Source organism: Macrosteles quadrilineatus, unplaced genomic scaffold (assembly GCF_028750875.1).
Source record: "Macrosteles quadrilineatus isolate MER2022 unplaced genomic scaffold, UCM_ALF_1.0 Scaffold_9__3_contigs__length_116548681, whole genome shotgun sequence".
In the NCBI taxonomy this organism is placed as follows: domain Eukaryota; kingdom Metazoa; phylum Arthropoda; class Insecta; order Hemiptera; family Cicadellidae; genus Macrosteles; species Macrosteles quadrilineatus.
In genome coordinates, this window is record NW_026542602.1 from 43,000,870 (window position 1) to 43,145,048 (window position 144,179).

Below are 144,179 nucleotides of genomic sequence, written 5' to 3' on the forward strand. Positions count from 1 at the left end.
GCTACAACTACTTAAAAAAAGTAGCTCGCTACTTCTCTAGCTACAAAATTTGAAAAGAAGCATAGCTACAGCTAACACTACAAAAAAAACAGCGCGCTACTTGTAGCGCGCTAATTCCCAACACTGGTCAGGACTATAGGCTTATCATCGTATACTTAATATTCATTAATATCTGTCAAATTTGTATTTTATCTATTTAATTGGTCTATTCATATAGGTATTTTGAAAATAATCCTTCCATAAGATAGATAAATACCGGTACATAGGCCTATTTCTTCACTGAGCTAAGTGAGTTATATTGGGTATTTTCACCAGTGAAGTGGGTAAAATTAAGTTACCAAAGTAAATTAGAAACCATGTTTATTCGTGTTATTCACTATTTATGAAGTACAAGTAATACAGTGATGTTGAGATGCCTCGAGCATGTGTTGTTCCTGGTTGCAAATCAAATTATAGAAATAGTGTAAAAGATGAAGGAGTTACTAGTACATTTTCTTTCCGAAGAATCCTGAATTGTGTAGGGCGTGGATTCGTGCAATTTCTAGAACAGATTGGGAACCCAATGCAAGCTCTGTGGTATGTATTAAACATTTTCATGAGGATGATGTAAGTTTGACTGAAAAGTTCCAAGACAATGGGGAATGGCATGAAAGGCGTAAATCTCATCAACTCGATCCATTCCAACGGCAGGTTTTTATTATCTGAAATAAGAACAAAAAATATTCATAGAGCATTAATTAATAAACAATTACAGTACTAGAAATTATCTATAAGTATAAAAGAGGATGTTTGTATATATATTTGGCAGTGATAAACTTAGACACCGCTGAACCGATTGCCACGAAACTTGGTACATACGTGTAGAATTTCATGGAATAGGTTTATACACCATCAATTTCGTGATCCGTCCAATCGGCTCCGCCCCAGTGGCTCTGGAGTTTCCCATGTTAACCTTATGAGAAATGGAATTAATGAATCTTAACAGCTGTTTCAATTAAACAAGTTGGTTCTGTTCTATAATGTTCAATAGCATTAAAGTTACAAGGATTACCAACAGGGTGCAGCACTATTATTTCTTTTACATTTATGTATGTAAAAGATTGACAGCTAATTAACAGTTAATTAACATTAATTTAGCTAATTAACATTAGCTTATTAACAGCTAATTTTCAACCAAAAGGTGAGTGAACATAGCGAACGAACTTCAACCAGGACGTGATTGAGCCATGCGAACAAGCTCACTTGTGAAGTTAAACGGGGCAAGGCCCGTGGGTACAGCTAGTTGGATATATATGTATCTGGCTGAAAAAAATTAAAATGTTAATTCTCAAGCTAACACTGTTTACTACACTCCAATGTATCTAATGAAAATTAATAAAATCATGTTGACCTAATAAACTCTATTAGTTCTCCACACCATCTAGGTACAAACTATTTTCAATTTATTCATATTTGCAACCATAGTGGAACATTTTTACAAAATGTCAAAGTTATAGGCCTAGCTCAAACAGTTAAGGAGTCATGAATGTTTATGTAAAAATCAAATACAAAAACATAGACCGAAAACGGAATGAGATAGGTCACATGTTATAGTACGTTTTTTGTTTCTTTTGACATGCTGAATGTCAATTTGATGTTGAAATGCAAAAAAGAGTCAAAGCAGCAGAAAAATCAAGTTTTGACTTAATAAAATTTATACATTCTTACCACCAAGACTGTGTGTACAAAATAATACAAAGTTTACGTACTTCTGTCTGTTTTCAGTCTTGAAAATAGTCTGGGGATGACTAGTTTCAGGTCAAAGACCCATTATCAAATCCACATCAAATTGAAGAGTTTATAATCCGACGGAACGGAAGTCTTCATCAAAACGTACATATACACGAGTCGACACAAAGTTCAAATTTTCACACGGATATGAGTACCTAACTTACATTTAAAAAGCTATAGGCCGGCCACATTCTTTCACGCACAGGACAAACCGACACAGGAACTATGGATTTGTCCACAATATTTCTAAGGCGGTTTTAGGGGAGGGGGAATTTAACCTAAAACTGCCTAATATTGTAATGAAATCCATAGTTCCTGTGTCGATTAGTTATTGTTTGTCGGACATGATGGAACTGTGGATAGTTCCATCGTGTCCGCCATACAAACTGTGTCAGTGTGTCGGTTTATCCAGTATGTGAACGAATGTGGCCGGCCAATAGCTTTTTAAATGTATATAAATGGGCTTGTATCTATGTGTAAATTTGAGCTTTATGTGTCGACTCGTATATACTGCATATACATTTTGATGAAGACCTCTGTCGGATTATAGACTCTCCAGTTTGATGTGGATTTGATAATGGGTCTTTGACGCGAAGCTAGTCATCCCCAGACTAATTTTTTAAGACTGAAAACGCGTTATGAGGTACGTAAGTTTTATACGGTTTATAGACTTGTTCTTTCACTAAAAAATCCCAATAAAGACTTAATACTTTTGAAAATAAAATATTAAGAAGCGTTTTTTGGACCGATAAAAGATAAGTTTTGTGGAGAATAAAAAAATAGGGCGTTGAGGGAATTTCATAGAGAACTAGATAGGTACCTATTGCGGTAGTGGCAAGTAGAAGGTTGAGATAGCTGGGCCACATTCAAAAGACAGGTGAAAGAGAGATAGTAAAGCATGTGATAAGAGGTACTATGGAGGATAGGAGACCATTGGGAAGACCAAGGATGCAATGGATTAATAAGGTTACAAAAGTCCTAAGGAGAATGGGAGGAAACCTAGAGCTGGCAGAAGATGGAGGATCCTGGAGGCACATGGTTGGCGAGGCCAAAGACCGCCTAGGGTTTAAATGGCCACAGGAGTGCGTAAGTAAGTAACGGTAGATAATATAACGGCTGTGATCTCGGGTATTATTCATGATGACATTATAATAAATTATAAATCCACACTAAGACAAATTTATTTCTACTGAAGCTAATGGTTACCCGTCTCAGTTAGGCTAATCTGTTAGATATTATATAAGTTAGGTAGGCTATATCATTTACTGTTATGTCTATTGAGCTATTATGAATGTTTAGTCTATGTTTAACCAGTTTAACATTAGACAACAATGTAACAATAAGTTTAATAGATCACCACTAGTGATATGGGTAGCTATTATAAACTAATTAATTAGGCCCAAATGTAATTAAAAAAAAAAAATAAAATAAAATTTTTTTTAAATAAAAAACTATTTTGAATTACACTTTTAATTAGTCTGCAAGCTGTAAATAATTAACACATTCCGCTGCTGAAAACCTTTAAACAGGCGCTCGCCAATTGCGGCGAGGCCTGGGCGGAGCCCCGACGCGCTTTGAACTGAATCAGCGATCGCTATTGGTATTGAAATATCTCAGTAAGACGAATCACAAAAGAGCAGTGGTGATTGTTCTGCGTTACTCCGAAAGTGGACGTAGTTCACTGAAACACCCAAAGGTAGCAGCACTGCCTGGATCAATAACCAGAGTCTTTGTAATACGGCTCGAATTGAGATATCCCCGAAAACGGGACAAAAGCATTGCCAGACGGGATTTTACGGGCAATTTTTGTACCAACCTACACCAGAATAAAGCTCGCATTATAAGCTACAGGCTGGTAAAGATTACAACGTTCCCCGGACAATGGCTGAACCACACTGATCCGGCAAACAATGCAATGCGCGCTCCCCCACCGGTGGACCCGCCGCATTGAATGTGTTAAAATGCAGTTGAATTTTTTTAATTCAAATTTTTAGTTTAATTGGTTAATAATAGTTACCCAGATCAAACAACTGATTTTTCCGTTCCCTTTAAACAATTGTAAAAAACAAGATTGCATCTTTATTACATCGAAATTCAAACAAGTTTGTGCATTTCAACTCACTCTTTCATTTAGGCTGATACCAATAATTGGCAAAGCCATGTAGGTACGGATGTAATTTCATTAAACTTACCAACATTAAGTAGCATTTGCATTTGTTTGGTTTAGCCTTGCTCGGTCCCCATATTTTTTTCTGAATGGAAAAATGTTGTAGCAATTAGTTCAACCACCATCCTCCTAGTTACTAGTTACATCTACTGTAGATGTACTGTTGTAGAAATCTTTCACCCATGCTGTTCAGCAATCCAACCTGGTAAAACATAAATGAGTTAGATGATCTCTACTACATACATTGACATCCAGACAAGTTTTTTTTTATTCAACTCTTTCATTTAGGGCTGATACCAATAATTGGCGAAGCCATTAAGGTTAAGATTTAATTATCCTACATTGAACCATTGAGCCTGCATGCCTGTTACTTAATTCCCTAAGCATTAAATGATCATGGTAGACTAAATAGGTTATCAGTTAGATGTCCACAGTGAAGCCTAGCCTAGGCACTCCCTGATACTACCTTGTCTGGACAAAAATTTAGAGAAACTAACTATGTAATGCTTCTATAGGCTATGTCTAACCCACGAATACAGTACTAACTTAACTTAGAACAGGAACAGGCCAATGATAGGCTTTAAACGAACAGACACGGTTTGGATCATAAATTTAATGTCTATAATGCTGTAAAGTTAAGACAATAGGTCAGTAGCACGAATACTTTCGTGAAGGTCATTTTGTTGTTCAATTATTACTTTAAAAAATACATTTAAATTTATCTGCGTTCAACTTTATGAAGGGATTAAATATACGCAATTTATGGATGCTACTTTCAGATCTATGTTGGCTATATTTATAAAGACAATGCCTAGACCAAACTACAAAATAGGCTTACTTAATAAGTTAATAAATACATTGGCAATTTGACAATAAGATTAGAACTGAAATCTGAGCTGGTTCTTTAATCTATAGTTTTTAGTTTTTGTTACCAAAATCAAACTTACGTATTGTTGCTGATAAAACTCGATTCTTCAAATGATTTAGATAAATAATAATTAATTAACTTAGCATATTTTGTGAAAATAATGTACTGTACAAGTTGAATAACAACAGACTACTTCTACTTGATTATACAACTGTACTTTACTTACTTGTCTGGTCTGCATTCTGCAAGTGCAAGTGCAGTGCAAAGTGTGTAAATGTAAATAAATATTAAAAGTGCGTGTCGGCGTCGGCTGCTTCCAATCCAAACAAAATGTAAACAAAACAGTCACGTGACACAGCACCACTTGCGACGTTGCCAGTTCGATGGCCGCGGCCTGTAGCAGTGTTTCCATTTGAGGGATAAAAATCCCTTTCTAGGGATATTTAGGGCCTTCGAGGGATTGAAAAGGGATTGAGGGATAACCAGGGATAATCAGCGAAATTGAAGGATTTTTTAGATTTTCTAGGGATTTCAGGCCTTTGACATTATAAAATTGAAATATTGATAAAATAATACATTATGGCTGTATTTCAACATTTTTAAGGACCTATTTTGGCTAATTCTGCAAGGTATTGATAACACATTGATTATACTACTTTTTCCCTAGGTTTTGGTTACAAATCGATTAGCATATATCGTACTTCCTCAAGGAGTATGTTTTATCTATGGTTGTAGGTAGTGGTAGTGACGTAGTGTTTCAAAGTCGGAACACACAAGGGGAAGAGTAACAGCCAACACTGTACGAAACAAGCAAAGGGCTGGAGTTGGTCGGTGGAATGGAATGGCGGATCTAGATTACCGTAAATTGTTTCTTTCTTGCCCTGTGCCCTGTGTCAATGTCGAATGTTTGTTTTAGTTTTGATTTTGTTTGCCGGTGATTTCTGTGATGTTTTTTGGTTAGTAACTTGGTGTAACCTTTTCACCAAGGCATGGTGGCCATGTTGAAATTTGGACACTTGAGTAATATTTTTGAAACAATTGTAAATACTTATAAATAACAATTATTATTAGTTTATACAATTTTAAAAATAACTATTTGTTTAATTTTTTAGTTAATTAATCTTGTTTTGTACAACATAGACCGTTTTTAATCACGACTACCTTTAATTCCAGGCCGGAGGCCGCGGCCTTCGAAGTGGCCGTTAATTGCAAGTATAGTGTTGTAAAAGGTGTTTGTTTGGAGAACGCTGCTAATGATATTTATGTATTTTTTTAAGAATACGAAAGCTTGGTTACTGGGCTATGAAAATGTTGACTCCACATTGAATGTACAGAAATAGATTTTCAATTTATATTGCTTTGGTTTTCGATTTTATATTATGTTTTATTTCCATGTTAACTTATAGTACGTCTTGCGCTAAACAATACTACGGTACTTGCAACGTTGCCAATTCTACCAGGCCGCGGCCTGCCTGGAGTTAAAGATGGCCGTGGTTTTAATGGTACAAAAATGTTTTGTTTATATAGTATTACTTTATAAATAATATGGGATATTGAAGAATACTATCACCAGTTACCATATTTTAGGTGGCTATACATGATATCCATTAGTATTGCTGCAAAAATAATAAGTTATCTAGATTTGACGAAGAGGGATAATTGGAGGGATTATTAGAACACGGACTAGGGATAACTAGGGATTTTTTGACGTTGGCCCAGGGATATTTTTTTCTTGCGGATGGAAACACTGGCCTGTAGTTAAAGGCGGCCGTGGGTACGTAGCAATGTGATCAATTTCATGCAGTGGTAGGAAAAAAGTACTGTAGGCCTAGGGATTTATATTTGTTTTTGTTAGGCCTATTTAAGCCAAAAGCTTCCTTGTAACTTAGTTCTTTTAAGTACCTACCCTAATTAATTGTAGTAACAAAGTCCAGCCATACAGTACCGTAATAAAAAAAGAATTGTTAGGCACTGGCCCAATTTGATGGGTTATGGGAACAGGGATTTATGAGATAATAAACGGTACCATATCAGCAATCTGACAAATACTTTCTCCCATAAGCTTGTCAACAACCTTTATCATTGGTAAGAGGAGGGAGCAACTATGCTATTTTATAGGGAAAAATCACAAAACTTGCAAAAACCTTTGAACCGTAGGCCTACGTTACAGCAATGGGGGATTGCACCTTTTTTTATTATAAGGACCATCACACATTAATTTTAATCAAAATCGACTTTTTCCTAAAATCAGATTTGTTTATGGGGGTTTTATGAGAAAATAACATAAGTTACAATAACTTTTTAACCGTAATTTTTATGGAAATGGGATTTGAACCATTTTGTTCAAAATATAAAGGACTAAAGTTATAACATACTAAAGTTTTATCAAAATGGTTCAGGCCATTTTCAAGAAAATCTGATTTTTTTGTTGTTTTATGGGAAAATCACCATTAAAAATCTAAATTTCAAAAACATGAAAAACGCCTGGAGATACCATGAATTAGTACCGGTACCTACTAAACCTGCATACCAAATTTCAACAAAATCAGACTACAGCTGGTGTAGTCTGTTCTGTAGCTCTGTACACATTCACACATACAGACACACATTGTAAACTGTGTAACTAACATAACCTAACCTTTGTTACAGAAAGTGTCAAATGCCCAAAGACAACCACAGAAGGATTCAGTGAGTAATAGTTAACATTAGACATCGAACAGGCTGCGTGGAGCAATTATCCAAGCCTTGAGCCTTAAGAGCTCAGAATAAGAAAAAAAAAAAAAAAAAAAAATACAGACACACATCACTTCAAAAACCACTTTTTTGGTTCAGGGAGACCCAAAACGGATCTACTCAAAACTCAAACTGGAAGATTTTGAATACAATACTTTCTCCATACGGTATAGGTACTGTACTATGTATAAGGGAAGAAAGTAAAAATTGGGTTTTCCAATTTATGAACATTAAAAACGTTTATTAGCCTTGCTACCTGAAAAACTATTACTGATCTATTTCTTAACCGATAAATAAAACTTTATTTCCGAATGCTTTCAGATGGGGTATATTATTTTCCCACCCAGTAGACTACAGGGGGGGGAGGGGGGACAAATTTTAGTTTGCCCCCACTCAAAAATTGTCTAGATCTGGCCCTGCGGTTTGATACCATATGCTGCCTCGGTGATATAGTGGATAGAGTGTCGGGTTGATAAACTGAAGGAGCCGAGTTCGAATCCCACCCGCGGCACTATTTTTTGTCTTGGATTTTTTTCATGATCAGCAAGTTTGGTTGGTTTGGTTAGGTTATGACAGTTTACTTTTCTAATTAAAACATTATGAAACTGAATTTGACCCATTTATAGTTTTATTTCATGAGAACTATTATTTCGATTAAACCTTCATTAGATTTTGCATTATCAGCAAGTCTGGTTAGTTTGGTTAGGTTATGACGGTTTGATTTCACAATAAAAAAATCATAAAATTGAATTTGAGGCATTTATAATTTTATTTTATGAACAAAACTAATTTTTTAATTAGTAAACCTTCATTATAGTCAATCAGAAGCCTCCAAATGACACTGTTGGAAAAACTAATCCTAAAATATAAATTGTGCGAGGTGGGGGACAATAGACAGCTGACAGTGTCAGAGAAATGTCATTCCCGTCCTCTAAAACTACGCTGGTAGCTTGTAGAAAATTATTTTGTGTTTTAGATGGTTCAAACTGTTTAAAGATTTTCGTGAACTAGCCCCGCTGTTCAACCATGTGCCCTACTATCAGGGTGATTAGTACTACATAGGCCTAAACATTGAAATCTGATATAAAAAAAAACTCTTGTCGGTAGAGTGGGTTTCTGAAATCATAATTGTAGAAAGCGAATAGGGACCTCTTGTTGGGAGTCTTCGATTTTGATATATATATATATATATATACTAGTGTACATGTTGCTCGAAATCGAGCAATTGCAAAGAAGTACAGGAGTTATTTAAAAACAAATAACTTGGTTGAAAACTTATAACAGTCATAATTTCCAATGATTTTAAAAGAGCAAAAGAGCCAACTAAAATATTATCAACCAATGGAAATACTTACAATTTACATAACAGTCCTTTTCCATTTTAAAGGGTGAATTTTTAACAATCAAACTGCCCATGGACGGGAAAAGGTAAGCTTGCAATTTAAGGTCAATGTAAAAAGGCTGTCAGATTTTATTAAGTACCGTACCTAAGTTATTTAGCCAATTTGTAGACAATAAGGTGTAGGCTACTTTAAACTCTACAGGACAGAGTTAGGCAAAAACTGGCAGAAATCTGAAATGGTGTTATTTATCATAGGCTTAGTCATATGCCAAATCCTTAAAATAAAAATTTAATAACTAACTTATATCATTAATAAAAATTCAATAATTAATAACTTATATCATGAAACACAAACTAACATCCAAAACTATACACATTTTTAATACAACTTCGATAATTTACACATTGACTGTTTACAACATATCTTTTTCTTCTCACTATTAATTTTTGCTTCGCAACAGGAAAAATTTGTTTCATAATTAATTATTGAAATAGATTTATAATAATCTATCATAAAGTTTAAGATTAAATAAACCTACCACATACTTGTTTTATTTTTGTTATCAGCTGCCTAAAATTGTGAAATAGGCATTTGACAGTTCTGGTTGTTTACATTTAAATGTCAAAGCAAATGTAAACATTGTTAATTTTCTCATGCTTCCATGGAGACCAATTATTAATATTTAATTTTTGACAACAGCTGGAGTTTCAAAACAATGTTTGTTTCCCATGTTAATCTTATGGAGAAATACGAAACTTTTTAAGGGCCCCAGGGCCTCACTCTCTAATTATTTCCCTAAAAAGAAAGTTTCCTGCACAACTTCACGTTACGCTCTTTCCAATGACACCAAAAACTTGTCAATCGGTTCAGTAGTTTCGGAGGAGTAATTGTCACAAAATTCCTGCTTGCGTATTTAATAAGTACTAGTGTCCCTGTTGCTCGAATTCGAGCAATTCCTAAGTAAATATTTGTAGCAAACTGTTATAATACTATATCAGCAAACTTTTTGACTGTTTAGGATTAACCTATGCTCTTCTTCTCACTTTTGATTTCTGACAACAGCTGGAGTTTCATAACAATTTTTGTTTCCAATGTTAATCTTATGGGGAAATACGAAACTTTAAAGGGCTCCAGGGCCTCACTCTCTCATTATTTCCCTAAAAAGAAAGTTTCCTGCACAACTTCACGCTACGCTCTTTCCAATGACACCAAAAACATGACAATCGGTTCAGTAGTTTCGGAGGAGTAATTGTCACAAAAATCCTGCTTGCGTATTAAATAAGTATATATATATATATATATATATATATATAATGTCCTCCTTGGAGGCAATACCAATTTTTGTCTTAACTCACGGTAGTTTTAATTTAAATAATTGTTTTATCGAAGCATGTCGTAAAAATCACACTTCAGAAAAGGGACCTCTTGTCGGCCATATGTTATTTCTCCATAAGATAAGAAAAGGTACCTCTTGTCGGGACTGCAAAATTTGAGAGATATTTTGTTCTCCGTAAACTGAATTTGTTGTAGTTCTCTAAATTTCCACTAGAATGCAGGACAATTCATTTTTTGGACTAAAGTTTGTTTATAAAGTGAATATTAGAAATGGGACCTCTTGACGTTATGGCGAAATAACATTGAGCGACAAGAGGTCCCTTTTCTCGGACCGTGCAGAGGCTAACAACATGATTTATTTCGACCTTTTACAACTTCAATTCGTTATTTTAACCGATACTGTCCTGTTCTATGTTAAATGAGGTATACCAATCGATAAAAACCCGAATTTTGATATTTTTGACCTTAATTACTTCATTGGCCGTACTGAAAATTTTGCATCGCCGACAAGAGGTCCCTTTTCGCTTTCCACATCACATTCACTATGTATTTTTTTTTAGTAATGACATAGATAAAACATACTCCTCAAGGTAATGAATAGAATAACATTGATGAATTTCACCACAATTTTTGTTATATTATTTCAGAAGTTGTCGAATGTCGACCACCATAAAAATTATGTTGATTAGAGAAAATTACAAAACCGACCACGTTGTCCATAAACTGAACTGGAGCATCAGCGCAAGCATGGAAGCATGGCGGCGTAACTAGCAACAGTAAATCAGGGAAAACTTCGTCTACCAAACACTCGAAAACAGTAGGCCTACCAACCAACCAAGCCACCCCGACCCCGCTACCCTTCCCCTCCCCCTCCCTCCGATTTTGCCGCTCGCCCGTGGTTGTATAGACGGCTTCGCTGACATTGACTTTACATTTAAGGTAAACATTCCTTATTATGTTGCAAAAAAGATAGTCTGTATGTATGAATTATTACACTAAATTTGATTTTAACATCTACCACAATATTTTTCATTTAATAACAGATTGATTTACGAAAACCTGTTTTATTTCTCCATCACTAATGGGACTCCATATTTGTGGTACGGATACCATTTTGGAAGACCTTCTTTCCCTCCAGTTACACAAATTCTAAATAAATTACATTTGATAAGTCCAACATTTTAAGACTTATAATGTTTTGTTGATTAAACTTGAGTATAAAGTGGTTATTTTATTATAAAGGTTTAGTTTATCAGTGATAAACTGTGCACTATATCATCCAATTGTGTAGGGACTAGGGCTAAGTAGGAGTAGGCTAAGTTTAGGCCTAGGACTTGACTCTGGCATCAACAATCCTATTAGGCTTATAGCCTAATAAAAAGGTTTATAATCAAGCTGACTTAAGTTGATCCCGTTGTTTTAGGAAAGGTTATTTTACTTTAATACTAAACATAGCATAAATCATCAAACGGCTAGAAATATTAAGTAAATGTACAGTCAGTACATGAGTAGGCCTAGGCCTACACTGGCTGCTAAGTGAAATATCAATTAATTAGTCCTAATTAAGAATATACCCTAGGCCTAGGATAAAACTACTGGACTCAACCTTATTCTTAGAAGTCCTTATTTTGGCTGCTGTTCCGAATAGGGCCTAGACGATATAACTTGTTTAAACTTATCAATTTTTATCCGGCTTGTAATAATTTCATTTGTATCATAATGATATTAACCCTCCATCTGGCGCTGGCCGATTTTCGACCACTTAGACGTGAGTTTTCAGTGGCGCTGGTCGATTATCGATCAAGACAACATGGGTCGGGTTTTTCTATTATTAAAATATGAAAACCACTTTAAAACAATAAATCTTTTATAAGTTACCATTAGAAAGATATGATTCTGAAGATTCATTTTCATGCATAAAACATTATTGAGTGAGTATTATGTAGCGAGAAACATAGTTTGAAAAACTAGAGAGTTCAAAATAGTTTTTGGCGGTGGAAATTTTTGGTCACCTGACTACAAGAACAGCTGTTTTTGGCGATTGCCAATTAAATTGTATACAATATTAGTACATACCGTATTCTGAAACTACAATAAATTCCCTACAAGTCCCTCTGAATCTATGAGGTTGATTGTGAAATTGTTTTTGTTTTAAAAATGTAATAAAAATTAATGCTTTTGTAAAAAAAATCATTCCGACATAAATTACTCAGAAATGTTAGAATTCAACTAAAGTTATAGCCTACCTAACTATATATTTTCAGAAAGATCTTTTATTTCCCTTATTGTAGGCCTACAGTGTCATTTTATTTTCTGTTGATGCATTCTATTATTTCCTAGGTGACAACAAAATTTGGTATTTTTTCAAAAAGGAAAATTATTTACCTTAGCCTAACTTATGTAGAATTTATTTTTTATACCTAATTTTATTTATATGAGTAGGCCTAAGTTTATACCTACTTATTTAAAAAAAAAAACATTGATTTCTACGTGGGAATCATATTTCACACAACCTTTATATTCAGATAATGTGTAAACAAATATTTTGTAGTTTTCTTATGGGTTGCTTTTGAAATTTCTAATTTGCATAAACCAAAAATTTGCAAACATTTTGCTACTAGGTACGCCTAAACGCATTGCTAGGAAATAATTATTTTTATATTATTATAATATATTCTACATTTATCACTGAAACAGAAAATATACGTATGTGTGTAGGCCTACTTATATTCACAAATAAATGTTCTGTGGCAAAATATATGGTACCAGTACCAAAATATACCCGCCACTGGTGAATAATATGACCGCCAGATCTAGGGTTAAATAGTAATAAAAAAAAGAAACAATAACATTGACGAAACTTTTGATTAATTTTTGTAAAATGGCAGCTAAAAATGATTAAGACAATGGTTATTAAGAGTAATTTTGAACTGCCATTTTGTTATTAATGGTCCGATTTCTATTTTCTTTATGTTAGGCTAGTTGTTATGTTTCGTCAAGACCTGCAAAATGATACCAAACTCGACTATACACTTGCTGGGAAACGGAGAACTGGCCACCTCTGGCCCTAATCCGCTTATAGAAGTTTGGTTAGGTTAGGTTAGGTTAGGTTGGATTAGGCTGGATTATATAAATATGGCCCTTGAATTTACGACAAGTAGCCAGGACCCCTACACTCACACTTGCTATTTGAAAATTTTGAACTACCTGCTACTCCTAAGGGCAAAGTTTTCAAAACTGACCATAGGTAGCCTAATTATTGTAGCACTTCATATCCAAACAAGTTGCTGCAAACCGATTTCAAATATCTCAAATACATAGGCTAGTTAAAAAGTTAAAGGGGGTGCAAGTGAATTTTTTTGCCACCCTCATGGTTATTTGGATTTGAGACATTTTAGGGCTCCATTTTGTTATTAGTGGGCCGATTTTGGTTTTCTTTATGTCAATTTTTTATGTTTCGTCAAGACCTGTAAAATTATAGCCTACCAAGCTCGACTATACTTGTCATTTGAAAGTGTTGAGCTACTCCCTATCCCCACTACCCCTAAAGGAAAAATTTTCAAAATTGGACCATATAGTTATCGTAGCTCCTCTCCCCTCTCCCTCATATCTAAGAAGGTTGCCGCAAACAGATTTCAAACTCAAATGGCTGAAAAGTTAAGGGGGGGGGGTGTCAGTTACTTTTCAATCACCCTGTATATCTAAATAACTTATTAATATATTAATAAGTAAGCACAAAAAATTAATTTGAAATTAAACAAAAATTAACATGGGTCTTAAATGGGTTGCCATGCTGGTGACAAAATATAAACAGAAAATCAAAATACCCCCGCCGCAGCAAACCTGCAGACTAAGCAAATTTCCATTTGCCTGATTGGATTTAGACTAAAATGTCTCCTTAAAAATATCACATTTATTCCCTATTTAAATAGAATCAGTTTAACACATACTTAGGTTTGCTGCAACAGGGAGGGTAAAAGTGTTTTTTTATGTAAAATGTTAATAGTTAGTAAGAAATAAAAACATTTTCCAAATTTGGGCAAAATATGTTAATAAACAAGCACACTACAACGGTTTACTTATTCTCCATAAGAATAACATGGGAATTTTAAATTAACAATTTTTTGGAATTTTCTCCGTATCCATTAGGCGCATTATAACGCTTCAATATACTAAATTATTTGTTTTTTTAAGCTCTACAAAATAGTTTGGAAAGAAATTTCAAAATGTTATGTTTTTTGGGTCAAAAATAGGAAAAACCCATTTTTACCCCATAAAAGCCCCCATAAACCCCTGTTCCCATGGTCCGATCATGCTGGTTCGCAAACTCGTTCGAATAAACGTAGGTTTACACGTTTGTACCAAATTTCATCAAAATCGGATCATTTTTGCTCGAGTTATCGCGCTAACGGACATATATATATATAAATAAATATATATATATATATATATATAAATAAATAAATATATATATATATATATATATGAATTTGAACGGATGGTGTTTTTGGCCTCTAGGGACCTCAAAACGAAAAAAAAAAATCGGTCCCGGGTCCAGGTCTTACCATGAGTACTACGGTAATAGCTTATTCCCTATATGGGAAATTCGCTAACAAATAGAAGCAATTACAATCACATGTTATATTTACAGCGTGGAGTGAAAATAGTGAAGCCTGTACATTAAATAGTTTTGGTTGAGTTTTCGACCACTGGACGACCACTAGTATTAATAAAAATGTAAACAAAACAATTTTTAAAATCAATGTTTATAAAAAAAAAAAATTAATATCATCAATATATTGAACCGAACAAGTTTTGTATTGTTATTCTTGGCCGATTATATATCGTAGGTCCTATAAGGAACTGCAGCCCTTATTTTTTATAGTCCTACATAACAAATATTTGTTTGCTGTAGGCCTTTAGAATACTTGAAGTAATATTAGATAATTAGTATTAGAATAAATTATTTCAAGATGGTGTTGTAATGAGTCTTGTATTGAGAACAATGTTTTGATAAATCACAATAGTAAAAACATCAGGAATAATAAATATTTAAAATAACATATGATTGTTGAGGAATGCAAATAGAAAATATATAACAGATTCTTCCGCACTGAGGAAGTGTTCAAGGCGTGTATCGTGTCGGTCGTTTGATCTTTCTTATGTCGTCGTGAAGGTGTTGGTCGATAATATACAGATGTACTTGTGTCTGGTTGATGACTGGTTGATGCATGACTAGTGGATGAATGACTGGTAGGCGAATAACTGGTAGTGTTGAACGGAGGAAAAAATGTCAAGTCTGCATTTTCAATGTTTTCACTAAATTCTTTCTTTTTGGTTGAAGACTTTTTCCAGCTAGCTTTTTCTGACACATGTATCTTCTGTGGATGATTTAGATCCTTTTCTGATTTCTTCTTACTTAGGTTGATTTGCAAGTGTCGTATCCATGTTCGACCCAAAAGAGGACTGTATCCGTCAGGAACAACAAATAACTGTTCGACGGTGGATGTCCCATTGCTTTTCACTCTTACTGAAGCAATGCCCAGCGGAGAAAGTAGCTCCCCTGTGTAAGAGCGAAATTTGACAGATGTTGGTATTATAGTGTCCATTGAAATGTTTAAACGCTTTAAGTCTCCTCTAGGAAGTAGAGTGTGGGCGCAACCTGAATCAACCTCGAACTTTGGTTGCCGGTCATTAATAAAAACTGTTGTTATAAACTTATCAGTGTCTGACAGGTGTATGTCATTAATGTTTCCAATTTGACCTATGCCATAAATATCATCAACGTCTGACTCCACGGACTGGTTATCATTATCTTGATTTAAGTTTTTGATTGATTTTGAACCACTTTGTTTAGATAGTAGGGACTTGATACATACCTTCGAAATGTGGCCCTTTTTGTTACATGCATTACAGCGGACTCGAGATCTGTGCATTCTGCATTGATGTGACGTATGATTGTTTTTGCCACACCGAAGACAAACGCCATTCAAGCCAAGAGCAATTAAATCAACTCGTTCTTTGCGCCGATAATGTCCTTGTAGTGTAGCAGAAGAAATTGAGCTGTTGCGACTGCTGTCGGAAGAACGACTGTTGCTCTCGCCTGACGAACGATGGCTGAATCTAGCTGACGATCGATGCCTTTTCGAATGTACTGCCACCTTGTTGACACCTACGTTGCTGTAAGACGGTTGTGACTGCTGCGAAAACTCGTCTATGGCATTGGAATTCAGCTTTGAAGCTTCAATTGCTAAAGCTCGTGTTACAGCAGAGTCAAAAGTTAGATCCTTCTGTTGAAGAAGGTTCTCCCTTATGGAAGAATCCCCAATTCCTCGTATGAATTGTGCCCTGAGGAATAAGTCAGAAACAGAAGCGTTGCAAGTAGAACAGGCAACATTACAAGTCGACATTTGCTTTTTGAGGGACATGACATAACTGGAAATTGACTCATCAGAATGTTGTACCCGAGAAAAGAATTTGTGTTGTTCGACAATTTCGTTTTGAGCAGGAAAGTGATTTGTCATTAAGGCAGTAAGCTCTTCATACTTCAGCTCAGTTACCTTATTTGGCAACGATAATGTAGACAACAAGTCGTAGCCAGAAGAGCCTAGACTATTAATAAATATCTGGGCACAGAGATCTTTGTCTGAGAAAACGTTTTTCAACTTTAAGTAGTTTTCGAATCTCTCTTTGTATAGAGAAAACGTTTCTTGTGTACAGTCAAACTTGTCAAAATTTGAAATCAGTGTTAAATACTTTGATGGTTGGGAATCAAACATACCTTGAAGAGCCGTTGTAAGTGTTTGTAGAAATAGTTGAAATTGTTCCTGGTCCATCTTGCAGTTTTCCTCGTCGCCACTTTAGAATACTTGAAGTAATATTAGATAATTAGTATTAGAATAAATTATTTCAAGATGGTGTTGTAATGAGTCTTGTATTGAGAACAATGTTTTGATAAATCACAATAGTAAAAACATCAGGAATAATAAATATTTAAAATAACATATGATTGTTGAGGAATGCAAATAGAAAATATATAACAAGGCCTAGCCTAATTTAAGCCTAAGTTTGTCATTTTCTATTGAAAAGCCACATTAACTTAAAATGGTGAGACAATTTTATTATTTACTTAGTTGTCATAGCCTAGTTGTTGATGTGTCGGAAACTAAGTATAATTTTTACCAGGCTAAAAGTTCTTAGGCCTAACTTAGACTAGAGTATTAGGAATGAGAATGAAAGTGGCAGGGGACTCACTTGCAATAATTTCTTACTTATTCCCAGGGTCATTTATATTGGCGGCGATATTTAGCTGTAGACCTACCGAACAACTTTGCCACATTATGCCCTATCCGTTCCATTGTACCTTCCTCCACTGTTCCAATTCTTTTTATAAACTTTGGGTTTCACTTGCTTCCACAACCTGGAGGTCGTCTTCCACCAGGGTTGCTCTTTAAAACTTTTTTCAGTCAACGTTCCTTAAATTCCTTTCCAGTAGGCCTACATGCCTGCCCCATTTGATTCTTCATTACCGTACTTAAATTCTCCAATTAGGCTACATCTTTGCTGTTGTCAAGTTTTCTTATCTCCCTCTTCTTCTCCAATCCCCTTGTTCACATAGGTCCATAGATTTTTTGCAGCAAGTTTACTTGATTGTCAAATAACTTAAGTTACCTAAGTTAGGTTCTTTAAATTTTTGTAAATTATTTTATATTTTTCTGATTCATATAAGAGAACTAGGCATATTATTGTTTTGTACTAGCCTACTAAGTTAGTTTCTTTGCAATTACAATATTAAGAGTCTTCATCACCCTTGGTGTAGTTGCGTTTTGGGGATATGACACGTTGGTGCCTAGTTTAGCCAAGTTTAGTAAAAGACTAGTAGCGCAGTAGCCTCTGACAAAACATGTTAATTTTGTCCCCCGTTTTGGACGCCGTTTTTCAACAGATGTTCTTGAAATTTGGTACCTATCAATGTAGTTGAATAGTTATATTTAGAGCTCTTATACCTCAAAAAATTGAAAATGAAAAAAAATTAGTGAAAAAAAAATTAGTGTATTAGTGTTAAAAATTACTCAATTTACGTAAGATTTTTTTGTACTATTGATTTTCTTGGATTTATGTATGAGGGCCCTAGAACCAACACTAATCCGTAAGGGGGAAATGTTTTAATATTATATCTTTACACATTCGATCCAGAGCGAGGGACGTCCAAGGCATGTTTTTATTGTTTTCATAGGGGTGAAGAAGACTCTTTAAGTTCATCTCCAAAGGCCTAATAATATAATCTCCAAACTCTGGATCCTATTCCAACACCTCTGCCCAGTTCTGCTACACACATTCATTAAGAATTACAATAGGCTGCTTCTACTGAAGTTCTCTGCTGTTCTCCAGGAATTCGTTCAATGTGTAAAATGGTCTTCCCATCAGCCACATCTTTGAATCTTTTCAGTTTGTCCCAAGTAAAGTTCTTCATGGATGTTGGTAAATTGTTTCGAAGCTTGGAGCCATGACAACTGACTGTTGTAGGAATGAAAGTCTCTGTTTCTTGGTGGTTCAAGTCTGACCACATGCAGTATATTATCGTGTATTTTCTTATGTCATTATTTACAGATCTTTAAACGCTTGTAGGCAGGTTTGGTGTGGTTCAAGGTTTGCCAAGGCTCTGACAGCTTTCTTCTGATGGAGGATGGGTGTAAAATCTAATTCGGTTGACATTGTAAGCCGAGGTTCCTCCCCATACTAGAAGATCATAGCAAATGTGTGATTCTACTAAGTTTAGTAAAAGATACCGGTATGCTGCTTTTGCTGCTTCAAATCCTGCAATCCATTTTATCCATCCATGTTAAATTTTACGGTTCAATTTGATTGTTTGTAGGAGTTTGAACAGCCTTTCCCTTCAAAGCAATTAAGCGATGCTTTCAAATAAAACCCCACATGCATAGACACTTATTTATTAAAAAAAGACAGGACCCAGGTACCTATCCTTCGTTAGCCTATTGGGCAATAATAAATTCAATAGCTAAAACAAGCTGGTCTTACATTGTATCAAAGCCACAAAATATTTGTCATTCCACTCTATAGGCTATGTGTAATTATCTATCATTCATATTCAGGACGGAATATACGATACAGCATTGCTTATTGCTGTTTATTGTAACAATATAGGTAATGATTTGCATTTCTACGATTATTATAATTTTATTATTTTATATAACTAGGTACCTGATCTAAACCACTTATTTAACAATTAAGCTAGAGACGGTGTTTAAATTTGTACCAGGCCTATGTGCCAATGTAAAGTGAAAGGCTCAGATACATAGGCTTATTGAATATTTTTCAGGACCACTACCGGTAGTTTTTCCACAAAAATGAAGAAGAAAGCAAGCTATGGTGGAGCCTCTGATGATGAAAACGAGTTTGATGTAGACGAGCCAGAGGAAATTCAAAATAATGCATCTGATGACGACTGGACTCCAGACAGAGATGTAAGAAAGCAGCTTGTAGTTGATTTTTGCTGTCAAATGATTTGGGGGAAAACCTTAACAGATTAGTGAATGGTAGATAGAAAACTTAAATACTCAAGAAGCCTCAAGATAGGCCTACTAAGCTTAGTTGTATTTTTTGTAAGTTACAGTTTAATACGTATTAACATTCGTGTAATGACCCTAAAATAAAATCTTGGCGAAACAAATATGTGCAAAGCCATTAAAATTCACAGATCCTAATCAGTGCCGGATTTAAGTGACATATTGTGGCCCTAGGCAAAATTACTTGAGCGGCCCCACCCCTGCGGTGGAAATCCCCTGCGATAGCCGTAAAATCGTGAAAGTCTCCCACGATCATCATCATTATCATTATCGTCCTCACCCTTGATCGTGGATAAAACCATGAATATCTCCCGCGGACCACAATCACGGGAAATCATAATTGTCACCCACGACCGCAGCGAAATCTTGAACATCTCCCACGGGCTGCAGTCACGGGACATCATCTTCGACATTCGAGACTACGGCAAAGTGGTGAGCATCTCTCGTGGGCCGCAATCACGGGAACATCGACACCCACGATCGCGGAGTTATCGTGAACACTTAAAAAACCTTAATCAAGGTAATATCGTCACCTAAACCCACGACCGCTGCAAAATGGTGAACATCTCCCGCGGATGTGGCGAAATCGTGAACAACTCCCTCTGGCCGCAATCATAGGGACCTCATTGTTGTCACCTTCGATCGCGGCAAACTGATTTGCTCGTTCTGAAAAAAATGTCTTTTGGCAATCATCTCTGGCCCTCTTATTCTTGCGGCCATAGACCGTGGCCTAATCGGCCTAGTGGTAAATCCGGCACTGATTCTAATACCATTTTACAGTAGTCTAAAGAGACAACTTGTTAATTTAAACCCATACTAATCTGAACTTTCTCAGAATTGATTTTTGTTTTTTACTACAGACACCAAATTCACTTACTGTAGGTTACACCTTCTATTTCAATGGACTTGGAATTATGAATATTTGGTTAGCCTATTAAGTTTTAGTAAATAAAAATTCAAGAGTTACCTTCTTTGTATACTTTGAATATATTGTCGAGCAAACATTGCAATGTATAAGGTTTACTCTTCAAAATTATATCATTTTTATATTTGTTAAAATAAGCCTAGGTAAAATATAGGTAGGCTTTAAAAAAACCTATTATCATTTGGTTATGATACACAGTTATTGGTCTTGGCATAGTTCATTTAACGTTTGTTAAGTAAAACTGTTTTGCTACTTGTTGCTAACATTGTAACCTAACCGTTTGCCAATATAAATGTTTCTTCCAGAACAAAGTCAGAAAGTCATATTACCTAATTAAAATAAATTACCTATACCAATTGTTAAATATTTCTTTCAGAATTCCAGCGGAAGACGTACATCCACTAGGCTTAGGAACCTGCCAAAATCTCGTGCCCCGATAGTGGACGCCAGTTCAACGGACGAGGAAGGCTCAGACGAAGGATTTGGATCCAAACGTAAAGCGCCGGCAAAAGGTCGACCACGAGGCCGGGCTCCAGTTAAAAAACCCAAGATTGCCAACACGACCTTTAACTCGACCCTTAACTCGACCCCTACTATCAAGAGTGAGAAGTCTGTGAGTTCGGATTCCGAGCCTTCCTCTACCACAAACACTCCTACATCCACTACGCCCGTCTTGACCAACTTGTCATCTTCGTTTGCCAAGCATAACAAGGATTTTACAGTGAGTTTCTAGATTTTTACACTTGCTCACATATAGGGTAAGCTTAGTTGTGACAAATTGTTAGGGACATAAGAGGTGATTATGCCTTGCCAAATAATAACAGTAATTTGTGTAATATTTTTAAGCATAACATAACCCCATTCCTTCAGGGAGATGTTTTAACCCCCCCCCCCTCACGACAGTTCTTAATGGTGAATAGCTGCCACTGGTTGGGTCAACGGGTTGTCAGTGCAAACTGTCAAAATGATCACTCTTTCACAAAGGAGGCCTATCTTAATAATGAACCTTGCTTTGCCAGATGTTTATAAAACTATCAAAAACCCCCTTGTTGTGGCTGATCAGTTTGCTTCCTAGGGTTAATTTTCTACCCGGAATTGATATTTTGGGGGCCAATATTTGATGACACTTGATAATTGCTTGATTTCAGTTTTGTACAGTCAATCCTTGCAAACTCTAACATCAATAACTTGAAATCTTCAATTGCTCAAATTCTTTGTTATCTTCTTGGAAGAACTGGTCCAACCAATAATTTACTATGGTAATAAAATTTCACTTTTATAAAATGGTTGATTAATGATCACCATAGAAAGACTTCTAGGTAATAATAATATTATCTTTATTACCGTGAAACAAATTTAACAACTGCATGGCATCCGTCAACATTTAATATAAGCATAACAAATAAGCAACAATATAAGCAACAAAGGTGATTGCCAAACACATTTTTAACGGTCAAAAGCAAAGAAGAATAATAGGCCTACTCAATTTATTTTAACTAAGTAAGTTTCATCAAGAACTATCTCTATAACTTGAACCACGCTGAATTCAAACAACTGTTAGTTAAAAAGAAAATCTTAGTCTTATGGATTTTGGGCTAGTTAATGTCGATCGTAGCAACAAGACCAGGATTTGGATTTTCTCTTGAAAAAGATTTGGTTTATAATATTAAACTAATTTGGTTTATATGTGAGTTTAAGGGGCTTTCAGCCCTACAAGCCAAATTAGTTTTAATGTTGTGACTTTTGCAGTCTGGTGCTTTTGTGATCCTGAAGACGGACGCTGCGAATCTAGAACAGGACCCTCCTCTGTGGAAGATTGACGGCAAAGCTCTCCTGCAGAAATACATCCCTTTCCAGCAAGAGGGCAAGACATACTATAAAAATACTTCAGTGGTAAGTCATAAGACTGAAGAGATAAAGATAAATCTGAACTAAAAATGATTGTCAACATTTTCTCATGAAGCTTGTATTAGTTGCCAATATACATGGTATTTGAACTACCGGTATTCTGTCAGTAAATTGATTTGTTCCAATGTCTTATTTCTTAAGATTACATCGAACTGTATACATCAAATAGCATCACATGATTTAACCTGAAATAAAACTAAACAGTTTAAGATAAGTAATTTAGCAGCCTTTCATTAATATATATTAGGTACTGAACTTAATATTATTATTAATATTAATATATATTTACAGATTTGTATGAAAGTTTTATGATGGAGTATCTATTAAAACAGTTTCAAATTTTTTAAACATCTTAAGGGGTCCGTCTTTCAGTTCCACAAAAAGTCTAGAAAGAAATTGCGTACTTGATCAAAATGATGTTATGTTAAAGAATTGAAGCTTGTGGGAATCAGTGGCAATTTTACTTTACTTCTGACAAAATGTGTATAATTTCATCTAACCTGAAAACAAAAGTTATTTTATCTTATGAAGTTTTGATGTAAATTCCAGAAGGGCAATAAAGTTATGCCCGCAAAACAAGCAAAGCCTACTCATAAAACCAACCACACTCAAATTTACATAGGGAAGAAAGAAACAGAGGATACATTCAATGGTATACTTAAGTGGGGTCTGGCGCCAGTCGCTGGTGTACAGAGAAAATTATATTTGTTGTCCCCTTCCGCCCTACTTTCCCCCCTCGCCATCACATACTACAGCGCTCACACCAGAAGATCCTGTGCGCTAAAATTGGTGTACAACAATTCTATCTGGTCATTTGCGTTTGGGCTCTTCCTGGCTTATTACAAGTAAATTTCCGACGCAACATACCAGAGCTAAAAGCGCACGGTTGTCCCATAAGCTTGTATCCTCTGTATCTTACTTCTCTGTAGTAAAGCCTTGTACTATAATATAAAATCTAAGAATTGCATCTTGTTTTTTCAGTATTCCGGTTGGACACTTAACAATAAAGACAACTATTTCCCGGTGACTGTGATCTTTAAGCAACAAACGCGGAAGGAGCACATAGTAGAATTCCACAGAAACCAGATAAAGCTGTGAGTAACTGCATGATTTTTTTTGTGTATTTTGAAATCCTATTCCAAAACTTGCTAGTTGCTATCTAACTGTTACAGTAGTTTTTATTTCAGAAGATTACTGCAATGACAAAATTACATACAAAATCCCATTGTCTATCATATATGAATACTTTTGGAGCTTTATTGCTCTATTTTCAGCAGGGTTTAGCCTTCTGATCCAATTTGGCCTCTGGATTTGACCATAATATAAATTATTTACCTTTTTTGTGATAAACCCACTGCAATCTGTTATTAGATGATTAGTTTTGGACCATCGTAGCTTTATTTTAAAATGTCATAAAGCTGTTCAAATCATCATAAGTACATACATTGTACATATCATCACAACATACATTTTATACATTAATTAAAGGATATTCAAATTAAAACTACATTGAGGAACATGATCGCAGGGCTGGCCAAACAAAACAAGTCGAGACACCTAAGTTTATGGACGGAATGTCCTGTATTAACCAATGTGTTTTTTGTAATGGTACTTTTTTACACTTTTATGATATTTAAAAATTCACAAATAAATGTTCTGTGGCAAAATATATGGTACCACTACAAAAGGGCCAATATATACCCGCCACTGGTGAATAAAATGACCGCCAGATCTAGGGTTAATGACCCTTTTAACAACAGTCTTAATCGATGTTCAAGGTTTTCAAATATTAAGAATTTTAGCTTTGACAATCAGATTTGAAAAAGTAAAATTAGGAGTAAAATCAATAGATATCTCTTACTTAGCTACAGTTTTTATTTGTAAGTTTTCTTACAGATTACTCTTTTAATTTAATGTTTACATAGATCGTGCCAGTTAGAGTGGATGTGCATGCCACAAGAACCCTTCCCCCACCACAGTCGCTTTGTTCAGTCACCTCAATAATCAATTGCCCTTGGATTAATTTGAAATCACTATTGTGGTGTGACTCTTGGTGTTGTTGGGGGGTTTCCCCTCATACCTCCTTACACACCATCCTAATTCACATGACCTTTGACTTGAACTACTTTCAACTAATTAATTTGGCTCTAAACTGGTTGTAAGAGTGACTTTTCGGTAACCAGTGATCCGTCCAATGCTGTTTGACTGTGTATACGCTAATGCTATATTGCAGAAACTGTACAATTGATTAGTATACTTTTGTTAGTACTTTAGTGGTACAACAGAAAAAACGAGGTATGCATGAGTAACTTAACAACTTAGCCTACTAAGTCTGGGTAGTTAGGTGGTTAAGGTGCTTGTTTCTTATTAAGTAGTCCCCTTGTTTATCCTAAGGATTTTTAATTTTTTTAAGCTGCGATGGCTATAAACTGATCTCAAATGTCTTTGACCGCAGAAGCTTTTGATGATCTTGACTCAAGAATCAGGTTGGGTTTACCAACAAAGCTACGTATCATACACAACACATGTCTTACTAACACAGTAAGAACTACTAAGGCAAGGGGATCTAGCTGTGAAAATGAAAGATCTAAAATCTAAAATGAAAGATCATATTAAATTTTCCCACTTAAATGACTAATGTTCTGAAAACTCACCTCAAAAGGCCCAAATCTCTAAGCTTGGCCTTGGCCTAGCTGTGAAGTGTGGAAACCAAAAGTTCTCAGAAGAACATTGATGTTGGCCAATTTTATAGTCTGAACCAGTTTGTGCATATGAGGAAGAGAGGAATTTGACATTGGCTTTGCCACAATGTTTTACATCTAGGGATGGACAGGTCCCGAAATCTCAATAAAAGTTTGAGGAAAACATATTTCTGATTGTCGGCTGGATTACATTTAATTCAAGATTTTTTCGGGACACGATTTGTGACAGTGATGTTGTCCCTATTGTAGAAGGTGTAAAAGATTTTACCACTTTAGTGGGTGATGACAAAGATGATGATGATAATGATGATGGATAACAGACATGATGACAAGTTAGTAGCCTTTTGGTGGTTCGAAACTGGACCCCAGCTGTCCTTGATCAATCAGGCTTTTATTAAATAAGCCTGGCTAATGAAACAGCTGGTCTTGGTCAGTAACAAAGCTACACAAGGCATCTAACTTCATTTATCACTCATCCTTTACTCATATTTGGATTAAAATACCCAACTAGGTGGCGTCCCCATCTCACCTGTTAATCATAGTAAGTTTAACTGTCCAATGAAGACTAAACATTGATTTTGCTCGTCTTGATTGCCATTTGCTAAATTTGTTTTGTTACTCAAGATTTTTTTAAAGCAAGTCTAAGAGTTCCTTTTTCATGATGGGTTAGCCTCTGGAGCAAGATAATGCAAAATATAAAAGGTTTAATTTACCTGTTGCGTCAATTGATCCTTGTGTTATAAAATGTGTTATAAAAGTTCCTTTTTGCATCGGAAAACATTTCCCCTCCGAAAAATACAACTCCATCCATCTCAACTTGTATCACTATTTTCTTGTGGTATGAGCAGAATATTTTACTAATTCCCTGTCGAATGGAGGAATTATACAGAAGAAAACTTGGTATGAGATTATATAACCAACATCGCTACTACGTGAACTAAATAAAAACAAAAACAAGTGAACTGGAAAAATCAGTTAGAAGAAACCTGAAATGGATAACAGTTTTGAACATTATTGAAAAATGCAGAAACTCATGGTGGAAGATATAGCCTACTAGAAAGAAGAACGCAATGCAGATTTTAACTTATGCACAAGACCGATGAAAAGAGTGAGATGTGAAGATCCTCAGATAATGTCAACCTCGCTTGAAAAGCGAATCCTAAAAAAAATAAGTGGTGTGAAGATTCTTGTTTTTGTCAGTTTTAGAGAAGATATTTGTGTGGACAATGAAGAAAAATTCCTGTAGTGTCTCCCCCAAGAAAATGATCCGACTTTATTTTTTCTGGTTTGTTCCAGGGAAGATTTGGATGAGAAAGAACCAGATGAGAAAGAACCAGATGAAAAAGAACCAGATGAAAAAGAACAGGAATATGATGAAAAAGAACAGGAATCAGACGAAAAAGAACAGCAATCAGACCATGAACCGGAACAAGAACAAACCAATGAAGAGTCAGCTGATGACGATTAAGGGGAGACACTACTGGATTGAGGAATTTACCATTATTGCATAATAGAATAAACTAACTAATAATGTGAAAAGTGTAGTGAATATTTCAATCTTTCTCTTAAAGTTGGAAAATTAAGTGTGATTTTAATGTTTTACCGATTTTACGAGATAAACGTTTTCTTTTAGATTGTAATATTGTCAAAGACTAAGAAAGGCTGGCAATAAGTTCGATCAACGTCAAAAGTGTGTTTATTTTATTGGGAAACTATTTTGATTATTACATTTTTTTTTTTACAAAACAATGGATTACAAGAACACTTGAAATTAGATAGTTGAACTTGAAGTAAATGTGAATTGTATGAGTTTGATTATTGTGGTGTTAGACATCATCACTCATATTCATAAATCATCACATTGTTTGGATACTGAATTGAAATCCTATCTAGACCTATAATTGCTCTGAGAGAATGTTAAGCGAGCCCCTCGCAATGTTTTAGTTTTGAATTTTTTTATAGTTTATGAAAACATAAAATATCCTATGAAGCGATCCACTTAGTTTGGCTTGTTTAGGAAATTGGAGTATAAGAAAGAGAATTTTTAGGCAGCACACTTTTTCAGTGGCTGAATTAAACTGTTTTTAACATTTTCCCTTAGCTTCAACTGGCACATGACAAGGGATTGTCCAACAACGTAAAGGATTTTTCATATGATTAGAGCTTAGCTAGCTTTACCTGAGAAAATTAGGGTTCATAGTCCTGTTGTAGGACTTCTTTAGTTAGTTGATTGAAGACAAATGAAGAATTCCTACATCAGGATGAAATGTCATTGTTTTGTTTTGTGTTCTTTTATTGTTTATCTATTAGCCCCTGAACTCTTAATTTTCTCAGGTTAGCTAACTGAACTCTATTCCTTTTCAAAAAGGTTCCTTACAATATACCTTTAAATGTATCGAATGTAAAGATGACTGTGTTATCACATTTAAGAAGTATTAGGCTATCTGAGTTTTTAAGATTCTTAAGCTGGCTCCAAACAAGCGCCAATCGCCAAGCTCGAATTTTATGTTCGGCGATCTAATTGTCTTGCTATTCGCCGATTAACGAGTAGACGTCTACACCCATGTGTTGTTTTCCAAGCAAGTGTTCATTTCTCAAATAGCAAATATCCGTTCACTTTAATGTGTGCAAAAATGCCGACAATGAACGGGAAAACAATAGCACGAGCATTTGCTATTTGACAAATAGGCAAACACCTATCCACACTACTCGCGATTCGGCGAGTCGCTGCTCGGTGCTTCGTGAATGGCGGATGTCTGGAGCCGGCTTTACATAAGAAATATAGCCAAATTGATATCTATTATTGATATGTTACAAAATCGGATGGAAACCATGTGAACAGAACGATTTTGTTAATTTTAAATTATGCTTTTCAGTAGATTACAGTTTTCTTTAAGAAGGGATAATGCTATACTCAGTTGTTGGTTCACATTTTTTTAATGACCTGGGACTGAGTTTTGGTGCTTTTAAGTGTATTATTATTATTTCAGTACCTATTAATGTTATTATTATAATGTTATACCTATTATTAGGTATCTGAATAGTTATAACTATTTATTACTGATTTAGTTTTAAAAATGTGAAAACAAATGTTTTAATATTTCTCTTTATAGGCAATTGTAATATTTGAACTTTGGTCTGGTGTGATGAATCCTTCTCTGATTTTGCTAGTAGGCTAATCTTTGATGAATTCATACATTTGATATTGTTTAGTTCTTAAATTTAATGTTTCAAGCCTACAGGGTTCATTCAATAAGTATCGAGACTGGTTCACTGTAGCCTCAAAAGAGAGGTGAAGGGTGGTCCGATCGGTTGGGTTCAGTAAAGTGGGTCCTACACCATTTAGGAACACTTTGGTTTAGTCGCCTACGGACATTTGTTGAGTCAGGAGGTCAATATTTGCCCCGAATGCTTTTTGATTGTGTCGTCACGCCAATATGGAGCTGCCGTTTGAGCAACGCTTATTTAAACTAGAAAAATCTGGGTCCTCAAATGGTCCAACGCAGCTCCGACGAGTTCCCGGCCTTCCTTAAACATTTGGTTTCATTCATAAACTCTTGTGTGGCTTAAAGTATCATCCCCATAAGCCAGTCTAATGAGTGCACGGGTCTCCGACGCAGATTTTCCGAGTTTAAAGCAAGACTCGACAGCATTGCTCGACAGAACGCTGCATGTTGGTGTGAAGACACAATTAAAAAAAAACTCAGCGCAAATATCGATCGCCTGTCTCAATGAATGCCCATGACTAAACCAAAGTGCTCCTGAATGGTGAATGACCCCTCTATCGAACCCAACCAATCGGACCCGTCCACCTCTCTTTAGAGGCTACAGTGAACCAGTCTTGATACTTATTGAATTGGAGCCTGTACTTCAATAATATCTAAAAATGAATTTTTAGTTTTTAACTATTATAAAAAAAATCTTCTGGATTTGTTATTATTACTCTAGAGTTTTAATTATACTTTGTTCTAGTCTATTTATGTGCATATTTTTGACAGTAGAAGCATAACTTTTCTGTTTAAGATTCTTATTAGACTGAATAGATTACTCAATGTTTTATTATTTTGGCCTGAAGTCTACTCTTATGTTGTTGATGATAGTCTAGTTGTTACCAAAATAGTCTGTATATTTTATGTTATTTTACTTTTTAGGCTTCTTTATTCAGGTTTTTAAGGATTTATTAATAGCAAAAATCAAATAGCGTTTCGATAACAAAATAAATGCAAATGATGAATACGGTTTGTCTCTATTACACTAGATTACTCCCTACTTAAATCCAATAGTTTATTTTTGACTAAAAAAGAAATGGCTATGAGTATTTGTTATAATTTAGGCTGTAAGTATAATTTTGTTTTATAATTTTATAGTTTACTAGCTGTGTACCCGTTCTACGCACGGGGATCTTATAATATTCAGTTGAAACCTTCTTATATAACGAACAGCAGTTGGTTTGCATATTTTAAGATATGCTGGCCAAACTATTATACATAGCTTCATTTTATGTTGTTTTTTGTTGTTCCGGATCGGTATGACAATCAATAAAAGGTTAAATTACCTCTGTGTCTGCCGGTCGATCCTATAACGGTAGGCTTACTTTTATTTTTACTATCTGATCTCGTTTGCATGGCTCAATCACGTCCTGGTTGAAGTTCGTTCGCTACGCTCACTCACCTGTATGTTGGAGCTCGTTCGCTGCGCTCACTTTCCTTCAGGTTAGCTCGTTCGCTACGCTCACTTGCCTTCAGGTTAGCTCGTTCGCTACGCTCACTCGCCTCCAGGTTGCAAATTAGCTGTTGTCATAAATGTAAAAGAAATAATAGTGCTAGTGCTGCACCCTGTTGGTAATCCTTGTAACTTTAATGCTATTGAACATCACAGAACAGAACCAACTTGTTTAATTGAAACAGCTGTTAAGATTCAATAATTTCATTTCTCATAAGGTTAACATGGGCTTCCAGAAATTCCACGTCAAAAATCGACAAAAACTTGATTTTCAAGGGTTTACTGTTAAATATCTAACTGTCTCATATTCGATGAAATACGTCTAAAACCATCTCATATATGTATAGTATTTGGAAAATAAGTTTCAGGCGGGACAGTGCTATAGTTATTGAGGAGTAGTTGTAATAAAGTGCGTATTTTAGCGTTACCAAGAGAATGACAGATAGACAGACAGACAGACAGACAGACAGACAGACAGAAATTGAGATAAGGTTTGATTCGGTTTCTCTGACCTATGAAATGTAAAAATAACCAAAAAGTTCATTATTCTAAGCAATGTACAGACAAAACTCTAATTTTATTTATATAGATTGTTTTTGTTACATCATATAATCACTTCTACATACATACATGAATCCTTTTATTTAATATTGTTCCTTTTGTAGAGTTTACTGTGTTTTATGGATCAATTTGATATTTTGTTTGTTTGTGCCATTTGAGTGTTGTTATTTTACTTTATTACGTGTTATATATCTATAGTTCGATGTTTCCTATTTTAAATAAAGCTCTTTTTAGTAAATGTTTACTTGTATTTCTCATTTACCTAATTTGATCTCAAATTATCTTTTGTCTTCTCAAACCTATCAAGGTGTAAACAGTTTATTTTGAGATAATATACCATGTGAAAGACTGAGGTACTAAACAGTACGACACACGACACGTGCACAAGCCATATGCTAAACTCCAAGAATAGACATGCCAATCACATGCTAATAAATTACTTGATAATTAGCCTGTAAAAGCTGGCAATTTAATTCATATACAGAGGCGTGCAAATGTAGGTATACAGTAATAAAACATGTTATAAAAAAATATCTATATAATTAATACGCTACATGAAACTTTGTCGGTTGAACTCCTCCGCCATTTCTTAACCGATTTTATCCATTGACGTCTCATTGGAAAGAGCGTGTCGCGTAGATTTGCAAACTGGCCTTACTTTTTTTGAAAAAGTCCCTTGGGCTTTTCCCCAGTGGCTTTTAAAGTTCCCATGTTATCCTTATGAAGAACATAATTGTTTACATTTTGATCAGCTGTATAGTTTAATTGCTGTTATTTATTTTTCAATCCTATGAAACGGGGTCTGACTTAGGGGAGGTACAAATGAGGCATTTAGTTCAAAATTCCTCCGTGAACAGCGCTGTAGTAAAAAGCACTTTGGCAATGAAGGTTTACTAATCGCAAAAATAGTTCTGTTCATAAAATAAAATTATAAATGCCTAAAATTCAATTTTATTAATTTTTAATTATAAAATTAAACTATCATAACCTAACCGAACTAACCAAACTTGCTGATAAAGAAATAATATAACAAAAGTTTATAGTAATCGGAAAAATAATTCTGTTTATAAAATAAAACTAGAAATTGCTCAATTAAAATTTTATAATGACTTAATAATAAAATTAAACTGTAATAACCAAACCAAACCAACCAAACTTGCTGAAAATAAAAAAAATCTTGGACAAAAAGTTAATGCCACCGGCGGGATTCGAACCCGGGACCTTCAGTATATCAGCCCGGCACGCTAACCATTAGACCACCGAAGCCGATGGCTATCGATCGTTTTGTTACGGTAATGGCGTTCCCTCAGCTAATAAGAAGCCCTCAGCTGTCATCGTAGCCTCTTCTATACCTCCCCTGAGTAAATACCTATGAAACGCATTGAGTACATTTATTTACTATTTGAGTTTGTGTAAACATAACCCCCAAGACGGATCGTGTTAGTATGGTTGTATCTTAAATTTGTGTATTTATCGTTGTTTTGTGTCGCTATGACGGATCGTGTTAGCATGATTATTACTTAAATTTGTGCATTTATCGTTGTTTTGTGTAGCTATAATTTGTTTATTTGTTGTTTTTTTTTTCTTTTAAATGCCTCCGACGTGACGACAACGAAACATAGACAGGAGGCGCAATCGTGATAACGACCGCAGCTACAGAACGGTGGCGCGTAATAGGCTTAAAGTCAGCACCTGACCCTGGACAATCTCAACTATTAGGTTAAACATGCGCCGGCCCTAATACTACCCCAAACGACTTTACGTTTTCAATTGGCCCTCTATCAATGACCTGTGTTGCCTGTACAGCGAGGCATTTTGAGAAGGAGAAAACCGGCCGGAATGCTTTAGGTTTATCAATAACGAAGATAAACATAGTTTGAGTTACACACCGGTGATCTTTGAGTTGACTCTTTTAAACTCATTGTAAATATGACTGTTATTCTTTTTTAAATAACTCCTGTAATGCTTTAGAATTGCTCGAATTCGAGCAACATGTACACTAGTATACATTAAAAGAAAAACCAAACTTTTCCAATTCATTTGAGAAGTATTAAGACACCTAAATCAACACATAAAAATGTAGTACTTGACTAAAACACCTACTTCCTTGTTTGTTGAAACTGTTAGATTGTTTGTACTGTATACCTACTTTTGCACCCCTCTGTATACTAGAGGACCCGTGCCGCTCCGCAGCATTGAAATTAATAATAAAAATAAAATACTAAACTTAATAATGATGACAAAACTTTAATAAAACTATTAGTGCTGCCAGATTATTTTTGCTGCAGGGCCAAACTAAAGTATAACACATGCCATGGATTCTGAAGATATAAGGACCATAATTCGGTGGTAGAGGTCTACTTCAGCACCAAAAGAAACAAATATGGCATTGCATTATTGTACTGCCTTATTTTTTCTCAAAAGTTTTTAGATTTTTCATAATTTCCAGTAAACAGTTTATAATTTCCTTCCTCCTAAAATCGTCCCGATGTATTTTTTCCCGCTTTGAAATACAATTCAGAGCAATGTCCATACATTTCCTGAAGGCCACCTACAGAGAAAGCACAGGTATTTACTCAGGGGAGGTATAGATGAGCTTACGATGACAGCTGTGGGCTTCTCATTAGCTGAGGGAACACCATTACCGTAACAATACGGTTTGCAGCCTTCGGCCTCGGTGGTCTAGTGGTTAACGTGCCGGACTGATATGCTGAGATTCCCGTGTTCGAATCCTGCTGGTGAAACCAACTTTTTGACTAAGTTTGGTTGGTTTGGTTCGGTTATGACAGTTTAATTTTATTATTAAGTCATTATAAAATTTGAATTGAGCAATTTCTAGATTTATTTAATGAACAGAATATTTTTTTCTATTAATATTTTGTAATAAAAAATTATAAAATTGAATTTGAGGCATTTATAATTGTATTTTATGAACAGAACTATTTTTGCGATTAGTAAACCTTCATTGCAAAAATGCTCTCTACTACAGCGCTGTTCACGGAGGAATTTTGAACTTATGCCTCAATCGTACCTCCCCTAAGTCAGACCCGAAAGCATGTGCATTTGGAATCTAATCCGAAATGGCACATTGTGAGTAAGGCTTTAAGAATGTTTACCTAACCCGCCACGTTAAACTTCCCTATCCCAAGCGTGATGTATACAACTTCCTTACAACTTACTTCTCGAGTGATGTAAAGTTGAAAAAACTCACTCGGTGATGTAATGAAACCCATTTAAATAACATTAAGTGCTTAACTTAAAAATATATACCTCTATGGAGCCAACGACGTTCAACGCTAGAAATCAGCTGTGCGCTTGAATGTTATCGTTATGCTTTTATGCTTTTAAGTATTTTCCTAACCTAGCTTTTGTTTGTAAAAAAACTTTACTGTTAGACGATGAGTGAAATGGATAATGAAAAATATCGTACGTAACCCCATGTATATTGTCGGGTCAGGTAAAATCTTGTACTTTACACGTTACGCAAGAGCGTGTTTACATCTCTTAGGTGAATTATGCAACTCGCTTCCGCTCGTTGCACAACATTCACCTGCGTGATGTAAAAACGCTCTTACTACACTTGTAATGTAAATAGCTATTTATCAACAACAATATTTCTTGTAAAAGTAAAATAGACAGCTGTGTTAAATGTTATCTTACACTTTGGCATCAGTGACCTATTCAGCTATGTTTAAATGTTATAATCTATCACAAGCATGTGAAAAGAGCTTGATAAAAGAATTTATTTAATGTAAAATATGAGACTGACAGTAATCAAGTCCTCTTGTCCTAATACCTCAGGACCCTCTTCTAACTATAGTGTGTATAATGAAACTTGTCTCCTCACACTCCTACCTGGGCCTGGCACAGGCTTTAAACCATTGGCTAGTCTCCAGGTAAATCTCTGTCTGGAGACAGGTTCTACCATATAGAATACAGAAAATCTATAGCCTTCAGATCTCAGATAGAGCATATAGCAGACTTTTTCTATCTCGATAAGATAGGTAAAAACAAAGATTTTACAACGTTTGAGGATCTGAAATCTAATCATGTTTTCAAGCAAGAAAGTACTTAAAACACAAAAAGAATATTACACAAACTCAACTGAAACTGGAAAACAATTATTAAACCTCACACAAACAGACCAATTGTAGTCAGACAAAAATGAAAAACAAATTTTTCTGGACTTTTAAAGTCCTAAAATTAAACAATATGGTGGTAACATTAGGCTATAGCAGTGGTATGATGGATTGCAAGTAGGTATACAAGTAAAAAAAATGACATATGGTTAAGATGGCAACAAATCTATGGCAGTTATGCCATCGGTTTGCGTACTGGTACTTGACAATAAATTTTATTATTAAAATTCATACTTGTATTGTAGCGTCTCACCTGTATATAGTCAATGGTCTCACTCTGTGCTTTGCTAGATGTTCTATGCATATACCCGAGGCCTATGTGGACTGGCAAGTTTAAGTTGCATTTAAGTTAAATGCAAGTTTATACAAGACCACCAACGACAAAAAAAAAAAATAGTTTGTTTACGTTTTACTCTGAGACATAAAGAAATCTCTTTGTTTCAGGGTTGATGCAGATGATGAGAACAGTTCGGGAAGCACTGCAAACTCAACAAACGCGGATAAATCAACACCGTCCGCCAAAGATGGCGATAAACCTGTAATCAAGGTGAAGTCGTTTGCGATTGTTCAAGACGAAGAATCCAACTCACTATCCAAGTCTACGGATAGGGTGCGTGTTACAGAGTCTTGTTTTACGCCTTTAACAACAAATAAATTTTCTGTTTGCCTAAAATTGTAAATAACAGTACAAGTACTGTAAGTGGCGTTTTGCATTGTATGCTAAACGTTTTTGTAGAAGGTGAAGTCAAACATAGACCATTGAGATTCACATTTAACTTGTTTTAAGCAAACTGTTCTGACCATGCCTTGTTACGGGAATAGAACGCAGAGAAGATATGGTGATACTTCACTGCCTTGTCCAATCCAAACTGCTGGTTGATTACAAGTAATAATTTAAGTGCTTGTTCTTGTTGTAAATTAATGTTATGAATGCTCATGTCACATGGAAGAATACACAGATGCGTTTTTTTCCAGTTGGAATGCATAAGGCTCCGTCCAAACTCTATGGTTCTTGTGTCACTTTATATACACTGCATTTGTCTGTAACATTGCTATTTCTGTGTTTTTAAAATATGCAATAGGTACTGATCTAATGAGCAAACAATTGAAACATAATTCAAAGGTTTGAACACCATCCCACAAAGAAAAACGTACTGTCACTTCTATTGATGCAATATAGAAATCTATAGTAGAATCAAAAGGTTAACTCAAGTAAAAGTAAACAAACTAACAAAAACAAATCTAACAGCTGATCCTTCTGCAATATTTTAAATGTTATTAAATAAAGCCCTTTATTTGTGGTTCCGGCCTTAGGAGAGGGTTTATCGAAAAACTGATGTTTTTCGGGGAAGTTTCACATCAAGACCTTTTATTCAAGTATGCGGTTGATTTAGGTGTGCGGTTTATGGGTTTCTCAAAAGTTCCGATCATTCCTAGTTTTAGCCAGTTTGCAAATAATTATAATTATAGAAAGTGACAGGAAATATGTATTTCACTAGTTTTGATTGATATTCTTCAACACTTCCCAAAAAGAAACATTCATACACAATAAAAAAAAAAACTATTGTTATTTCTGTTTTGGTTTTTAATATAGTCTACGTAGTGGAATTATTTATCAGTAAATGTTATTTGCTCAAATTTTCTCGGGTAAGCCAGCTGAACTCTTTCCCTTTCCATCAATAATACACTATATGATTAAATGGTATAACTGATCATTTTTGCCGTTTCAGCCATTGACACCAAATAGCGGTTCGGCTGTGAATACACTCACGATTAACAAGGATTTTGTTGTGAGTATAGCACCATATTTAAACTGTAAATTAGTTTCATAACAATCTTCAAACCATCCTCAACTGTTTGCATTAGAGATTTTTTCACCTTTTTATGTAAAATTTTCCTTTTCTTATCAACATTGTTTTAAAAAACATTTTTTGGTTTTGGGAATGGTTAGTAGCACAACATATTTTGAGGTGCAACACACAACTAGGAGGTGGGAAGCAGTTGAACTCATGAGCAAGTCAATTGAGCAAAGGTTCGGCTACACTACATAAGCAGGGGATCGGACAGGACCAAGGCTCCACTAGAAAAACAGGCCATGCTGCAGGATCCATTACGTCACAATAGTGGATAGATTCATTAATAAATTCACTGCCATATCCCATAAATGTTTTATGTAAATAAGCTGGCTGTTTGTCAGATTTTAATGGTAAGATTTTAGTAGAACTATCCACCACTGTGACGTAGTGTTGCGCTGCCCGCGCTATGGCCTCTTTTTCTAGTGGGGCCTTGACAGGACACTGAATGGAAAGGAAACAACACCGACAAATTTTAGCACTAAGGCCATACTTAACGGGACACAGAAAGGAAGAGGCACAATTTCTTTTGAGAGTGTACATGTTTGGAGAGCCGAACATTTCCCGAATGACCGTGCATTGAATCCAACCAGAATTTGTCTTTTCCGTTTCCTTTCTTGCCTTTGTAGCTCAAGATACAGGATATAACACAGTGACAAATGAAACGTCATGACGATAAAATGTGCGTTTAAATGCTACTGTACTTTGAGTATTCACCGGTTGCTGCAAGTGTCGTGTAATGTCTAGCGTACCACCTTCTATTTGATAAGACAGAAAGCATTCATTAATTAGTTGCCTGCCCGTTTTCCTTATTTATTTCATACCAATATTTATTTGAATATATTTTTGTCCTGTCCTGTGTAGTGTAGGCCTAAGGTGGGGTGTTATTGCAGCGACTGACAAGCCACCCAGTGTAATACAGACTCAATGTTCTCCAAACTCAACCCCACAAACCACCCTACTACATGCTAAGCAGATAAATTTAAGATCCTACTATTATTGTGTGGATAGTTTTCAGAAATATTGTTAAATTCACAATCTGTTGACAGTCGGGAGCATTCCTGGTGCTGCGGACGGAAGCCTCCAACGTAGACCCGCCTCTGTGGAAGATTGACGGCAAAGCCCTGCTGCAGAAATACAACCCCTTTGTTGAGGAAGGCAAAACTCTGTACAAGAATACAGCTGAGGTTAGTCGCACAAGACTGTAAATCCACTAATATGAGTAGAGGGGTCAACAGTTTATTTTGCTATTGTTCTGTTCTCAGAGCATGTTCAGATTTAGTTTTTACCATGAATTGAAATTAATTGTAATTAACTGAAACACAATTGTAGCCACTTAAGTTTTTACAAGTAGGTCTGATACGATTCATGCAATGCAGCAATTTTTGCTTCAGTGTGAATTCTGCATTCAGCGCAATCAGAATAATCGATGATTGCTGCAATATCTATAGCCATCTCTAGCTGTTGTGGTCATATTAAAAGACTCATTTCGAAGTAAAAATACAAATTCTGCAAAAAAAAAAACTTCGGAACTGTGTTCAAGTGTATTTTTGTTTAGATTCTACTATATTCTTATATATCTCACAGTTTGGGGTGGCACAGGCAAACGGCTTGTGTAACTAAACTTGAGATTATATCTCGGACCCAGCCAGTGGAATCACTATTGGTAAATGTGAGGTTTGCCCTCAAGACTTCACCAAATGAAGGTTACTTTCCAAGTAATTTCATCTATGAAATTAATTAACTGTTTGTGACTTGTCGATTATATAGCCGGCATCACAGTCCAAAAACTTGGTATGTCAGCTAAACCCAGTGAGGGCCCCTCCTTCGAAAACCCAGTTGTCGGGACAATTGGTGCCGTGTAAACGGTGAAGGTCAGTAGCGCTGTCTTGTGCCAATAGTACCTAGTTCCCTTGTGACACTCGAGGCATTAGGCGTGTTGTGTTGTTTAATCCGGTTATTCGTAGTAAAATTAGACCAAACTGGAATGACGAAATTAATTCAAAATTTGTTGAACTTTACAAAGAACACAGGTGTCTGTGGTACCACAAGACGACCTGTACAGGGGCGCTTGCGAAACGGCACTTACTGCAATTGCTCAAAACTTAAATGCCCAAGGATTTGATGTAGGTGAGGTTTAAGCAAAAATCAAGTCTTTCAGCAAAACGTTTAAAATTGAAATGGGTAAACTGAAAAAAGTGCCAAGTCTGAATTTGGATCTGCGGATGTGTATGTGCCAACCTTCAAGTGGTTTAACATAATGAAGGAAGTCATGACAAAGGAACGCTTACAAGGGATACCAAAGGAATATTGGTAAGTAGTTACACAATTTAATTATTATATTTTTTTATTACATCTATATATAAAGCTAAAAAGGGTCTGAACTTTTGAGAAAACCATAAGCCGCACACCTATCAACCGCATACTTGAATGAAAGGTCTTGATATGATATAACTTCCCCGAAAAACTTTCTCCTAAGGACAGGAACCGCGGTTAGAGAGCTCTATTTTATATTTAAAATATTAAAGAAACATCAGCTGTTAGATTTGTTTTTGTTTGTTTACTTTTCTTTGAGTTAAACTTTTGATTCTACCATAGATTTCTATATTGCATCAATAGAAGTGACAGTATGTTTTTCTTAAAATGGGATTGTGTTCAAACCTTTGAATTTTGTTTCAGTTGTTTACTGAATTGATTAGTTCAATTGATAGTATTGTAGTATTGATTGTAATTGATATATTTAAAAAACAGCAATTAATGTTAAAGACAAATGTTGTGTATATAATTAAGTGACACAAGAAATATAGAGTTTGGACGGAGTCTTATGTGTTCCAACTGGGAAAATAACGCATCTGTAGAGTATTTTCCTTGTGATATGGACATTGATAAAATTAATGTACTTCAAGAACAAGCGCTTGATCAACCAGCAGTTTGCATAAGGCGGGTGAAGAAACACTATATCTTCTCTCCCCGTGACGAGGCACGGGTAGAACAACTAGCAGGACATAATGTGTTATAACTCCAAACAACATAGAAAGGGTAAAATTAAAATAAACATATAAATGAGTTTAAACAAGGTACCACTTAAATGATATCCTTCTTTGCCTTCTTCCAGTAACAACTAGCCATTCCACAGCTCCTTCGTTAGAAAAGTAGGTTTTGTAAGCATCCTTTTTATCTTAGACTTTCTTGGTTAACTGATGAGGCCCCTCTTGCAACACTTTGCAATCCGTTGGTTTCTTTCCTCCAGATTCCTTCAATGATGGCACCAAAATCAAAATCCTCACAGTCCACTGATTCCCTAGGCATGTACATTGCAGTTGATTTGCTCCGCAGGAAATTATGAAGAGAACAAGCAGCACAAATCACCTAGTCGATTGTTTCAGATAGAAGAGGAATGGGTTTCTACTGACTAATATTCCGAATGCATTTTCCACTATACGCCTTGCCCTTGATAGCCTGTAATTGTAAATTTTCTTTTCCAAATCCAGCAATTGTCCTCTATATGGTTTCATTAGGCATTCTTTCCAAATGCATTATCTCCCACGGCAACTCCATCTGTAGGCAGCAACCCTTCTTCAATTGCTTGAAATAGAGAAGATCTTTGAAAAACTGTGCTGTCCAACATGGTACCGTTGCTTCCAGCACCACTGAAATTGATACGTGCAAGTGGTCAATTAGTGCAAAAAGTATAATGCTATTATGTTTCTTATAGTTGAACAATGTGTTACCACAATTTTCCGGCGCTCTTATATGCGCATGTTTGCCATCAATTGCTCCGTAGCACCCCGGAAAATTCCATCAATCTCGAAATTCCTGCTTGATTTTATTTCAGTCAACAACGGTCTCAGGAACCTATAACAAAAAATATAAATAAATTGGTAGATCGCTTTAAAACCACTAATGTAATAATTTTCATACAACAATAAATGCAAATATCGATTAAGCTAGTGTTGTGCTTTTGTACTTAGGTAAATACACACACAAATATGTTATTATACTGTATATATGCACACACAAGGTGCATATTGATGTACTTATGAATACTTGTATTTTAGTGTTGTATGAAAATTATTATATTAATAATATAACTTGTATTATTGTATGATTTCCAGATGCCTGGTGCTTGCAGTACACCTACAAGGACTGCTGATGATCTGGACGACTCAGCAGAACTAACTTCTGCGGACACTTCTAGCATAGAAGAAGCAAATGAACAGGTGGATGATGCACGGAACTCACCAATACCAGACCAAATAATGAGTAACTCACCTGCCGGTTCTCATCACAGACCAACTCCGGACTACCCTCCAAATAAGGAAATCAAGCCACGATCAACGATTCAACATATCACTTCTACTGCTTGTGGACTGAATAATTTTAGTGAATCAGTTCTACGCCACAACCATGGCAAAGAGAGCGAGTGGGACATTTACGGGAAGTCCGTGGCAGCACAATTAAAATGTTTGTCTCCTGCTCAGGCTCTCTATGCCCAGATGGAAATTAATAATACGCTAACAAAGTGCCGTTTTAACGATTTATGCGGCACACCTGCTTCACCTGGCCTTTTGACCGTGTCTACCGAGATTCCTTCAAACAACTCCAGTGAAGTTATTGAAGTATCTCCGGACACTGAAGAAAAAAAGTCTCACGACATAATTGCATCGTCCACAGCAACACCTGTGGACACATTTTCAGAAGATTTTACGGCTTTTGACTACAAATGCGATGTGTAGTGCAATTAACTTTAAGATTTTACAACACAACATTTAATGTTGTTAAATAAATTGTTTTGTTTATATTTACTTTGTGTTTTTTTTAAAATCATATTGCAATGATTTCACTTGAAATAACTCTTTACTTAGTTTTTGTAAATAAACTTTTGATTTTTTGGTAAATATGTAATATCATTTTTTTCTTACCTTGATATATTCCTGGAGGCTAGTTCACAAGGCCTCACACATCTAAGGAATGAATTGCCGGTTTTGAGACTCAGAAATAATGCTGCAGGCTCCTGTAGCCAGTAATTTCCAATTTTAGGCTGGGGTCAATGCTTTTCTCATTAAAGTGTCCTTTTTTGGATATTTTGGTTTCAACCATTTGTAAAAGTTCATCCAAACTTAGTATAAAAATTAAAAAGACATAAAACTTGAGTCTCTGGACTCATCCTTAAACATGATTAAAATTCTAAAGGATCTTCCATACGGAGTTCCCTTATCAATTGAGATGACGCACCATGTCTGTCCCTTTTTAAAAGCCATCTTCTTGTCCACTCCCTCTTCTTATCTAACTCTCCTTGTAACACGTTGCAAGACTCATTGATAAATTCCCAGCACATTATTTTTAAGTCCACTCGGGACACGACAGATGATGAGCACTTGATGAGCAGATGATGAGTCATGTTTCTCTGTCGAATGCCTAGGCAATTGTTGGCCTCGTGTGAACAGGTAACAGGTTCTCTTTCAACTTGGCTGGTCTACGACAATTTTGCATCCACGTGATGTGATGACAATTGGCAAAGATAATTGTCTCCACTACTGGCATCGTGTAAACCCCGCTTAAGTGTTTAGTTTTGTAGCTAACTTTACTAACCTGTATTTTAATTACAGTACTCCGGCTGGACACTGTCCAACAAGGGCAACTATTTCCCGGTGTCTGTCGTGTTCAAACAGCAGAACAAGAAAGAACATGTTGTGGCTCTGGACAGGATCAAATGGTAACGTGAACCTTCTAAGAATTAATGTTAAGTTATTAAATGCGAACATTAGTGCTTTGACCTACCGATTAGCCAAAATATGTCATTGAACACTTATTTTGTCACCATTTTAACAAAATGGTGATCATAAAGAGGTTTTTGGAGGAAAGAACATTTGCTTTAGGAATACATAGGGTAGAAGGAATGGATACATAAGTACAAGAAAATAGTTCCAGGCAGTTGATAGCACTTAAAGTATAAAATACCCCCGCACTCTGCAAACCTGCAGACTAAGCACATTTCCATTTACCTGTCTGGATTTTTACTAAAATATTACTATATTTATTATCTCCGTAGCTATTAGGCATACAACAACGCTTCAATATACAAAATTATTGTTTTTTAAAGCTCTACAAAATGGAGTGGAAAGAAATTATGAAATTTTATGTTTCTAGAGTCAAAAATGGGAAATACCAATTTTGACCCTATAAACCCTCGTTCCAATAGTTTGATCTGCTTTGCGAACTTGTTTGAATAAACATAGGTTTACACGTTTCTACCAAATTTCATCAAAATCGGATCATTATCGCGCTAACGGACACATATATATAAGAATTTGAACGGAGGGTGTTTTTTGGCCTCTGGGGACCTCAAAACGTAAATCGGTTCCGGGTCCAGGTCTTACCATGAGTAGCCTACTACAGTAATAGCTTATTCCCTATATGGGAAATTCGCTAAAAACAATCAATTTCATATTTTGCCCCTGTTGTGGCATTATTCGAATAACTAAAGAAAGATAAAATGTATATAACTACACTTAAATTGAATATGTTTCCATCCCTAAAACCTGATGACAAAGAGTGATAACATTGGAACAATAATAACGTGTTATAAAAAAGACAGGTATAAGGTAAAGTTAGTTAAGCAGAGGCTTCTTAAGAACGAAGTAGTAGACTCAAATTAATTGTGCTCCGATCCTATTGTTATAATCAGTAAACTTATAAGAAGGTGGTGGCATTTTTAAGGGTTTGCCAGCCAGCCTTAGGTCTAATACTGCAAATTCATATTCATAATAACATGATTTACTCCATATCGCGTTGTAATCGTGAAAGAAACAAACAAAACCAATGAATACTAGCACTTTAAGAAGCAAAATGCTTATGGAGAATAGTCCGACTGGAGTTTTGCAACCGAAATGAGCTTTGTGCGGCCGCGCTACTCCATCTCTCCCTATCTCTCTCTCCAAGCAGATGATTCTTTGTTTGACTCTCTTACTCAGTCAGCTGACTTGGCCGCGAGCTCGCGATAATCTATCTAATGGCCGCCGCGGAAACTATCCAAAATTAAGATATTCCCAGACTGAATTTGCAACAAAGGCATTGCGCTTCTTAAAGTCTTTGTGTTCATTGACAAAACTATTACAAAATGTTTTATTGTTTTCATGGTTAATTATTTACAGAAATAACTGGTATGTTTCAGGGATGAACCAGAAGATTCGGGTAAGGAATAAGGATAGACCAGCTGTGCTCAGCATTGAGTTCAAGTTTGTTACCTGTTTGTACAATGCCATTTTGTCCAGTGCATCTTCCAGTTTTCTGTATATACTGAAACTTAGCTAGTATTATTTCAAAGTAAATCTCAGGATAGTCTAAAGTTGGTTGTATATGCTATGGTAAAAGTAAGTGTAGACCATTCACATCCTAACTGCCCATAGATTATTTTCCAAGTTAAGCTATTGTTTGTATTGTAAGTAAGTGATTGAAGTTGCCTTTTTTCAGCTGTCTAATTATATCGGATGCCATTGTTTTGCATTTTGATAAAAGTAAATTTAAAAAAGTAATAGTACGACTTTAATCCAAGTTTGTTACCATTTATGTAGGTGTTTACAGTTAAATTACTTCTATATTTTATTTGCTTATTTCAGTTATTTTGGTATTCTTGAATCTTCTTGAACAAGCTTGCTGTTAGACTCTTTTTTTCTTAATTGTTGCATATGCTTATACTTTCAAATCAATACTCCTGGAGTGTTACACATTTGTTTACTTTGAGAAAAGGCAATTTATTTGGCATCAAAATCTCATTTCTGTCAGGTAGGTTGCAATTTAGAAACTTTAAATTTTGAGTTATGTTGATCAGTGTTCCAAAGATGTTACAACTTTTTTATCATTATTTTATATTATAAGTATGTGTTGTTTTGTTAACTATTTAAATAATTTAAATCTAGGTTGCTTTGATGACCAGGACATATAGATATTATTCACATTATATGTTATCAGATCCACTTTTACAACTTGAACTACATATTACATAATATAAAAGAAGTTTTTTACTGGGATCAAATTATGTGAGGTGCTTTTTAGGAGTTGTAAGAAATGCAGTGAGCGTTACTTATGCACTAGATGTTTGGTAAAAAAATTAAAATAAAAAAAAATCTTCGCTGATTCCTTGTATTTAGGTCTAGTGCTAGGTATATTTGAAAATTGTTTTGTATTTGAAAATTCCTCCTATATTTGGAAGAGGATTTTATTTTTTAAATAAAGAACATTTCATATGTGATTTTGTTGTATTGGATACCTTATACTGAAGTGGTGAGTCTATATTTTCCTGCAAAGAGACATCAGTATTGTTCCATGAATATTTTGTGCAAAATAATGAAAATAGATTCTGATTGTGGGTAGGGGGGGGGGTTAACTTTGTTATTGTGGACTTGGACTGTATAAAAAAGGGGTGAGATATAATGTTATGATTAGCTTTAGAGGCACACTGAGCATAAAATATACACTTTTAAATAGGAAAGAAGTGTGAATTGGTATCTTCCTTTTTACTGGAGCGATGACTAGACTGTAGATGAACAGTCTTGGTCTTGTTAGCTGGCCAGCTTTCACATATGCGACCGGTAGTTGTACAGTTTACATACAGTTTTTTTAACTTTTCACAGTTCACTTTTTTGTTTGGTGTGTCACGAATATGTACATGATAATACGTTCAATTTATATGCCACAAATAGGGTAGGGAAAATATTAATTAATTAGGAATACAAAATAAAATGGCAAGATCATGTTGCCAGGTAGAGTACAAGGGAATGGGAAGTAATCAGACAGGATAATCAGACATTAAGTGACAGGGCAAAGGTCAGAACAAAATATGAATGAAGTCTGGATCCATCTAGATTGCGTAGATGCTTAAATATGAAACACTGACCTTGGCTATCACATTGTGAGACTTGTAGCTTATTCATGGCACTAAGAACTGCAGAAAATTACAAATAAGAGTAGCTGATAAGAACGTGACATTTTTCTCCTTACTCAAAATGAGTGGTTAATAAAACCCTTAGTCAAATACAAATTATCCATACTCCAATCACCCAAAACTAATTTTTGTTTATGTAAATCTATGGGTGGCTCACATCAACTAAGACAAATTTTATTAAAAACCTGGCTACAACTTTAACATCTTGAACTAACTTAATTCAATAACTAATAATAACTTAATTTAATAACTTGATTCAATAACATGGTGGAAAACAAGCAAAATAAACTGACTATTTTAAATTATTTATTTTCTATACTACAGTTACATCATGTATTTAAATTATCACATTGTTTTGTTTGTTCTGCAACATCCTCATCCGAGGTATCCTCATCTGTTGTATGGTTTTCTGCTTGTTGTTTGTCACTTTCATCATCTGCAGATCCGTCACTTTCACTTTCATCCTCACTTGAAGATGGATAGTCGCTTCTTTGGTCTGAAAAATAAAAAATGCACTTAGTCCGAGGTTGCATTGGTATTTGACAAGCTAAATAAATAATAACCAAAGAAAATTGCACTTGTAGCAAAACTTAGTTGGCTTATTGCTAAGAATTACGTGATGCTTAATCGTTATTTTGAATGAAGTTTCACACATAATTTAGTATAAAAACACATAGAAATGTGAATCAACTTTTATAAACAACTTATTGATAATAGAATTTTACAAGCCTGCTGGAGATACAAGAATAGAATGTTTCGTTATCAAACATTATGTTATGTTAGCCAGAAGCTATAGGTCAACGTTCTCGGTTAACCCACTTAAATACTTCTCAATAATAATTGTTGATTTATTTACAACAGGGAATTTGGGAAGTACTCAATTTGTTAAATTATTTATTAGCGAGGATAGTAAGTTTACTCCTAATTCTAAAGGCAGTAGAACGTATTTTGGGGATACTAGTTGATAACGTTTCAAAGCAAATCCATGTGGTTGGTCGAGTGGTTTGTTTTAGTGTGTATGTTCAAGGGATTGTGTTTCTGAGTTTGCTTGAGAAAAAAACAATCTGAAATAGGTCACACAACATACTACTGATATTAACTTCCAAATTTACAACTTTGTCTTCAGTAGCTTGTTTAAGTAGATAAAAAATATTGCACTTTCGAAACAAATTTTGTTAAGTTAACTGTTTTTATTAGTGTCGATGAATGAAGGAAAGTTAAACCCGTTCATGAGAAAGAGGTCCAAACCATTTAAATACTTGTACAAGTACAAAATCATTTAATTTGAAGCCTTCAAGAATATTACTCCTCAATAACTGTGGAAGCAAGCAGGTCCAACAGAGCGCGGGACTTCGATCCTCAAGCTCCTGGGTTTGAATAATGCCAATCACCAATGGATTTTATCTAAGTGATAATGCTACAACCTCTATACCGGTACCTAACCTGAAGTGATGTGAAAACCAATCCCCGGGCCTTTAGCCTATTTTAAATAATTGAAAAATATGTTTTCTTAATACCCACCTAGCCTGTTTAACCTTTCCTGTTGAGCTGTTGCCAAAAACTCATTCTGAGCAGCTACTACCTCAGCACTTGTGGTACAAGCAGCATACTTCTCCAAAAGCTCCTCGTTTAGACTCAAAAACGAGGCTCCCCATTTAAACTTGTCGAGATACTGCTTGGCTAGGTCCTTGAAGTCTGGAAATTTAAAGTTATCACAAGTACCTTCAACAACTGGCTGCCTTTAATAAATCCCTTTTTGAACTGGACCCTATTAAGGTTGTGCTTGGGCTTTTACAATTTTTGTTTTGATACTGAAATTAAGTCAGATATTACTTTAAGTGTAATAATAAACGGGAAAAAAATTTAAAAAAAAAATTTTTGACCAGTTTTTAGTGGTTTTTAGATGTTAAAAATAGCGAACTTCGGACCGGAATTACTGGATCATTGTTTCGTATTTTGCAAATATGTTAAATGTTTCTTACGCTGTTAGATATGCTTAAAGTCATGAGCATAGTACAAATTTTATATTGTAAAAAAAATATATTTTGGTTTTGAAAAACATTTTTTATCTGAGCTCTATTTGCTTTAGGAAAAATATAAACACGTCAATCTCTTTTAAACAACTTCTATAAAATGTTCCCAAAAAATCTTTTTTTTATTATTAACGGTTTTTCTTAAATTGTGGTACATGTGAATAGAGTTAACCCCTGTATTTTTGGGATACTAACCCGCTACGCAGTCCGCGCTCGGAATTCCCCCACTACCACCACCATACACCTGCAGTGCAGATGTTGCTTTTTGTTTTCGCGCGCTTTTCCATCATCTCAGTGACGAGTGACGAGTGACTGTCACACACACGTGGCACGTGCGGTACACACCATAATCTTTTTTCACTGTGTCTTTAGTTCTATAGCTCTGTAACACTGTGTAAGTTATTTTACTTAGGACAGCTCGTTTTTTATCCGTATACCCAGAATAATGCCTAGAAAGCCGAGGCCACATAAACGAAACAAACGCTCAATAGGTGCAAGGAGATATTTAGCTAATATTAGAAATTCCATGCCTACTGCAACCTCGGTAGCAGAGACAGAAGCCACAACTACGATCCAAGAAGACACCAATGATGACATTTTTGACAGATTGCTCCTTGGACCAGGTATGATCCAATTTCATATAATTTATGTCTATTTAATCTATAATTATAAATATTTGCCTTTGTATAATAGGGAATTATACAGTTTTTTATTCGCACTCACTGCAAATATGTTTACTCACTAATTGATTGAAAAAAAAAATGAAATGAAATGACATGAAAAAGTGCTTTTATTTACAAATAAATGTACAACAATAACTTTTACGCCACACAACATTATTTACGCCACACTACATTATTTTGACGAACTTCCCATGCAAGGATTTAGTCCAGAAAACAGCTGTTTCCCGCCAGCTTATTCAAATGGGGTTTCATTGCGTAATACTGTTCTGCAATGAGTTTTACCGGACACCAATCAGCTGATTACACTGCATTTGCGTGGCAATTAGTGGTTATAAACAAAAACCTCTCTCAGAGGTTATGACTAGTGATTTTTTGTCCTTTAGTTGGTGGAAATAAATAAGGATTTGTACGTAATAAGTAGTATGGCGTAAACTGTCGTACGTAACTCGTCCAAAATGTGTGTACCGGACTCGTATGGTAATCCCGTACTCGACTTTGTCTCGCACGGGAACGACCACACTCGTCCGGCAAACACTTATTTTCAGGACTAGTAACGTAATATACTATTTTGCACTAAATACAATGGACAAAAAGCCCGCCTGTTGCGGCTGGCGTACCTGGTTAGCACTTGTACAACAATTGACTAACGTTACCACTAATTGATTGCTTATTCACTATCCTTCGCTGTCGAAAAACTGGGGGTGAATCCAGAATATTTTTTTCTAGGAAATATTATTTTTACTAAATATCATGACACTTATAATTATTACTGTGGTGCAACACAACAACTTTTATTGTATATGTTTCGTTGAAATGTGTAATTGGCATAGAATATTCGTACCTATAAAATTGGTGTATAAAATTAATTATTCTATACTGTATATTAACTAATTATAACATATATTTCAATTAGGCTATTAACAATATGAAAAATAAATTAAATATAATAAAAAGCGTAAAAGTGTCAGAATAATAATAGGGGATATTAAAAAGAGGCTATATCAGTAGCTTTGTATTAGTGTTTTTGAACACCGATTATAAACTAGTAATTGAATTTATTGTTCTATAGGACTGAAGATAATCAACCAATTTTGAATTACAATGAAGATATCTTAGAACATGATATTGAATCAGACCCGGAACCAGACTGCAGCAAAGATGATCCGTCAAGTCTACTACAACCCCTCATTGTGGAGCCTTATTCGTCGGAAGAATTGAAAAAACTAAGGGAAAATGTAATGAGCGGTAGGAGAATGGTTGATGTTGGCCACATTTTTCGGCAACTACAAGTTATCGCTTCCCACCCTATGAAATGTACAATGGGGAAGTATGAACTGAAAAAGGAAATTAGAAGTGGATTGTTCTGCACCTGGAGTTTTTACTGTGACAACTGTGAAAAGACCTATGTAGTTACCTCATTGCCTGTTGATGAAAAACAGAACGTCAATGATGCTTTGGTATGGGGAGCAATGTCTATTGGAATCGGCTTCGCTCAATTAGAGGAACTTTTCAGCCTTTTGGACGTTCCTGTAATGTCACAGGAAAAATATATACACCACGAAAAAAAGGTTGGAGATGTAAGTATACTAGCTATAAGTTTGTACTAAACTCATATTACAGATAGCCTAAAGCAATTATCATTTGCCGGAATCTAAACATTATTCCGTCATACTGCAGCAAAACTCTATATAGTACTAAGTATCTTTTGAGTATGTTATGAGTTCATCTATAAGGGAATGAATTATTGCAGGCGTGGGAGACTATTCTGGTTCACAAAATGCAACGCAATGCTGAGGAAGAAAAAAAGATCGCACTGGAAAAGGGTAATATATTTCAAGGCAAGCCGTATATCACAGTGATTGGAGATGGAGGATGGGCAAAACGATCCTATGGCCATGGAATGAGCTCTAAAAGTGGAGTGGTAAGTTAAAATTTAACTCTGTAATTTAACTTTCCATTTAAGTTCGATACCGTGTTGTTTACTTTTATATTCTATCCCCCTATACATAGTATATGGAGAAAGTATTGTTTTCCTAAACATTTTCGAGTTTGGGTTTTGAGTGTATATGTCCATTTTGAGTATTTTTTTGGTGATTTGTTTTCAAAAGTTTTATTTTTAATTGTGATTTTCCCATAAAACCCCATAAAAAACGGAAAATCGTTTTTTTTTTTAAACGACCCGAACGATTTCAATAAAAACATTGCTATGTTATAGTCCTTTAAATTCTGAACAAAATGGTAGAAATTCCATCCCTATAGAATACCATAGTTACTCCCACCGCTTACCCATGATAAAGGTTGTTTACTAGCTTATGGGAGAAAGTATGTGTCAGTTTGCCGATACCGTTTATTTTACTTGTAGAAACATTCATTTTTCCTACAGTTACCTAACAATGTACATGTTCTCTCACTGATTTGTGAAAGCAAAGTGGCCAATTCGCTCATCAGGGAGACAATGTTAACATTGTCTCACTCCAGATTTGCAACTTGAAGGCACGAAATAGTGATCGCGTAACATGCAGACAAGGTCGTATGCGCGCGAAATATGTTGGCAGCACTGGCTGTAAATCAGCTGGTCAGTTGTTGTACGTATTTGTCACAACCCTTCCGGTCACGGCAGAAGCCACCATTTCATTGATTTGCCATTTGTTTACATTGAAGGTGGTTTTGCTGTCGCAATATAAGTAATTCTTTGGTTAAAAATTCTTTAAGGCTGTTTGTGTTCATTTTTAAGGAGATTACTTTTTGTTTTATAATGTTGTTTCTGATTTATTAATGCTACTTTCACATTACATGTCATATTAAAAGATCACTTCTGTGTAAAAATATGTTACGTTTCTTTACCAATTTATTCTTAGTATGAAATTAGAAATTAGCCAAATTTAATTTAAACTTTATTAATCCATAAACAAGTAAACTAGAATTTTTAATTTATTCCACATAAGAATAACGTGGTAATTGAAAACGTACACTTTTAACATTTTAATATGCCTTGTTTTTTGCCCAGGTCACGCCAGTTTTTACTGCTACTGTATATTGTACATGTATAATTATCGAATGCTTACATTACAGGGCATAATCATTGGGGCTGAAACAAAAAAGATACTGTTCCTAGGAGTAAAGAACAAATTTTGCTTCACATGTAGTAACTCCAGGAAAAAGAGGCAAGATCATATCTGTTACAAAAACTATACCGGTCCTAGTACGGGTATGGAGAGCAGCGTCATCGTTGAAGGTTTCAAGAGAAGTGAAGAGGACTACGGTCTCATATACAAGTACTACATTGGAGACGGTGATTCTAGCGTTTTTGCTCGAATTCAAGAAGGATGCCAATACGGAAGATTTGTGCAAAAAATTGAATGCGCGAATCATGTCACACGAGCTTTGAGTGACAATTTGCACAAGGTAGCCGAAAATACGCAGTACCCTCTACAATCTCGGCAACTTCTAAGCAAGCCGGCTCCAAACGAATCCATTACAAGACTTGAGCGGATTGTAAAAGGGGTCAGGACCGCAATAAAAACATGCGGATCCAGTACAAGTACGACAAATGTGCCAAAACTTAGACAGGCCATCACAAACTCACTGGACCATGTGTTTGGAAACCATGAACGATGTGAAGAATTTTGCGTAAGAAAGGAATCAGGGGAAGAAAATGTAATAATGCAACTAGATCGTGATTTTCTAAACAAATTAAGGACCGTCATTGGGAATGTTGCGAGCAAATGTCAAAGTCTTGTTTTCAATGAAACCACCAATCTTGCCGAGCGGTATATGGGGTATGTTGCAAAGTTTACTGGGGGCAAAAGACTGAATCTAACCACAGGTGGTTCCTACCAGCGGAGATGTATGGGTGCAGCCTTGGCACACTCTTCAGGGCCGAGCTGGCACCTTAGTCCCTGGAGGAAGTTTTCATCTAGAAGTCCAGGTTCTTACTTCAAGAGGAAAATACTGATGAGAGAAAAGCGAAACTATAGGAGACGCTTGTACCTGGAAAAAAACCCACCTAAACGAAAACGCCGTCAAGGTATGTTGATAAAAAGCACAAAGTTATTTTCTTATAAGGTACTAATATCATTGTTTGTACATGATAAAGTCTTTAGGTGTGATTATACACACACACTTACGGTATATTTGTACATTAAAACTATATCAGCAATCTGACAAATACTTTCTCCCATTGCCTTGCTAAAACCCCTTATGATGGGAAAGCGGTGGGAGAATTTATGGTATATTTTTCGTTAAAACCACAAAAGCTGCAATAAATATAGAACTCTAATTTTCACAGCAATTGGGGTAGTACTATTATAGCTAGGACTGTAACTACGAAAAAATACTAAACATGAATAAAAATCACTTAAACTTCTAATCAAACATACGATTTTATTTTTATTTTATGATTTTTAATGGGGAAAGCCCACAAGTTACAATAAAGTTTGACCCGTAATTTTTGCAGTAGTGTGGTTTTTTGTAGTAGGAGGAAATAAAAGTGAATTTAAAATTGTTCCCTGATATTTTAAACAATGTTTGTCAGAAGAAACTTTAGGGGTTCTCCTTCTGACATAATATTGCGGTTGTTGCTTCAGGTGGTGGTGAGTATGACAGCGAGTATGGACCTTTGGCTGTAAACCCCGACATCGAGGAGTGTGAGATGGTCTCAAAATGCTCAACCTTCCTTGACGAACTTCGGAAAGATGTTCATGATGGAAACAATTCTATTGAGCGCTCCACCATAGGCCAACACACAAATCCGCTTTGGAGAGAGAAGAGGATAAACCGGCTCACAGCTTCCCGGTTTGGATCTGTGGCAAAAAGGAAACCCCATACAGATTGCCACAACATGGTTAAATCGATCCTCATACAAAGACAACTAAATACTGACGCTGTCGCATACGGTATGAATACATTAATTCCGTAGCATCTCCTGTATAACTAATAAATAACAATTACAAAACAATGTTCAACAAATAACCAACATTACACCATTCCACTTCCATTGCAAATCCATACCATTGTCCATTCTCTACATTTACACAAACAGAAATATTATCTTACAATTAATCACATATTCCATATTTAAATTTAAAGATAACAACAAATTTATAATTTTTATAAATTCAAGCAATACTATAGAACTTTTAGCTTTAACGAGTTTTCAAAAACTAAGTAAGTTTATTTGTATATACATAGACATACCATAAGACGACAAAGAAATAAATTATGGCATGATATTAAAATTGTATGTCAGTACGTTATATGCCAAGTATATTCAATCACTGATACATACTAATATTACTCATATTAATGATAAAAACCAAAAAATTGTATAATGTTGACGATGACCGATAATGCTACTAGTCAAATCCCTAAGATTTACCCATTGTTACAGGCCGAGACAATGAAGAGCGAGTTGTTCAAATGTATGAAGGAAGAACTGGACTAAAGGTCGACCGGTGTGGCCTATTCATAGATGAAACTTACCCATTTTTAGGGGCTAGCCCAGATGGATTAGTGGAAAGCGACGGCCTGATAGAAGTCAAATGTCTATATTCAATTAAGGACACTTCTATCGAAGACCACTTGCAAAACAACAAAACCACATGTCTTGAACTTGTCAGCGGAAAGCTTCGACTAAAAAAAAGTCACGACTACTATTTTCAAATTCAAGGTCAGTTGAACATTGCCAAAAGAAAGTGGTGTGACTTCGTAGTTTTCACCAGAAAAGGAGAGTTGTTTGTTGAGAGGATTGTTATTGATGAGGAATTCTGGGCAAAAGTACTACCTAAATTAGTACAGTTCTACCAGGAATGCATTTTGCCGGAAATCATCGACAGTCGCCTCATAAGAAATTTGAGGATAAGGAATCCCCCCTCCATCATTGAGGCCCAGCAACGATTGAAAAACCGTCCTAAAAGAGGGAAAAAAGTTGTTCAAGACACAGACCACGACCTCGAAATTGAGAGACCGAAACGTTTGAAACTAAACACGGTTCCAACACTTGGTTCACTATAGCTAAATAAATAAAGAAATTGTACAGTTATAGACAAATCAAAGCATTCACAGTTTATGTTTTCTCACTTATTTACAGTACCTTTATTATATTTAAATGTTACTTATTTTTGTGTGTGTGTGTTTCAATCAAGCCCCAAATAGAGTACAGTACGTATTACAATAAAAATTAAATTTGTAATAATCCTTATGTGCTATTTTACTTCTATTTTGACTTTATTTTTATTTTCGTAGTTGCAAAAGGATCTTACAGTTTAATGTAGTATGGCAAAATAATTTTGAAGGTGCCTCCTAATGAGGCATGTGGTTGGTTTTTTTATACAGTACACTTATACCAAATTATAAAATCGTACATAAAAATATTTTGACTATAAATATAATGTTAAATTTGCCTACATTACACAAAATACATCATACTGATATTCTAACAGGTTTTAAAAATCAGTGTGAATGTAAGACACATTATATTGTGCATATATTCTTATGTTAATACTAAGGTTGTAATTTGAATTATTATTTTATGTTACAATTAATTAAGTTGAAGATGAATCACAGACTTCCCCCAGCCCATGACCTGAGCCCGGGATAATTAAGTTGAAGATGAATCACAGACTTCCCCCAGCCCATGACCTGAGCCCGGGATACCAGCGACTAGCGTTAGTAAGGCGACACAAGAAGACAAGACATCTCAGAATTCAGATAAGGAGATAACGCAAACAATAGCAGCAGCTATCTGCGCGTTAGGTTTTTGTATTCATTAGATGGTTCGGCGTGGTGGGGAGGGGATGTTGAGGGGAACAGACGGCGGAGGGGGAGAGTTGAGCGCTGCCAGTACTAGTGCTGCGATCTAGGCGGAATAGTTTGGCATAAATCGCCCTAGCACAACGTTAATACTTGGTGCATCTACGTACCCATTCGGTCCCACATAAATCGACTGAACACAAATTTCAAAAAATCTAAATTAAAAATTTCTTCCATCTAAATTAGGACCTTTATTACTCGAACCTTAATATTTTCATAACCCCCTTGAATGTAAAATAATTAGGCCTAGCTATATCAGAATTACAATGCTAAAACTACCTTTATTAGTAGAACTTTGAAGTTTTGTGATCTGTAATATTTAACATCTAAGTTTTTTATTCAAATGCCACAATAATTCAAAGTTTTAAGCCAGTAGTATTATCAAGATTTTAAAACAATTAAAATATACTCACAAGATTGTGAGCGCAAGTCAGCTGTTTTTGATTATTGTTTGGATATGAAAATCTATCTTCTTTGTTTGTTTAGCTAGTTCTGTTATGTTAGCCTGTTAGTTTATAGTTATTGTGATTATTTTGTGCACGTCGGACATCATGATGTTAACTATGACACAAATGAACTTTGATATACAACTTAAAGAAGTCAAAATCGTTTAAGAATGTGGATTTCCAAAATACATCATACCGACGATTTTGAAAAACCGGCAATATTATGAGGTTGAAGGTGAGTATTGAAACACCGTATTTACAGACCTGAATCGAAAAGTCTCAAGTTAAACATAAATAATTACCATTCCAATAGAATAGATACAGTACCGTACTCTGTATGCATAAATAATTATTGTTTTGCATTCTATATGTTACACTCAAACTCCGAATACTGTATTTAAAACAAACAAGTTGTTAGAACTCGTGTGAAATAAAGAACTTTTACAATTATTAAATAATACAGAACTGATTTTATTCTGATAAAGAACAAATATTTTATAACATTTCTCTATTTAACTAAATTGTTATGTTCTTGATCACTTTCTAAAATCCTTACCACAACTCTTCTCAATTGTTTGAATCAATTAAAATAAACCATCTGTTAATTAAAAGCAAAGACTAACAAATTATTATATTTTATGTTGATTAATATTGAATTTGTACTATATAAAAATAACTCAATTTCCAACACAAGTAATTCATCCATTGTTACTACATTGTTTTATTTCTGAGCCTAAATTTGTTATGTCAATTTGATTTTTAGCTTGCAAGAGGTTCGATTTACGTTTATCGTAAATTAAAATTACATATTAAATACTGCACTGTGTATTTTAATTTACACCAAATTAACTTAAGAGATTACCTTTTTTTGTTGTTGCCTATGTTCTTGAGTAAGATGTTTGTGTGTCACCCTATGCATTTTAAATTATAGTGAGATGCCACACAAGCTGGTGAATTTTATAGGATGGCACAAAAACATCTTACTGGTTCTCACGATTATATACATCAACAGAAAAAGGAAATCTAATAGGGTAATTTTATAAATTAATTATGTAGCAACCTTACTGGTGATGTAGAAGGTAGCAGCTAAAGCTTCAACGCAGGATAGTTGGCAAGGCTTGCCGTAGTTGATCGGGTTGGCAGCGACCAGGAATGGCAGCAGACGAGGGTGAGGTGTCCTCATCCTGCCGAAGGGCGTCTCTTCTATCCTGGCCCAGGAACAGTCGACGACCGCGGCTCCGTGGAGTTTTACAATGTCATGGTCAGCAGGTGACACACACTGGCAAAAACAAAATTCAATAAAAATTGATCAATAAAACAAAATTTGACTAATCTGATTCAATTAAGACGTAAAACATAGCTTAATTATCGTAAAACATGGTTAAATTATTTTAAAAGGCCTACATCATTACCAAGTAAAATTACCTTTTCACCAACTGGCGTAAGAACAATTCCTGAAAACCGCTGGCCCAGCCGAAGTACCTTGACTAGTTTCTGACGAACTAATTTTCTTCCTGAACATTTTTTTGGGTCGCAATGCTCCATGTCCCACATTGCGACTGGAAATGGTAGGGCAGTGGCACCACCTGTAAAAAATGGAAAGCCAAAGATTTAAATCCTCTGACACTAAAATTTATTGAAGGCCTAGCTGTAAACATTTGAATCTTGATTACATGGCAAAGAGGAACTTCGGTTATAAAACACTGGACATTCATGTATTGATTTTTAGGACTAGGACAATTTTTTGATCGAGAGGAAAAATAAGTTAAAATAATCTGTTATAATTACAGTAGACTCCCTCTTATCCGGACACCTTTTAACCAGACATCCGTTTAGCCAGACTACACTCGGCGGAAATGACATCTCTTTAACCGGATAATTTTTATCAGCACATCTGTTTAACCGGACTAGATCGGCAGGAAAAGGGCGGTACTGAAACAACTGTTCTCGTGATAAAGATTTGAGACCAGTGAACACGTGTCTAAAATACAATATCCTCTACTAAATTTAAGTCAAATACTGTATAACATATGCATTAAAACGGTCCGTTTTAACTTTTTTTTGGGGACGTAGGTTTAACAGGAAAAACCATTTCGGACTGGCCTCAGTCCCGAGGAGTTCGGAGAAGAGGGAGTCTACTGTAGGCTAATTGAATTAGTTGGCTGTAACAAAAGTTACACAAAAGTGTTAATTAGTAGGTTAGAATAGTTTATTAAGGAAGTGGCATAATTTTTTTCTATAAATATCAGCAGTTCCTTTGGTTTTAAGACTATTTGAAAGGCTGAAGGGGACAATTGCCAAACTGTCCCAAGACCTCTCCAGCTTATTTAGAGAAAAAAAATCTATTGAGTTTAATTTAAATAACTTACCTAGTTGCTCTGCCTATGCTTTGCAACTTATTGAGAATACAAAAGAGAATAATGTGGTTCTTTACAGGGACATATTTCCGAATAGGCGGACTGGACTGGCGGCAAATTTTAGGGGCAGCAAAATTTTGAGGGTAAAAAAATAAAATAAGAGGTTTTAATCTAAAAAAATTTTTAGCAAATAATTCTGGGAACGGCAAAACAGCCATTTCAAATATTTTGATTAAGTATAAAACTATTTCAGAACGCATTAAAGTCAAACAAACGTCAATAGTTTATTACACAGCTGTGTAGAGTTGTCCGTGCTGCCCTATTGGTCTGGCGGACACGCTCGCCGGGGGAGCGGGTCGCCGTGCCGGCCGCTATATAGTGACAAACGAAGAAAACACTCCCCTTTGTTTACTTCATACACCACTACGCAGCGGCAGCGCTAGCTGCAAGTTTCTTTTGCTAGGTTAAAATCAAGAAGGAAAGTGTGAACAAAATACTTACTACTGTACCAAACTTAACTAGTTTAAAATTGTATATTCTTTCTGTAAAAGTACGTAATTTTTTCTTTGCGATTCATGTGTTTTTTGTAAATTAAAAAATAATATAAGTAAACATATTTCTTTCATTAAAAATCAAAGCCAATAGCACGTCTCTCAAGTGGATCTGAATAAAGTGTTCAATGAAAAGCTTTATAAGAACCATTGTATACAGACAATTTGTGTGCCGTTTCAAGCCGCAAAATGGGATTGTAAAAATGCTGTTTGGATAAAAAAAGTTGCATTCCGTGTAGGCCTATGCCAGTCAGAATTTGTTGCATAAAAACGGCGCAAAAAACGTCCGTTAAAAGGGGTCGAAATGAAATAGTATATTTCGTACCTAGGGCCAAAAATGAGGTTTCGCCGGCTCGAGATAGTTTTTAAGTTCGAGACGAAGTCGACTTATAACGACCAAGAGCTGTAAAACCATTTCGGTCCGTGGTACAAACGCTATTTTTCACCACACTATACCTTATTAGCACTATTCAGTATTCACCACAATAATGATAAACACTGATAGGCAACACAACTACAACTTTAAGGTTATGTAAAGAAATAATTTGAGGAATAAGCAAAAATTAAAATAAATAGTTGCTAGGCAGCGGTGACAGTAAAACAATTCTATTGCAATGCTATGGATACTGATTGTGTATTTAATATGCATTCATGTTTTAAGAAAGTAAGCGACCAGCTGATTTTGCGGCCCTAGTAATAATTTAGCGTAAAAACCTGCTCGGTCCCCAAATGACGATGACAGCTGGCATGGCCGGCAAAACGCAACTTTCAGCCACCAATTAACGCATGTCAAACAGCTAAAAACATCATAGTGTGGTGAAAAAGTTATTAAATTTGTTGATGCAGCATGCAATATTACCGATTATTTTTCTACAAAATCAGCTGACAGGGCATGTATTGGCCATTGGGGTGATATTAGTGAGGTCGGGGTGTGCGCTGAAAAGTGGGTGGGGGGGAGGGGGGGCGGCAAACTTTGTTGCCTAGAGGCAGCAGATACCTAAATACGTCCCTGGTTCTTTAAAACTACCATAAGAAACATTTACACACATTTTGACTGGGACGGTGGCGTCATTCTGTAATCCAGCTACTAGGAGGTCACGAATTGTGGATATTTATAGAGATACACTGTGGATGCGATACTTCCTGGTGTGGATTAACATCCACACTAGCGAGTACTACGACTATCTGCAGTACTATCCTGGTAATTAAACCAATTCACTAAAACCAAGGCAAGAATGTGGTTCAGATTCCACTGTAAACTGTAGGTCCCTTAGTTGCCATTTAGCTGTTTGGGCTATTAATTAACAGCGCTGTGTCTAAGGAATATGTCGGCCTTAGTCACTAACAAGACTACAAGATCCCGCCATTCATCCTACACTCATATTTGGGTTAAAATACGCACATAGTGGCGTCCCCATCTTAAATAATTAATTGAAGTGATTGAGGTATTCATTGATTAAAGAGGTAAAGCTCGATTACACTTTAATTTTACAAAAACAGTCTGCAGACGACATAAACTAACAACTCGATATATTATAACCTAAACTTTAACTTACCTAATCTAACCTACCTTCAAAGGACTTAATGCAGTCACCAATTCACATAAAGCACGACCTATCACCCTAACATGCCTTTTCTGACATCAAAAGGAGTTTGCTTACACATTCTAGAGGTTTGGTTAGGTTAGGTTATGTTAGAATAGCACTATTTTAATGTGTAATTTCTAAACGGCGAAATATAAATCAATAAATCATTAATAAGGATAAAATACTGGTAACAATAATACATTTTTAACTTATTGGTCTTAGAAAGTGAAAAGTGTAACTTAATCAGGTGATTTTCATATTGCAGAATCGAGTTAGCTAATAAAAATTGTCACTTCCATTTGCTTGACCATGATTGAAAACAATCAGCTGGTTGGTTTACTTAACCCATCCCATAGTACATTCCACTTGTAACGTCATCCATCCTACCTTGTTTATTGTAATGTTAAGTATGTTTTTACGGCGATATCTTGAGAAATATTCATCAGCGGTGAAAATTAATGGTATATTTGGATTCAGGAGGTAAAAAACTATAAAGTGAGATATCAAAATTAAAAATTCGTTTGGAGGCACCTGTACGGAATAATTACCAAAATAACTTTCAACTTCCATGGACCTATCGATTGTTGTGATGGAGTCAGATGTCAGTTTTACCGAAATGATAGGCCTAGTTTCAATCAATATTAGCGTAGCCCAGTTAAGAAACTGTACCCAAAATTTTAGTCAGCCTAACACGTTCGCTGCTGAAAACCTTTAAACAAGGTTGTTTGCATTGATGAAGGACGATATTTCCCGCCCCTTGATAGCGGCGCCTCCCGCCCCTCGCAGTGAACGTGTTAATATAGGCAATATACCTAGCCCTATTAAGTTATGGCAAGTGACTAATGCTCCGTATTAGGATGAACCATAGGCTATCTGTTGGCACAAACAACCGAATGAAAATATCGATCAATATACCTATCGATTATTCGATATATTGTTTGGTTAGTTGGGTAGCGTTAACCTAACCAAACTAACCAAACGATATATCGAATTATCAATATTAGGCTACTCATTCGGTTGTTTGTGCCAACAGATAAGGAAGTGTACCCGGATGAACATCAGTTTGGTTGACGGAAGTGGGTGTACTTACTTCCTTCATCATCTTCTGTTAATTTCAATTTATGGCACACATCACTTAAATCTTCGTCATTGGAAAAACTTCTTTTCTCATGTGTATGCTTTTTGGATCTGTTGTCTTTCTTTTTACTTGAATATGCACTGTTTTTGTTGACTTTCCCCCGCTTACTCATTATAAAATCAGTTATAATAAATTATCGGCTTGTCAAGCACAATATTTAAATAAAGTCTAAAAGAAAAAATAAACAGTTTTGAGAAATAACACTAAAGATGTCTCACTAAAAATAAAAAGTTAGGTTAAAACTCACACTGTCACACAGTGACACAATACAATAGACACAATCACAAAATCACACAGCGCCGTCAGCCAAGCCAATACACAAATATCAGCTGATAAATCAGTAAACAAAATGTTAATTCGTTTTATTTCGCATTTTATTCCTGAGGTTATAAGCTAGTTATATAAACCATGCAGCTGAAGAGTCCATCGAGTACATCCTCTGATAGATCTAGGTTTTAGTAGTCTATGGTTTTAGCATAGATAAAACAAGAGACTATGTTTTATCATAGATAAAACATACTCCCTTGTTTTATCTATTGTTTTAGTTGAGTATTTTTAGACGATATGCTAATGTTTTTAATTTGATAATTCCTATTTAATCAAATTATAAAAAATCTATATATTAATTTGAAACTGTTTTTCTTTGTGACAGCTAATTTGAGAGAACGGCTGGGTGTAAAAACTCGGTAGGGGTCTCTAAAGAAAGGTCTTGGTCTGTAGATGAGTCATCAAAAGAGAAACGTGATAAATTCCCTTGGGGCTCTGCCCCAGTGGCCTTTAAATTCCCATCCCATGTTATTCTTATGGAGGAAAAACAGGGTTTTGTCACAGCTAATTACAGAGAATGGCTGGGCGTAGAAACTTGGTAGGGGTCTCTAAAGAAAGGTCTTAGTCTGTAGATGAGCCATCAAAAGAGAAACAATGTAAATTCCCTTGGGGCTCTGCCCCAGAGGCCTTTAAAGTTACCTCTTCAGATTTGTTTACATTACGACCATATGCATACATTTACACTACTTTTGAATGAAATAGCTGTTAAGATTTAAATTGTGATTTACTAAATTTGTCAAAATGAAGTACCTATTTGCAATGGTTTTTTTTTTCTGATTTTATAATCAATTTTCTTCTGAATCGTGCCATGTTTTGCAATATATAAGTTGTTCTATTACCAAATCAGTGGACAATCCTAATATCACAGTAACTCTTAAAATTATTTCTTATGGCGTTAACTTATATCTATTGTATGGGTTGGTTTCTGTCTTTTTTACCACTTCTTGGATATTGCACGTAGAAGATATTCTTTGGCGTATTGCATCTGTAGTAGACGATACTTGGTTGGTGTAATTTTTAAAATTACAATGGGAAAAAGTGAGAAATACTGGACAATTTGATATACTAAAAATAAAACTGAATTAACATTGTGCTACATTTCTTGAGCAATAATTGAAAGAGCCGATTTGCAAACAATGGAAACAGGAAAGTCATAGAACACAACCATGTACAGTAGAGGAAATAGAAATAATGTTTTTTTTTTCATTTATAATCTATTATAGACAACCTAATGCGGCTATGAGTATGGAAAATTTGTAGAAAACACTAAAAAACAAGGTCAGCTTTTGAAAAAAGATGAGATATTTACAAAAAATTTTGATTAAATCTAAAACTGTTGTGTACATCTTGAGTATTTCCATAATCTTTGAGTCGACTCTTATAAAGTCATCAGAAATTATGAATGTTATTCGTTTTAAAATAACGCCTGTAATGCTTCGCAATTGCTCGAATTCGAGCAACAGGTACACTAGTATAACTAATAATTATTTAGTTAAACATTAGAAAACTGAATGTTTAGCATACATTCAGTAAAATAATTGGATAAAAATATTTTTAAGCACTGCGTGTATCCTTCTTTATCTACCCTACACAATTAGACAATAAGTAGATTTTTATTTTCTTGAATGTTAGAAATTAGAATTTCAAATGCTTTATCTTTTCACTATAAATAATGACGCCCTGATCCGTAGTTTTCAATATACATGTATTTATTAGTAAGTTTAATGATAAAAAAGTATTATAATTTGTACCTTAAAATGTATAAGCATAATTGTGTATCTAAGTTATTATAGACAATGTGGCCTCAATTGTGATGTTTTAAACCTGACTATGCTTGTGTGTGGCCAGCCTGTCTGTCAAACGAAAGTGTCAAGTAAGTGTCAACGTTTTGTTATCTTTCTGCTCAAGCGCAACCTGGCTAAACACAACCTTTCTGTTGACACTAGGTTAGGGGATAAGCTAGTATTTTACACCTGCTTTAATTTACACACAGACGTGTTTTCCATAAGCAATGTTCGATTTCGATGATGAAGACTACGTTATTGAAGAGGATAAAATGTAAGGTTATCCTTAAAATCAATAAAAATTGTTTTAAATTAATGTTGATGTCTTGAATGAAAATTCTTAAGAATGGCCTAGATAGGCATTATCTTGTGTAATGGCATATTCTTGTGTTACCTATTAAAATGCTGCCATATGAGTCTTTTTAACTGACGTTGATCGATTATTATAATTCAAATAGCTATCTATGAATTATTTTAAGTGGATAAGAGCGATAGAAAAAAGACATACCTAAATGTAGGCCTACTTGATGCTTTGTAGTTGAATTTAATTAATTTACCAACAAAAAATGTGATAGTACCTATTTTAATTTATTTTATTTTTATTTCCCAACGGCATAGCCACTTTACAATGAAGAAAACATTCACAACTTGAAATTACAGGAAACAAAATAGTAAAAGTTGTACAATAGTAAACAATAACAATAGTAGTAACAATATCAATAGTAACAAAAATATTAACAATACAAATATTTACAAAATTTATAAATAGAAAGTTGGATTACAACAAGCAGTGCATGAGTGAGATCAAAAAAGAGTATGAAATAGTACTGTAAAAGAGTTGTCACCTATGTAATTTTTCTATATAGGCTAGGTACATTTTTCTCGGTTACACAGTAGGCCTACCCCTCAAAAGTCGTAATGAAGATAAATTAAAAGATAAGAAATTTTTACCTTTCATTTAGGCCTAGGCCTGTTATCTATAATTTGATTATAATTTTCCTCTTTGTGCTATTGCATTAATTTTAATCACCTGTTTTTAGTTTGTGAAAAGGTGAACCCAGATGTTAATTATTTAACTTACTAAAAAAATTCTCTGATACGGACTGGGCACCCATCCATCCCCCCTTGTGTAGCCTACCGTACCCGATTAGAAAATGTCCTAGTGATAAAGAAATAAAAAAAATTCAGATTTCAATTTGATTAATTAACCTGTACTCTTGTTGCTTTCCAGTGTTGTTTAGTGTGTCTAATCATGTGGTCCCTCTACAATATTGATAATCCTGAATGTCAATACACAGGATTGCCCCTTGAACTCGAATACACAATGGATCCAAGTTCATTCGAAGACAGGAAGTAGGTTTTATTTTGTTTTTGGGATTCCCTAACATGGTGGTGGTTTTAATTTGGTTAATTTGATTGGGTTTTAGTTCTAACACTTTACTCATTAATTGGGGTGCTCTAGTTGCTTAATATGGTGCTTAGCCTCGTCTTCTCTTGGAGTTTGATCAAGTAAACTTTGAAGTTTAATAGTTATGTATTGTATTTGTAATCATTTCAAACTTTTTAAAAGCAAACCCAAACAGTTTCAAGCAAAATTATAAAGGCCTATAATCACAGTAGAGTAACCAAAGCACAGTACTGGTAAGTAAGTGAAGATACAAAATCCTATCAAAATTATAAGTCTTATTTTAAAGGTACATCAAACGGCCTAAGTGACCCTAGTCTAGCTTTCAAGCGTCTTTAGGTTTTGTTATTTAAGCATAATTGTGTGTCTAAGTAATTATATACAACTATAAAACTTGTTTTGCTAAACATGTATCGTTTCAACAATGTTTGTTCAACATTGCTCATATTTATTACCTAATTATGCTATGTTTATAAAGTGATTTAATCCTATTTAATGTATATTCGAATGTAAAAATGTTGTTACCGGTACCGTTGAAAGATAAATATATATAAAAAAAAACATGTTTTTAATAACAGTTCAAGCAGTTTTTTAATAAATCTGATTTCCAATACCTAAAGTAACCTTGAGTAGGCCTACTTGACAATGCAATTTGTATGGATCTATTAATTCTAATTTTTATTTTTATTAATTTTGCATTCAAAATATTCTTAAAGCCAAACACACCGCTTTAGTTGCTCATAGGCCTAAGAGTTTGGTCTGCAAAGTAGGCAGCCTATTTAAAGTGCACTTGCTTTTATTGGTCATCATTAATCGTTTTGTGGTTTCATCGTTGATTTCAAGTGCTGAAACTGTATGTAAAACTCCAAGTGGTGATGACAAAATGAGTAAACCTACCAATGGAGTCATCGCTAATTCCGATGACACTAAGAATCCAATAATCGGTGACCCAGAAAAACCTAGGCACTCTGGAACTGGGGATTTAGATGTTAGTGTCAATATGGGAGGCTTTGTGTAAGTGTTCTGAAACTTAACGTTGATTTGTGTGGTTGAATTTTTTCATCACGTTTGATATTGGAAGACACGTAGGCCTATGGTCACACCTGCTTTTTTGGTTTGAAAAGTATGGAGTAAAAATATTAAGTATCGTAGTTTTACAACTCCAAAGGTTTAGTTGTTTGATACAGACTATGTTGGAAAATTTGTTTGAAAACATGCGTACCGTATCTTTTTTGCACAGATGTAAAGAGTTGAGGTAAAATTGTGTATTTAGAATTTTTATTTCCCCCTCCCTTGTGTTTAATCATCCTCATCTTAAACGTTTGGTCAAAAGTTGATCAATTTAATTGTTTTAATTGATATTTTAAAATTTAGGCTATTTGGTTTGTAATCAATAACTTTGTGTGTGAAGCTGTGATATCCATTGTAAGATTCATATTACATGAGGGTCGTTCGGAAAGTAACTTCTGGTCGTTTACACAAAATAACTATGTAAATAAAACAATGTATTAACTATAAAATATTAAAACTCCATCTACAATTTATTCTTCAACATAACATGTACATTTATAGTTTCTTTTTTCAAGCTTCTAAATTTTGTCTCCAAAAAATCTGCACCAGTGCCTTAAGCCGATATACGGCCAAATTTTTTCAGTTCTTTGTTAACTGAGACCCAGCCACTTCTTCCCATGCAAAAAAAAGATTCTCTCCCGTCGTTGGGAGCCAAATCTGTGTTGTTAGTCAGATGTTGGAATATTTCAAAATAAAACTTTCCCAGAAGGTCTTTCAACTTGAGCAGCTTAATGTCGTGTGTTTTCATGCTAAAGTCACTACATCAGAGATCAACATGCCTCAACCCTTTGTTTTGTATACCTTTCTGTTAAATCCATTATAGTACTACTTGTTTCGCCACATTTGGCCCTTACACTGCACAAAATTCATGATAAACAGCTGTAGTAGTACATTTTTTACTTTAAAAATCGTTTAAAGATCGGACCACACACTTGTGGCAGGTTTTTTTTACCGTGTCGCACATTTTTAGAAGCTATAAAATATAAGTAGGCGACCGCTCAATGTTTACACTACCACGACTGACACTTTATTGACTTGCCGCACACTTACGAATTGCAGCACTACCCCCAAGGACTCTTCAAGTACAGAAGCCAAACGAAGGATACTTTCTGAACGGCCTTACTAACCCTGTAGTTAAAAGTTTCAAACAAAATTTGTTAATATTTATGATTTCTTTGTGTAGGCATTAAATTGACATACAATACTTTTTTACCCTACAAAAAAATTTTGTTAATAATTAGTTTTAGAAATTATAAAAGAATCTAATACTTTTAATACTTTTCTTTTTAATACTTTTCATTAATGTAAAAATTCCCAGTTCAACAAATGTGTTATCAATTGATGAAGTTTTAAAAACTATAGGGCCTAACAACATTTAAGACAACAAATTAAAAAAAATCAAAACAGGATAACAGTTATAAAATTTGATTTCATTTACTTTTCTAAAAAATCACTAAATTCATACAATTAAAAATAAAAACACTCTCGACTTTACTGAGGTATACTGTGTTTACTTAGGTAAGGTATAATACTATCTTGATTCAGACAAAAATAAAATATAGTTACTGTACAGTGTACAATCATAAAAAGAATGCAATAGAAACATTTCTGAGCATTTTTAATTCACTTGCGGTTTTTATGTTTTTATTAATTTAAGTGTCCGCGATATTCTTGATCTCCCAAAAGAAGACTCAAAAACAGATGATGATAAAAATGCAGAAGAGGAAAAGAACGATGATGAAGAAGACAATCTTTTGGACATGTAAGTCTGTTTAGTATTCATTTAAGCACATTTAACTATAGATTGCAAAAATATTTATTTGTATAATGTGTAATGTGACTTTTTTTATCAGTTTTGCCTTAAGGGATTTTATTTGGCCTTTTTGGCTTAGTGGTTTTTAAACCGATGCATCTGCAAAGTACTATAATATATCAGACTTAGTTTTATAGGTACTTAAAACTGTACCATATGATTGTCTTGACATAAGCTAAATTTAGCATTCCCGGCATATTAGTAAAAAGTGTTGATTATTTTTTTTTCAGAAAATCTATAGAAAATGGAATAGAAGATTCAATTCCTATGTATGGATATCAGCGGTCTTATCCTGACACACTGTAAGTTTAATTTTTCTTAACAGTTGTTAAATAATTAATAAGTATTGTTTTGCGTAGTTGTGCAAGGCTTTTAGATTGCTTTGTAGTATTAAACTGCTTAAATGTAATGTAATCATGCACTTTAAGGAACTTAGGCCTATAAAAAGACAATCAAGTAAAAAAATATGTTTTAGTGAAATGTTTATGTACGGTAGCTGAAAATGTTGGCACATTATAAAAAAAGACTTTTAAAACTATCAAAATATTAGGTCGAGTGTTCATTTACACTTTGGATTTAAAGGGATACCATTTAAAAAAAAACCTGATTTTCTGAGGTGGGCCAGTTATTATATTGTATTAAGTAATTGTGATTTAGCTGATACTTGTATATATTGTTTATATAAAAGTACCAACATGATTGGTACAAACTAAATTTTAGATTACCGTAGATCTAAGGGGCCTAACAGGCCTAACATCACTTCTTCGGCCTGGAGATTGACAAAAAAAAGCTGAAACGCAAGGCTTCTCTTTAAAGTTTCAGACTTATAAAAACTTGTGTGGAGGAACAAATACCTTTGCAGTCTGTGCACAGCATTTAAGCCAAAGTTGAGATATATGCATGTTAAATTTTATTCTTTTAGATATTCATCTATCTATAGTTAACTGTTTGTTAACTTCAATATTATTTATTTATTCATTTCTGTTGCAGATGGCAATACGTTTGCTTGTTTGGTGCACCTGTATAAGTTGGCCCATACCACAGTAGCCTCATATATACACTTCAAGCTTTTGTGCTTGATCTTCACAGTGTTGTTGTTGTATGTTTGAACGTAGAAAAATGTAAAATAATTAACTGGGTTCCTGTATGTTGAGGAAGAAGAACTAAAAATAGCTGTGGGTTGATTTTTTTTTAAATTTTGATATTGGTAGTATGGATTAGATAGGGAAGCAAGGGGTGGGTGTATTCATATTTCGATCCCCCCCTAAATAATCAAATATTTTTAAAATATGTATTTACAACATAGTGAACATTTCAGAAAGTATACTGGGTTTTGGTTGATTCTTCAGAAAAAGTTATTTTTTTTATGTGTTGTGCTATTAATAATCAATAAGTAATTTGTAAAATAGGCATTACATTCGTCAATGCAGCTCAAATATTGTTGTAACTACGTTACGGCCGTTTCGGCATTACAATGCCATCGACTACAGAAAGGTCAAATTTCTGTGAACAGAGTTGATAAGAGCACCTGTTTGTATATTCCTGTAGAATAAAAACTATATGATTTTTGTAAAACTGTAAATAAAGTGTAAAATAGTTGAGACAATTTTAAAAGTAGACATTTGTTTATTATCAGAGCCATGGAAAACGGTAAGAGTTCAATTACTTTTTACATAAAATGATAAAATAAACAGTTAATAACGTCACTGGTATTTATACAATTTTTACATTTTTCAGACAAGGATAGATGTAAGATTTTGTTCATTCTAGTTGTATTTTCTGGATATTGTTTACTCCTTAAGTAAAACCTCTTCACAATTTGTTTTATGAAAATAATAAATTTGCTTATACTTGAATATACTGTCAAATTTAAATGTTAATACTTAGATAGGATTCAGTATAAATAAAAATGTCAGTTTTTTTTCATTAAAATAAGACAGAAGTGATATTGACCTTACTATGCATTTTCCATGGGCCTGAATATTGTTGGTAGCATTTAAAATAGAGTAATACTGTAATTTGTTGTTGTTGATAGGTAAAGTGTATTTTTTGTTTTATTGTTGTATATTTAAAAGTTCTGAGCACAGTAGCACAGTGTGTTATTTCCCATGGTACCCTGTATCAGAATGTATTAATTGTTGTTTTAGAATGCCTGTTTATGGATATAGGCAAGGCAGTGCTCGCTTTGCAAGGGAAAACGGCGGAACGGAGTTCCGGTACCTCTCTTTTGGAAAGATAAAAATATTTGCATAAATAGGTACAAATCACATCAAATCAGTTACAGTTCCCGGCATCTAATTTTTACAAATCAAGCACTGATATTATAGGTAGCTTTGTAAAATTTTACAAATTCCTTTATTTCATTGTAGCATTTTAAATTTCAACAATAAGAATTAATCCTAGTGTTGTTCTTTGTAATACCTTTATTTAACTCATCGAGCCAATGTTTTTAAATTGGTGCGATTCAAAGTGTAATATTATCTTTTTATGTAGTCCTAAAAAAACATTCAATAAATCAAATAAGAAGTGTTTAGTGTGCAGGTTTCATGAAAAAGAGATACTTTGGGTCATTCCAAATACACAACGACAACAATAAAAATAACCCAAAAAATTTAAAATATGGTACGAGTATTCATGAACTCCCAATGAATGCAGTTGCATCTTAAATTTTGAAATATTTCCAAACATATTATAGGATACATAATTTTAGTTCCTCACCTTATAACCAAGCATGGCAAATGCTGTTTTTAAAAACTTTACTCGTCTTAGTCACAAAAATAAATAAAAAACAATTACCTGAATTTGTTCCCATTTAACAAAATAGATTTTAAAAAACACATAAGAGTGTAAATCTCGGAGTTTTTATATTATAAAACACAGTTTTCTTTCACGGAACTACACAGCTCACTGTTGTAATTTACATAATTATCTCTAGAATTGGTAATCGTCAGCCAGTTGGCACCTGTGATAGTGTGTGCTCTCACTATCACTAATGTTGATAAACTAACCTCCAACCTTCAATGAACAGCCGAGCTTCCATTACTAGTTCATTTTACCTTTTCCAAAATTTTCCGAATCGTCGGTTCTGTGATGAGATACTTTACCCCAAAACCTCCTGATCCTACTGGGTAAGCTTTAATAGTAACTGACAGATAAATGCTAACCTAAAATGAAATTTGGTTTTAGGTAAAAAAAAATTAAAGAGGTTATTTTATAGTTATATAGAATTATTAAATTTATCTAACATTGTAAATACTTAGTAAAAATAACATTCTAGTATATGGGTGTGTTTGGTAGCTTGATGATTAGCTTTTTTTACTTCTGTGCAAGAATGACAGGTCAATCCTGAATTAAAAAATCATAATTAGGACTGCTTTCCAAAAAATGTAGGTTTCTTTCCTAAAAAAAATCCTAGGGCACTTTGAATATCAAAATAAATATCTCTGAAGCCATAAAAATTGTAAACAACCACAAGTTTTTGTTAACTTTAAGAAGATAATCTAATAATTGTAATAATATTTTGGTGCCATTAAGAGAGATAATTTTACAGAAAACAACATGAAGATGTTCAAACTTGTTTTTCTTAAATTTGTCGTTTGCTGGTGGCGCTGCCTACGGATTGACAGGCAAAGCTCTCTCAAAACACTTAATGCTTTTTACCATGCGGTTGGCATTCTGGGTTATAGTAGTGCGTTTTCTGTGATAGGGGTGAGAACCTATCAGAATAGTAGCGAAAAAAGTAAATGAAACGGTTTTAGTATTAGGTTTGATCTAGTTTACTTGTCACCAACATATGAAATAACTATCCTAACCTGACCAAATCCAGCTTGCGTTTAGAATCGAGTTAACAGATTTCAACCTAACAATCTAGTGTTCACTTGTTTCTAATCCTTGTCTACTCAATTCCACCATTAGTTATGACTAACAGGGATGGTGTTGGATGTAATGTACCGGTAACCATATATTGCATGTAGAATGTTGACGTAACCGTTTTTGGCATGTAACTTAACCGCATGTTGTAGGGGGATGACTATCACATCAGGGATAGTAACCATAACCAAGGACCAGGGGAATCTTATAGGCATCAGTATTGGAGGAGGTGCCCCACTCTGCCCTTGCCTGTACATTGTCCAGGTACAGTCTAAACAACAATTTTATTCAGTTTTCCCCCCTATTAATTGAAGAAAGTATTGTTTTCTTTTTAATTTTGGAGTTGGAGATTTATGTAAAAATATCCGTTTTGGTGCCTCTGAATCAAAAAAGTGATTTTCTAAATTAAGTCTGTGTGTTTAGATGTTTACAGAGCTATATACTACTACATCTGTGGTCAGATTTTGAAATTTATGCAGTATCTCCAGGTCTTTTGTAGTTTTTTGAAATGTTGATTTTTAATGGTTATTTTTTCATTTAAACCCATAAAATCCCGGAAAATCAGATTTTTACAATAGCGGCTTGAATAATTTTGATTGGAATTTATTGTTTTTTTAACCCTGAAAAAAAAAAATGGAACAACCTTCAACGCTTTAAAGATTATGGTTCAAAAGTGAGGACAACTTTTGTGACGTTTCCCATAAGAATTCATACTTACCCCCTCCAGTTACCCATGAAAGTAGGATTTTCAATTTCATTGTCAAGCAAATAGAGAAATTGTACATTTCAGTTTGCTAAATACTGTATATTTTCATAGCCAATTATACTTAAAATTGTAGTTGGTCTCACTATAACTGCATGCAAATCATCCAATCCTGTTTGACTTCTTGTTCAGCTCTCAACACATATTTAGTTTTTGGCTTGTGATTTACTAAGACTCAAAACTAAATAATTGACTTGTTACATCAATGGCAATGCACCACCAGCGCCAGGGCTGCGTTACGGGCAGTGGAGCCCTGGGCAAAACCCAAAAGCAGCGCCCCCTTTTTTCCTAGTGCGGGTGGGCGGTGGTCGTGGGACGTACCCCGCGGGCGCCCTCCAATCACCAGCACCCCTGGGCCTAGTCTGACCGTTTACAATTTATAAAAGCGGGCCTGACCAGTGCTATTTTTGGTTGTCTGTTTCTAAACTGATGTCTGTTTCTCAGGTGTTTGACAACACCCCGGCAGCCAAGGAAGGTACTCTACAGAGTGGGGATGAGCTGGTCGGAGTCAACGGACAATCTGTCAAGGGCAAGACCAAGGTCGAAGTGGCCAAGATGATACAAGCTTGCAAGGTTTGTACAACAAAACGTTTTTGTTTTTCTATTTTTGATGTGCTTTTGTATATCGACTCATGTCAAGTTTTTTGTGCAAAATCTTTTACGATGTTACAGAAACAAATTCCTACAATCTTAGGATCACTTTTTTATCCTCCAATATCTTCTATGTATTGAAACAAACCTGCCAAACTCGATGGGTACTTTCACGGTTTCACACCAATTCAGAGTTCTCTAGCATAAATGACATTTTTTTTAGGGGGAAGAGGGGAAATACTTTTACGCACACAGGTAGCCAGGACGTAGTATGAGACTTCTGAATTGATCAGACTACTCACTAAAATCCCTGTAATCTGTTGGACACATCCAGGGATTGTTTGTTACATTAGCATAAGATAGTCAGAGTTGAGTTATTAAAGTGTTGAACATTTCACTTTGCTTTATGATAAGAAAAGGGATAGCAACAAAAATGACGATTGAGTACCTTACGAAATGTTGTTTATTGCTTTGTCAAGTACAATATTTCCACATTATGTCTGATGGATGGAATATTCTAATCTATTTTCACTCTTCTCTAGGGCGAAGTTCAAATAAAGTACAATAAGCTGCATGCAGATCCACAGCAGGGCAAGAGTTTGGACATCATATTGAAGAAAGAGAAACATCGGCTGGTGGAAAAGATGAGTTCGTCCACAGCTGATGCGCTTGGTCTGTCTCGGGCAATACTGTGCAACGACGTGCTCGTGAAGAAGCTCGATACGCTGGAGGCGACTGAGGCGATGTATCGTTCTCTCATCGACCACACGAGCAAACTGCTCAATGCTTTCTTCCTTGTGCTCAAACAGTACAAAGGTAAGTTAATTTCAGTATGAGAAAATATATAAACTTAGGGTACTAATTATTATTATTATTATTATTATTATTATTATTTGTTGTCATGAGAGCCGAAGCCCCCTGACTGCTTACCCGGTACCTATCCTACAGGACATACCCGGGCCCCATGATGTAGGCCGAAGCTTACGCATCAACCTTTAGCACATCATGGGCGGATGACTTAAGGTCATCAGGCTCGCCGGCTGCCGAAGCAGACCCTTCGGAAAGAGGGTTGCCCCTCAATCCTAACCAGGGATTCCGGCTGCTTGTTTAAGCGTCACTCCACCTGGGTTCCACTAGGTCGGAACCTAGAGGTCCATAGTAGAGCGCCCCGACGCATTTAGTGCAAGCAACACTCGGGACCTATCTCATCCCTGACAGGCAGAACCCGCCATCAATAGCCAGGAGGAAGGGGACCATCAGCACGCTGACGGGGGGAACCCCAACCTCCCATTTACACCGCTGCCCGATCGAGGCCTGACCCATTGCTGGGAACCAGAGATATCCAGAGCGATAGATCCCCAGATACCCCTGGCGGGCTCGGACCCAGCACCCGATCTACTTCGTTTGCCCGTCAGACCCAACATCACTGCCAGGCCATCAGGGTTTCCCAAAAGGAGGCAGGTATAGAAGTGGGACCCACCCGGATGAACCTATCCACCAGAGGTGGCGACACCCTTGACTCAATTGAGGTTCCGGGAAGAACCCCCCACACTCAAGATAACCATACCGTCCGTGCTCAGAGACAGGGATAGGTTTGCATAAGTACCTACAAACCGTTGCCCTCACACTGCGGAAAGTTACGTTGCCCTTGAGTGTCCCCGTGAGCTGCGGGTACTTGCCCGTTTTCACCTCCAGGAAAGGTTACTTCCAAAGTCGAGGATTTGCCCACTGAATGCTGGTCGCACACCACAAGCAGGCCGAAGCCCAAAGTACCACAGACACAGGTAGGTTAGAGATTATGATGTACTTCCATCTCTCCTAGAGCTAAACACCCCTCCATCCTGGATACAGGAATGTCACTGGGACCCGATGCCCAGTCGACCATGTCTGTGGCCAACTTGAAATGCCGATACCAACACGGAGCATTTACCTCCCCTCTGGGGGCTAGGTATTTCACCTCCCAGGACGAGGCTACTTCCAAAGTCGAGGATATGCCTCACAAAATGTCAGTCGAACACAACAGGTAGGACTCAGTCACAACCACAGTTACAGGTAGTTGAGGAGAGGCGGAATTAACGGCGTCACTGAGAGCTAAACACCCCCCCCACCCTGAATGGAGGGAATGTCACTGGAGGCTCCCCCTAAGGGGCTGGCGCTTACCAGTCGTCCATAACTGTGGTCTACCTGAAGTGCCGGGTCTGACACCCGAATTGGTTGCAACTTAGGGTACTGTCCAAGAACACAGTTGGAACATAAAAGTAGAAAAAAATTGAAGATCTAGTTGTACTTTGTGAAAAACCCTTCATTGTGTAATAGGCCAACCTTTAATCTTCTAGGCTATTGAAACATCGAGTTTTTTAGTCTTGCCAACAATTATTCTTCTCCATTTCCTTCCATATCCTACTTGATAATGGAAAAAAATCAAAAGCTTTTTATTGGTTCAAAATTGGACCCAGCTGCCCTTGATCACACTTATAATAAATCATCCTGACTAAAGTACCAGCTGATATTAGTCAGTAGTAACAAAGTTATCATCTCATTCAATCAACAAATCCTTCACTAAGCTGTTGTCTCTAGTCTGGTGAGGTCGTCACAGTGGTGTAGTCGTAAGTTTTCCAGTGTATCTCCAACATCTAAGAACTAACCAACATAATAGTATTATTGGAAAATGAAGAATGGAACACTAATGTTCCCACACATTCTCAACACACACTCCACACCACTGTACATTTATTACTTATTAGTCTTTCCGGCTATTTTCCGTCTCTTATTTCCATCGGTCAACCGAGTAGACATCTATTTCTTACATACCTAGCCTACTTCCTAAGGGCATTTCTGATTTGTTGAATAGTTTCCATTTAACACCAATTTAAATTTTTCTTTAAACCTAAAAAAACACCTACTACCCTTGTGGATTTTGCCAGTACTGCACCTTAACATTGAGGGGAGTGAGCGTGAGACTTCGGTCCACGAGGTCCCGGGTTTAAATTCCTAAAATCACCAAAAGGATTTTATCTATATAATAGCTTTGCAAACTCTAGGCCTAGCCAAGCTATGTAAAAAATCCCTAGCTGGAGTCCAGAAAAAAATCTGTACCCAAACATGGTTGGTTGCAGCGTTCGGTGAGGTTTTCTGCGCCATCGGAGTGAGAGAGCCCCAGAGGCGCGCCAGTGAAGTGTTTGGTCAGTTCGGAGGATATCACCGCCAGATGGCCAACCTGGGCGTGCAAGCGTTGGAGTCTCTCAAGCCTATATTGGCTGACCTAGACACTCATCTCACTAAAGCTATCCCCGACACCAAACAGACGATCCGCAAATACGCTGACACCAAATTTGAGTACCTCTCGTACTGCTTGAAGGTTGGTGTTTACGTTGATTAGTTTATGAGACTATTTGTTAATCTAAATTATTATGCAGCTCATAAATTTTACCTTTTAGCAAATTTTCCAAATAGGGAGATTAAGCTATTAAAATTAATCTTTAGTAGGTTAATTTTCTTTTGAACATGGTATATCAATGTTTGCTTCTTAGATTGATAAACCAAATTAATTGGGGTGGTTAAAGACCAACCATACAAGGTACTTTATCACTGCAGTCAACACTGATTCGCTTATATGACGACTTCACTGTCTGTAGATCACCCACAGATCAGAAGTCTATCGTGACAGGCAGAGTTGAGGACTTTAAAAGAAATTTCTATAAAGTATTTTAAATACTATCTTAATATTTAACAACTTGTTAAAATAAACTGATTTCATGCAAAAGAGGTAAAAGAGGTATGCTCCAAAAATAGCATGGGACTTGCAAACCAACAATTCAAAACCAATGGGATAATTTTTCTGAAAAAGCACGCTTGATTCAAATTGTTTTAATACTTTTAACAACAGCTGTGTGTAATGGTAAGCTAAATTGAAAGTCATAATTTAATACAGATACTAGTGCACCTGTTGCTCAAATTTGAGCAATTGCAAAGTATTCCAGTATACAGGGTGTTTTTTTAAAAACTTGCATCTTTATTTATGTAAAAACCGCAATAGATAGAAAAATGCAGTTTGCGGGAACCATCTATTGAAGTAGGGGGCCCAATTGTTTTGAATTCAACGTTACATTCACATTCCCCCCCTGCCCCCAACTTATTTTTTTTAAATAGCAAGGTACCCCTTGTGACATATCAAATGAAAGAGCATAAGAAAAGAAAATGTTTGATGAAAAAAAATTAAAAATCGGTTCATAAATTTGCGAGATATTTCCCCCCCCCTTCCCCGGAACTTCATTTTTTTTTAATAGCAAAGTACCCCTTGTGACATATCAAATGAAAGAGCATGAAAAAAGAAAATTTTTGGTGAAATTTATTTTTCATTTGATATGTCACAAGGGCGGGTACCTTGCTATTAAAAAACAAGTTATGGGTAGGGGAAAAAGGGGGGGATTATCTCACAAATTTATGAGCCGATTTTAATTTTTTTTCACCAAAAATTTTCTTTTTTCATGCTCTTTCATTTGACATGTCACAAGGGGTACTTTGCTATGAAAAAAATAATCAAGTTCCGGGGAAGGGGGGGGGGATATCTCGCAAATTTATGAACCGATTTTTAATTTTTTTTCATCAAACATTTTCTTTTTTCATGCTCTTTCATTTGATATGTCACAAGGGGTACCTTGCTATTTAAAAAAAATAAGTTGGGGGCAGGGGGGGAATGTGAATGTAACGTTGAATTCAAAACAATTGGGCCCCCTACTTCAATAGATGATTCCCGCAAACTGCATATTTCTATCTATTGCGGTTTTTACATAAATAAAGATGCAAGTTTAAAAAAAAAACACCCTGTATAACAATAAATAATTAATTGTTAATATAACAGTCATAATTAATTTCCGATTACTTAAAAGAGTCAACTCAAAAATAATGTAATCAATCACTCCTCTACCTACAGTTATCAAAACTGAAAACAAACTCACTCTGAAAACGAACGCTTTTGTGTGTATCATATGTGTTTACTATGAACAGCTGTAATTAATACAAATTATTTGTCTGTTAAATAAACAAAATCTTTTCTTCATAAGAAATACATTAGGATTTTGATGGCCTTTGGGATTTTGACACATCATTTTTTTAAATCCGTCCATTATTAACGGAGGAGTAGTGTTTCGTAGAAATCGCCTTTACGTATTATATATAAGGATAAGGATCCTAATACCACATGTTTCCAATTTTAGTATAACCAGCTGTTTCAAATATTAGTGTAAATTTCAAAGTATTCAGCTGTTCAAATGTAAACATTTTCTCCCTAAGAATAACATTGGAACTTTGAAGGCCACTGGGGCAGGGCCCTGATGGAATTCCAAAGTTTTTTTGTTTGATGGCAAAACTACATGCTAAGACCTTTCTAACAACACCTTGGACACGGTGATCGGTAGCACCACCGCTCCAAAACAATTATGACAAAAATATGCCTATCGTATTAAATATATAGATTATCAAGATTGCTTCTCAAAAATGTAAAAAAGACTGTCTATTTTTATTGTTAGATAACACTTATGAGGAAAAAATGTACAAGAGCTTCTATTTTTTCAACACTAATATAGAATTTGTAATTTTTAAAGAAAGTTACAAGCCTGTCTTGACAGTAATGTTGCCTAAGCACTTGATATTGGCCTTTCTTTAACCAAAGCTATCAGCGATTACATACATCACAAACAATTTCAATCCAACTTAATAGTACCACAAGGCAGGGAACTAACAATATTGCAGCTGTAGTTCTTCTGATATGATACTTGCCAATTGTGTTAAAAATCAATCTTCTGATTGGCAGGTGAAGGAGATGGATGATGAGGAATACAGTTACTCCGCGTTGCAGGAGCCGTTGTACCGAGTAGAGACAGGCAACTACCAGTACAGGCTGATCCTTAGGTGTAGGCAAGATGCCAGGGCCAGGTCAGATTCCCTTTCTTTTCACAATAATTAGCATGATACAATAAAAGTGTGCGATTTACTTACTTCTTAGTATAATTACGATAAGTTCCTGTCTGTGACGCAGTGAAGTCATAAGACCTAGTTTGTGGTTTTAGTGACCGTGGAAGCCTTAATTAATTCTTAAGTTCCTTTGGGTCTTTTTGAGCCATGGTCTTCGGGAGGTGACTGTGACGTTTCTGATTAGTTGCAGCAACCCTTCGGTGCAATTTACGATTGAACAGAACAATTCCTAAACAGCTAGCTAAATTCGTAGCAGAGCTAGTCATATTATGTTTAAATTTTAAATATTTGATCAATAAGCTTGAGAAAGATGGCAACTTTGCGTGGGGGAAAAAAGTCATTACACTAAGCTTACACTCATTTTCTACATTCTATACTTCAACAAGTCTCTCCTTGGACTAAATATTGTGTGTTTCCTTTTGGAATTTTTCCATGGTAAAGGCTGCTCTGCCATCTCTTTATTCCAAAAATCACAATTCAACAGAATTGATTCGGGCGTGCTGTCGATTGCAATTCAACTTAAACAGCTGGTATTTTTTCAGTTGTATGATATGGTCATTTCCTGAAGAACAAGACTTCACAGCACATTTTGGGTGTGGGAAACATTCTAGTTCTTTTCTCTTGTTTATTTGCAACTGTTGGACTAAAAGTCGAGAAACCTCATAATCATGACCTTGACATGTTGCCTTCACAATCAAAATTAAAGTTTTCGTTTACCTCTGCCAGTCTCCCATAACTTATTTGTTGCTTTGTTACAATACTGTTTCATTTTGCAGGAAGATTTTCATCAGGAGAACACAATGTCTTCACTCAAGCCATTTTCCACTTACGAGAACTGTAGTTTGTTATCACAGGTTTGCCAAGCTGCGCTCGGACGTGTCAGTTAAGCTAGAGATGCTAGACAACAAGCATGTGCAGGGTGTTGTGGCCCAACTACACAAGTTGGTGTCGTCTCTCAGTAGGTTCCACCAGGAGACGCTCAATGTCTTCCCTCAGGCCATGTTCCCCATAGAGATGGACCTGAGTCGCACTGCTTTCCATTACAAGTCTACGACACCGGTAGTTCAGGTAACCTCAATAGTAGTAGAACAAATCTAGTACACACAAGAGTTATTTTGAATTTGTATTTACCAACGCAATTATTTGGAATTTTTAACATTTTTGTTGCAAAGGAACGATCCTTTACCTGATCACTTGGGTCAGTAGTGGAGATTGATCTACTAGAAAGCTGAGTCTAGATGTAGAGATTGCTCTAGCACTTAGAATGGATGCGGAGATTGCTATGCTTTAGCGCTTGTGTCTAATACATAGATTGCTCTAGTACTGAAGTCGGATGTGTAGATAGCGTTGCATAATAATCAGATGCATAGATTTCTTTAGCATAGGTTATGAGCGGCGAGGCTCACATAGAGAGTAGAGATGTGTCCTGGTCGGCGGCCTGGGAGCAAATGAGGGGGACAGCCTGGGCAGGCTTGCTTTTTAAGCTATGGGTAAGGTCGGAGTATTTTGTTAACGATATAGGTCAGGGAAAAGTGACTTACGGTAAGTGGAACGTTGGATAGGAGGATCGCGACGTGAGTAAGTTAGGGGATTGCCAAATAGGGAAACAACTGAAAAAACAGATCGTTACATAATTGAACTCGTAACTTAATTTCAAGATTGGAAATAAGAAGGAAACCTGCCCAACCCTTTGTATAACTGAATCCCAAAGTTTCTTAGTGATCAGATGGACAGTTTGGCAATACATAAAGGCTGCACAAAAATATTTATTTTCACATGGATACAGATACTAACAAACTGATACAATTTCTTTACTTACAGTATGAAGATGACGATGAAGATATTCTTGACGGGGAAGAGGCGGTTGAAAATAGTTTGGATGAGAATGGAGTCACAAATTTGCTTGAAGGAGTGGAACAGCTGAAGTTAGACTTATCTCAACCACCTCCGGAGCAGAACATTGAGTCAGACTTTGACCTTTTCAAAGACCTCCAGATCAACAACTCCGATCAGCTGATCCCAGGGCTTGATCTCTCCCCTCTCTCGCCAACAGAAAATGACAACTTGATTGGGATCAACTGAGACTTCAATGTTCTATTTTGCATTTATGAATTTGCTGTTGTGTTATTGCTTGTGTGTTATAAATCCAGATTATTTATTCCACGATTTTAAAACTGTTGTCTTAGTACCTTGTCTCTTTTATGGCTGTTTTTCACTTGGAAGAAAAATATTTTGGTTTAGTGGAACAAATGTAATAAAGGTCAAGAAAATGAAATAATTAAGTACACATAGCATAATCAATCAGTATGCTAGTTTAATTGAAAAGTTGTCTTAACCTTAAAAATAAAAAGTTAAGATTTTTCCAAAGTTAAAATTTGAGTCTAATGAAAACCCACTTTGTTTAGCTTGGGCTAGCAAGGTGGTTTGTTGGAGAAATTGGGTCATTTATACATTAATAGCTTATGTATCTATCTATATATTAATAGGCAAGCATGTTTCTTTAAAACCTTTTTTCTCAGCTCGTGTGAATCGTAGGGAAAATCTACGCATACCGTTGGAAAGCTATTTTCCTGTAGGTGTGCAGAATCCCTTTATAAATTTAAATAGGCTCAAAGATAAGCACAAAAAATGAGTTTAAAAATTTGAAAAAATTAACATGGATCTTATGCGTTGCTATGCTGGTTACGAAATAACAACGAAATATAAACAGAAAATCAAAACAAATGGAAGAAACTCCAATCACATGTTTTATTTACAGTGTGGGGTGAAAATAGATAAGTGAGTACAGTACATTAGATATTTTTGGTCGAGTTTCGACCACTGGACGACCTCTCGTTTATATTAATTGAAACATCTTGAGGAAAGAGATTAAGTTCAGCCAGCTTACATGAGCAAAGTAGATGTTGTAGGTATGGAAAAGATCACTTTAGCATTAGGAATATTAAAGATTATACCAGTTTCAAATCTTAACTGAAATTTCTCATCAATCTCTGAGGAAATTTATCAGGAAGAAAAATTAGTAAAGGTTTAAGATAAACTTTAATTTTCCCCAGGTAAAATAACCAAACCAATCCTTTAAAAATAGCTACTTCCCTATAGGGAAATTCGCTAAAAGTAACCTGGAATGCATTTGGAAAAGTAGACGGATACAATTTGTTACAGTGACAAAAACTTTATTGGAAAGAAATAAAAAAAATAGTACAGTAAACTTGGCACTAAAATGACATTTGATGATCAAATATTTTGAATCAAACGTAACAAAAGAAAAAAAACAGTGATCAAAATCATTGAAGAACAGGGAAATTCTATACTAACAACAAATAAATATAACAAAATCAACAAAATATAAATTCTGTAATGTATAATAATAAAATACGGTTAAAACAACAAATCTAAATACAGTTAGTGATCAAATTTGTGCAAAATATTACATATTAAAAATAACAAAATATAACATAATTTTACATAATATCATGACGTAAGGTTACACATCACTATTAACTGCAAAACGTGCATTAAAACGTGAAAAAGTATAAACAATTTCACACTACTATTAGCCTATTTGAAAAAAAAAACTGAAGAATCATATTAAAAAATATTAATGCCCATCAACAAAACCACGACTACAAAATGTAAAGTCTTAACAGTAAACTTGCAAATTGTTAAATTATATTGCATGTTTGTAAACAAAATAATACCAAAAACAAATACAAATTAAAGACAGCATCACAATTTGTTAGGTGTTCTCTTTTAGGAGTAAAACGTTTACAGCATGCCAAACAATTGAAATAGGCCTTGGTAAAATTATTTTTTTTTATGGTGATCAAGAAATTTACTTGTACATTGTTTCCTGCAAATTAACTTCCAATTATTAACAAAGAGGTTGATAACATTAGCGTAAAATCAACCTTGGACCTTTTTAATTGTATGCGTTGATAAAAAATACTTAGCATTGATGTGAACAAGAAACAATGAAGATATGAAGACATTCTTATGGTAAATTAACTTCTATTGCAGAGAATCGCTGTATTGCTATATTATCAGAAATTGTCTGAAAATATTAACTTCATCTTTTATACTGGCAAGCAAGAATAACTAATTGATCTTTGGTATTAATCCTTTGAATAAAAATGTGCTTAAGACTGAACTCAAGAGTTTAGGTGTGTATATTGGCTAAGGGTCATCACAGTGAATAGCTGATGATTTTAAAGTTAGTAATAAAGAACATTAGAAAAAAATTGTGCTTTGTCCCATTGCAAAGTATACAGGTTATACTGACTTATTTTAGTTAACTTATTTGTACTTTATTTTAGTTAGAAACGGTTACCTCTGGTTGACATAAAATTAGATTTGCTGTTATTTTAAACATGCTGCCATTCAAACGCCTTGGTGGGAAATACAGTTTTTCATTGCATCATGTAAATTTCAAACAAGCTGAAATTGTGTTAAATCATTTTAACAAGTTTAAATCAACTCACTTTGAAAATAATGGTTGTATTGCACGATTTTTTTATGAGATTTTCAACTCCTTTTAAATTAGAACTACATTTCACATCAATAGAAAACTTACTACATTTCTAACCTACAATTGCTTCCGAGTAAATATTGAGGGACTTTCTTCCATCTTAATCAGTCTTATCAGAATATAAAAATTTCAAGTAATTAGCAAAACACTTGCAATGAACAAACTAACTTTACCCAGTGTAAAAAATATTCACTGTGAAACAACTAAGACTTTGTTGGTTACAGCAAATCCAAACAAAATGAAAAAAAGTGAAACGGCACACGTGATATTTAATCTTTACTACGTATAAAATACCTAGCCTAGAATGATCAAAAACTAACACCTGTACATAAACGTAAACTTAAACATATTGAGGATAGCTACAAAAAGTATGGCATGCGACAGTTATGGGGCAATGATGTAGCTAACTTCAGTTATACTCATATAAGAACTGGTGTGTCAAAAGATTAAAGTGATGATAAAACTTCCTCCATCAGAAGTCTTTCTTAAATACCTATATAAAAGTAATGTTTCTGTAGAAAATTAATATTTAGAAAAATTAGTTTTTATTGTGTGTTAAGACCTTCAAGAAGAAAAATAATCACCACGTCTGCACATTATAGAAACACCACAAAGGCCTTAAACAAAAAACACATAAAATATATACTGTAGATATAGGTGAAATCTGGACAAAAACTATGAGATAGAAATTGAAATTATGTCTTATACGGAATTTTACATTGCTCAAACAAAATCAATGAACCGTATAGTGGCGGCTGGCAACCAGTAGTTGCTAAAATGTTAAAAACACTGTCTACTAACAACAATCAGTTTTTTTATCTTTCAATGTAAAAAATATGTTCCTAAATCCAAGAAGCATCATCAGCACAATTTTGAAGCTAAAAGACAGCAAACACAAAGTTCTTGTCAAATAAAACGTCTGCAAAAAAAAGGTTTGATATAGGTAATATGACAATTTACACATCTTGTGCATTCTAATGTTTGGTCTCATAAGACCTTTTTTGTCTTACTCTAGTGAGTCTAGTTCCTGACTTAAAACTTCAAAAGCCTATAACAAAATGTTACACATTTCTAAAAAAAATAATCTTCCTTCCTACCTATACATTAACTTTGAATTATAAAACTAAACAATAAACCATTTGTAGTAGACCTAATGTAATTCTGAAAAATCTAGATCAACAGTTTCCAACACTAATCTTATCATGTTGCACATAGACATAACACATGTAAATAAAAACCTATTACAAAAAAAACTTAATAAAACTAAATCCTTTCAGCATGCCATATTCAATATAAAAACGTGGTTAAAGCTTAACAATTTGGTGGATACATTTCTAACCTACGAGATTCTACAATACCGATATGTATTTCATACATTCAGACGTCAACAGAAATGTTTGATTTAAATTATAGACAGCAACAATAAGTAAGTTGAGCCCCGGAGCGCATCATTGGACCGAGGTTAGGTTAGGCCACATCACATGTGGACGAGTGACTAGAAATGCGATTGGCTACGAGACGATTCAGTCCTTGCGAGTCATGCTTTCACACAGCTCCTCCAGTCCTACGCTTTTCCTGTAACAAGCGTAGAATCGCATTTCAATATTTACAAATCTTGGAAGGAAATCTTGTTGCAGTTGTGATCGATTGTTTGATTTTTTTTTCAGTTACCAATGTCGTTCTATTAACGAATGTTTATTGACATGCAAGTTGTGTAAAATGTCTTTGCGATCCATATGGAGGAGTAGGTTCATTTTATTTGTGTAACTTTCTGCTTATTTGGATTTCTGCTTAGTATTAGTCTAAATTATAATAGGGAGAAGAAAAAAAACTTGGGAAGATTGCAAAATAAAACAGCTTTTTCAGGGCCTGATATTTTTAGGACTGGTAGTGACCCTACGACTGCCTTTTGAATCCATGGTAAAAGTAGAATGGATTAGAGAACTACCCAGAGAAAAAATGTGATTTTTAATTTCTGACCTGTGTTTGTCCTCGTTCTTCCAACTGCTAACAGCAATGTGAGGAGGTGGCAAGAACGACCGGAGGGATTGAACCAGCTGGATCGTATCCATCAGGGCTACAAATAAAACCAAAATTCTGATCCTTGTAGACTTCAATAGAGAAGAACTAGTCAATTAGATGGCAAAACACTAACAACAAGAACGTTTTGTTTTATCTTGGGTAATTTCTACACACTTGTAGCTTTACAAGTGCTTTGCAACAAACAGGAATCAAGAATATTACTCTTGATTTTTAATTGCTTTTATATTTTATGATTGTACTACGAGCAGAAAAACAATCAATGTTGTTTGTTACTGCACTCAAATTGCATTAGAAAGTATCATAACTTTAAAATATCAATTGAAATCGTACTATAGGTAGCCTATATGAAAAACTGATCATCAACATCTACAATTTAAAATCGCGAAATCTACTGAAATTACTGGAAGATCGTGATCACCTCCCGTGGTTGCAAAATAGTAATATTTTAATCGTGCAGTATTGGCAGACACTTTTTTTTGCAAGAACAAAAGGTTATCTAAAAAATAAGCTGCTTGCACATTTTTAATTTTAAAAACCCGACCTGAGACCAAAAATTACCAAAATAATTGGTCTCCCTTAGGACCAATTGTTGGCTGGGCCCAAACCACAAAATTTGGAAATCCACACAACCTTAATGTTACATATATATATATAGGAAGTCAATTTGGAACATAGTTTAACCTACTTTTTTGTAAAGCTTCAGATTGTTTCCCGTACGGTTTACACATTGCTGGACGCACACATGTCTTCATTCTTGTCATGTTCTTCATAATCTCTGAAAACGCTCGTACGATCTTCTCTTGACCAACTGTAAAAAAGGATATTTTTCAAAAATCTTAGCAGTATTTATATCAGTATTTAATTAGTAGTATTTAATACTTATTCAAGTTTGCATAGGTAAGCGAGTCTATTTTGAGTTTTAAGGCATGCTCCCTGGACTACGTCTCCAATGTAACAGTTGGAAACCCTCTAAGGTAGAAAAAACATATTTCGACCGCATTTACGACTATAAAGAATGAGTTTTAAGGACTTTAGTTAGTTACCTTCAGAAGATGAGTGATGTCTCTTGGAATCGAGAGGTTCCTGATGAGTCCAGGCTCCGTTGTGTACGGCCAGCAAATCCTGCAGACATCAAACATCTTCAGCATTGCAATCATCATAATATAGCATCTTGATTTTGTAACATCACAGTCTGATAAAATAAGCCAAAAAATACATTTGTTCATCTAAAACATAGCGAGGAATTTCTTTTTACTTCTGGGGATGCAAAACCTTGAAAGTTTTACATGAACCCAAGTTAAAATATACTTAACCATTGAGTGATAGGTAAAAATTAAAATATTACGATTTTGCAAACATTTTTAGCTAGTAATAGTGTTACTGTAAAAAAAACATGCTCTTATCACCATCCAATAGAAGAGCCTGGTAAAACTAACCGACAGAAGTTTGCTGTGCCTGTCTTCGGTGATAGGTCAGTATTTCACACTTGGACACGGCTCCCCATCGATGATAATGTCACACACAATGTGTTAAGACTATTTATTTATTTTAGCCTGGCCTGGTTTGGGCCATAGGTCCACTCTTACACCAGACCAGAGAGGTTTGGTTGAGAGGGGGAGAAGGAAAAGCGAGACCAAGATGGTTTAGACATATGAGAATAATGCAAGAAGTGATGATTCTTAGGAAAACGGAGTAGATAGTGATAGAAGGATTGAACTGGCGACCATGTGATAACCAAGCGAGCACTATAACCACACCAGCACCCCAATCTAAAGGGAAAGAGCCCATGAACAGGGTGTATACCAACCGGGAAAACCGGGAAATAACCTTGAATTTGAAGGGACCTGGAAAAACCCGGGAAATAGCCGGGATTTTTGGACCGAATCCGGGATTTTTATTTTAGCCCGGGTAGAAGATTGTAGTCGTAAAATGCGTCTTGCCGCGGTTGCGGGCGACGACGATGACGTTTTCGTGACCTCGGGAGACGACGATGACGTTTCCGTGACCGCGGGAGACGACGACGACGTTTCCGTGACCGCGGGAGACGACGATGACATTTCCGTGACCGCGGGGTCAACGATGATGTATACACTGCCGCGGAAAATATTCATGATTTTGCCGAGATCGCGGACGACGACGATGACGTTTCCGTGACCGCGGGAGACGACGATGATTATGTCTACACGGCCGCAGATGTTTATGATTTTGCCGAGATCGCGGACGATGGCGATGACGTTTTCGTATCAGCGAGAGGCAATGATGATGTCTACACAGCCGCGGAAGATTTTCGTGATTTGCCGTGACCGCGAAAGACGACGATGATGATTTCTAAGAGGCCGCGTGATATGCTCATGATTTTGCCGTGATTGCGGCCGACGACGATGAAGTTTCCGTGACCGCGGGAAACGACGATGACGTTTCCGTGACCGTGGGAGACGACGATGGTGTAGACACGGCTGCGGGAAATATTCATGATTTCACCGAGATCGCGGACGATGACGTTTCCGTGACTGCGGGAGGCTATGATGATGTCCACACGGCCGCGGAAGATATTCGTGATTTGCCGTGACCGCGAAAGACGACGATGATTTTGTCTACACGGCCGCAGATGTTCATGATTTAGCCGCGATCGCGCACGACAACGATGACGTTCCCGTGACCGTGGGAGTCAATGATGGTGTCTACACGGCCTCGGAACATTTTCGTTATTTTGCCGTGATCGCGGTCGATGACGATGACGTTTACGTGACCGTGGGAGTCAATGATGATGTCCACACGGCCGCGGATGATTTTCGTGATTTTGCCGCAATCGTGGATGACGATGATTACGTTTTCGTGATCGCGAGAGATGGCGATAATGTATACATACCGCAGGAGATGTCCAGGATTTTTCTATGGTAACGTAAGACTGTGATGACGTTTACGTCACCGTGGGAAGCGACCACACGACCGCAGGAAATATTCAGGATTTAGCCGCCGTTGATAATGTGTTCTTAAAAAATGAAGATAATATTCATGATTTTGCTGCTATCGAGAGAGACGATGTTTCCGTGGACTTAAGTAATGATGATAATGAAAATTATTACTATAATATGGATTATTACTTTTTCAACACTAGCTCACTGGACTTTGAAACAAATTTAATGTAAGTTTATATTGTATACTTAGGCTGCAAGTCTTAAATTGATTATAGTTTAAGTGGAACCAAACAAATACGCGGGAACCTGGAAAAACTTGGAAAAACCAGGAAAAAACCTGGAATTTCACTTTAATAAAATAGTATACCCCCTGATGAATAAAACCTACAACATAGATAGTTGAGGTGTAAATTGATGTTAGAAGAGAAAGGAATGGAATATAGTGGGGTCATTTTTTTGATTTTTTTTAATTCCAAAGACATGTTTGTATATTAATTACTTACCTTGTTAGCACTAGTTAGGCCATCTAAGTTCTCCAGGTTTGCCTTGAGGAAGTCCGCCAGTTTGTGTGCTTGTTGCTGCCGTACAGACGGGGGCTTGGCGGGGGGAGTCTCAAGCTCCGCCGAGTGACTGCTGCCTCCACCACCTGCACTACTACCACTGGACGTACTCTCTGTCGACCCTCCTACAGGTCCTGCAATAGCCATTTTAAATTATTAATAGGCCAATTTTTTCTTACAAGAATTTACAAGCTTAAAAAACTTGGATTTGTGTTCAACTACCCTTTAAATCACCAATTATCTTTTTTATTTATATTTTTTTTTTAAAGGGAAGAGTTCAAACCCTGGTCTTGTTACTATGTAACGTCAACCTTTTTGATAGTGTCATCACTTACCTTTTTTGGTTCATTCACAACCACTTTGTGTGTATCAACAAACAATTAAATTTTTAAGTTGTCTTGGTTCTAACCTAAACCTAACCTACCCAAACCTAAAATAACCTAAGCCCAAACAGGATTAATAAACAATTATAACATTTCAACCTGGAAAAACAGACATAGTGGTAGTGAATTAACAGAAAAAGTCCAGTCAGCTCTATGACAAACAAGATCTGCGTCCAGAATGTATCTTGTTTGGAATCAAAAAAGCACCCCATAACCACATAGCCTAAAAGAAAAACTTCTATCTCCCACTTTTTAGTTATTTGACATATCCTATTTCAGGGTGGCTAGTGAAATCACATTGAAAAATTCCCTGACTTTTGCCTGACGATTCCATGATTTTTTTAACTTTCCCTGATCGACAAATTCAAAATTACAATTTTAATACTAACTAAATCTTCAAAAGGACTAATCTTTATCTGAAGAATATCTTATGTTTGTTGACATGAAAAAAATACATAAAATCTATAGATACAGGCTTGTAGCTTATATTCAAATTTGCAAGTTGCCTTAATAAAGTTAAACAGAGTTTGATAAGATGATACGCAGTTTATAACAAAAATTTAATTTGTTCAAAAACACAAAATTTATTTGTACAAACATATTTCTTAGTTTTCACCTACACGGCATACGTACTCTCACCAGATCGACCTTTACTAACAATTATTTTAAACATTTTACAATTTTCCCTGACTTATGACAAAATTCCCTGACTTTTCCAGATATTTAATATTCCCTGACATTTCCAGGTTTTCCAGGTCACTCTGTATTTCCAGCCACCCTGTATTTTAACACATTCGCTACCGCAATAGTACAAAATTTGTCATTCAAATGGACCAGCGACGCACATATGCGGCGGTTAGTCACATTAAAATAGACTGACTTAGCATTTTTTACATTAGTGTTGGTGTTTCAATGTTATTAAAACGCTTAGCCTATATCTTTGTAACGGTTTATTTGAAGGCCTGGAATTCTCTGCAGTGGTCTACAGGGATGTCTGTTGCAAATCTGCGTCGCTTGGTCTATGAATATGATGATTGGTGACGTCATACAAGGCAATACAGTAGACCCCCTCTTAACCGACCCTAATGGGACCGGACCTAGGTCGGATAACTCAAAAGGTCGGATAAAACGGGCAATCCCTAAAATCATAACATAATGAAGTGCTATTCATTTCGAATTATATAATCATTATTTTGAAATCATACTTGCATTATTTATCAAATAATTTACTCTTATCTCCTTTTTCATATTGATAGAAAAGTCACAAATAAACACAAAGCACGGTTAAGTCAAATAGGTCTACTTTCAGTGGAATATATTATAATACTACGCAAGAGTCAATAAAATTCCTATTTTAATAACTTTAGTACTGTAATGTATTAATTGATGCTTTCCAAATACATCGTAATACAGTACAGAACCTTTTGTCGACAAAAGATACAAGCGACCATTTTGTTACAAGACAGGACGTTTATTTATAGCCTCTCACTGGAGGCTCAAGCACAAAAACTATCTTGACCTTGGAGTTGTTAACCCCCCTTCCCTACAAGTTGCACTGTTTGTTTACTCCGGCGATAAGATAATCAGTTCTCAAAATCGTAACGCAGTTTATGATGTTATAAGTTTGCCGCACGGATAAAAAATCAGATCAGATGTGCTCGAGCTACGAACGATGATGACAAACTGACAATAGGCTATGCTATATATTTTGTGATCAACACAAAATAACTTATTGTTAGTCATATCCTGTGGAGATAAGCGTATGGTTCAGTTCTCATCGCCCAGCGTGGGAGCGGAAATGCCGAGATTCCTAGAAAGCGGCGGTTAAACCGAGCTGCTCTCAAAGCAAAGTCGGTTAAAACAAACTGTATTATTTTACGATCGAAGGCGGATAATCCGATTATCGGTTAATACGAGGTCGGTTAAGAGGGGGTCTACTGTAGTTAGACAATTTATTATTGTAAAAAAATCTCATAAACCTCCGTAGATTTTTGATTTGTTTCATTAAGCTTTGAACACTATAATTCAATAAAAAATTTCAAATATTTTGGTCTGACTAATAGCAAATAACGTGCGGTGATGAGCTGCATTACGACGAGAGTCGACACAGTTCGCTAAAACACCCACAGATAGCAGCACTGCTTGGAACGTAGCCGGTTCCACCATATTGCCAATTAGAGGGAGATAAACGGGACCACAAGTTGATTTCTAAGCTTGCCAGACGGGGATTTTGCAGGGAAATTTACTACCAACCTGCACCACAATTATAGACTGGTATTAGAGACACAATACTAACGCTTAACAACCGTCCTCGGCTAGATCCTGAGCCATACTAACTTGAAAAACAATGTATTGCACGCTGTGTCCCCGGTGACACAGCCGCCTTGCACCTTGGCACGCCATGCGTCACTTGGGACGCAGTTGCAGCAAATTTGTTAACTGCCTCTCACAACACAAAGGCCTAACACAGAAATGTAACTTCAGTACCTGGAGGTTCAGGTATATACGTAGGTTTATTGTGAGCCAGCTCAAGCTGAGTTTTGTAGTATCTGCATGCTGGATTAGGACAGTTCTGCACCACCTCCACGATAAACTCCTTCTCCATTCCAAAGTTCTCACGTCCAATCGTGTACGAGTCCATTACCTGTTTAAGAGTCACAGGTAAGTAGAGTATTTAGAAATTCATGGTCAAAAATATTTTGACACTATACACCAGTGACAAAAAAAAGCATACAAATACTAATTTTCTACTTTTAATCTTGCACTTGCCTTTACGCATAAGTTACCAAATTGAGTAGGTGCTTTAACATGTCGTATTCAGAAAGCTAGGAAAACCTGCCTCACCTTGAAGTAAAATAAACTAAGTCTAAGATGAAACTGAATGGTAACAACACAATTTCGTTCAACATTTAGACTTGTTTTAAGGTTTTTGAATGGCCAAAGAGAATTTAAGGTAGGCCTTATAGGCCTAGTTAAATATTTGTTAGTTGGAAATTAATAATTTTACGATCCTAATCTACAGTGAATAAGCATTCTTTTGGCCTATTGTTTGAGTAAACACATATTTTAAGCTATCCTATATGAAGATGAAGTATGCATCCGACCAAAACTAGACCTCTAAATTATAATGTAGGCCTCTAATATTTAAAACCTAAAAACGGCAAATCCGTAAATTTTAATATAATATACAGGACCGGTTTCTAGAAACTTTTCTAGCCACAGAGAACAACATTCCAGCCCCACCCCCCTTAAAAACTTGTATGTGAAAGGATGAAAGGATTATCTCTAGAGGGATAAAAAAATACAGGTATATAAAAGCTTAAAAAAAAGAACATTCAAAATGTCTACCCTACTATTCAAAGTGGATGATAAAGGGGTGCCCAACAAACGAGTCCATAAATTTGTGGGAGTATGCAAAAGGATTTCACCTTCCAGTGTATGATTCATCCTAATGATTAATAATAGACAACTCCTTAGCCTACTCCTACAGTCCTACAATTTGGAGACGTAAATTAACTTTCAACCTCTAACGTTGCATCTAACACTAGGTATAAGAAGCGGAAACGCATGGGCCTACAGGGAACACGAGTCGGTTATAGTTTCAAAGATATTGAACTGGGAGCCCAACCAGTACTTTTGCTGCAATGGTTTGGTGATACGGATGTGCCGATTCTCGATAGGTACCACTGATACTTAGACATTGGTATTGGTATCAAGAATCGATCGAACAAACTGATACGGATATACCTGAGATCGTGTGATACCTAAGTCTGCAAAGATTGTGTGATTTTAAAAAAATACTTCTTTTGCTGCGATGATGTTTACCGTGACATTGGGAGACAATGATAATCTACACGGCCGAGGGAGATGTTCATACTACAGTAGTGTTATAGCCTATTCAATTAATCTTTTTCTTTAATACTGGACATTGAAGAGAACTCAGGCGCCCCCTATGCTTGGCGCCCTACGCGACCGCGTACTTTGCTTACCCCTTAAACGGGCCCTGAGAATAGCCTATATTATATTTGAAGGATATAGACAAATTGTTATTTGTTTACTTTCATTTAGGCTAATTAAATTATTAGGGTAGTTTTCAACAGAACAGTAGGATATTGTACTTGACATTTTTTTTAAACTAGTAACTTAATTTAAGTGGTAGGTCTTTTGAGGTCTTTATTCTTGACCGACACTTTCGGATGAATAAAGTCGGGGTTTTCTCCAAACCTCATAGACTAAAATAAAAGTACCTAGCCTACAGTATAACCTACTAAAATTCAAAATGCTAAGTTAACTTACAGCTCTGACAGTCCCCTCCACCCCCAGGTGTAGACCATGGGGGCCATTCATATGTTTCAACATGACTGCGTTAGCAAAGTGTTCAAACGGTAATATTATTTTACCATTTTCCCTTAATACCAGCCGACCTTGAGAGTCTAAGGTAACACGGTTCGCCATCATTCTGTAACAGAAATAGGTACATCGTCAAATATACTTGTGAAGGAAACCCAAACTTAAAACCCAATAACTTAAAAGCTTATTGGATTTATTCCTTAATATTTACCATTTTTACCATCAGGTGTCTTTTCCACAATCCAGGGATCGGGGAATCGTCAAACTTCTTCCTGGGACCAGGGTAAACATGGGTTTGTAGGCCTATTCATGTCTCAGGTGTTGGAAAGTGTGCTCTACAATTAATTCGGAGACTGTGTAGTATGGCCTATCTATGAAGTATTGTTTTAGTTTACTATTGAAGATGTACTATTGATAAAGATGTAGGCCTACACTGTGACAAAAGGGGGTGTTTGTTTGGTAGTCATACAAATCAGAAAAAACATAAGTTATACCCATATGTGTGGCCCATGGGAGATAGATTTCAATGATTTTATGATGAAGGCTCATAAAATAGCCTTCATAAAATAGCCTTTAGGTTATCATATATTCCGAGAAATGATTGGGCCAATGTGTTATTCTAAAGCCTTAACTTACGTATATCTGTAGGATGTATTGAAATAATTCGTTTTTATGCTTATGCTGAAGTAAGTTACATAGTGAACCAGACAAACAATTATAAATCATCATACAGCTAGGGCCTAGTCTTTCATAAAGTAAATTTAGTCCAACTTGTGCCATCTCTAAGATGACCAAACTTAACTTACTGCAGATATGAAGCACTGGGAAGCATTGAGGATTCCTTCAATTCTGTAAAACACTGTAAAAATTCTACTGAATGATTCCATCCTTTGTTTTGAAGATAGAGTTGCAAAAGCATATACAACTTTTCTGTCACATAACCTGCCCCTTGAAATGGTGTTCCCATTTCTGTTTGTATACTTTTTGCATTCGCGACTAAATTTTTCATCGTTTCCGAAAGCCCAAGCCCTAAATCCATGGTCGGTAGGTAGAAGTCTAGAAGGGTCCTCAACCTCTAGCGTCTCGCTGTCAGATTAATTATCAAAATTCTGCAACTCCAACTCAATAACAGTCAGAGCAGGAGATGACGGAGAGGAGATGATGGTACAGGTACAGACAGAACAGACAGACAGACATGACAGAGACAGAACAACGCCCATGCAAATGCTGATGAGCAGCTGACTAGCGCTAGCAGCTAGCAGACTCAGAGGCAAAGAGTAGAAAAAACGATATGTCAATAATAGTGTATACAAATATTGATTACAAATACTGTATGTACTAATATTGATTACAAACCGGACGATCAATTAGTAAACAGTTGATTAAAATAATTTGATTGGTTAGGTACGTTTCCTTATTTTGTAGGAAGACATGACTTTGACTATTTCAATTATACCATAGGCATAGATGTGATTTTAAATGCAGTGCAGATAGGTCATTGATTAGGAGGCCATGCCCTAAAGAAATTGGCCTGTGGGGCGTCCTTAAGAAAGTTCTTTCATCCAAACAATTTTCCGCAAATTTACTCACTTTAAGCTAAATATTTTTGATGCCATATGCCTAATATCGTTTTATATTTGGTTCTATCATAGATAAAACATACTCCTCAAGGAGCTCAAGGAGGAGTATGTTTTATCTGTGGTTCTATTATTGCCTTTAAAGATGTCCACAAACTTTGCCTTATCAATTTTTTGTTATATGTGTTTAAGATTCACAGTTTCATTAAACCACTGTGGGAAGTAATCAATATACAGTATGTAATTACCACGATTACTAGAAAAATAATTACAAAAAGAAACAGAATGGGATGCGGAATACTATCTCCCGGAAAACTACCTCCCAAGTGAAACGTGACGTCACAAAATCTGCTAACTAACCAATATGGAAGCCGTGTCCGCGACTGGAATACTACCCCCCCTAGACAAATAATGCTGTGTAATTTTAATTTTAATTCGAGTAATTCCGTTGGATAATAGAAAATGCATGTGGTGAATATAAAACATTTTCGATTTTCAAAATGTAACAGCAAGTTTGGTTGGTTAGGTTAAGTTAGATTAGAACTGTTTGACAACTAAATTTGAGTGTCCGTGACTGTAAAACTGCCCCCCCCCCGGTCTCTGACGTCAATATGACGTAGGAACCTGCTTGGGGGGGTAGTTTTCCGGGGGGCAGTCTTCCGGCTCCGGCGACCCAAACAGAACGAATAAAATAGCTTTATACAGAGTTACATGACAACAAGTCGAACCTACTAAACAGCAAAATTAGGAATAAGAAGAATTTTCTCTCTACATGTGGGAGTAGTGGGAGTGGATTGGATTCACTGAGCTAAAATTATAACTGGAGGTAGCACTGCCATCATGGAAGAAGTCTGTCAAAAGCGTGTCGCTGATTTTGTTAGGTTGGTATAGCAGCAGGTTTTTTCATCCAATAACATGGCTTCTATAATAACTAGGTTTGCATAGCAGTGAGTTTTTTCATCCAATAACATGGCTTCTTTATAACTCACACCTCACGCAAACATGGCGGCTGGCGACACGCATCGTTGACATTCAGTGCTACCTCCAGTTAGAATTCATTATAGCTCAGTGATTGGATTGGAACTATTGGAAGAGAAGAGAAATATAGAATGAATGGTGTGGTGTGGTGACTGGTGTTGCTGTTTGTTTACGTTTGACATGTCAGTAGTAGTAAGTAATTTTCTTTCTTCAATCTTCAATAAGAGGTTAGTTAAGTCAAGTCATTTATTTATTTCATATCAAAAGTTACCCTGTTTACCTTCGTTATATTTATCTGTGGCTTAAAATTAATTTCCTAACAAACTCCACTTGGAAACTCGTAAAATATAAGTACTAGGCTACACACCTAAATTAAATTGTAGGTGCAAAATCACATTAGAGATGTTTTACTAGATGTAGGTTGTCCTAGAAATACAGTAGAATATCAAGCCGATGTTTCCCAGACTTACCTGAATGTCTTCAATTTATTTATTTTCATTTTTTTGTATGGATAGCCTCCAGATTACCAATATACACTAAAAGTGGTTTAATTACCTGTATTGTTGGTAATCCAAATGGTTGCTGTTGAAACTAGTTTCAGCTCACGATGGAGCCATCATAAGGCTTTACAAGCACTTTGTCACTTCTTCTGAAGCTCAATATTTACAAACGCAAAACGTTGAAAGCACCGCATGACTAAGTTTTTGCGATGCGACCGGCAGGAGTTTACGTCTAGACTATAAACTCCCACCGGTTGTGCCGTAAAAACCTAGTCCAGGTATATTTAGCACACTCCCTAGGCATCTAGACATACATTAGAGTCTTCCCCGTACTAAGTTATCACGTTTATTTTAATATCACTAACCAGCTCGTATCCCACATAAGTTAAGTTACATATTTTTAGTAGGTACCTATTTTGAGAGCTATGGTGTAAAGGACCTACCTTCTTAAGAAAAATACCCCCGCCGCAGCTAACCTGCCGACTAAGCGAATTTCCATTTGTCTGAATTGATTTTCAGTTAAATATATTTTAATAACATTAGGTTTAACGAGTACCTAGGTTTGCTGCTACAAGGAAACTAATAAAGTGTGTTTTTCAGTAAAATATTGATAGCTTAGTACAAAATAAATAAATTTGCCAAGTTTAATCAAAATATATTCATAAACAAGCAAACTACAACATTTGACAATATTCTCCATAAGAATAACATGGGAATTTTAAATTTACAATTTTTTTGATTTTCTCCGTTACTAACAATCGAACAAAAATACTTTTATATACTAAATTATTTGTTTTTTTAAGCTCTTTAAAAAGGTCTAGAGAGAAATTGGGAAATTTTGTGTTTTGAGGGTCAAAAGTGAGAAAAACCAATTTTTACCCCATATAAAACCCCCCGTAAAGCCCCGTTCCCATGGTCCGATCGTGCTGGTTCGCGAACTCATTCAAGTTTATCCCGCTTTACACCTTTAAAACAAATTTCATCAAAATCGGACAAAAATTACTCACGTTATCGCGTTCACGGACGTATATATATATATATATGTATATAAAAGTCTATATATATATATATATATATATAAATTTGAACGAATAGTGTTTTTGGCCTCTGGGGACATCAAAATGAAAAAGTCAATCGGTCCCGGGTCTAGGTCTTACCGTGCCACCTACGGTAATAGCTACTTCCCTATAGGGAAATTCGCTAAAATGTGCATTACTGGCCATGTTACATGCTGTAAAAGACTTCTCATCCCAGCTACAATATTTTGCTGTCAAGGATAGGCTTTAATAAACTACAACATTTGAATGTAGCTTATAGCCCAGGGTCTCCTTACCTATTTTGTAGGTACTATTCATAAATAATACACTGTATAGATGTACTAATTAGGCAAAAATAGATGGATAGGTTAAGTCCATTTTTTTCAAACCAATGTTTATATTGTTTGGCAATACATTTGTTTCCCAATGCCATCTTAATTTTATTTAAACATTGTATTAAAACTTTCCTTCTAGGAGCAGTTATGGACACTTTGTTTGCTGACAGAGTTTCCAAAGTAACTCTCGACCTGTACAATAGTCTTCCCAAGAAAGGAAAGCCTGTGGCTGGTAAAGAGTGGACGACATTATCTAGTATCGTAATGTCTCTGGATGAACAGTTAACTGTTGTGGCCATGGCAACAGGGACAAAGTGTTTAGGCCAAAGTCAAATGTCTCCACGTGGAGATCTTGTTAACGACAGCCATGCCGAGGTAACTTAATTTTACATAGTTTTATTCAATATCATGCAATAAATGACAATTAAAATATTACGTAACCAGATCATTATTATTTATTCTATTTTTAAGCTATTTTTGTGCTTCATGCATTAAAAACCCATCCTAGCTATAGTGCACAGGGCGATCACCCGAGTTGCTCGCCCATACGAATGCCATGGTCTACTTGGTTGAATTTAAAGACTGAGAAAGAAGTTATTCCTCCAATGTTATTTTATTGTAATAAACTACTTAAATTCTTCGTCTGCTATTTTGAAGCTGGAACATTATATTTTACAGGTTCTTTGTAGAAGATGTTTTCTGAGATACTTGTATGATCAGATCAATAAGTTCAAGAATACAGGTTCCTCTGAAATAATAATTAGCTGCGACAAGAACAGATACAAAGTTAATCCTAATATTCAATTCCATTTTTTTACCAGCCACGTACCTTGTGGAGATGCGTCGATCATAACAAAAACAATTAGCAATGTAAAGAGAAAAAGTGAATTGGAAGATGAACTGCTTGTAAAGCGGCAAAAAGTTGATGCACAAGTAATTGGTGAAGAAAATGACAGTGAATTCAGCATTGAAAATGGTATGTTTCCTAGATTCATAAAAATAACAGTATTTTTATAGGCCTAGTTTGACAATAGTTTTGAGTTTCGTGCTAAGATGAGTGTTTTCATTTGTTAATTTTTCTTCCCATTGTAACTGCTGCCCTGCCTGCAACTAAATGATTCTTTGTAAGGAAAAATCCAAACAAATTAATTTCAACAATTGCTCATGTACCCTATTATATTCTCACCTAATTAGCGTTCCCTTTGTTCCAACATTTAAATCTGTGGTTTTCCTCTTAATGTACTTTTTCTGTAAGTTATGTTTTTTCTATGTTCTTTTCATAACTTGTTTTTGACTGTATGTGGATTTCTCCTATGATGCACTTAAGCTGAGACAAAGGACACTGAGGGCTGAATGAGTAGGATAGAAAAGGCCTTTGCCTATTGCAGATTTACAGTTTAGAGAAATATATTGTCGCATTTGAGGTACTTTCTTATTGCCTCGTTAGATAAGCCTATGGCTTTAGGTGGGCTACCAAATCAAGTTATAACAAATAGGCCTACCCAAAACAAAACAGATGAACTTGATTCAAACTCGTCACTGCTATCATCTACGTAAAATACACAAACTACAACCAGATTTGTATAATGCTCTTCAAATAATGTTTTTCTGGTTTACTCTATCTCTCTTAGTTCTAAAACAATAAGCATTTGCCAATTACTTGCACAGGTATTGGAGATAGTGACTCTACTAAAGACGTTGACTGGGAGATGGAGGTGGGGCAAGATGTCCACAGAACAGGGGCCAAATGTGTGGCAGGGACAGACCCTAAGTTGGCGGGGATAGCCTATCACACTGTTGGGGCAGTTAGGACCAAGCCTGGCCGAGGGGATCCGACACTCTCCGTGTCCTGCAGTGACAAGATGGCTCGATGGATTGCCTGTGGCTTACAGGTTAGTGTACATTTAATAATAAAAAAAAAATCTGCCCATGAAATGCATTTGAGAAAAAAAACTTGAATGAAAAGATCAACCTTTACTCCTAACATTAAAACAATACATTCAAACAATCTGTCAAAAAACCTCATTGTGAAAACGTAAACAAACTTTAAAACATACGTTATTAAAAATGGTGTGAACATCTATATTAAGTAAGCCTTAAAAATAAAAGAAACATTTTATAGCAAAAATAATTAAATACTAAAATTAGTTTATTGGCCATAGTGCATACAGTGCCGGATATACCATTGGGTCGCAGCCTTAGGCTGTATGCAAAAGAGGGTTGCAGAGTATTGCATAAAAACATTGTTTACCTAATAACAAGAGCTGATTTTTTTGTGTTTAAATTAGGTATTAATTTCTGGTGATTGCGGGTGACGATGATGATGTCCCCATGATTGTGAGAGATGTTCAAAATTACACCACGGTCGCTGGGAAGTTCAACCTATGAGTTAAGCCTGGGGCTGCAAGTTCCAGCATTGCAATTCTGTTGCTGCAACAATGCTCATGACAGATGTTTTTTTTCAAGACTCCACATTTTAAGATTTCACTCCTTAAGGTTCTAATGTGCCAGGTTCGTTCCTCTAAAATACACTCTGCTGCTTTATATGTCTCTAGGGTGCCCTGTTGTCACTACTGCTGTGTCCAGTAGTGCTACACACTGTTGTGGTGGGTGGAGGAGGGCCATACAGCAGAGAGGTACTAGAGAGAGCTCTGCTGACTCGTACTGGTACTACTCATCGTCCCACTCTGTTGCGCAGCTCCCTTGTGTTCCCAGAGTCAAGATATTGTGTCAGCGACTCTGCCAAACCCTGCCCTTCAGCTATTTTGTGGGTTAAAGTCAGTCAAAAGTAAGTATATTCAATGTATTAAATATTAAATTTTGTCAGTAGCTTCTTGGTGGTGTAAACTGCACTGATTTTTCTTTGACGATTCGGCTAATCAATTTTTTTTCTTTTTTGGAAACGGGTTTGCTCTCGTACTAGGCGTGTTGTAAATTAAGGTCTTGATGGACCTCTCGTCCTAGCCAAGCTACTAGTAAACCGTCAGAATAGTAGTAGATGAAGTAAGGAACCAAAGTGTCTAGAGCGAGTATTATCGTTGGTCTCAGATATGAACTAGCTGGCTTGGCTGTAACAGAAGCTGAATGGAGATCGTAATTTATGGAAAACCCTCAACTGTTCATTATTTATATTTTCTTATGTTTACCCACTCACAATTATTTAGTCAATATGGTAAATAGAACTAGTCTTTTGGCCCTTTCAATAATTGTTCATTTATGTTTCACCAATCGCTGCCTTAAATACACTAGCTGGTATGTCAGAGCTGTATTAATCTAATATCACAATTCTCCTGAACTACATAATAGCTTTGAATACTGTATTGATGATCTGTTGGTTGTTTGCAGACCGCTGGAGGTTTGTGTGGAAGGCAGGAGACAAGGTGCTACCAAGAAATGTAGAGACAACGGTCGACTCATGGTCTGTAGGCTGGAACTGCTCAGGAACTTTCTGTCAATCACTTGGGATAGGTAAGAAAACTGTATATATATAGTAGGTCTCTTTGAAACTAGGCCTACATCCTTGTCAGGACTTAAAAAAATCCTGACTATATGAAGTGAAATAAAAAAATGAGAAAATACTTACCAAATCACACACAAAATTATAAAACTAAAGTTCCATACTAAACTATTAATGAATGCTAATATAACCGTCTTACAGCACTTGACAATGAAACCCGAGTTTGTCTTTGTTACTATAGGCAAATTGGTGCACCTTGTGATCTACTCAGATCCATCAGAACCATCCCAAGTGCAAACCCAATGTAATTGAACAAGAAGGAACTTAATTGTGATTAATCTATTCAGTGCTGGATTTAGGGTACTTGCGGGCCTAGGCGAAACTAACGTGAGAATCCCCTCTCCCTTATGAGAAACTTCCCCAGAGGAGGGCGAGGGTGGTGGTGTTGGACTCTACTCTAGACACCAGCATTACTGCTAGACACCACTTAAGAGTACCATTGAATGTATCCTATGTACCTTACTTCTCTCTGGCTCATTTCAAGTATAGGTTTCAACCGTTTAGTGCGGTAAGCTTAAGACAGTTGTAATTCAATGTTTGGTTATGTTACATTTTTATGGCTGTCTATCAGTCTTTAATTTTCAAAAGGTTGAGTATTCCCTTATTCTCTAGTAACAAAATGTTTTTTTAACAGGTTTTCCAAAATGACGTACAGTGACATCAAAGCCACATCCGAAGAATACCAAAGCGCATGGCTTCGAAGTAAAAAAAATCTTGGAGTTTGGACTACTAAACCTAAACATCTTCAAGATTTTGTGCTACACTGACTTTATATTGTGTAAATAAATACTGTAGTTTGTTATGTTTTACAAAAACTTTTGGAATTTTCACTTTTATCCTCTAAAGAAGTAAAAATTCTTTTGAATCCTTATAACTACACACTCGTGCGTTTTTGTGTGGGCTAAGCAAAGCATGCCCTGATGCCCGAAATGAGCCGGAAGGAGCTATATTCCATAGCGCACAGCGTAGCACAAGACGATCCACTAGCCCTTAATTTCTGAGAGTTTTAACTTACAACTGCTTTAACCCTCCGAGTGTCATGCGTCGCTGCAGCGACTCACGAACACTGTTTACGGCAAAGGCTCTATGACTGACTGAATCGGATTGAACTGGATCGAGTTAGGTATCGTTCTTTTCGTTAAATTATAAGCTTTCTCCAGAGGTCTGTCTCAGTGCTGTATGTTCTCCGAGCCGATCGTAATTGTAGCAGACAGCTGACGTGCGTAATTGTAAACAGCTTGGTTATCCTCGGACCGATGACTGATGTGTTTTATTACGTTTATCATTGTTTTAGTGTTAAAAATCAAAAGTAGTGATATACGTGGTGCATTATAAGAAGATTTAAGTGATTTTGAAGGGCTGGTTGATGATCCTGAAGAAGTAGGTAGTGATATTGATGTAAATTATCAGCCAGATTCCTAGCTATGGTTAGGCTATGCATTCTTAGCTAAACGCAATGTACTGAAATCTGTTTTTCACTCATAACTTATTTATTTGATAACTTACCTCACTATATGATTATATATTTGTAATCCTCATAAAATTTAGAACAAAGTGGCTATTTTCAAATATTTATAGGCCTATAATTTATACAATTTCATTGAGCGGGAACTTATTTTATTATTTTTTTTCCAAAATATTTTTTTTTTACCTAAAAATTTTTTTTTAACAATTGTTCCTTATGTTTTATATATAATATTGAAGCCCATGATTTTCCAAACAAAATGGTATATAGAACAGTATAATTAACATTGTTTTTAAGCTTCTCAGATCCGTTTTAATAAAACCTTGCAAATGAGCTAAAAATAGGCAGACATTAAGGCCAAAACAAGGGACACTTGGAGGGTTAAATTATTTGACAAGTCTTCCTTGTTGTAGTTGTTTAAAGCATATTGAATAACTGAGAAACCTCAGAATTCATAGAAGATTATCGCTCTTATTTATGTTAGTCTTATAAGGAGTAATAAAATAATAAATTTAATTAATTAAACTATTTTAAAATTGATTGGTTGACTGGTTGTCATGCTGGTGACGAAATAACAATGAAATATAAACAGCAAATCAAAACAAATGGAAGTAATTCCAATCACATGTTTTATTAAGAGGCTGGGGTGAAAATAGAGTACGCTGCAGTTTTGAACCATCGTAGAGGTATGAAACCGCACAGCATCGAACCAGTGACTTATAGATTTGTTCGTAGGCAACTGAGCTACCGAGCTAGATTTAGTTTATAATTCAAGCTAATGCTTCATTTTTCTGAAATGTTACCTCTACTTGAAATGTCAAATATAATTATTTCCAAGACAAAATTAAACTGTATGGGGTATTTTCTCCAACTTGTTTTCCTTTCACTTCAAACATTACAATAAAAACTATTAAAAATTTAGTAAGGATGGAGGGATAAAAATATTTTTCAAAATGTTAACCCGGTTTCAAGAACTTGAACTAAATTAATAACTTTGTTTTTGCTCCCTTTTTGAACTGAAGATGACAATGCAAGGTAATCAACTAAATACCTATATTTATTGATCCATTTTACAACATGATCTTACAAATGAATCATTAGTATAGGAAATCATAGATTAAACGAACGCCCTTATCCTTGACGTATTTTCTCACAATGTAACAATCAAATAGGTTTTGTATAGGCGATTTACTGACTGTTTAAAGACTGAAGCTAACTACAACCATTGACTATACACCTCTACAGAGAGGTATAGAGGTGTATAGCATAGACTAAGCAACACAATAGTCAATGCTACAACCTTGGAACACAGTAAGACATAGGTAACATTTAATCTATCTATATCAAAACATTACTGAACATGAAACATAAACTAGTCAGACGTACATTTAGAATGATTGGTCTACTTGCAGGATCTAAAGTCAATGGTACAATAATAACTGTACAAAATTAACGATATCTGCCTCCCCTTCAAACAGAGTGAGGTTAGAAATATACTCATGTGTTTTGTAAATTGCGTGGTTTTTATGAAGGCGCGGCTCAAATTCCTGGATTGCATCATCCAGAGTAAATCCGTATATTTGACCAATGTCTTAGTTTTCTGACAAATGTAAGCACTAAATAAAATAGTAATTACACAGAAGTTTCAGTAATAGCTCCACTCTATTCTGCGTATAAAAAAAAACTAGAAGTCATTCTGTGGTCGAAAACTCTACCAAAAATATGTAATGTACATACATTTTTCTAGTATTCGTGGCACATACTTCTCTATTTTCACCCTGCGCCGAGGCAACACTACCTACGATCATAGACAAAAAGTATTTAATTCTTTTTGTCTGTGCTACGATGTAAATAAAACACGTGATTGGAATTTCTTCGATTTGTTTTGATTTTCTGTTTATATTGCGTTGTTATTTCGTCACCAGCATGGCAACCCGTAAGGTCCATGTTAATTTAAAAACAAAATTTTAAATTTATTTTTTGTGCTTATTTTTGAGCCGAGATGAAGGTACATCATGTATGTGAAAATGTTATTTAGAAACTTAAGTTTTTCCATGGATAAAACATACTCCCCTAGGATTTTCTCATATCAGCATACACAAGATTTAAAATTAATCAAAACCAAAATGGCAGTTTCCACTACTTACCAGATTTAAAAGCCACACACGTGTCTTTAAAGACTATAAAAGTTTAATTTTGTTTCTAAAAGCGTTGGCGGATGTGTAACTATACAACAGATGTAAAGATCAACATGTCTCTATTTCGTATCCTCTTCCCGTTGCAAAGCACGGGTACACAGATAGTACAGTATATGGATATTAAAGTATTGTTTATTTTCCGAGCAGCCTAAAATCAGCTGTCTGAGCTGTCCCATTGTCAACTCATATTAGTAAATCTATTCATGGCTTCTTTTTACCAACAAAGTGTTGCTTAAGTTCTAGGCAAAGTCAAGGTTACTTATGAAAAAGTTACACTTACTGAGGCTTCTGTGGTTTTTTTTTTTTTTTTTTTTTGTATGTACATAGTACATCAAAATCACTTTAGTTGAATATGTTAAATAAATCTGTTTAATAGAATGTTCTCGCTCAAGAGACATTTAATTTTTTATATGTGGACTTACAGTACAATTCAATACGGGCTACGAATTCCAGGGTCTCTGCCTATCACATAGATAATAACTAGTGATTAACGGGATTTGAACCCGAAACTTCAGGAAGTCCAACGGAACTATACCAACAGCTCCGATAAAACCTCAGTTCGATACAAAACCAATGCAATGCTACACAATCTCACTATGTCGTTTTGCACTAACCCGTATAGCAAAGTAGATAACAAAATATTATCATAATGCCGACGGCCTGTTCTACATTTATGCTACTAGTAGAATGGCGCGGTTTAGAGTAATAATTATATTAACCGCTACCGTAGCATGCCTAGCCCTGCCTCCAGGCTAGACATTGTTTATAGTCTGGACACATGTTATAGTTAGTATTGCAGTATGTAAATACATACGCATTGTGGTGGATATTTGCTCTAGGTTGCCTTGTTAAAATGGTATCCGTGTACGCGTTTATTTTGTGAGTTTTTTTGTAGGTAACAACTTTGAATATAGACAGTACAGTTAAGTAGGCGTCCATTTTCACGTTAATGTTGCAGCTTGGTTAAACATGGTTAAACCAAAGAGAAATCAATTGACTTTGGATTCCATAAATTTTCAGTGTGAACACGACCCAGATTACAAGTACAGTATTAAGAGACACTGAGGCGCTCATGAGTTGGCATCCCTGTATCTTTTACTTCATTGTCGAACAGCTGGTATACATTTTTCATAAGGAGTGTAGTATGTATTGTAGGCCTACGTTTTTTCTTCTACTCCGGGTTCCTTAAATTGTAAACAAGTCTTTTAATAGTTGATTTAGTTTATACTGGAATTTTACGCCTGGAAACATGATTTCAAACTTTTTTGTATAAAACCAACGATTTAGTCTTAGTGTCTACTCTTTTAGCTTGGTTAACACCATGTTGAGTATTATGGTCTTATTCACAATAAATTCCTACATAAGACTAAAACTTTTAAACAACGATACAACAATGCTTATCAGCTGATCGGCTATGAAGTAGGCTAAAGAAAATAGGGGTTACAAAATTAATTATGAGCTAGTTTTTCTTGATACTTGTAATTTGTTTTGCGTTAAAAACCCCTGTTCTTCTCATTCTTTTAGAACATTTTAAGTATTCTGTGTTCATTGTTTAGTTAGTATTATTTGACGTCGCTGATGACAAATAAATGCTCTATTATTTCAGGATGGACTTTAGTTATCGCTTTACTATTCGATTGACGCTTAGGACAATCAATAAGCTAATAGTTTACATTACAGGCGTATGTCAGTATTCAGTAGAGACAAAATCGAAACCCTTTGTAAACTACCCGTCAGAAACAAACATTGACTTCAATTGACAAAAAATTGAATTGACTTCTAACGATAAATAAGAAATGTCGATACTAGTGTGTTCAATTCATTTAACAGAAAAAAAGCCTACAAATCCATAGTTTAACTATACATTTTATTTTGTTTGCTTACTTCTAATTGCAATGTATTTTACCATTTTAGAGGTTATAGAGTGGTTCATCCCCTAGTCATATTACTTATTAACATTAATTTTGTATACTATAATTAATATCCCAGTGACCAATGGCATTGATCCATAATCAGACCACTAACCTTATCAGGTTGTGGTTGTGATTAGTGATACAATGACAACTTAATTAAATTAAATTCAATTATTTGAGACAAATGACGCACACCTTGCTACACATGTAAACTAAAAATGAATGGGGGTGAGTGCAGGATAAGATGCCATGTGTAGCTTTGTTACTAACTAATACCAGCTGTTTTTTTAGACAGGGCCATTAAAAAAATCCCTATGATCAAGGACAGCTGATCAGTTTAGAACATCAAAAAGCTACACACTTTTCTCAGGACCGAACCGGCGACCTTTTGATCCAGACGAGCACTATGACCACAGCTGTGACAACTTTACTCTCATCTGACAACCAATCCCTCTTACAACCTCTTGAATATCATTCATTATCAATTACAGAGGTCAACATATATCGATTCCATAAACACTAAACATTTTACTTTTATTACACTGTACACACCTATACCTAATGAACAGTATCAAAACTAGTACATGTATCGTGAATTTATCGAGAACTTGTTAGCGTGTACATAAAATACCGACGCACTTATCATTCGCCAATCATGTCCTATTTGTACCAGGGCAGTTACCGACTGGAAGGTCGATAAAGCAGAATGTGGTGCGGTATCGTAAGATACGTCAATGTACATATACCACTCATACCACTTATACCACATGCCACATTCCAGATGTGCCCACTACGGTATAAGGCGGTCCCTGTGATGGCTGTGGTGTTCTAGTTATATTGTTTGTTTATTGTTGCACGATCTAGAGTGTAGGTGGTCTATACACAGCATAGTAAGCTAATTCATTGAGTGGTTCATTTGTAATTGGGACCAGCTGTCATAAATCGTTGGGCTTTAAGAACAAAAGAGGTCGTTCGGTGTTTCAAAAATATTCAGAAGAGTCATAGATTAATCATAGGATACTCATTTACTAAATTATCGATCCTTATTATATAGACAAGCATGTTTCTTTCAAACCTTTTTCCTCAGCTCATGTACATCGCAAGGAAAATCTACTCATACTTTCAGAAAGATATTTTCCTGCAGACGTGCAGAATACCTCTATAAATTTAAATAAGCTCAAAATAAGCACAAAAAATAATTTAAAATAAAAAATAACATGGGCCTTATGGGTTGCCATGCTGGTGACAAAATGACAACGAAATATAAACAGTAAATCAAAACAAATTAAAGACATTTCAATTACATGATTTATTTACAGCTGGGGTTTGCACAATACATATTTTTGGTCGAGTTTTCAACCACTCTAGTTTAAACAAATGAGTTTCCTTTTTATAGATGCACATGTTGATTTTTTTGCCAGTACACTAGCAATTTCAATTCAGCTGATTTGTGATCCAGTCAACAGAACTTATTGCCGAGAGACTTATCCGGTTTGCGTTTCTAATTTGGATTAGAACGAACTTTTGGATTCGAATCGCCCCTTTTCGAATCATCACACAATTCGTCACAACTACACCCGGACTGAGTCTAGTTGTCGACGTCAAGTTGTCTCCTCTGAAATTTGGTAGGTGTCATGTTGTCACCTTCAAAACTCTTGAGGTGACAACTTGACGGATATCCTATTTTCAGTTTGACTAATTTCTCGTGTGCATCAATTTGTCACCCGATCAAAAGGAGACAAATGTACGTAAATACAACTTGACGTAGAGATAACTCGACATAGGAACAATCTGTCGCAGAGACAACTTGACATAGAAACAACTTGTCGTTGAAACACCTTGACGTGTACACGTGACCTTACATGATCCACCTGCAAACCTAACCTATAAACTGATCCACCAACACAGATCAATAGTAATCACCAGACCTGGCCGCCTTCCAAATGGGCTTTTAAGCATTTCAGAATCGAGATCATGTTTCAGCCGAAGGTCACAAGGTTCGCTGGAGTTATCGCCGCTCCCGGTTTGACTTTTACCCCATAATTTCTGCCCGCACGCTTCATTAGGCATGCAAATTAAGTTAAAACGTTTCCAGTGAAATACTCGGCCAGTAACAATCAGTCCTCGCTCTGAAATAATCAGTAGCCAGCAGCATTGAATATAGACAGAACTAGAGCTGATGTTATCTGAAGTGAGTTTTAGTATGAAAATTAACGTCAAATCTATATTTTAGATAAAAGTGTGCTGCTCTAACTTGATTATTTTATTTATTTTGTATCCACTAGATTAGATTATTGCGACGCTGACATATCTAAATATATAAAAGGCAAAGCCCTCACTGACTGACTGACTCACTCACTCACTCATCACTAATTCTCCCACTTCCCATTTACCTAGGAGGCTGAAATTCGGTACACCGATTCTTTGGGCATTAAATAGGAAAACTAAGTAGTTTTTATTCTGATCGGGCTTTCGGGCTCCTCCCCAGTGGCTCTGGTGTTTCCCATGTTAACCTTATGATTTTTCATATTTAAAAGGAATTTCTTAACAGCTGTTTCATTTAAACAAGTTGGTTCTGTTCTATGATGTTCAATAGCATTAAAGTTACAAGGATTACCAACAGGGTGCAGCACTATTATTTTTTTAAATTTATGACTACAGCCAATTTGCAACCAAAAGGTGAGTGAACGTAGCGAACGAACTTCAACCTGGAAGCGAGTTAGCGTAGCGAACGAGCTAACCTGAAGGCAAGGGAGTGGAGCGAACGAGCTCCAACCTCAGGTGAGTGAGCGTAGCGAACGAACTTCAACCAGGACGTGATTGAGCCATGTGAACGAGCTCACTTGTGAAGTTAAACGGGGCAAAGCCCGCGGGTACAGCTAGTTAAGGTATACTTTTTAAAGTGATTTTTGAGTGTGGGTATTGGTTGGACCAAGGCGTATGAAAGATAGATGGCAGCTTTGCTACTGACCAAGATCAGCTGATTCTTTTACAAACACTCAGCCCAATAAATTCAAAATTATGCTTCGTAAATTTTTTTCATCTGATAAATTTGTCGATCCTTGATTTGTCATCTGTGCAGAGTCAAATCGCCCTGTGGATGGCACTCTATATCGAGGCCGAAAGGTAGTCAATAAGTGTTCGTCTTTTCTTTTTGACACCGTCGTCACTAGAAGCCCGCGATTCTTCATTCATAGGACCGTGAAATCCTATCCACTAAGATTATACGTTAAATTTGATTATAACACAAGTTTAACGTTAAGATGGAAATTGTGTCTACGATCCACAGTCCTGTTGCACCTATACAAACAATCCTGCAAGCAAGACTATTTAAATCCAAAGTGGAATCAACATGCTGCTATGAAATGTCCCATAAACAGAACTATGAATTCACACTGAAGACCCTGCATTTGCTACGAGTTCCCGCAACAAAGAACACAATATTACGCATATTTGGCGCTTGTGAACGAGTTTTCTCGGTGGAAGTGGAAGACAGAAAGGTAATTGGCATAAATAAACAATCCCAGTGGGGAGCGCCGGCGAGGCGTGGTCGAGTCGCGACTCTAGTTCTGATATTCGTCCTACATATATCTATGGGAAGGTCGCCTGACGATGGCGTGGGTCCAGCGGGTCGACCTTGTAGTGCTGTCGTCCAGATTGTCATCGACAAGACGTCCTGACGATGTATTAAGTGTGGGAAATGACGTTTTATGCTTGTATAAACTGCGTGACATGACGTCCTAGTAAATAAACTCTCTCGTCTAGTAGTTGTATAAACTGGGGAAATGACGTTGTGCTTGTATAAACTGCGGGGCATGACGTCCAAGTGATGTGCAAACGGTGGGTAATGACGTTTTAGGTTTATATGAACTGCGTGATATGACGTTCTAGTGATGTGTTGACTGTGGAAATGACGTTAGGCTAATTATAAACTGCGTGATATGACATCCAAGTGATGTGCAAACGGTGGGAAATGACGGTTTAGGTTTATATAAACTTGCGTGATATGACGTTCTAGTGATGTATTGACTGTGGTACACGACGTTTTATGCCTGTATAAACTGAGTGATATGACGTCCAAGTGCTGGGTTAACTGTGGGAAATGACGTTTTAAGCTTGTATAAACTGCGTGGACTGGCGTGCCTTTGTAACCGGACAAGAAACTACTCTTAGTTTTTAAGTTGATCATTACATGATTTATCATCTACGTGCCGTACAACGATCACATAACGTCATGTAACGCATATCAACTGTGCATCAAGATTTTATCGTAATGTATGAACCGTTTGCTACGTTCTATTCATGTTCATATACAACTTGTGTGAATTAACTTGACATGACCTCATGGCGATCAACTGCGTGATATGGCAGTGTTGCATAAATGGATGCGAATCTTTTTATCCAAATATATTTTTTTTATTTGGTCAAAAATATTTATCTTCCTGATATAATCTTCTGCTCACACCCTCAGTTCGAACACTTGCTTGGCAGCCAACCCCACAAAGAACCTGTTGCCTGTGTCGTCGTCTACCGCTCGTCTGGATCATCACCAGATCCATTAGGTTCAAGGCCGGGTTGTATAATACGGCATGAATGGCAGAAGCCTTTCATCCTTTGACGGATGGCCGGTGGCAGGAAGTGGGAATCATCGTGGGTAATGGCAGGTCGGCAGGTTGGTAGCTCTGCGAGATTGATGAACCCTGGACTCCCACATTAATTAATTATCCCACGACCTGTGAGATGAAGAATGGAGTTGCAGGTGTCGCAGCTCTGCAGGTGAGAAGACGATTGTCGCTGGAGGTTCTAAGTAGGCTGTTGAGATTGTCGTTTTCATTTACAGGACCATAAAGTTGTGAGAGGCTCATCAAGAGTCTTATTGAACAAAAGTCTGAGTTGTTATGACTCGCATCATCTTGAGAATGTTGAATATTTTTTTGAGAAATGTTGAGTCTAGGCAGTGTTGTCAACAGGTCATCATCAACCAGAGTTTGAAAAGCTCGCTTAATAGAGAAAACGCATCTTATTGATTTGATAGAAGTGTTCGGAAAACTCTGTGGTGCTATGATTGATTTTTCTTTCATAACTAATTTGAATAACTGAGTATGTATAAAATGATGTGTATAAAACTTCCAATGAGAAATGCCATATTTGTGTTTCACAGCTCATTATTGGACAACAAATACATCGTCTTAAATTAAATATACCCCCGCCGCAGCAAACCTGCAGACTAAGCGAATTTCCATTTGACTGATTGGATTTACACTGAAATGTCTACTTAAAAATATAACATTTATTCCCGATTTAAATAGAATTAGTTTAACAAGTACTTAGGTTTGCTGCATCAGGGAGGGTAAAACTGTTTTTTTTTTGTAAAATGTTAATAGTTAGTAAGAAATAAAAACATTTTCCAAATTTGATCAAAATATGTTCGTAAACAAGCAAACTACAACAGTTTACTCATTCTCCATAAGAATAACATGGGAATTTTAAATTTACAATCTTTTGGAATTTTCTCCGTAACCATTAGGCGCATAATAACGCTTCAATATACTAAATTATTTGTTTTTTGAAGCTCTACAAAATGGTTTGGAAATTAATTGCTAAATTTTATGTTTTTTGGGTCAAAATTGGGAAAAACCTATTTTTACCCCATAAAACCCCCCGTAAACACCCGTTCCCATGGTCCGATCATGCTGGATCGCGAACTCGTTCGAATAGACGTAGGTTTACACGTTTGTACCAAATTTCATCAAAATCGGATCATTTTTGCTCGAGTTATCGTGCTGACGGACACATATATATATATATATATATATATATATATAAATATATAAATATATATATATATATATATGAATTTGAACGGATGGTGTTTTTGGCCTCTAGGGACCTCAAAACGAAAAAAAAAATCGGTCCCGCGTCCAGGTCTTACCATGAGTACTACGGTAATAGCTTATTCCCTATATGGGAAATTCGCTAATATGAACATTTGTTTTGATCTGAATAAATTAAAAGAGGGAACAGATAAATAAACAGCAAGAAAACAATAAACAAGCACAGTCTAAAAGGAAAGATCATAGAATTGCAGAAATTTAAAATAAAGGAAAGAAAGGAAGTTTCCAGTTTCAGTTGCATGTTCTGCGAGATTCGATTTCATAACCGAAGCAATATTTAAATTCCATCTTTCATAAATCCCATTCAAAATACCACCACATTTTGACCATTCGCTTGTAAAGCAAAGAAGTTTGACAATTTGGGCAATTCTCTTCTGACCAAAATCACCGACACAACCAGATGATAAAACCACCCAAACCCGTTATTCTGCAACGCTGATTTACTCAGCACGAATGATCCGGCCGCGTGACCACACCTCTTGAAAGCGAGCCAAAAATAACATAAAATGCGAAATCATTAACTAAAGAAGCAACTCTATCCGTCATCATTAACACGCAAGCAAAACCAAACAGGGAGAAAAACCTTGCACCAAAAACCCAAACCTGAGGTTCAACTTTCACGTTTTGCCCACTCACTCCTGCCAAAACCTCTGGGATTTAATTGGGACCTTGTAAAAAGTTTGATGACCAGTAAAGTGACAAGAACATTCGCAGACCAGACCACGCCTTTGGCGTTAAACTGCAACTAGGAACAAGGTTAAGTGTTGATTAGGTTGTAAAAGTAGATTAGCTTCACGAGGAAGTTTGAACATGTGTTATTTCACAAAACTGTGATGATGAGATAATGACAATGTTTTGTTAAAATGTAAGCACCGGCTGTTTTCAATACGTACGTTGTGGGGCTAATGTATTTTCGTCATAATGCACAGCATAAACAGCTGATTTTGACGAAGAACATTGAAAAGCATACTTCCCTTCTGTGATCCAGTTAGCTCAAGAAATTGTACAGGTTGATACAAATCCATCACGAGGCCTCGAAGTTTATTTTTGGTCCTTTCACGCTCACGTCGTGAAGAGTCGTTTCCCAGAGTTATAATATACTATCGTGAATGTTGATCAAAAGTTGATTTTATTTTGCAAGTGTGAACGATTTGGTGTCATCAGATTATCTGACCCAATATTTACGTTTACAGGTTGACATTTACAGGTGACTACACAATCTGAGTTAAATACCCCCGCCGCAGCAAACCTGCCGTCTAAGCGAATTTCCATTTGGCTGAATTAATTTTCAATCGATCTATTTAAATAACATTAGGTTTAACGAGTACCTAGGTTTGCTGCTACAAGGAAACTAATAAAGTGTGTGTTTTAAGTAAAATAATTATTGCTTAGTAGAAAATGAATATATTTGCCAAGTTTGATCAAAAGATATCCATAAACAAGCAAACTACAACATTTTACAATATTCTCCATAAGAATAACATGGGAATTCTAAATTTACAATTTTTTTAGTTTTTTTCGTAACCAATAACCGTACAAAAACACTTTGATATACTGAATTGTTTGTTTTTTTAAGCTCTTTAAGAAGGTTTAGAGAAAAATTTGGAAATTTTGTGTTTTGAGGGTCAAAAGTGAGAAAAACCAATTTTTACCCCATAAAACCCCCCATAAAACCCTGTTCCCATGGTCCGATCATGCTGGATCGCGAACTCATTCAAGTTTATCCCGCCTTACACCTTCAAACCAAATTTCATCAAAATCGGATAAAAATTACTCAAGTTATCGTGTTCACGGACACATATATATATAAATCTATATTAAAATTAAAACATATATAACAAAGTACCCTTTTAGTAATTATTTTATTTTTCATGACGACATGTTTCGGAACTAAGTCCATTGTCAAGTCATTTTTATCATAACCTCATTCTTTAAACTAACAAAATTAAAAATATAATCATATGTAAAAATAATAAAATATGTTAACTAAATCTTAATACATTTTGGTATTAATTTTTTTTTTTTTTTTTTTTTCATTATACTATATGAATGTTTTTCTTTCTTTCCTTAGTTTTTCAATTTTATCGTAGATAGGTTGGTTTAATTTTGGAATCATTGTGTTGAGTATGTTGTTGGGGTCCTTTTTGTTGTGTATATAAATATTTAGCTCTTCTTTCACATTAAGTTTCTCACGTTCTTTTTCAAATTCTAAAATAGTTAGATTGTCTTTCATGTTTTTATAACTGTGGTCTGTGTTCATTATATGGTCGGCGAAGTTCGACTTCATTGATGTCTGATTTTTTGATTTCAATGCTTGTAGATGTTCCTTGAATCTTGTTTTAAAAGTTCGAGATGTTTGACCTATATAATACTTGCTACAGTCACTACAGTTTATCTTATAGATTCCTGATTTGTTGTACTTTTCGTCTTCATTATCTTCTGTGTGTTTGATTTTTTTATTGATTAATTGGAAAATATTGTTCTTAGTTCTGTAACTTACCCTTATATCCGAATTTTTAAACGTATTTCTTACTGCTTTAGTCATATATTTGTTATAAGGTATACATATATATTTCTTTTTCTCTTCATTTTCCGTTGTTTTATTTTGCTTTTGTAATTTGTTTTTCAATTTATTCTTTATCATATTGTCTATCATTTTTGCCCTGTAGCCATTTTTCTCTGCTAAGTATTTAATGGTATTTTTCTCTTTTTTGAAATTTTCTTTATTCAAGGGAATATTAATAAGTCTGTGGATAAGTGAATGGAAAGTAGCGATTTTATGACTCCAAGGATGATTAGAATAGTATGGAATAATGATGTCTGTGGTCGTAGGTTTTCTAAATATGTTAAATGTATGTCTGTTGTTATTTTTTGAGATTGTAATATCTAGAAAATTTATTTGTTCTTTTTGAACCTCTCCTGTAAATTGTATTTTTGGAGATAGGTTATTAATATATTTTAGTAGATTATTAGCTTCATTTTCATTTCCTTTGAATAAACAAATTATATCGTACATATCTGTACCAGTATTGGATTTTATCTTTAAATGGGTTACAATCATTCATTATTTTGGTAGTTTCCATTTCTTTCATGAATATATCTGCCATTATTCCAGATAGAGGGGAACCCATTGGTACACCATCTTCTTGCAAATAGAAAGAGGAATTGTAGCTGAAATAGTTTTGTTTCAGTGTCAATTGTGTAAGCTGAATAATATCTTCAATTTCTTTTTTGTTTAATATATTTTTCCCAATTAGTTCTTTTCTTAGAATATTTAATGTTTCCTTTGTTGGGATATTTGTGTACATGTTACAAACATCAAATGAGATCAGTAAAGAGTTCTCTGGAATGTCTATATCTTTTATTCTTTCAATGAAATCATAAGTATTTTTAACATTATACCCATTATCCATATTGATACTATTTTTTATTTTGTTGTCCAAAAATTTTGATAGTTTATAGGAAGGAGCATTTTGAAAATTTACTACAGGTCGGATAGGTATATTAGTTTTGTGCGTTTTTGGTTGTCCTCTTAGTATTGGGGCTTTTGAGTTATTTGATTTTAGCATGTTTTGTTCTAGTTTCGTTAGACTTTTACATTTCATTATTTTACTATTAATTGTTTTTGAATATTCAATGGTTGGATCTTTGGTTAGGACTTTAAATTTGTTATCTTTCAAAAAAGTGTCTACTTTTGTTTCATAATCATTTCTGTTGATTATTACAACAGCATTACTTTTATCCGCTTTTGTTATCATTGAATTATCATCTTTTAATTTATTAGAAATAGATTTGATAAGATGTAAGTCTTTATTGGTTTCTTTTAGTGTATTTGGGTTAGATATATTCTTTTTAGTTTTGTTTAGTTCGTGTGTAAAACTAAATCTGATTGGATCTCTGATTTGCGTATCTGTTTTTCTTATGGCTACCTCCATATCAATTAGATCATTTTCTATGCTTCTGTTCTTATGATCTAAAGAAAGATTACATTTTAAAGACTTACCTAATAAATTAGTTTCTTCTTGTGTAAATTGAATGTTAGTAAGGTTTTGAACTGCATTGTTGAATTGGTTATCATGAATAAGGTTGATTTTTTTAAATTTACCTTTTTGAAGTTCAATAAGTTTATTGATCTTTTTCTTCTGTATTTCTTTTTTACTATCTATTAATGGTTTGATCCATTCTGTTATGTAGTGATTCATTTCATCAATGCTTTCTTCGTGGAACAAATTCTTAGCTTCTTCGTAAGATGATTTAATTGATTCATTAACTTGATGAAGTTTTGAATATAAGTAATTGATCTCTTCCTTAACCCATATTTTTCTTGCTGTTTCTAATGTTTTTCTTGCAGCTTGAGTGTTTGATTTGGTTTTCAACTGAACGTAATTTGGAATTATATTTTCGGAAATACAAATTTTGTTAAATGTGATGTCTTCTTTCAATTTTTCAGATTTGAGTTTGAGGTATTTAATGGTATGAATTATCTTTTGGTTGTTAGCCATTTCATTATTATTTTCTTGCATTTTTAGGGCTACTAATATAATAAAATTAAAACATATATAACAAAGTACCCTTTTAGTAATTATTTTATTTTTCATGACGACATGTTTCGGAACTAAGTCCATTGTCAAGTCATTTTTATCATAACCTCATTCTTTAAACTAACAAAATTAAAAATATAATCATATGTAAAAATAATAAAATATGTTAACTAAATCTTAATACATTTTGGTATTAATTTTTTTTTTTTTTTTTTTTTTTTTTCATTATACTATATGAATGTTTTTCTTTCTTTCCTTAGTTTTTCAATTTTATCGTAGATAGGTTGGTTTAATTTTGGAATCATTGTGTTGAGTATGTTGTTGGGGTCCTTTTTGTTGTGTATATAAATATTTAGCTCTTCTTTCACATTAAGTTTCTCACGTTCTTTTTCAAATTCTAAAATAGTTAGATTGTCTTTCATGTTTTTATAACTGTGGTCTGTGTTCATTATATGGTCGGCGAAGTTCGACTTCATTGATGTCTGATTTTTTGATTTCAATGCTTGTAGATGTTCCTTGAATCTTGTTTTAAAAGTTCGAGATGTTTGACCTATATAATACTTGCTACAGTCACTACAGTTTATCTTATAGATTCCTGATTTGTTGTACTTTTCGTCTTCATTATCTTCTGTGTGTTTGATTTTTTTATTGATTAATTGGAAAATATTGTTCTTAGTTCTGTAACTTACCCTTATATCCGAATTTTTAAACGTATTTCTTACTGCTTTAGTCATATATTTGTTATAAGGTATACATATATATTTCTTTTTCTCTTCATTTTCCGTTGTTTTATTTTGCTTTTGTAATTTGTTTTTCAATTTATTCTTTATCATATTGTCTATCATTTTTGCCCTGTAGCCATTTTTCTCTGCTAAGTATTTAATGGTATTTTTCTCTTTTTTGAAATTTTCTTTATTCAAGGGAATATTAATAAGTCTGTGGATAAGTGAATGGAAAGTAGCGATTTTATGACTCCAAGGATGATTAGAATAGTATGGAATAATGATGTCTGTGGTCGTAGGTTTTCTAAATATGTTAAATGTATGTCTGTTGTTATTTTTTTTGAGATTGTAATATCTAGAAAATTTATTTGTTCTTTTTGAACCTCTCCTGTAAATTGTATTTTTGGAGATAGGTTATTAATATATTTTAGTAGATTATTAGCTTCATTTTCATTTCCTTTGAATAAACAAATTATATCGTCTACATATCTGTACCAGTATTGGATTTTATCTTTAAATGGGTTACAATCATTCATTATTTTGGTAGTTTCCATTTCTTTCATGAATATATCTGCCATTATTCCAGATAGAGGGGAACCCATTGGTACACCATCTTCTTGCAAATAGAAAGAGGAATTGTAGCTGAAATAGTTTTGTTTCAGTGTCAATTGTGTAAGCTGAATAATATCTTCAATTTCTTTTTTGTTTAATATATTTTTCCCAATTAGTTCTTTTCTTAGAATATTTAATGTTTCCTTTGTTGGGATATTTGTGTACATGTTACAAACATCAAATGAGATCAGTAAAGAGTTCTCTGGAATGTCTATATCTTTTATTCTTTCAATGAAATCATAAGTATTTTTAACATTATACCCATTATTCATATTGATACTATTTTTTATTTTGTTGTCCAAAAATTTTGATAGTTTATAGGAAGGAGCATTTTGAAAATTTACTACAGGTCGGATAGGTATATTAGTTTTGTGCGTTTTTGGTTGTCCTCTTAGTATTGGGGCTTTTGAGTTATTTGATTTTAGCATGTTTTGTTCTAGTTTCGTTAGACTTTTACATTTCATTATTTTACTATTAATTGTTTTTGAATATTCAATGGTTGGATCTTTGGTTAGGACTTTAAATTTGTTATCTTTCAAAAAAGTGTCTACTTTTGTTTCATAATCATTTCTGTTGATTATTACAACAGCATTACTTTTATCCGCTTTTGTTATCATTGAATTATCATCTTTTAATTTATTAGAAATAGATTTGATAAGATGTAAGTCTTTATTGGTTTCTTTTAGTGTATTTGGGTTAGATATATTCTTTTTAGTTTTGTTTAGTTCGTGTGTAAAACTAAATCTGATTGGATCTCTGATTTGCGTATCTGTTTTTCTTATGGCTACCTCCATATCAATTAGATCATTTTCTATGCTTCTGTTCTTATGATCTAAAGAAAGATTACATTTTAAAGACTTACCTAATAAATTAGTTTCTTCTTGTGTAAATTGAATGTTAGTAAGGTTTTGAACTGCATTGTTGAATTGGTTATCATGAATAAGGTTGATTTTTTTAAATTTACCTTTTTGAAGTTCAATAAGTTTATTGATCTTTTTCTTCTGTATTTCTTTTTTACTATCTATTAATGGTTTGATCCATTCTGTTATGTAGTGATTCATTTCATCAATGCTTTCTTCATGGAACAAATTCTTAGCTTCTTCGTAAGATGATTTAATTGATTCATTAACTTGATGAAGTTTTAAATATAAGTAATTGATCTCTTCCTTAACCCATATTTTTCTTGCTGTTTCTAATGTTTTTCTTGCAGCTTGAGTGTTTGATTTGGTTTTCAACTGAACGTAATTTGGAATTATATTTTCGGAAATACAAATTTTGTTAAATGTGATGTCTTCTTTCAATTTTTCAGATTCGAGTTTGAGGTATTTAATGGTATGAATTATCTTTTGGTTGTTAGCCATTTCATTATTATTTTCTTGCATTTTTAGGGCTACTAATATAATAAAATTAAAACATATATAACAAAGTACCCTTTTAGTAATTATTTTATTTTTCATGACGACATGTTTCGGAACTAAGTCCATTGTCAAGTCATTTTTATCATAACCTCATTCTTTAAACTAACAAAATTAAAAATATAATCATATGTAAAAATAATAAAATATGTTAACTAAATCTTAATACATTTTGGTATTAATTTTTTTTTTTTTTTTTTTTTTTTTCATTATACTATATGAATGTTTTTCTTTCTTTCCTTAGTTTTTCAATTTTATCGTAGATAGGTTGGTTTAATTTTGGAATCATTGTGTTGAGTATGTTGTTGGGGTCCTTTTTGTTGTGTATATAAATATTTAGCTCTTCTTTCACATTAAGTTTCTCACGTTCTTTTTCAAATTCTAAAATAGTTAGATTGTCTTTCATGTTTTTATAACTGTGGTCTGTGTTCATTATATGGTCGGCGAAGTTCGACTTCATTGATGTCTGATTTTTTGATTTCAATGCTTGTAGATGTTCCTTGAATCTTGTTTTAAAAGTTCGAGATGTTTGACCTATATAATACTTGCTACAGTCACTACAGTTTATCTTATAGATTCCTGATTTGTTGTACTTTTCGTCTTCATTATCTTCTGTGTGTTTGATTTTTTTTATTGATTAATTGGAAAATATTGTTCTTAGTTCTGTAACTTACCCTTATATCCGAATTTTTAAACGTATTTCTTACTGCTTTAGTCATATATTTGTTATAAGGTATACATATATATTTCTTTTTCTCTTCATTTTCCGTTGTTTTATTTTGCTTTTGTAATTTGTTTTTCAATTTATTCTTTATCATATTGTCTATCATTTTTGCCCTGTAGCCATTTTTCTCTGCTAAGTATTTAATGGTATTTTTCTCTTTTTTGAAATTTTCTTTATTCAAGGGAATATTAATAAGTCTGTGGATAAGTGAATGGAAAGTAGCGATTTTATGACTCCAAGGATGATTAGAATAGTATGGAATAATGATGTCTGTGGTCGTAGGTTTTCTAAATATGTTAAATGTATGTCTGTTGTTATTTTTTGAGATTGTAATATCTAGAAAATTTATTTGTTCTTTTTGAACCTCTCCTGTAAATTGTATTTTTGGAGATAGGTTATTAATATATTTTAGTAGATTATTAGCTTCATTTTCATTTCCTTTGAATAAACAAATTATATCGTCTACATATCTTAAATAAATTAAAAGATGATAATTCAATGATTACAAAAGCGGATAAAAGTAATGCTGTTGTAATAATCAACAGAAATGATTATGAAACAAAAGTAGACACTTTTTTGAAAGATAACAAATTTAAAGTCCTAACCAAAGATCCAACCATTGAATATTCAAAAACAATTAATAGTAAAATAATGAAATGTAAAAGTCTAACGAAACTAGAACAAAACATGCTAAAATCAAATAACTCAAAAGCCCCAATACTAAGAGGACAACCAAAAACGCACAAAACTAATATACCTATCCGACCTGTAGTAAATTTTCAAAATGCTCCTTCCTATAAACTATCAAAATTTTTGGACAACAAAATAAAAAATAGTATCAATATGGATAATGGGTATAATGTTAAAAATACTTATGATTTCATTGAAAGAATAAAAGATATAGACATTCCAGAGAACTCTTTACTGATCTCATTTGATGTTTGTAACATGTACACAAATATCCCAACAAAGGAAACATTAAATATTCTAAGAAAAGAACTAATTGGGAAAAATATATTAAACAAAAAAGAAATTGAAGATATTATTCAGCTTACACAATTGACACTGAAACAAAACTATTTCAGCTACAATTCCTCTTTCTATTTGCAAGAAGATGGTGTACCAATGGGTTCCCCTCTATCTGGAATAATGGCAGATATATTCATGAAAGAAATGGAAACTACCAAAATAATGAATGATTGTAACCCATTTAAAGATAAAATCCAATACTGGTACAGATATGTAGACGATATAATTTGTTTATTCAAAGGAAATGAAAATGAAGCTAATAATCTACTAAAATATATTAATAACCTATCTCCAAAAATACAATTTACAGGAGAGGTTCAAAAAGAACAAATAAATTTTCTAGATATTACAATCTCAAAAAATAACAACAGACATACATTTAACATATTTAGAAAACCTACGACCACAGACATCATTATTCCATACTATTCTAATCATCCTTGGAGTCATAAAATCGCTACTTTCCATTCACTTATCCACAGACTTATTAATATTCCCTTGAATAAAGAAAATTTCAAAAAAGAGAAAAATACCATTAAATACTTAGCAGAGAAAAATGGCTACAGGGCAAAAATGATAGACAATATGATAAAGAATAAATTGAAAAACAAATTACAAAAGCAAAATAAAACAACGGAAAATGAAGAGAAAAAGAAATATATATGTATACCTTATAACAAATATATGACTAAAGCAGTAAGAAATACGTTTAAAAATTCGGATATAAGGGTAAGTTACAGAACTAAGAACAATATTTTCCAATTAATCAATAAAAAAATCAAACACACAGAAGATAATGAAGACGAAAAGTACAACAAATCAGGAATCTATAAGATAAACTGTAGTGACTGTAGCAAGTATTATATAGGTCAAACATCTCGAACTTTTAAAACAAGATTCAAGGAACATCTACAAGCATTGAAATCAAAAAATCAGACATCAATGAAGTCGAACTTCGCCGACCATATAATGAACACAGACCACAGTTATAAAAACATGAAAGACAATCTAACTATTTTAGAATTTGAAAAAGAACGTGAGAAACTTAATGTGAAAGAAGAGCTAAATATTTATATACACAACAAAAAGGACCCCAACAACATACTCAACACAATGATTCCAAAATTAAACCAACCTATCTACGATAAAATTGAAAAACTAAGGAAAGAAAGAAAAACATTCATATAGTATAATGAAAAAAAAAAAAAAAAAAAAAAAATTAATACCAAAATGTATTAAGATTTAGTTAACATATTTTATTATTTTTACATATGATTATATTTTTAATTTTGTTAGTTTAAAGAATGAGGTTATGATAAAAATGACTTGACAATGGACTTAGTTCCGAAACATGTCGTCATGAAAAATAAAATAATTACTAAAAGGGTACTTTGTTATATATGTTTTAATTTTATTATATTAGTAGCCCTAAAAATGCAAGAAAATAATAATGAAATGGCTAACAACCAAAAGATAATTCATACCATTAAATACCTCAAACTCAAATCTGAAAAATTGAAAGAAGACATCACATTTAACAAAATTTGTATTTCCGAAAATATAATTCCAAATTACGTTCAGTTGAAAACCAAATCAAACACTCAAGCTGCAAGAAAAACATTAGAAACAGCAAGAAAAATATGGGTTAAAGGCGGGGACACACTTGTCATACACTCTTCCGATCCTACTACGATCCGATTTGCGGGATCCCAGAAGGATCGGTGCGGGATCGGAGGGGGTGAACACACATGTCATACACGATTCCGACCCATCTCAGATTTCCTCCACCGGTCGATCAACACTTGCCAGTCTGATTTGTAAACTACGTGCAGAAGGTGGTAAACATGTTCAAAAACTTTGGTTTTCGGGATTCAGCCATGATGGTCGTTTGTCTAGATGAAGAGGAAGAAAGTCAGACATCTCTGAAGGGCAGTGGAAAACGAAGAAATTGGGTTCATTCTGTATGGAAAGAAATTTAGGTGGTTTACTTAAGTGCACATCTTATATATTAAGCACATTGGGTTTTCTCTCTCGAAGTCGATTAACTCTTCTACCCGTCCGATTTTCATGATCGAGGTCTCAAATTGAAGGTATGCACGCACAGATTTCACATAAAGCATCGGCATATATTTATCTTAAACCATTATTCTTAAATCTTAAGAATAAGGTGATTTTTAAGAAACGACCCGTCCTGCATCCGACAAACGAATAGACTGCAGTGTCGGTGCGTGATCGGAACCAAAATCGGAGTAGGATCGGAGTATGACATGACGCGTGTCGGAGAGGTGTGAACAACCGCGTTCAATGTTATGTACCATTCCCCTCTCCGACAGTCGTACCGCAGTATGATCGGAGTCGGATCGGAAGGGTGTATGACAAGTGTGTCCCCGCCTTAAGGAAGAGATCAATTACTTATATTCAAAACTTCATCAAGTTAATGAATCAATTAAATCATCTTACGAAGAAGCTAAGAATTTGTTCCATGAAGAAAGCATTGATGAAATGAATCACTACATAACAGAATGGATCAAACCATTAATAGATAGTAAAAAAGAAATACAGAAGAAAAAGATCAATAAACTTATTGAACTTCAAAAAGGTAAATTTAAAAAAATCAACCTTATTCATGATAACCAATTCAACAATGCAGTTCAAAACCTTACTAACATTCAATTTACACAAGAAGAAACTAATTTATTAGGTAAGTCTTTAAAATGTAATCTTTCTTTAGATCATAAGAACAGAAGCATAGAAAATGATCTAATTGATATGGAGGTAGCCATAAGAAAAACAGATACGCAAATCAGAGATCCAATCAGATTTAGTTTTACACACGAACTAAACAAAACTAAAAAGAATATATCTAACCCAAATACACTAAAAGAAACCAATAAAGACTTACATCTTATCAAATCTATTTCTAATAAATTAAAAGATGATAATTCAATGATAACAAAAGCGGATAAAAGTAATGCTGTTGTAATAATCAACAGAAATGATTATGAAACAAAAGTAGACACTTTTTTGAAAGATAACAAATTTAAAGTCCTAACCAAAGATCCAACCATTGAATATTCAAAAACAATTAATAGTAAAATAATGAAATGTAAAAGTCTAACGAAACTAGAACAAAACATGCTAAAATCAAATAACTCAAAAGCCCCAATACTAAGAGGACAACCAAAAACGCACAAAACTAATATACCTATCCGACCTGTAGTAAATTTTCAAAATGCTCCTTCCTATAAACTATCAAAATTTTTGGACAACAAAATAAAAAATAGTATCAATATGGATAATGGGTATAATGTTAAAAATACTTATGATTTCATTGAAAGAATAAAAGATATAGACATTCCAGAGAACTCTTTACTGATCTCATTTGATGTTTGTAACATGTACACAAATATCCCAACAAAGGAAACATTAAATATTCTAAGAAAAGAACTAATTGGGAAAAATATATTAAACAAAAAAGAAATTGAAGATATTATTCAGCTTACACAATTGACACTGAAACAAAACTATTTCAGCTACAATTCCTCTTTCTATTTGCAAGAAGATGGTGTACCAATGGGTTCCCCTCTATCTGGAATAATGGCAGATATATTCATGAAAGAAATGGAAACTACCAAAATAATGAATGATTGTAACCCATTTAAAGATAAAATCCAATACTGGTACAGATATGTAGACGATATAATTTGTTTATTCAAAGGAAATGAAAATGAAGCTAATAATCTACTAAAATATATTAATAACCTATCTCCAAAAATACAATTTACAGGAGAGGTTCAAAAAGAACAAATAAATTTTCTAGATATTACAATCTCAAAAAATAACAACAGACATACATTTAACATATTTAGAAAACCTACGACCACAGACATCATTATTCCATACTATTCTAATCATCCTTGGAGTCATAAAATCGCTACTTTCCATTCACTTATCCACAGACTTATTAATATTCCCTTGAATAAAGAAAATTTCAAAAAAGAGAAAAATACCATTAAATACTTAGCAGAGAAAAATGGCTACAGGGCAAAAATGATAGACAATATGATAAAGAATAAATTGAAAAACAAATTACAAAAGCAAAATAAAACAACGGAAAATGAAGAGAAAAAGAAATATATATGTATACCTTATAACAAATATATGACTAAAGCAGTAAGAAATACGTTTAAAAATTCGGATATAAGGGTAAGTTACAGAACTAAGAACAATATTTTCCAATTAATCAATAAAAAAATCAAACACACAGAAGATAATGAAGACGAAAAGTACAACAAATCAGGAATCTATAAGATAAACTGTAGTGACTGTAGCAAGTATTATATAGGTCAAACATCTCGAACTTTTAAAACAAGATTCAAGGAACATCTACAAGCATTGAAATCAAAAAATCAGACATCAATGAAGTCGAACTTCGCCGACCATATAATGAACACAGACCACAGTTATAAAAACATGAAAGACAATCTAACTATTTTAGAATTTGAAAAAGAACGTGAGAAACTTAATGTGAAAGAAGAGCTAAATATTTATATACACAACAAAAAGGACCCCAACAACATACTCAACACAATGATTCCAAAATTAAACCAACCTATCTACGATAAAATTGAAAAACTAAGGAAAGAAAGAAAAACATTCATATAGTATAATGAAAAAAAAAAAAAAAAAAAAAAAAAATTAATACCAAAATGTATTAAGATTTAGTTAACATATTTTATTATTTTTACATATGATTATATTTTTAATTTTGTTAGTTTAAAGAATGAGGTTATGATAAAAATGACTTGACAATGGACTTAGTTCCGAAACATGTCGTCATGAAAAATAAAATAATTACTAAAAGGGTACTTTGTTATATATGTTTTAATTTTATTATATTAGTAGCCCTAAAAATGCAAGAAAATAATAATGAAATGGCTAACAACCAAAAGATAATTCATACCATTAAATACCTCAAACTCAAATCTGAAAAATTGAAAGAAGACATCACATTTAACAAAATTTGTATTTCCGAAAATATAATTCCAAATTACGTTCAGTTGAAAACCAAATCAAACACTCAAGCTGCAAGAAAAACATTAGAAACAGCAAGAAAAATATGGGTTTAAGGAAGAGATCAATTACTTATATTCAAAACTTCATCAAGTTAATGAATCAATTAAATCATCTTACGAAGAAGCTAAGAATTTGTTCCATGAAGAAAGCATTGATGAAATGAATCACTACATAACAGAATGGATCAAACCATTAATAGATAGTAAAAAAGAAATACAGAAGAAAAAGATCAATAAACTTATTGAACTTCAAAAAGGTAAATTTAAAAAAATCAACCTTATTCATGATAACCAATTCAACAATGCAGTTCAAAACCTTACTAACATTCAATTTACACAAGAAGAAACTAATTTATTAGGTAAGTCTTTAAAATGTAATCTTTCTTTAGATCATAAGAACAGAAGCATAGAAAATGATCTAATTGATATGGAGGTAGCCATAAGAAAAACAGATACGCAAATCAGAGATCCAATCAGATTTAGTTTTACACACGAACTAAACAAAACTAAAAAGAATATATCTAACCCAAATACACTAAAAGAAACCAATAAAGACTTACATCTTATCAAATCTATTTCTAATAAATTAAAAGATGATAATTCAATGATAACAAAAGCGGATAAAAGTAATGCTGTTGTAATAATCAACAGAAATGATTATGAAACAAAAGTAGACACTTTTTTGAAAGATAACAAATTTAAAGTCCTAACCAAAGATCCAACCATTGAATATTCAAAAACAATTAATAGTAAAATAATGAAATGTAAAAGTCTAACGAAACTAGAACAAAACATGCTAAAATCAAATAACTCAAAAGCCCCAATACTAAGAGGACAACCAAAAACGCACAAAACTAATATACCTATCCGACCTGTAGTAAATTTTCAAAATGCTCCTTCCTATAAACTATCAAAATTTTTGGACAACAAAATAAAAAATAGTATCAATATGGATAATGGGTATAATGTTAAAAATACTTATGATTTCATTGAAAGAATAAAAGATATAGACATTCCAGAGAACTCTTTACTGATCTCATTTGATGTTTGTAACATGTACACAAATATCCCAACAAAGGAAACATTAAATATTCTAAGAAAAGAACTAATTGGGAAAAATATATTAAACAAAAAAGAAATTGAAGATATTATTCAGCTTACACAATTGACACTGAAACAAAACTATTTCAGCTACAATTCCTCTTTCTATTTGCAAGAAGATGGTGTACCAATGGGTTCCCCTCTATCTGGAATAATGGCAGATATATTCATGAAAGAAATGGAAACTACCAAAATAATGAATGATTGTAACCCATTTAAAGATAAAATCCAATACTGGTACAGATATGTAGACGATATAATTTGTTTATTCAAAGGAAATGAAAATGAAGCTAATAATCTACTAAAATATATTAATAACCTATCTCCAAAAATACAATTTACAGGAGAGGTTCAAAAAGAACAAATAAATTTTCTAGATATTACAATCTCAAAAAATAACAACAGACATACATTTAACATATTTAGAAAACCTACGACCACAGACATCATTATTCCATACTATTCTAATCATCCTTGGAGTCATAAAATCGCTACTTTCCATTCACTTATCCACAGACTTATTAATATTCCCTTGAATAAAGAAAATTTCAAAAAAGAGAAAAATACCATTAAATACTTAGCAGAGAAAAATGGCTACAGGGCAAAAATGATAGACAATATGATAAAGAATAAATTGAAAAACAAATTACAAAAGCAAAATAAAACAACGGAAAATGAAGAGAAAAAGAAATATATATGTATACCTTATAACAAATATATGACTAAAGCAGTAAGAAATACGTTTAAAAATTCGGATATAAGGGTAAGTTACAGAACTAAGAACAATATTTTCCAATTAATCAATAAAAAAATCAAACACACAGAAGATAATGAATACGAAAAGTACAACAAATCAGGAATCTATAAGATAAACTGTAGTGACTGTAGCAAGTATTATATAGGTCAAACATCTCGAACTTTTAAAACAAGATTCAAGGAACATCTACAAGCATTGAAATCAAAAAATCAGACATCAATGAAGTCGAACTTCGCCGACCATATAATGAACACAGACCACAGTTATAAAAACATGAAAGACAATCTAACTATTTTAGAATTTGAAAAAGAACGTGAGAAACTTAATGTGAAAGAAGAGCTAAATATTTATATACACAACAAAAAGGACCCCAACAACATACTCAACACAATGATTCCAAAATTAAACCAACCTATCTACGATAAAATTGAAAAACTAAGGAAAGAAAGAAAAACATTCATATAGTATAATGAAAAAAAAAAAAAAAAAAAAAAAAAAAAAAATAATACCAAAATGTATTAAGATTTAGTTAACATATTTTATTATTTTTACATATGATTATATTTTTAATTTTGTTAGTTTAAAGAATGAGGTTATGATAAAAATGACTTGACAATGGACTTAGTTCCGAAACATGTCGTCATGAAAAATAAAATAATTACTAAAAGGGTACTTTGTTATATATGTTTTAATTTTATTATATTAGTAGCCCTAAAAATGCAAGAAAATAATAATGAAATGGCTAACAACCAAAAGATAATTCATACCATTAAATACCTCAAACTCAAATCTGAAAAATTGAAAGAAGACATCACATTTAACAAAATTTGTATTTCCGAAAATATAATTCCAAATTACGTTCAGTTGAAAACCAAATCAAACACTCAAGCTGCAAGAAAAACATTAGAAACAGCAAGAAAAATATGGGTTAAGGAAGAGATCAATTACTTATATTCAAAACTTCATCAAGTTAATGAATCAATTAAATCATCTTACGAAGAAGCTAAGAATTTGTTCCATGAAGAAAGCATTGATGAAATGAATCACTACATAACAGAATGGATCAAACCATTAATAGATAGTAAAAAAGAAATACAGAAGAAAAAGATCAATAAACTTATTGAACTTCAAAAAGGTAAATTTAAAAAAATCAACCTTATTCATGATAACCAATTCAACAATGCAGTTCAAAACCTTACTAACATTCAATTTACACAAGAAGAAACTAATTTATTAGGTAAGTCTTTAAAATGTAATCTTTCTTTAGATCATAAGAACAGAAGCATAGAAAATGATCTAATTGATATGGAGGTAGCCATAAGAAAAACAGATACGCAAATCAGAGATCCAATCAGATTTAGTTTTACACACGAACTAAACAAAACTAAAAAGAATATATCTAACCCAAATACACTAAAAGAAACCAATAAAGACTTACATCTTATCAAATCTATTTCTAATAAATTAAAAGATGATAATTCAATGATAACAAAAGCGGATAAAAGTAATGCTGTTGTAATAATCAACAGAAATGATTATGAAACAAAAGTAGACACTTTTTTGAAAGATAACAAATTTAAAGTCCTAACCAAAGATCCAACCATTGAATATTCAAAAACAATTAATAGTAAAATAATGAAATGTAAAAGTCTAACGAAACTAGAACAAAACATGCTAAAATCAAATAACTCAAAAGCCCCAATACTAAGAGGACAACCAAAAACGCACAAAACTAATATACCTATCCGACCTGTAGTAAATTTTCAAAATGCTCCTTCCTATAAACTATCAAAATTTTTGGACAACAAAATAAAAAATAGTATCAATATGGATAATGGGTATAATGTTAAAAATACTTATGATTTCATTGAAAGAATAAAAGATATAGACATTCCAGAGAACTCTTTACTGATCTCATTTGATGTTTGTAACATGTACACAAATATCCCAACAAAGGAAACATTAAATATTCTAAGAAAAGAACTAATTGGGAAAAATATATTAAACAAAAAAGAAATTGAAGATATTATTCAGCTTACACAATTGACACTGAAACAAAACTATTTCAGCTACAATTCCTCTTTCTATTTGCAAGAAGATGGTGTACCAATGGGTTCCCCTCTATCTGGAATAATGGCAGATATATTCATGAAAGAAATGGAAACTACCAAAATAATGAATGATTGTAACCCATTTAAAGATAAAATCCAATACTGGTACAGATATGTAGACGATATAATTTGTTTATTCAAAGGAAATGAAAATGAAGCTAATAATCTACTAAAATATATTAATAACCTATCTCCAAAAATACAATTTACAGGAGAGGTTCAAAAAGAACAAATAAATTTTCTAGATATTACAATCTCAAAAAATAACAACAGACATACATTTAACATATTTAGAAAACCTACGACCACAGACATCATTATTCCATACTATTCTAATCATCCTTGGAGTCATAAAATCGCTACTTTCCATTCACTTATCCACAGACTTATTAATATTCCCTTGAATAAAGAAAATTTCAAAAAAGAGAAAAATACCATTAAATACTTAGCAGAGAAAAATGGCTACAGGGCAAAAATGATAGACAATATGATAAAGAATAAATTGAAAAACAAATTACAAAAGCAAAATAAAACAACGGAAAATGAAGAGAAAAAGAAATATATATGTATACCTTATAACAAATATATGACTAAAGCAGTAAGAAATACGTTTAAAAATTCGGATATAAGGGTAAGTTACAGAACTAAGAACAATATTTTCCAATTAATCAATAAAAAAATCAAACACACAGAAGATAATGAAGACGAAAAGTACAACAAATCAGGAATCTATAAGATAAACTGTAGTGACTGTAGCAAGTATTATATAGGTCAAACATCTCGAACTTTTAAAACAAGATTCAAGGAACATCTACAAGCATTGAAATCAAAAAATCAGACATCAATGAAGTCGAACTTCGCCGACCATATAATGAACACAGACCACAGTTATAAAAACATGAAAGACAATCTAACTATTTTAGAATTTGAAAAAGAACGTGAGAAACTTAATGTGAAAGAAGAGCTAAATATTTATATACACAACAAAAAGGACCCCAACAACATACTCAACACAATGATTCCAAAATTAAACCAACCTATCTACGATAAAATTGAAAAACTAAGGAAAGAAAGAAAAACATTCATATAGTATAATGAAAAAAAAAAAAAAAAAAAAAAAAAAAATTAATACCAAAATGTATTAAGATTTAGTTAACATATTTTATTATTTTTACATATGATTATATTTTTAATTTTGTTAGTTTAAAGAATGAGGTTATGATAAAAATGACTTGACAATGGACTTAGTTCCGAAACATGTCGTCATGAAAAATAAAATAATTACTAAAAGGGTACTTTGTTATATATGTTTTAATTTTATTATATTAGTAGCCCTAAAAATGCAAGAAAATAATAATAAATCTATATATATATATATATATATATATATATATATATATATATATATATATACATATATAAAAATTTGAACGAATGGTGTTTTTGGCCTCTGGGGACATCAAAATGAAAAAGTAAATCGGTCCTGGGCCTAAGTCTTACCATGAGACCTACGGTAATAGCTACTTCCCTATAGGGAAATTCGCTAAAATGAAAATATCACTGAAAATAGCAATCATATGGCATGATTATTTGGACCATTTACTAAAGAGTACCTGGGGACCAAGCCATGGCTCGGTAGTTTATTTCTATTTTAAAGTACCTCTATATCGAGTAATCTTCAGTGTAATCTTTGCTCAATAGTAACCACTGATATTTTCCCTTTGTACTGTATTTTATAATTTGCATACTGTGGATGGCTTGTTATAAACACATGTTCCAAGTCTTTTGTTTCCCTTTTCCTTGTTATTTTTATATTTTTTACAGCATTTATTTTGCTATTTTGTTCAAGCAACATGGTTACTTGGCAACCCATAAGCCCAACGTTAAAACATTTTGACTTTCTATTTAATTTTTTTTAAATATATTCATAGACACACAGTCCTCCCTAGTAATCGTCCAAACGAACAAGCTTAAGACAATTAAAATAACGTTTCCGCCAAGTTTATGTCGAACGCGCGTTGTATTGAGTCTCACTATTTATAATTGGATACTGAACACTGAAGTTGTATTAATAGTCAAAGGTCTACGCCCTTGCCTGAAGAACAGTATCCTTTACTGACTTGCTTTAGTCAGTTCATGCCTATGTAATTGTGTAAGTATTCATAAAGTATTCAAGTTTACCTCTAAAAAATTCGAACCAATTTGGAAGGCAAAATGAGCATTTGAAGGGCACTACTCCCGGGTACTAGGAGCTAAACGAAAGTTTCCTTTCGTATAGTTTACTGCCTGTGGGTTCCTGAATTAAGCGATAAACCAAAATAGGCCCTAATTAGGCCTACTCCATCTACGGCGGGAGAGGTTTGGTGTTTCAGGGCCGCTGCGCCAGTAGCTCAACCAACCACGCACTCTTGAGGGACCAATGTGTTATTAACAGAAATGTGGTGGTTTAAACAGAGTTGACTTTAATAGCCCAATGACTTGTGTTTTGGTTGATACCAATTATTGGTTGTATATTATTGACTCGTGTGGGCAGTGTGTAATGTGTTGGTCCCATTTTTCATTGATACCAATCTCATTTATGAGTGTAATATTAAATGGGCCCTTAGGGGGTTGATATAGTATATATATTGTTAAGGTAGTGTTAGTTATAATTTTAGTTAGATACTTACAAAGACACATTTTGTGGATGTTTTTAAAAATATTACCACCATTGATTACGGAAACCCTTAAAGTAGCACTTAGTTTTACAGAACTCTTTACGGGTTATTTAAGATTTTGTTACTTTCAAAAGCTACACTTCAAAAATAAAAAAAATGTGTTGGAAGTAACCTAGGTTGTGTTTGTAACGGGAATATTCTTGATTTAGTAGCTGACTGCTTGCGTGAGAATATGTCTGCTATTGTATGGTTCAGCTAACATAGAACAAATTTTTGAAACAATTTATCCTCGTTGTCTAAAGAAAGACAAACAAACACTGTATTTATTATTACTGTATTTATTATAATGTAAGCATGCAGTGCAATCACCCCACCGACCAAAACATTTGATAGTCCACGATCGCTAACTGTCGCTAGTTTCCCAGGAAGATCACAGTTTCTCTGGTAAGTTCCCACCTCAATTTGCATCCGTTACCAAAACAAAACTGTTCCTGGAGCGGCGCCTTCGCCTCACACTCTGCTCTTCTGATTTCCCACGTGTATCAATTGGCAACGCTGTCGTTGAGCGTCACGGCGAGGTTTTCCACGTCATAGGAGACACTCGTGAGCAATCAGAAGTGAGGTTAGGATTACCTTTAACTCGGGGTTTCTCCAAGAGGGCCGACATTGAGAAACGGACGTAAGGTTCAGGTATATTTTATTTGCTCGTGAGGGTAGTTAACTTCAACTCATCTTTTTGGAGGTGATAAGTCTGCAACAGGGAGAAAAGATGATTCTAGGAGGAGCTGTCAAGTTAGGTTGAGTTGGATTTAGCTTGTTTGGTAGGCTATGTTGGATTGGAAGGTTAGGATAAGTTAAAATGTTAGGTTAGGTTATTTAAATAAACTTCCTATAGCATTTACGTGATTGGGTCCACGATCCTCATCCCAATACGTCACTTTTATGCGTTATTGATACACCATTTCACCTCCATTAAGTGTGTATGATTACCAAAAGTTTTCTTGCTCTATAGAGTAACGTTAAACCTACAGTAGCAGTGTCGTAAGAGCATTGTGTATAATTTATGCTTGTAGCTAACGATGGTGTGTTCTTCTTCCAGCAGTTTCTTTGCTTAGCAAACAATGTATGCGTAAAGTGACGGTAACGTTTCAGATTGTGGCGAACATCTTAGGGCTGTTTGAGAAGCTTTGGAATGAACATTTTTCTTGAAGTTTTTAAAATGTTCATATCAGTTATCATCAATCAATTATCAATCCTTTGTGACAGCAACGCACACTTTGGGTTGCATGTTGTACATGCAACTAGTAGGCCTAACATTGCGTTAACAGTTAAAACATTCATCTAACATCCATAATGACACTCGTGAAAACATCTCGAGTCATTAAACAAGCGATAAGCGATAAACGACAAACTCCACGACATGTAACACCGCTCGCCGCTGCAGTTACATCTGTCATCGCAGCGATATCGCAGTGAAATGTAAATGCAACGCACGCGCTTATCATAATGGACAACAAACAGTGTGTTATTAGCAGTAGCTGGATGATTACTGCGCATGCGCGATACGGATGATTATCTGCGCCGACGCAGTGAGCGACTCCGCCCGCCGCATAGTCGTGATTGGCCGAGCATACGTTATCGTCTGATTTCTTTATCGCGAGTCCACGGATATTCGAGCTGCAGGTGAACGTGGACCTTTATTTATGGCTCGGCGCAGATTGCCTTCGTAGAGGGCAGTGAGAGAGGAATAAATTATAACTTTCACTTTGCTTATTGTGGATGGCCTACCGTGTTACGGAGTGAACGTATGAAAAACGAGGGTGTGAATGTCTAAATAATTGACAACACACAATGACTAAGGTTACTGATAAAATTAGAAGACTGGTTGGGGCGTTTAAAAAGTTTTAGTGGAGGGTTGAACAAGTTTGTATGCAGATACACAATGTCACGAATAGTTGAAAAAATCCTTTATATTTCTGAGATACTGTAGAAGCTGTTCTCGTCCACGATGAATGTTCCTAACCTTCCGTATACATTCACTACTTCAGTAACCTAACCAACAACGATTAGCTTGAATGTCCCAGCTGATCTCCCAGCTATCAGCTGCTGCGGCAAATGTTTATGACCTTTTTGATGGACAATTTACAAACATTTCACTATCCCTATGATATCTCAATCAATACGACGATTAAGACTCTTAACGCGTCTTGAATAAGAAGATGAAGATGAGCGTGAGATGCCAAGACCAACAGCTGGGTTTACTTTTAAATCTCAACATAAATATGGCCTTTTCTTATAATCGAACCCACTACTTTTTGATTGTTATTCTCTAACCACTTGCCTACCCAGGTCTCTGGTTTAAACGCCAAGGGTCTGATCATTCATAATTTGAGTGGCCCGAGGTTTTGCTTGAGAAAGTTGACATTTTCGTATTCTTTACAATACATTTGTCTAAAATCGTCATATTCTTACTTCTGGTCATCAACTTATCCAAGTGCAAACGCTTGGAGTTGGAGACTTATGAAATACTGCTGCAGTAAGATGATTTCCAGCAACACAGTTAGCACTTCGCTGCGACGTGAAAGCATCGGCCGTCATATTGGCGGTGACGTCACGCACGAACTGCGCGGGAAAACTGAGATGAAAAGCGTCGGTTTTCGCCAACTGTGGGAAAGCGCCGCCCCGGTCACTGGTCAGCAGGACAACGGTACCAGGACTTCTTGTGGTGTATGGACGTGGACCAGGACACAGAGTACAGACAGGCACAGGAGTCGGTGTCACGGTGTGGATTGTTTCCTAGCATTGAATAAATGTAAAGAAATGGACTGATCATTGTGTGAAGACTATAAGAGTAAGAGTGTTAACCATAGAGAACCCTACAAAAATGAATATAAGCGGGTTCTCGGCCTTAACTCACTTGGACCTTTGCTACTGATTGTAGCAATTGAACGCCATTACGAAAAGTAAAGCTAGTCTGTAAATTCCTTTGATCTCTCAGATTAGTGACTTACAAATCTAAGCAAATATTAACTGCTGAATGCTGAAAGGTAGGCCTATAAAGAATCTGTTATATCATTTGGAGTATGAAACAGTTTTTCATTGTCCTCTAATATATAAAAGCGTTCATAAAAAAATATTCCCAATAGGAGATACAGTACCAGCCTTTTGTAGTATAAGTAAAGTACTGTATATGGAACTACTGGGGTATCTTTGCGTATAGTTTGGGGTAGTGGCGAGATGAAGAAATATTGAGCCCCAACTTCGACGACGAATCAAGATGTACAAAAAGTAATCTATATTTCTGTGGGTTATACTAAACGTGAAAGTATTCAATTTATATTTTCAGTACGAGAGGTTTAAAATATTTCGGTAAACCAAAACAAAATTGATAAAGACAACAATTTAAATCCTCCAATACAGCTTCCGGGGTTCCGACATGTTACAAAACCAACAGAAGGCTTTCCAAAGACGTGAATTTCATTCAGTAAACGATGTCGGCCGAGCAGAATCGTTAGCGAGCGAGCCGGAGCGGTCGAGCGCGCATAATGAGGCATATTTTAATATAATGCTATCTAAGTGAATACCGCGGACCAGGTACACGGCGAGCCGCGACACGCCTTCGATTAATATTCACGACGACCCTGTATAATTTTGAAAAACACTGTGAGTAGGAGCAGAGCAAGCCACGCCTCATGATAGGATCGTGGTACATAGGTGCTACTACACGAGAAGGCTAGTTACTGCAAGGTGGTTCTGTTGACAACAACACAGCTGCTACACAACAGTAGCAGTGCTACTACACGAGATACCTAGTTACTGCAAGGTGGTTCTGTTGACAACAACACAGCTACTACACAACAGTAACAGTAGCAGTGCGACTACGCCAGGAGGCTAGTTACTGCAAGGTGGTTCTGTTGACAATAACACCGCTGCTACACAACAGTAGCAGTGCTACTACACGAGGAGGCTAGTTACTGCAAGGTGGTTCAGTTGACAATAACACAGCTGCTACACAACAGTAGCAGTGCTACTACACGAGGAGGCTAGTTACTGCAAGGTGGTTCTGTTGACAATAACACAGCTGCTACACAACAGTAGCAGTGCTACTACACGAGGAGGCTAGTTACTGCAAGGTGGTTCTGTTGACAACAACACAGCTGCTACACAACAGTAGCAGTGCTACTACACGAGGAGGCTAGTAACTGCAATGTGGTTGTGTTAACAATAAACTAGCTGCTACACAACAGTGGCAGTGCTACTACACGAGGAGGCTAGTTACTGCAAGGTGGTTCTGTTGACAATAACACAGCTTCTACACAACAGTAACAGTGCTACTACACGTGGCTAGTTACTGCAAGGTGGTTCTGTTGACAATAACACAGCTGCTACACAACAGTAGCAGTGCTACTACACGAGGAGGCTAGTAACTGCAAGGTGGTTCTGTTGACAACAACACAGCTGCTAAACCTCAGTAGCAGTGCTACTACACGGGGAGGCTAGTTACTGCAGGGTGGTTCTGTTGACAACAACACAGCACACAACAGTACCAGTGCTAATACACGAGGAGGCTAGTTACTGCAAGGTGGTTCTGTTGACAACAACACAGCTTCTACACAACAGTACCAGTGCTAATACACGAGGAGGCTAGTTACTGCAAGGTGGTTCTGTTGACAACAACACAGCTTCTACACAACAGTACCAGTGCTAATACACGAGGAGGCTAGTTACTGCAAGGTGGTTCTGTTGACAATAACACAGCTGCTACACCACAGTAGCAGTGCTACTACACGAGGAGGCTAGTTACTGCAAGGTGGTTATGTTGACAACAACACAGCTGCTACACCACAGTAGCAGTGCTACTACACGAGGAGGCTAGTTACTGCAAGGTGGTTATGTTGACAACAACACAGCTGCTACACCACAGTAGCAGTGCTACTACACGAGGAGGCTAGTTACTGCAAGGTGGTTATGTTGACAATAACACAGCTGCTACTTAACATTAACAGTGCTACTACATGAGGAGGCTAGTTACTGCAAGGTGGTTCTGTTGACAATAACACAGCTGCTACTTAACGTTAGCAGTGCTACTACATGAGGAGGCTAGTTCCTGCAAGGTGGTCCTGTTGACAATAACACAGCTGCTACTTAACATTAGCAGTGCTACTACATGAGGAGGCTAGTTACTGCAAGTTGGTTCTGTTGACAACAACACAGCAGCTACACCTCAGAAGACGGCCACAGCTTGAGCAGCCTCAGCCAGCCCTTCAAACATTAATAACTCCAAACTCCTGTCACGTCAAACTCTTTTTAGACCCTTCGCTTGAAACTCCTATTCTATATTGGCTTTGGGTATAAATTTTTAACTCAGTAAATATCTCTTAACTTTACATAGCATCAAACGTGGGAAAGTTTTTTTATCGTTCGGACTTATTTAGTGTGGGAAACCTGAACTACGTGCTTACAGTATTATGATTCCACTTATAGACGTTGCGATTGTAAAGTGATCAATGATGCAATTAGCAATATTTTTTTAACTCTGACTCTTGAATAAAGATAGTGTTGAAAAGCATAGAAGTAAGCATATGTCCCATGCATGTACTGGCATTGTTGGTCCACAACAAAGCATTCTCGGCCGCCGCGCATTCACTGTGACTAAGGCGCAGTTTTTGTGCCTTTGGCTTCTGCACTCGGTGACCTTGGAAGTAAGGTTGAGGTCAAGATGATTGTTGTACAGCTAACGAACCATCCACACAGACATGTCGATGTTGGAGAACTAGTAGCCGCTAGCCGCTTGTACTTACATACATGTGTATGTGTATCAAGAGTTTGGAAAGAGCGTTTATGCTTCTAATGGATAGAATTGGCTGGAGTATTTTGTTTTCTCACCATTAAAATTTGAATTGGGCATTGAGTATTCTCGGTGTTATCAGATTATTGAAAGGGATAGTCTAACTTGGCTTTATTATAACTGGTAGGTCTAAATATAGAAGTTCACCAATCAGACCAACCATAGTCATTTCTTTTTTGTACTCTTTCCCTCCTGACGATAATTCAATTCCTAGAACCGTGGTACCCTTTAAAACGTCAAGATCACGTAGCATCAGTATCGTGAAAAATATGAAATCACAAAACGTGTGTGTTTTATTATTCAAGATACCTACTTGATGAAAGGTATTGGGATTCACATTTTGGTCGATAGAAATGGCTACTTCCACTATTAGGTCTTCATTTTAATGTATGTCTTCAGATATTCAATTACAGTACTCTCATTGAGAGCATAAGTGGTCTCTTCCACGGTTAAATATTCATGTATAAACATATAATGATGAGATATCCAATTAATAGTTTCATTATAGACAGATATGCATAAAGGTTCTTCCACGGCCATATCTTCATCCTTCATGCACTATCAATTTTTCAGATATTCGATCACTAGTTTCTCATTGGTTTCTTCCGGTCAGATCCAAGGCATAACACTCCATTCTACACTCATACCTCACTCGTATTTGGGTTAAATACGCACATAGGTGGCGTCCTCATCTCAAATGATAATGATAATGATAATGATAATGGTCATCATTAGCAAATATATGTTTCTTAAATTCTAAGACTAATTTTTCTATTGACAGATATGTAAGTAATATCTTCCACATTAATATCCTGCAAATGTATTCTCTACGCATGTGAATAATATCAAACAACCTTTCAATTTCTTTTATTCTTTATTACAAGTCATAAGACCAATTAGCGATTTGTTTGACTTTGATCATTCCTAATGAGTGCAGTGTCCAGTGCCGTTTGCAAGTAACACTTTGACGAGGGTCATTTAACAGCCGAGGCTTGGCGGGGCGAGTGCCGGCCAAGCCAATCTTTGATCTTTTCAATCGAATCTTTGAAAATCCGCCCCGTCTCCGTTACATCTTGCCCACTACACAATCTTCCACTAATACCCCTTTCCTGAATCAATATTTCGAAAATGAAACCATACCAAAGAAAATAATCGTTTCCATTCTACGTGCGTAAATTCTTAATTTTAGTAATCAACTAAACCCACGTGCCATAAACCAAAACTTTAGTCTGCAAGGCCTTAAGTTGATGAGGGGCATTATCAGCCAGAGTGTTGCCCAAGCCGCAAGACTCGCTATTGGTGGAAAGTCATATCGAAGAGAAATGCAGAGTGAACGGCGAGCGTATGACAGTAGAGGAGGTAATTGGGCGACAGTCCACTGAACTCACCTCTCACAACCCGTTATCGCTCGATAAACCATGAGAAAGTCCGGAGCTGCGTTGACGAAACGTCGGCGAATCATTTAAATAGGGGCATTATGTTGGAGAGCGATCCTGCCGATCCGACATGCGAACCGGGGAACATATCAGTTCCGTTACCGTCAAAACCACGGGACAGAAATGAAAGGTGACAAGTAGTAGTTTTCCAGTTTAGCAGTAGGGTGCAGATAGCACTTTGGTGGGTGGGGTTGAATTAAGAACTATTTTTTAATACGTAGTCTTCTAACACTTTAGTGGGGGTTCGTGTGTTCTGTTGGGGGGTTTGTAACATACGCGGAAGTTCTCAGCATTCAAACTTCGTGTTGTAAGGTCTTTAGGCCAAGTACCCATCTAGCATGTACACAATTGACGTTTTACGGCAGAACACAACTAATTTGGCACGTTTAGGAACAGATTACTGTACATTAAGAATATGTTGCTAAAATACAACAAAAATGTTTCTTCTAGGCATTAGGCAATTTTCCCATTTTCAATTGTGATTTTTCAGTACTCCCAACCACCATCTGATGCCGAATGGTTGGAAACCGGGTTATAGGATGTCTGACTTTTCGTAAATTTATCTTAAGTGTATGGAAAACTAAACCCACTTCAACACTTAGCTGGCAATGCGCAAACAACATTTAAAAGACTGGGTCAAAAGCTATACAAGTGATGCCGTAGATAGCTAAACTACACAGTGTGATATCACCTCCATTCTTAACGGTTCTGACAAATTTTGAGTTGAATTTATAATTCGACGAACGTTAAACACACCAGGGGGTAAGTAATGGATTTACAGAGCAATAAAGAGCAAACCTCGATCAGTTGGAGGTTAGTTTGTGCGGCGCGCGTTCTGGCGACTAAATCAGTCATGTGGCCACGGCCTGCTTGATTCTGTGTACCTGTTCGCTGGTCGCCACTATATATAATAAACCGACAACTGGATATTTATTGCTCAAGTCGGCAGTCTAAACGCGCTCTTCCGCTCCCGGAGGCGGCGGCAAACTCGGTCGAGCACACATTCATCCAGAGCTGCGGTCGCCTGCTGGAATATCCCCTGCATGGCCTGAATTGGGGACTATTAAATTCATAACTCATATCGAATGTTACAAACGCCGCTTATAACAAATCACGGTGCGTGAAAAGTACAACTGGTCGCAATTTAAACAGCTAGGTTCAAAATGCGAAGATACGTACTTACGGGTTATGCACTGAAAGATTCAACTGGGAAACTTCGTATTTTGACAGATAAGTGGCCAACTGGGCCAAACATACTACGTCAGAATAGTAAGTTTTGATATTACATTGACTTCAACGCTTTAGAAAAAATACTATTACTTTGAACCAGCTGTAGCCAATCTTTCTACGAAGAGTGCAAAATCGAAGACCTTCTCAAATCTATTTGTTGTTGTTCTCTATTTGTTTTTCGTACTGTGATAGGTAATTAAGTATCAAGGATGCTTTATTTTACAAAGACTTGCCCTTTCAGTGTGACATGACTAAAATGAAACATGAATATAACAAAGAAGAATTTTTACAGCATTATACTCCGTCAATTGAACGTAATTTTTTGTAGTTTAAAACTGGTTACGACAAACTGTGCTATAACATGGGGTTGGAATGTAAACTTCGCATTAGTGCATCTACTAAGAATGATGGTATCAGGAGGTTTATCAATTATTTTTGAGTGATAAAATAATCATACCTCAAGAATACAGAAAATATATTAAAAGGCTAATAGTCCAGTCATTTAACCATACAAATTACGATAGTCAATTCCTTTCAACGAAAAAACAATTCATACTCCTTAATAAATTACAAAACAACTCTCTGCTGATGATTTATCATCAATGACTGATTTCTTTGCCAGCTGGTAGGTCAGAGGGCGCGTGTTGGTTGGAAGGTGAAAGAGAGAGGCTAATCACAGGCCAGGCGCACGCAGGGTCAAAAGGGGCCGCAAAAACTTGCACCTTGGGCGATAAAACTCGTCTAAAATCAGTTCAGAATAAACGGCTTGACCGCAACCAGAGCTATTAGAACGTTGGATCAGTTGCTGGAGTAGACTGGCTGATAGTAGACCACTCCACAGGTCCTGAGCAAATGGTAGCAAACTACCAGACCCATTAGATCTAGAGCAGTTGCTGTCTCCTTCAGGGTGGAATATAGGAAAATGACAGCAAACTACCAGAGCAATTAGATCTAGAGGAGTTGCTGAAGTAGACTAGCTGATAGTAGACCACTCCACAGGTCCTGAGCAAATGGCAGCAAACTACCAGACACATTAGATCTAGAGGAGTTGCTGAAGTAGACTAGCTGATAGTAGACCACTCCACAGGTCCTGAGCAAATGGCAGCAAACTACCAGACCAATTAGATCTAGAGGAGTTGCTGAAGTAGACTAGCTGATAGTAGACCACTCCACAGGTCCTGAGCAAATGGCAGCAAACTACCAGACCAATTAGATCTAGAGGAGTTGCTGAAGTAGACTAGCTGATAGTAGACCACTCCACAGGTCCTGAGCAAATGGCAGCAAACTACCAGACCCATTAGATCTAGAGGAGTTTCTGAAGTAGACTAGCTGATAGTAGACCACTCCACAGGTCCTGAGCAAATGGCAGCAAACTACCAGACCAATTAGATCTAGAGGAGTTGCTGAAGTAGACTAGCTGATAGTAGACCACTCCACAGGTCCTGAGCAAATGGTAGCAAACTACCAGACCAATTAGATCTAGAGGAGTTGCTGAAGTAGACTAGCTGATAGTAGACCACTCCACAGGTCCTGAGCAAATGGCAACAAACTACCAGACCCATTAGATCTGGAGGAGCTTCTGAAGAGAAGAAGGAGACTTACTGGTAGAACATCTCCCTCAGGCCCTGAGCAAATCGTAAGAAACTACCATTTCCTTTAAATGTAGAGCAGATGCTGAAGAAGGAGACTGACTGGTAAAAGACCATTTCACAGGCCCTGAGCAAATCACAGGAAACTGGCAATTCCTTAGAGGGACAGGGAGTCTGGCTGCTAGTAGACAACTCCTAAAAGTAAGAGTAAATTGCAGGACACTACTAGACCCATTAGATCCAGAGCGTTTCTGAGGAAGGAGACAGGATGGTAGAAAACCACTCCAGTCCTAACAGGGCCTAAGCAAATTGTAGGAAACTGCCAAACCAATTAAATCTAATGCGTTTTCTGACCTACTATGAGACCCAGAAGACTACCCA

General features: G+C 35.1%; 5 protein-coding genes and 1 long non-coding RNA gene across 13 annotated transcripts; 3 read left to right on the forward strand and 3 right to left on the reverse strand.

Moving 5' to 3' along the window:
* Positions 1-343: 343 nt before the first annotated feature.
* LOC129004387 (uncharacterized) lies at positions 344-5,137 on the reverse strand. 2 transcript variants are annotated; one of them, XR_008491701.1, is made up of 3 exons: positions 5,032-5,137; positions 3,963-4,139; positions 344-701 (listed from the first exon to the last, which is right to left on the reverse strand). It is a non-coding gene; the product is annotated as an uncharacterized LOC129004387 (long non-coding RNA). The 2 variants fall into 2 exon arrangements; XR_008491702.1 differs by lacking the exon at positions 5,032-5,137 and adding an exon at positions 4,885-4,996.
* A 5,941-nt stretch (positions 5,138-11,078) lies between these two features.
* On the forward strand, positions 11,079-44,864 carry LOC129002951 (uncharacterized). The gene is made up of 10 exons (XM_054431089.1): positions 11,079-11,155; positions 19,557-19,701; positions 21,105-21,449; positions 22,478-22,621; positions 23,618-23,730; positions 35,205-35,370; positions 36,491-36,550; positions 37,663-37,800; positions 42,223-42,329; positions 43,788-44,864. Exons 2-10 carry the CDS (start codon positions 19,585-19,587, stop codon positions 43,816-43,818), a joined length of 1,221 nt encoding a protein of 406 aa, XP_054287064.1. The 5' UTR covers positions 11,079-11,155; positions 19,557-19,584; the 3' UTR covers positions 43,819-44,864.
* Positions 44,865-45,855: 991 nt separating this feature from the next.
* LOC129003056 (18S rRNA aminocarboxypropyltransferase) lies at positions 45,856-61,402 on the reverse strand. Its single transcript, XM_054431267.1, has 5 exons — positions 61,114-61,402; positions 56,955-57,115; positions 56,595-56,808; positions 47,079-47,252; positions 45,856-46,053 (listed from the first exon to the last, which is right to left on the reverse strand). The coding sequence occupies exons 1-5, from the start codon at positions 61,271-61,273 to the stop codon at positions 45,887-45,889; spliced, it is 876 nt and encodes a 291-aa protein (XP_054287242.1). The 5' UTR covers positions 61,274-61,402; the 3' UTR covers positions 45,856-45,886.
* Positions 61,403-63,411: 2,009 nt separating this feature from the next.
* Positions 63,412-80,932, forward strand: LOC129002552 (PRKCA-binding protein). Of its 6 annotated transcripts, none has more exons than XM_054430436.1 (10): positions 63,412-63,546; positions 67,406-67,510; positions 67,792-67,863; positions 71,584-71,695; positions 72,639-72,767; positions 73,328-73,601; positions 75,902-76,143; positions 78,598-78,719; positions 79,613-79,826; positions 80,580-80,932. In XM_054430436.1, exons 1-10 carry the CDS (start codon positions 63,500-63,502, stop codon positions 80,838-80,840), a joined length of 1,578 nt encoding a protein of 525 aa, XP_054286411.1. In that variant the 5' UTR covers positions 63,412-63,499; the 3' UTR covers positions 80,841-80,932. The 6 variants fall into 6 exon arrangements, with proteins under 6 accessions (XP_054286411.1, XP_054286413.1, XP_054286412.1 ...); XM_054430435.1 differs by lacking the exon at positions 63,412-63,546 and adding an exon at positions 64,500-64,625; XM_054430434.1 differs by lacking the exon at positions 63,412-63,546 and adding an exon at positions 65,568-65,691.
* A 992-nt stretch (positions 80,933-81,924) lies between these two features.
* Positions 81,925-94,689, reverse strand: LOC129002554 (uncharacterized). 2 transcript variants are annotated; one of them, XM_054430442.1, is made up of 8 exons: positions 94,344-94,689; positions 93,484-93,646; positions 91,675-91,831; positions 88,748-88,938; positions 86,370-86,448; positions 86,012-86,134; positions 85,264-85,360; positions 81,925-84,858 (listed from the first exon to the last, which is right to left on the reverse strand). In XM_054430442.1, the coding sequence occupies exons 1-8, from the start codon at positions 94,574-94,576 to the stop codon at positions 84,807-84,809; spliced, it is 1,095 nt and encodes a 364-aa protein (XP_054286417.1). In that variant the 5' UTR covers positions 94,577-94,689; the 3' UTR covers positions 81,925-84,806. The 2 variants fall into 2 exon arrangements, with proteins under 2 accessions (XP_054286417.1, XP_054286416.1); XM_054430441.1 differs by having other exon boundaries at positions 81,927-84,858; positions 88,748-88,935; positions 91,672-91,831.
* A 1,603-nt stretch (positions 94,690-96,292) lies between these two features.
* LOC129003968 (tRNA-specific adenosine deaminase 1) lies at positions 96,293-102,273 on the forward strand. The gene is made up of 7 exons (XM_054432330.1): positions 96,293-96,319; positions 98,104-98,339; positions 98,643-98,940; positions 99,633-99,856; positions 100,520-100,752; positions 101,310-101,432; positions 102,116-102,273. Exons 2-7 carry the CDS (start codon positions 98,112-98,114, stop codon positions 102,246-102,248), a joined length of 1,239 nt encoding a protein of 412 aa, XP_054288305.1. The 5' UTR covers positions 96,293-96,319; positions 98,104-98,111; the 3' UTR covers positions 102,249-102,273.
* Positions 102,274-144,179: the final 41,906 nt, after the last annotated feature.

What these genes read in the sequence shown, in the direction of transcription:
- LOC129002951 (XM_054431089.1), top strand. Translation starts at nt 19,585, where the DNA reads ATGAAGAAGAAAGCAAGCTATGGTGGAGCCTCTGATGATGAAAACGAG. An exon ending in ACTGGACTCCAGACAGAGAT is followed by an intron (nt 19,702 to 21,104) that starts GTAAGAAAGCAG and finishes TATTTCTTTCAG; the next exon opens with AATTCCAGCGGAAGACGTAC. An exon ending in TGTACAAGAATACAGCTGAG is followed by an intron (nt 37,801 to 42,222) that starts GTTAGTCGCACA and finishes TTTTAATTACAG; the next exon opens with TACTCCGGCTGGACACTGTC.
- LOC129003056 (XM_054431267.1), bottom strand. Translation starts at nt 61,273, where the DNA reads ATGAGTAAGCGGGGGAAAGTCAACAAAAACAGTGCATATTCAAGTAAA. An exon ending in AACAGAAGATGATGAAGGAA is followed by an intron (nt 57,116 to 61,113) that starts GTAAGTACACCC and finishes CATTTTTTACAG; the next exon opens with GTGGTGCCACTGCCCTACCA. An exon ending in TTACGCCAGTTGGTGAAAAG is followed by an intron (nt 56,809 to 56,954) that starts GTAATTTTACTT and finishes TGTTTTTGCCAG; the next exon opens with TGTGTGTCACCTGCTGACCA.
- LOC129002552 (XM_054430435.1), top strand. Translation starts at nt 64,525, where the DNA reads ATGTGGTCCCTCTACAATATTGATAATCCTGAATGTCAATACACAGGA. An exon ending in AGTTCATTCGAAGACAGGAA is followed by an intron (nt 64,626 to 67,405) that starts GTAGGTTTTATT and finishes TATTAATTTAAG; the next exon opens with TGTCCGCGATATTCTTGATC. An exon ending in AGATGATACAAGCTTGCAAG is followed by an intron (nt 72,768 to 73,327) that starts GTTTGTACAACA and finishes ACTCTTCTCTAG; the next exon opens with GGCGAAGTTCAAATAAAGTA.
- LOC129002554 (XM_054430442.1), bottom strand. Translation starts at nt 94,576, where the DNA reads ATGGATTTAGGGCTTGGGCTTTCGGAAACGATGAAAAATTTAGTCGCG. An exon ending in GTATATACCTGAACCTCCAG is followed by an intron (nt 88,939 to 91,674) that starts GTACTGAAGTTA and finishes TGGCTATTGCAG; the next exon opens with GACCTGTAGGAGGGTCGACA. An exon ending in ACATCACTCATCTTCTGAAG is followed by an intron (nt 86,135 to 86,369) that starts GTAACTAACTAA and finishes CCTTTTTTACAG; the next exon opens with TTGGTCAAGAGAAGATCGTA.
- LOC129003968 (XM_054432330.1), top strand. Translation starts at nt 98,112, where the DNA reads ATGGACACTTTGTTTGCTGACAGAGTTTCCAAAGTAACTCTCGACCTG. An exon ending in GGATTGCCTGTGGCTTACAG is followed by an intron (nt 99,857 to 100,519) that starts GTTAGTGTACAT and finishes ATATGTCTCTAG; the next exon opens with GGTGCCCTGTTGTCACTACT. An exon ending in CTGTCAATCACTTGGGATAG is followed by an intron (nt 101,433 to 102,115) that starts GTAAGAAAACTG and finishes TTTTTTTAACAG; the next exon opens with GTTTTCCAAAATGACGTACA.